At 34.3% G+C, this 112,903-nt stretch overlaps 8 protein-coding genes and 2 long non-coding RNA genes across 15 annotated transcripts; 6 read left to right on the top strand and 4 right to left on the bottom strand.

Annotated features, from left to right (window-relative positions):
• Positions 1–2,486: 2,486 nt before the first annotated feature.
• Positions 2,487–10,669, top strand: LOC122515618 (zinc finger MYND domain-containing protein 11). 4 transcript variants are annotated; one of them, XM_043633024.1, is made up of 10 exons: positions 2,487–2,996; positions 3,667–3,731; positions 5,795–6,209; positions 6,297–6,627; positions 6,709–7,022; positions 7,231–7,263; positions 7,384–7,561; positions 7,634–7,884; positions 7,975–8,157; positions 8,253–8,524. In XM_043633024.1, exons 3-10 carry the CDS (start codon positions 5,814–5,816, stop codon positions 8,373–8,375), a joined length of 1,809 nt encoding a protein of 602 aa, XP_043488959.1. In that variant the 5' UTR covers positions 2,487–2,996; positions 3,667–3,731; positions 5,795–5,813; the 3' UTR covers positions 8,376–8,524. The 4 variants fall into 4 exon arrangements, with proteins under 4 accessions (XP_043488959.1, XP_043488957.1, XP_043488956.1 ...); XM_043633022.1 differs by adding an exon at positions 10,498–10,669 and having other exon boundaries at positions 2,488–2,996; positions 7,384–7,884; positions 8,253–8,386; XM_043633021.1 differs by having other exon boundaries at positions 2,488–2,996; positions 7,384–7,884.
• On the bottom strand, positions 9,428–10,297 carry LOC122515623 (protein LZIC-like). Its single transcript, XM_043633028.1, has 3 exons — positions 10,125–10,297; positions 9,921–10,056; positions 9,428–9,844 (listed from the first exon to the last, which is right to left on the bottom strand). The coding sequence occupies exons 1-3, from the start codon at positions 10,223–10,225 to the stop codon at positions 9,500–9,502; spliced, it is 582 nt and encodes a 193-aa protein (XP_043488963.1). The 5' UTR covers positions 10,226–10,297; the 3' UTR covers positions 9,428–9,499.
• Positions 10,670–11,235: 566 nt separating the features above from the next.
• On the top strand, positions 11,236–12,452 carry LOC122515620 (pancreatic triacylglycerol lipase-like). Its single transcript, XM_043633025.1, has 3 exons — positions 11,236–11,649; positions 11,730–12,081; positions 12,163–12,452. Exons 1-3 carry the CDS (start codon positions 11,236–11,238, stop codon positions 12,384–12,386), a joined length of 990 nt encoding a protein of 329 aa, XP_043488960.1. The 3' UTR covers positions 12,387–12,452.
• Positions 12,399–14,351, bottom strand: LOC122515622 (transient-receptor-potential-like protein). The gene is made up of 5 exons (XM_043633027.1): positions 14,271–14,351; positions 13,278–13,405; positions 13,043–13,191; positions 12,817–12,970; positions 12,399–12,739 (listed from the first exon to the last, which is right to left on the bottom strand). The coding sequence occupies exons 1-5, from the start codon at positions 14,278–14,280 to the stop codon at positions 12,533–12,535; spliced, it is 648 nt and encodes a 215-aa protein (XP_043488962.1). The 5' UTR covers positions 14,281–14,351; the 3' UTR covers positions 12,399–12,532.
• Positions 14,352–14,487: 136 nt separating this feature from the next.
• On the bottom strand, positions 14,488–16,281 carry LOC122515621 (short transient receptor potential channel 1-like). Its single transcript, XM_043633026.1, has 3 exons — positions 16,130–16,281; positions 15,284–15,551; positions 14,488–14,978 (listed from the first exon to the last, which is right to left on the bottom strand). Exons 2-3 carry the CDS (start codon positions 15,544–15,546, stop codon positions 14,522–14,524), a joined length of 720 nt encoding a protein of 239 aa, XP_043488961.1. The 5' UTR covers positions 15,547–15,551; positions 16,130–16,281; the 3' UTR covers positions 14,488–14,521.
• On the bottom strand, positions 16,222–29,008 carry LOC122515624 (serine/threonine-protein phosphatase 6 regulatory ankyrin repeat subunit A). Of its 2 annotated transcripts, XM_043633029.1 has the most exons (14): positions 28,500–29,008; positions 28,325–28,426; positions 27,131–27,232; positions 26,913–27,029; positions 26,153–26,353; positions 25,305–25,688; positions 24,875–25,195; positions 23,375–24,602; positions 22,126–22,301; positions 21,595–22,023; positions 20,200–21,229; positions 19,282–19,401; positions 16,986–17,253; positions 16,222–16,766 (listed from the first exon to the last, which is right to left on the bottom strand). In XM_043633029.1, exons 1-14 carry the CDS (start codon positions 28,821–28,823, stop codon positions 16,298–16,300), a joined length of 5,271 nt encoding a protein of 1,756 aa, XP_043488964.1. In that variant the 5' UTR covers positions 28,824–29,008; the 3' UTR covers positions 16,222–16,297. The 2 variants fall into 2 exon arrangements, with proteins under 2 accessions (XP_043488964.1, XP_043488965.1); XM_043633030.1 differs by lacking the exon at positions 19,282–19,401.
• Positions 17,544–26,566, top strand: LOC122515626. Of its 2 annotated transcripts, none has more exons than XR_006303319.1 (2): positions 17,544–17,860; positions 26,170–26,566. It is a non-coding gene; the product is annotated as an uncharacterized LOC122515626 (long non-coding RNA). The 2 variants fall into 2 exon arrangements; XR_006303320.1 differs by lacking the exon at positions 17,544–17,860 and adding an exon at positions 25,048–25,134.
• A 1,614-nt stretch (positions 29,009–30,622) lies between the features above and the next one.
• Positions 30,623–33,888, top strand: LOC122515603 (medium-chain acyl-CoA ligase ACSF2, mitochondrial). Its single transcript, XM_043633004.1, has 8 exons — positions 30,623–30,731; positions 30,808–31,345; positions 31,610–31,793; positions 31,880–32,089; positions 32,178–32,309; positions 32,889–33,002; positions 33,076–33,312; positions 33,491–33,888. The coding sequence occupies exons 1-8, from the start codon at positions 30,623–30,625 to the stop codon at positions 33,782–33,784; spliced, it is 1,818 nt and encodes a 605-aa protein (XP_043488939.1). The 3' UTR covers positions 33,785–33,888.
• Positions 33,889–34,025: 137 nt separating this feature from the next.
• Positions 34,026–35,696, top strand: LOC122515616 (splicing factor U2af 38 kDa subunit-like). Its single transcript, XM_043633020.1, has 5 exons — positions 34,026–34,175; positions 34,269–34,356; positions 34,433–34,499; positions 34,603–34,891; positions 34,983–35,696. The coding sequence occupies exons 1-5, from the start codon at positions 34,132–34,134 to the stop codon at positions 35,215–35,217; spliced, it is 723 nt and encodes a 240-aa protein (XP_043488955.1). The 5' UTR covers positions 34,026–34,131; the 3' UTR covers positions 35,218–35,696.
• An 11,280-nt stretch (positions 35,697–46,976) lies between these two features.
• LOC122515617 lies at positions 46,977–64,178 on the top strand. Its single transcript, XR_006303317.1, has 4 exons — positions 46,977–47,320; positions 48,811–48,888; positions 49,652–49,895; positions 64,128–64,178. It is a non-coding gene; the product is annotated as an uncharacterized LOC122515617 (long non-coding RNA).
• The last annotated feature ends 48,725 nt before the right edge of the window (positions 64,179–112,903 follow it).

Here is a 112,903-nt window from a genome sequence, read left to right as displayed (position 1 = left end):
GAAATTTTGAAAATAGCTCGTTGGTCATTTGATATTTTTATTGTTTTATTTTTTGTTTTGCTCGTCAATAATTTATAATGGTTATTAAGAATGGTAATAATTAAAATAGTTTGCTTTTTGTTACAGGTGACCATCGTTGGATTTGCCATGTCACCCACTAAAGACCAAACATAATTTTTCCTTAAAATAAATCGAGTATTAAGAAAATTTGATTTTGTAAATGATATTTCATTAAAAAGATAGAAAATACTTTAAAATCATGATAGAGTACAATACCATTCCCTAATTCCCGCTCCAATATCATATCATTTTTTAATTTCCTATTACACACAATTTCCCCACTTTTCATTCTTCATTTCATTCGTAGAAACTAATTATCTTATAATGTTGTTTAATGTATCTTTTATTATTTTAGGTATTAAGATTTATTCAATTATTATATTATATATTTAATTAATTTTCGTTTATAGTTTGTTTCAGGATGTGATTAATTCCAATGCATTTGTAAGTATTGGATTTTCATCTAGAAAAGGAATATGCTTTCGATGCATTCATTGGTTTTTCGCAAATCTAAACTAATCTTTCTGTTTTCTGTTTCAGGTTCGTTTCCAGTATTTTTTTTAATGGGTAGCGGGTAGATTCTTTCTTTCCAAAGAAAGGTCTACTTCAGGGATGCGACCCTGCCCACGCGAGCCTTGATTCTATCTTACTCCCAAAGATAGAATCATGTCCTTACCTAAAATTCCACCCACACCAAACGATCCTTTTCTTAATATTTTAATTGCAGGATGAATCATATGAAAGAGGGAACCAGAAGTCGACTGAATTATGGTAAACGGTAATATTTTAATATATTTATTACTTTAATATTGCATCGCACTCGTGAGAAAAATCATTGTTAATGCACTTTTATGTTTTTACAGATACCATGGATTAGTCCAAATTTTTATAGATACCATGGATCAATCCTGGAATCTTTGCAAATGTAAAATAATCTTTTCTTTTTCTTTTTTAGGTTCGTTCGCAGGCTCGTTCGCAGGCTCGTTTTTTTTCTTCTTCCATACGTCTTTGTTTTTTTTGTTGCAGGACATAGGAGGAGGATCAGCCAAAGGCCAAGCCGAGGACCAGCCGAGGACCACACAAGGATTTAGTTATAATAAAATATAGTTTAAAGTAATTATTTGTATAATTAAATGTAAAATTACTTGTGAAATTAAATGTATAATTTTAATCTATTTATTCTTTTCGTTTTAGCATCGCACGCGTGGGATATTTATTTGAAATGTGTTTCATTTGTGTTCACAGGTTCCATATTATTTCGATTTTATTCATGTTTCACTACTATTTTATCATTTTGTTCTTTGGTATTCCACTTTTCTTTTCATTTTCGATAATTATTGTAAGGATTATCCGAATATAACTCTTAGGATGGGGCCTCAGAGTGGGGCTCATTAAAAAACGTTCTCGGGGCTTTCATTTTCTATGATTTCGATTTAATTCGGATGGGGACATTTTCAGGATGCACATCCCGGGTCTTCAGAAGCGGTTACCTCCTCGTGGTTAGACCTGGGCAATGGTATTTTACTTTCAGTATAATGTTTAACATATTTTATATGTTAAATATTCCATTGCAAGTAAAATCTAGCCAAAGACCGCTTACCATAAACATTATAATAGTAATTAGTTTCTTTTAAATCCCTAATTAATATAATATTCCTTTACTCCCCTTTCCTTGGTTCCTTTTATCCATTTAATATACAGAAACTAATTACTTTATAATGTTTTTTAATAACTTTTATGTATTTACAGATACCAGAGAGTTGTCCCAAATTATTAAAATAAAAGTTGCGATGTATAAAAGAGATTGCATTCGATTTATTCATTGCATTTTTCAGTCCTAGAATAATATTTTTTGTACAGGTTTCTTTCTTAAATCATAGATGCAATGGATAGATAGTAGGCTTTTTCTTTCTAAAGATTCCTTAATAAGATATTACTTTATACATCATTTATAATGTTGCTTACGAATTCGTAATATATTTTTTAATTTGTTTGGTCAGATACTGTTAGCATTTCCGTGTTGGTGGGGGGGGTTTGGCAAGCTACTCGAGTGAGCCACTATAGTGGCGCATCGGCCTGGAAAAAATATTCGCAAAAGCCACTCTAGTGGCAGGCCAGCTAAGGCGATATCGGTAATAGTAGTGCTTTACCTTTATCTTTTCTACCGTCGGTAACAGTAATTTTCTACTTTGGAGAACATCGATAGTCGGTAATCGCAGTTTTCTTATTTCAGGACTCCTACTGTCGGTAATAGTAGATTTTTACTTTCACGACACCCACTGTCGGTAATAGTATTTTTCTGATTTATTTTACTCTGCGTCGGTAATACATTATATTAACATTACCGACGGTCAATATTATTATAGAAAAGAAAATTACCGACTCGTTTAGTTCGTATAATGTCCAGGTTGACGCTAAAATCGCGTTTCGGAAGAAAGGTAGTGAACAGCTTTAAATGTACGATTAAATAACAGTAACAAGATTCAGTTAAAAAAACATTACATTTATATTTTATATAAAATATATTTGTTTATAATAGACCTACAAACCTAAATGAAAAACTCTGAGTAGTTGAAAGTTTGTAATTTGTGTTAAAAACTGTTCTTTTTTGGTTAAAAAATTGTTAATGGCGAATGTAAAAAAAAATTTTATCGGCAGATTAATGTGAATGTTTCGATGCGTGCGCATCATTAAGGTTATGTCAGACTCGTGACGTCCGCACAGTATTCGTACGCGTCTTTTATCATTTAATTATCACTTTATTTCGTGTTGTTGGGCGTTATAATGAATTTTATTTTCTAATCTAACGATCCTTAAAAATTCGTGTAAATAATCGATTAGAAAATTGGCGGACTTAACGGAATTTCTATTTTTTTGTTGCCAATTCACGAAAAGAATATTAGCACGAGAGGATCATCCATTATCTCTAAACGAATGTAAGTTTGCGTGAACATAAAATTTTAGTTATCGATATTATAATAGTTCAATGTTATTTAAATAGAGTACTTTAAAAATCTATGATACCATGAGCTTAATCAATGATGTCGAATTTAATTATATCTTCATAATTAACATTTCTATTAATTCTGTATAGTTATTGAATTTTAGGAATTCATAAAATTATAATAACATAATACATCAATTAGGATAATTTGTATTTAACTTAAAACTAAGCGATATTATAGTAAATGATAAGTATCATATCATGTATCAGATGATTTATTTGCTGGGATGTACGGTGTTTTCTTTTTTACTAAAGACTTTTGGAATTCCTTCTATCGTAACTATATTTAGATTAAAAATACTTCTTACGATATCATTGAATATAGCGCATAAAAATGTGCAATCTGTTATCCACGTTGATACATTGATACATAAGAATACTTTAAATATTGTTTGCAAGAAAATAGGTGTCCATAATATTATGCCGATTATTAAGGATACTTTAATTGTTCTTATTAATTTATCAACTTGTAATGATTCTTTTAATATGCCATCATATATATTAACATGATTGCACGTGTGCTTGATTTCTTTATTATTGTACTCCGTATTTAAAAAAGAATCATGAGAAGTATTGTATCTAATTGTATTTTTTTCTTTTAGTTTGCTCAATACATTCTGACAAATAAATTGACTGCGTACTTGTAGAACGGATGACAAGATAATTGGTAAGAAATATATTATAAAAATAAGTGCAAAAAAATACAACCTTACAAATTTAGTTGGTATAATGCATTTATCCATGGTACACGTGGCAGTAATTTCAAATAATTTGTCAACATCTTCATAGTTTTCGTTAACAATTGTCGTCATTTCTGTTGTAGAAAAATTAGTTTCAATATTATAATACCGCAGTCCACTTCTTTTAGTTTTGATTCCTTTCTTTTTATGTACTATAGAGGTACTATTTTTTATTCGTGAAACAATATCCAAAAGAATTTGTTCCTTAGTTAGTAACAAAGTTTGTTCTGCCCTATTTCTATCATTTACTAACGAGTTGCTTTCATTTTTCTTATCGTTAAGATTATTATCTTGAGATAAGTTCTTATTCGTTTTATTTTTATCGAATAAATTGAAGGGAATCAAAGAAGCGTTTCGTGGTAGCAGCAATTTTTTAATCTGTTCTTCGAATCTCTCATCTTTTATTTGAAAATCATTTTTTTGTTCGACAAAGATATCAGACCAATTATAAGAAGTTAAATTGTTTACTGTTACCCATTCCTTAGAATTTGTCTCAAGATCAGTCTTATTAATGTCATTTATGGTATTATTTATATCTATGTTGTTTTCTATGGGTAATAGTTTTTTATTCTCCAAGTCATTTGTATTATTTAATGCTGAATTCATAATATCATATATTTTGGAGATTATTTCATTTTCTGTTACGTTAAGATCAAACAATTGTATTGAACTTAAATTACTGACATAATCATTGTAGACTGGTATTGAAATAGTTGAATATTCGTGAGAAACATTATGTTTTTTGTCTTCATTTGTTTCAAAGCAATTATGAAACGAGAAAGGAGATTCGTACATGCACTTAATATTTTCAGTTTGCAACATTATTCCAATGTTTTGATAATCTGCAAAATATAAAATTCCTGTAGTAACAATTGGTATCAACCATTGACCCAATACACTCATTCCAACAATGCTTTTATTTGTTGCTGAGATGTTTTTTAATTTTGTATCGTGAAAAAACTGTGGAATCATTTCTTTCATTTTCATAGTAGTTGTATTTTTGTACATATCTTTTGATTTTATTAATTCTTCATTTTTAGAACTCGTATCATTTATGTCTATAACTTCAATGTTATGATGTTCTGAATGATTAATATTATCAGACATTCTTATTGGATTTTCTTCCATTTTTACTTCTGATTGGAAATAATTATTGTATTTATCATTGATAAATGTAGCACTTAAATTACATTGTATAGAAAATATTATTAACGATATAAATGCATTTGTAAAAGGCATTAGGAACATAGCATTATGCATTAATAGATTTTTAATATTGCATATCGTTAAATCAGAATAATTTATGCCAGTTAAATTATATGTATCATAAAATTGCAAGAATGTGTCTGAATATTTATCTTTAATATTTATATTTAACATTCGCTTATTTTTATAAAAATAATTAGTACTGGCAGTCATATCTGCATGATTTATGAGTAGTACTATTGCTGTAACCACTGAATTTAATATATCAGATGTTGACAAGATATAAAATGAAGATACCTTTTGACACTTGAACTTCTTTTTAACAAGAATCACTAATATAATAAAATTGAAGAACAGTAGCACGTATCCTGCTATGCCAATTGTTATGATGTTCATTTTGTCACTCTATCAGAACTATATTTTTTATACAGTTAAATTGTTCTTGAAAAATAATTGTTTGTTGTATATAAAACTTTTGGTTGGTTGGTTACTGTCAAGAAAAGAATTTCTAGACTGTAACTAACTTGTTCAACTACTGTTAGAGCAATTGCATGTGGGTGACGAATATGAGGGTCTGATATTAGATAATACATTGAAGCAAAGATATGATGTTCGTAATAAATAGTATATTTTTACACCAACTAAAAATAATTTCTATAAATACTATTTTATGATGTAATACATAATATTTAAATTATATGCCTAATTGTACCATGGAAATGTAATACCATTAATAATTGTCTTATTAAGTATAATATTAATATATTATTTGACTTGTTTTTAGTACTTGATTCGTAGTAATCATGTCTATTCGTCGGAGAACTGATCCCTTTGCAATTCAACGCATATGGGATGCCATAAAAATAACAGTACATCAAAGAAGTTTACCTAGCAATGAACGCATGGTACGACACTTGGCACGCGTTTATGGAATTACCGAACAACAAGCTCAAGAAGAATTGAACAAAGCTGTCGAAGATAAACTTGTAATTTTAAAAAAAGTACCATCGAAGGCAGGAATAGAACAAGAAAGTTACAGATTACCAATAGAACCACCAGAAAAAACTGATCATGATTGGTATTGTTATAAATGTCAAAAAGCTGGTTTGGTAGAATCCTGCCAAAAATGTTATAGAGTATATCATCCCAATTGTCATGTGCCTACGAATACAAAAGTAAAAATGTGCGATTTTTGTGAGGTGAATATAACAAAATCTTAATAACATTTTTAGAGATACAACATTTTTAATATACAATTAATAACATAAATGTAAATATGTTTTCAGAAATTAGATACCGACACATACTCAGACAAATATGATCTCAATCATATACTTACTTTCACATGTGGTCATTTAAAAGCAAAGTTACCACTAGAAATAACAAATCGTACTATAGTCTTTAATAACGATCTCATCGTTGTACCAACAAGCAACTTTTCTGGACCTACTTGGATAAGTGAAGGTGAAGATGCATGGCGTCCTGGTTTTCTTATAAAAAATCATATGGATTTGGCTATTATGGATTCTAAAATAAACAAGAACGAGTACAACAATTTAACAGAGTTTCAAGCAGATGCACACAATATTCTTCATAACATTCTTTTATATCATGGAGGTAAAATATTACACTTTTAAAAGTTATACTTTATATATATATATATTATGTACTCTAATATATATTTTGTAAATGTTATAGCTCATAGTATAATTGGAGAAATGGGCAACACAATGTATCAAGATTGCTGTTACGATCTTCAAGAAATTCGTCGGTGTGCAGACTGTTACCGAATATCAAATGAGAAATCGGAGAAAATGTGGTTCTGTATACCATGCAACCCACCGCATCAACTTGTTTATGCTAAACAAAAAGGATATCCTTACTGGCCAGCTAAAGTTATGCAAATTAATGGCAATGTCTACGATGTTCGATTCTTTGGAGGGCATCACATGCGGGCTAACATAGAGAAAGTTTTTATTCGGCCAATTAGTGTCAGCTTACAATCTCTACAGGTAAATATATTCGTTGCGATATTCTGGGATTGTACACGCGAACCACTGTTACGCGACCACTTTGAAAATTCTCGGTTTAGGTTACATGCAGTTAACAGTCTATTATATCACTGACTTGATAGGAGAGAACAGTTGAGAGAAAACTAATTTAAAAAAATTGTTGTTGCACTTAGATATATAACTATCTTAACAACGAATTCTTGCATAGCCTTCGGAAAAGGGCAAGTGGAAAGAAATGAAGGTAATATGCCTATAAGAAAACGCAAATAGAAAATGCGAGTAATTCTCCTATCATTGCACTTCAATTTAAATTTTGCAATGATCTATTTCTTTCATATCATTTACTATTATTATTTCATAGATAAAGAGATCGACAGCATGGAACAGAGCTTTCGAAGAATTGAAACATCATCAACACTTACTACAAAAGTCCGGGAAGGCTGTAGAAGAAATAGATACTGGCAGTGACTATGAGGGACCCAAAGCTGCTAAAATTGGACGCACAGATACAGGAAGTTTAAAAGAAACTTCTCTCAAAAGTAATCCAACTAAACAGATTATAAAAGATTTAAGAGTTAAAGTTGAACGTCTAAGTACTGATGGTCATGCAGACTTAATGGCGTCACGAGAGACTGCAGGAAATAAATCTCCAAAAAGTAAAGCCGGAAGTGAAGAAAGAACGGTACCACATTTAGCAGTAGCGGAGGATGAACCTACAAGAGAAATATCCAGTACGTGTCCACAAGGTTTAAAAAAGGAAGGATCTCAAGAAGATATGGTAACATCTAGTTCTCAAGAACCAAGATCCAAATGTGTTCTCGTGCAAACGGAACAAATTCAAACAGAAGTGATACCTGCGAAGGTATATTATCATTTAATGCATTAAAATGTGCAATAATATAACGCATATTCGGGAAATATATTTTTCTTTGTTATATATAAAATATTACAGATTAAAAGGGAACGTAGGACATCCGAACAACCTATAACAACAGCATTAGAGAAACTACGAAGAGAATTGGAACTCGATAAATGCAGAGAAATGGAGAGACTTCAAGCAGAACATGCTAAAGAGTTGAGACAACTAACTGAGAGACATCAACAGATTATATCCGAAATTAAAAAGAAACAATGGGTATTTATTTTGCACATATATGAATAGTTGTTTATAATATTTACTTTAAATAGAAAAATAATAATATATTCTGCATGTATGTGTTTTCATTGCAGTGTTACAACTGTGAAGCAGAAGCAATATATCATTGCTGTTGGAACACAGCTTATTGCAGTACAGATTGCCAACAAGTTCATTGGCAACGCGAACACAAAAGAGTTTGTCGGCGTAAACGCTAATTAATTATAAGGTGCAATAAATCTTATAATAATATGATTTTATTATAGAATAAGAAACACAAGAAACTCTAAGTTTCTTCTTTTTTTTTTGTATTTTATTTTTGAATGGGGAAAAAAAAAGTAAAATACAGTAATGTATATATTCGTAATACTAATTCATCTCGTTTCTTTCTAGAGATTTCTTAGATGAAAGTATTTTTTAAGTATAAATTTATATTTTTCAATCGTGCTATATAATATTTAACAATTTAATTTATTCAATGTTTCTTTTAGTTATTAATAATCAATAATTTATATAATTGTTTTCTTTATATTACAAAACATATACGATTATTAATTTCAAATTAAAATCATATGATTTATGATCTTACAAAAATGTTGACTTATCAAAGAAAGTTTTTAATTATTAAATGAATAAATTATATTTATACTTTCATTTAAGTATTTAATCTAATGTTTAATCAATTATATAGATTTACGATTTTATTTGTTTTTGAATATATTTCTTATATTATTATCTTAACAATTTTAAAATCACACAATATTAAGTAATTAATAAGTATATTTAATAAGTCACAAGGTTTGTGAATAAAAAAAAATTAGTGATACTTTAATCAAGTGAAAAAATAGTATGTGCGCACAAAAGCAAGTTACAACATACTAGTCCAATATTTTTACTCATTCCACTGCTTCATACTTAATACTTTTGTTAGTAATTATAGATCATTCTTAGGGAGTCCTTTTATTTAATTTTATTTTATTATATAACTTCTCTATATTTGTATTAATATTCATTGAATTTATATATTAGAGTTTAGGTTGAATAAATAGATAAATTAAAAAGTTGTAGATTTTAATTATACAAGACGTATATATAATATAATTTGTATTTATATATATAATTTTTTTTCTTTCTTTTTTGAAATTACATCGCCATTTCAGAAATTATTAATAAATAATTTAAATATTAAGTATAATATTGAAAATAAGATATATTCTAATAAAAATGTAAATGAATATTATTTTAAAAAAATCACATTGAAAATATATATAATATATATAGACAGTAAATTTTTAATATATATAGACAGTAATATTGATATATAAGATAAATTAAAAAGAATCTAGGTACTTTGAGTAGCTTTAACTTCTTTACCAACTACTGCTAAAGCCATTTGACCTTTTTCTACGGTCTCCGTTACTTGCACATAACTTGTTGCATCTATGGTATTTAAGGAAAACTTTTCTAACAATTGTAATTCAGATGGATCCAATTTTTCTCCGAGTTGTCTCAAAGCGCTTAGTACTTCAGCACGTAACCGATCAGCAACATCCTTATTTAATTTTCCAAGTTTATTATCTCGTTCTATTTGAGCAAGACGTTCTCTAAGTTGATCCGGTTCACGTTTACCAAACATTCTAATTACTGCAGGAGTTTTAAAAGCTGCGCTGATTGCTGCTTGAGTTGCCTGCATCGTATAAATTATGTTAGATTTTATTTTACATATCGGATTATTATTTATTAGATTAAATATCTTTATATACCAATTGCATTGCTCCAAACTGATTGATTAAAGTCATGTTTCCGGAAATCATTCTTTGTAACGATTCATTTAATTCACGTAGTTGTTCCATGGTTTCTTCTTTCGTTTCTTCATATTCCTCATTAGTCATTTCATCTCTGAGAAAAATAATATTAATAATATAAATATTTTATTTATTTATAAATAATCATTTACATTCTCTTACTTGCATTCTTCAAGATCCTCTAATTGTTGAACTAATCTATCAAGTTGTTCTTCCAAATTTTGTTTCAATCTTTCAGTCTCCGCTTTACCGTGAGAGCTCATTATTTATATTATATATTAACTTTTTCACTGATATTAAATAATATAAAATCGTTGATTAAGTGGTGTATATTTATATTTATATATATTTATGTTACTGCACTTTTATTTAGAAATGAAGCAGTGTGTATTAGAGTAATTATTTTTGTCCATATTGTTTATTCATAAAAAATCTTATGCATGTTCAAACGAAGCATACATTATCTTAATATACTGCTGTTTTTTTTATGTACATCTCTTATGTAAATTAAATGTTATTATTTTATTTTTTACAGAAACGCATCAGTATGAGGTTATATTACATCGGATTTGTTTACATCACTCTGTAGATGTCACTGATGTTCTTTGGGTATTTAAATTAGAAACGCAAGAAAGCGGGAAAGACAGAAGACTCTCAAATGACAAAAGAATATTGTTAAAGAATCAATACGAATATAATTATAAAAATCAAGTAAGTAGAATTTTTTAAACAATCATTTCTTTGCACAGTTATAGCATTCATTTACACTACTTTTTTTCCTCTTCACACGAGCCTCTTTTGTCACCTTTTGTCAATTACTTGCATGTATGTTTTTTATTATATTCTTGTATTATGTTTATTTTATTAATGTTACAATATCCTCAGAGAACAATGATTTGTTTAGCTTCAAGGAAATTCATTATAGACATAAACAACTTAAATGACGTACTGCAACGGAACTGATAGATCAAAATCATTAGTAAAGGAACAATTTGATCTCATTACTTTACTTAATCAAACTTATAAGAATCAGAAATTGTAATATTACATAAGATTCAAATATATAAAACACAGTAGCTCGTATTTGCTCTAGCAAACGTAATCATGTTGTTCCTCGCTTCTTTTCTGTTCTTATTTCTTTTATTTCCAAGTAAATATTTGACACCAGCGTTGTCCAACTGGACAACGCTGTTTTACTTACTTGTTTTTGAAGTATTATCTAAAGTAAATAATTGTTATATTTACAGATTTATCAAAAAGTTCGAGCAATGATATGCAACGCCTCTTAATGCCGGATAAGTCTCAAGGATTTTTTTTAGCAGAAGTACTTTCAGATGTTCTCGTTAATCCAATGGGTACAATTCAAGATGATCGATCAATTATAAATAACATTTTTGATCCGAACTTAATATCCGAAGATGTTACATTTGAGCTCTATACGAAGAACAATCCTGAAAATGCATTTCTATTAAAAATAGATGATGTAACAGGGCTAAAGGAATCTTCGTTTGATTCTGCCAATCCTACAAAAATACTCATTCATGGGTGGACTGATAGTACTAATACTTATTGGTTGCAAGATTTTAGACAAAATTACTTAATAGTTGGTAATTATAATGTTATTAGTGTCAACTGGTTCCCAGCATCGTTGAAAGAGTACTGGATTGCTGCTAAATTAACACGCCAGGTTTGTATGAAATTTATGAATCTGTATGGAAAATAAATCGTTAGTTTCTACAATTCTGAATGGATGTGTTCTTGATACAGGTCGGAAAATACATAGCAGAAATGTTGGATTTTCTTGTCTCACAAGCTGGTCTCTCTTTGAACGATGTGCACATATTAGGACATAGTTTAGGAGCTCACGTTGCTGGATTTGCTGGGATGGAAGTATCTGGAACAATTGGAAGAATAACTGGCATGGATCCAGCCCGACCAGGTTTCGAATCTTCGAGTTTGAACGATTTAAGAATTCGTCTGGATTCTAGAGATGCTAAATTTGTGGATATCATACACACTTGCGCAGGAACGCTTGGTTTCATCAGATCAATTGGTCATGCTGATTTCTATCCGAATGGAGGAACATTTAGGCAGCCTGGATGTCCCATTTTCTCAGCTCGTAAGTGATCTTAAATTAAAATCTTTAATATTTGTTAATATTTTCTTTTTATAAATGTTAACTAATGGCTGTTGTTATCAGAATACTGCAGTCATGCTAGAGCTCACGAACTGATGGGCGAATCTATCATTAATCCGTTAGCTTTCGGTGCTTTTCAATGCAATAGTTGGATAGAATTCAAAGGAAAAAAATGCAAGAATAATTCGACCATGGTATTTATGGGAGAAAATGTTAGCTGGAATGCTCGTGGTTCATTTTTCTTGGAAACCAATGCACAACCACCGTTTGGTAAAGGTGTTATTTGAAAAGGTAGAACATCGAGAAAAGTGTTTATTTGTTAAGGTGGTACAAATATATGTATATTTAAGTAATATGTCTACAATTGTGGTACAGGGAACCACTGGTTGGAAAGTAATTCTCATTACGAGATAAATGAAATCATTTATATCGTTCAATTGACAATTTGATCCTCTTCCGAAGGTTTTTCTATTTCGTCTCCAAAACGCATCCTATATTTCCTACGAACGATGTCCCATTCAACGACGTTGTCAATTTTCGCCATTTGAATTAAAGATGATTGGCTTTGAAAAGGACTCAAATTTAGTAGACCGAAATCAATGTCGTTCTTGTTGCGATCCGATGAAAATATTTTATTATTCTGTAGAGAAAGAAATTTCATTAGATTCACAACACCTTCAAGTTTCTTATTTCTTCAATTTCATTATTAAAACGTACTCGAAAAAATGAATTTTTTGAGATTGTACGATTCCTCACTAATCCATGCATCACACTCATTTTCTTCCTTTTATCTGCCTTCTTTTTACACATCTTTACAAGATATATTATCCATGTGGAGAAAAGATTCAACGGCGAGGGTGCAGTTCGCGTTCTCGGATAAAGAAAAGAAAAAAAAATGATTAAAAGATGAAGCTTGTTATTATTCCTCATAGAGAATACTTACCTTTGCATTTTACGTATAAGTTTACTGAGTCCGTATTTCCATTCAATATCACTTTGCGATTGGATACTTTGATAAGTGTCACTCATCATAGCAATTAGAAGATTGATCAGGACAACAACGCTGACGAGCATGTATAGAGAGAATGATACCTGAATAGTATAAACGTTTATTAAATTAAATTATTCAATTAAAAGCAAACGATTTACGATAAATTTGTCTTAGAAAAATCATCAACCTTGAAAAGATATATCGTCCATTTTGGTTGCAAATGTTGCCTCCCTGTAATCGTGAAATCGTCGGTATCCTTTTGCCCAAAGATCGCGAAGAAAAGATTTTCCGTTATTTCGATGGGATTGACTTGGACTGAAAAAATAAATTTATGTTATAGAATTGTTCTCTCATTAACATGAACGTAAAGAAAAATATTTCTCGCAACGATCCTATGTCTACTGATGTATCCTACTTTCCTAATTTCTTAATGATCTAAGCGTTGATTTATCGCATAATGATTGATTGATTCGTATCGATCGTACTGATTGATTTTATTTTTTCTTTTTTTTTATCGAATATCATTCATTCGTAATCAATTGATTGATCGTTCTAATAAACCTAAATAACATGCGATGATATGAGTAAAAGACATAAGAGAATATTATGTTAAAAACATATTTATGGATCATCAAACTTTTAAATGCATGAAGTGACATTAAAAAATGTGAGCACAACGATCAATTAGCAGCTTTGAGAACAGTATAAACTACTTACATACATTCTATACAGTAATTAGATAAACGTAGACACATCGCATGTGCATGATGAAATGAAAATTCTTTTGAGTTTTTTGTGGGGGGGTTGTAGGAGAGGGGGCATGATTGAATACCAGCTGACAAGCTTCGAAATTCGCATGCCACATCGAGAATACATTACGCTACGTGAAAAAAGACTACAGGCAAGTTTATAACACTCATAATTGTTCAATGGCACGATTAGGATGCATTCTAATTACGTGACCAATTTAAACAACGAGAATTGTTTTTTAAAAATCACTTCTTGTGAGTAACGTCAGCACATTGCAGTGCATGCATTACTACTACACAATTACATTCTTATGCAGCCGTATAATTCTACCTTCAAATACAAATAGATCGATTATAAAATTCATAACAGATAGAGAGAGATAAAATACGTGTGAAATACGTAGATTACATATTACATTTGATTGACTAACCGTAACACATAACGTGAGGTGGTTCCCTAAGCAGACAGGTATTTCCATGGTAGCCTCTAAAATATGTTACACGTAATCGATTAGATCGTGGATCGACGTGGGATTAGGTCGAGCAACGCAAATACAAATCGAGATCTAATCGTTTATTTGGAAAATAAAATGATCTACGTCTTATAGTTCTTATAAACGATAAAAAGTACAAATAATTATCTAGTCGATCAGAGATTAATTAAAAGTTCCTCTTCACTTGATCAGGCATTTGGTAAGCCAGACGTTTCGTTTCTAGTTGGACCAGTGGACGATGGTTCCTCAAAGGCAGCTAAAAGATCCGTTTCTACAGCTTCTTTAGCCTCTTCGGCAACTTTCTCAACATTGTCACCATAGAGATCACGATATTTTCGTCTAACTACGTCCCAGTCGACAACATTGTCGATTCTAATCGCATTGTTGAAAGATAATTGACTTCCCAATGGACTCAAGTGTACCACAGACAAAGCAATGCTGTCCTTGTGCATTACTTGAGTCTTCTTCACCTTCGACAACCATTTTGCTCCCATTCTCGAACGTGGTGACATTCTAGTCCTTTGCAAGCTCATCATATGCATCAAGGATGGCCTTTGATTTTTCGCCGCACGTTTTTTACAGATTTTGAAGAAGTATGTTAGCCAAGTAGTTAAAAGGTTTAGGGGAGACGGCGCCGTAGTTGTCCTATTTTGTCAAGAAAGATAATCAATTTTGGTGTAATATTGGTTTGGCAACTAAGTGAGTGCGGATTTTTTGGTTGGCAACTAAGTGAGTAAGAAGAAATTATTCAAATAAATTTACAATGTACCGAAAGGTCTCCCCTCCCCTAATCTTTCTCACTTTCATCCCTATTTTTAAAGAGGAAGGATCACTTAGTTGCTAACCCAATAGCGTGTATCATACCATACGATTTAAGGAACGAATGATTGAATGAATGAATGATAGAGAAACTCAACTAACGAAGCTAAGTTTAAACTCGCTATCGTTACCTGTGCATATTTCTAACGAGTTTGCTCAATCCGTATTTCCACTCGATATCAGATTGAGCTTGTATCCGTTGATAAGTGTCGCTCATCATGGCGATCAGGAGGTTTATCAACACGACCACCGATACCAACATGTAAATTCCGAAGGCAAGCTTGAATAGGACCGTGGTCCATTCGGGTTGATAAGGTTCGACTTTGAACTGCTCGTGAGTTGTCTGTCCGAAGATGGCGAAGAACAATAATTCAACTGCTAGTATCGGGTTCATCCTGACTGGAAATACGTCCCAACAAAATATCTGATAAGACAAATCGACGCGAGAAATAAATAAGCTTGCATCATACAGATAATTAAAAAAACATTCTCTTGCATTGTTTACTCCCTGACATGTGTCATGCCAGTGCTGGCTAACAATTGTTTCAAATTATTTTAATGATGATTAGTTAGTTGTTCTAAAGACCTACGTTTCTTTTTTTCTTTGCGTCAGTGCATTCACACACTATAGGCTCCTTTCGTTCCTGCCGAATACATGAGACAAAATCAATCTGCACGTAACACACTTTTTTGGACATGCATTATATGTTAAACAGATGATAGATAAGACCTAAATTTCGCATATTTTTTTAAATTACTTCGCGGAAAAATCATTAAGGATGTTCATTTAAGGATATGTTCCTGTGCCACATACAATGAGATGTCGAGTTAGTGTAGATGATTCGATGCAAACGATCTCAAACGCACGTTTTTGGCCATGCTGACTGAGTAGGACGCAATCCCAAACCCGTAAAAATAAAAGTGACATTTATTTGGTATAAATACAGGCACATGTAGGCTACGTAACGTAGACTTACTTAGCTTCTAAAATCATATAGTCGATCATCCTTCGAAAAGCCTCTCCTTTTGTCTCTTTCTTTCTCTCTCTCTCTCTCTCTTCTTTCTTATATTTTTGTTTGTTTCTTAGTCAGCTACATAGACCTAAAATTATTATCTTAAATTTTCACGCTCGCGAGAAATCACATTTATATAGGTGAGGTGGTAGTCATCGTAGTTGGAATCATCGAAGGATTTGAAACAGTAGGTCCATAATCGTCGTCGTTATCATTCTCGTTGTCCTTGTCGTCCTTCTCTTTGTCTTCTTCCTTTTCAGGCTCGTTTCCGGTCAAAGCAAGATACTTTTTCCTTATCGAGTCCCAATCAACGACACTCTCGATTCTGGTAGCACTGTTAAATGACAATTGACTTCCTAACGGACTCAAATGAACTACCGAAAGTGCCACACTGTCTTTAGGTCGAACCTGTCCCTTCTTGACTTTGGCCAACCACTTTGCACCCATCTTGGATCTTGGGGACAATCGACCGGTACGTTGAAGACCCATCATGTGGACCAATGATGGTCGTTTACGTTTAGCTGCACGTTGTTTGCATACCTTGATGAAGTACACGATCCAGGTTGTTAACAAGTTTAACGGGGATGGAGCTGTGGTCGTTCTGCAACATGGAAAGGTGTTGTCAACGTGTTCCAACGTTACCAACCCTGACTCAATGGATTGTAATGAAAAAACAAAAGATCTATGTATATATATATCATCGTTCTAGGCTAGATTTGATCAGGTAAATGAAGTTAAAGATCTCAGTTCTCATTTCTGTTCTCGTTTCGATAAGATTAAAACCTTAATTTAAATAACAAATAGAAGATGTAAAGCTTACCTGTGCATATTACGGATCAATTTACTCAGACCGTATTTCCATTCAATATCTGACTGTGCCTGTATCCGTTGATAGGTGTCACTCATCATGGCGATAAGCAGATTAATTAACACCACTACCGAGACCAACATGTACACGCCGAAGGTCAGCTTAAAGAGGACCGAGGTCCAGTCCGGCTGATTGGCTTCGACTTTGAGCTCGCTGTGTGTTGTTTGGCCGAAGACAGCGAAGAATAGATACTCGAAGGCAAGTATAGGACTCATCTTTACTGGAATTCGAGGTACACAGAGGCATCTTTGATTTTCTTTATCTTTTCTTTTCGCAGTCTTTCATTTCGCTTGCTTTTTCGTGCCATGGCAGGCTGGTGGCTACTGAGGTGGTACTCACTACGAATTGACTCGCGTGTTTATTTTTTTTTGTTTAACCATAACGAATACATACACGAATGAACGAACGAACGAACAAACATGCTCATGCTTTTTGTTTATACGGACTGTGGTCATGCTCGGGCTGAATATAACACGTTGAGAGTGCATGCCAAATTTTATCGATTAAATTGTTTTATTTTACTATTTTTTTTTCCTGGATATACTTGTATATGCTTTCTTCTTCTCTACGCATAGCCATGCGTCCACGTGTATTGTTTTTTTTTTTTTTTTTTTTTTTTCGATAACTTTATATATTTTTGATAATATTTTATCTATCGATTCGTTCTAAATCGACGGAAAGATATTATTATTGCAAGCCCCGTGCAGAAGGAACTTCAGCTAAAATCGAAGATGCTTCAAGATGCAGAGATCCATTTTGGAAATGTCTTTTAAACGCAGAGCCAGGCCACACTTCGATCAAATCCCATCGATTCTTTCGATTTTAAGGTAAAAATCCCTTTCTCTAGATGATCCTCATACTTCCTGCGTTTTTGAATAATGAAAAACGCGTGCCGGAATACACCACGATATATAGACACGTGTTTGGTATTTGGCTTTGCTGTGAGTGAAAGTATGCAACATGCAAATTATTAGATCATTTTTTAGCATCCGCATCATCCAAGAAATCTCATTTGATATGACGTAGAGAGATGGATGCTTGGCTGATTCTTGGCTTTTCAAAATGATTCAAATTATGTTATGATGCGATGAAGAAATGCATGCAAATTTGTTTAATTGTTTTTTTTTTTTTCTTTTTTTTTTTCATGAAATTGCCTTTTATCAATAATGTTCAACGTACCCAGTTTTAGTCAAACAATTCGCCTTCGACAAAATCGAGGATAGTCGTAGTACAACACTTGGGAGAGAGGGTTTTTTTTATTTTCTTTTTTTTTTCCTCTCTAAAAGTAAGATCTAACGTGATCTAAGATAATGATAGTTTATATATATTTTTGAAAATATTCGTTCCCTTGTCATTTCTTTTCGTTCGTCATTATAATTATTATCCTTGCAATTAAGATAAATAGATAATCGTAAAACGCGAATTCGGTTCGACGAAAAAACACGTTGTATTATATTATATTATAAAAAACGTATGAACACAGACAATCGTGGGAAAGAAAAAAGGGGGAGAGAGAGGGGAGGGGGTTTGATTGGTTGCAAATAACACGGCACATAGAAAATTGGCGTTCCGACGACATGCCGACAGTGAATTAGCTCTGAATTGTTTATCGTGATTTACATATAAAACGTTACGCTGCGTTTCGGAAGTACTTTTTGCGTCTTTATGTTTTAATAAGTAATATATGCATTTATTTCAAACTTAAATCGTTTTTCTTTTTCTTACTCGTTAAAGTTACAGTTCAAATAATTTTCCTCGTTATTAAACGAGAATGTTTTAAACGTGAGTGTTGGGAATTAGCGATTAGAAAATAAAATAGAAGGATAATCTTGTCGTCCTGCGAAAGTACACGAAACTGAGCAAAAGAAGAAGAAGTAGAAGAAGTAGAAGAAAATAATAAATATTAAAAAAGTGTCCCTGTCCGAATCGCAGCGAAAATGCACGGATGGAAAACACAGTTCTCGTCGATTTTGCAGAATATTGCTGTTATCAGGCAACAGTCTTGGCAGGCAGCACACACACAGACATAATTGCGTACATCGGTCAAGATGCACAATGCAGAAACGGGACGACACTGACATCGAACGTGTCCTGCATTCCAAATTTTTTGCGCACGTGCCACTTTTTTGCAGTTTTTATATTGCTGTTTGCTTTTGCTTTTGCATTTTTTTTTTTTTTTTTTTTTTCTCATATATCATCGTTCTCAATTTGTTGCTTTTGTCATTCCTGTCGATCTGTCAAAACTTACTCTCTTTGGAGTTATCGTCACAACATTCATTCTTTTTCCTGAAGCGGCCGAAGTGACGAGGATTCGCAGCCGCTGATTGCGTCTCCGTTATCCATTCCGACGTTATATTCACCGACAAATCTATCATTGCAATTTTGTTCCAATTACGCCATTGTCTCGTCTCAAATGAACATTATTTCGACCATTCCTATTATTTTCATTCAAACGTATAATAATTTTATTTAAGAGTTATAATCGGTTATAGCCTCTGAAAAGTTTCATCCCTCCCCAGTTTAATTTTTTTCCCCCATTTCTAGTGTATATAAATATATATAAATATAAATATATACACGCGTAAAAAGTATAGATACATTTTTATATGTTTTGCATATCTCACGGATCAGAGAAAAATCATCGATTTGTAATAATCGAATGAAATTTCTAATTATAATAATTATCGATAAAAGAAAAAAAATTTGATAAGTGAACTACGATTACCAGGAAGCACGGATGATCTGCTACAGAAAAACAGTGTTTTTTGCTTCATTTCGTTATTCGTCGGACGCCAATCGACGTACCGATGATAATAAAAGCACTCGCTACGTCCTAGTAAAATAGTTCCGTGTTTTATGCTCTATTTTTCTTTTTTTTTTTTTCTTTTTTTTCTTTGCTTTTTGTTATTTCGATTAATCAATTAAATTGGCCTTTCAAGCAATTTTCATTTCTAAAATCTAAAACCTACGTTAACATCTACGCCGCTCTACCATCTATATATGCGATTCATATTAACGGATATAAGAAAAAGAATAATTATGATAAATAAATTAGTAACTTCGGCAAAAATCTGAATAGAGCGAATATAAGATAAATAAAACGCTCTAGGAGCTGGCTCGGATCAATCACGAAGCCAGTCATCGTATTAATTGCATTTTAACTTACCGTCGTGAAATGCATTCTTCTTTTCCCTGTCCTTTTGAGAAGCTTCCTGAAGATTAGCATGGTTCATGAACGCTTGATTGAGAGCTACGAAGTGCATGGAGAATCCAAAGACGAAGATAGCCAATACTGCGAGAAACCTGGCGAGATCCTTCATGAGATTGCCGATGATGATGGCCCATGGTCCAAAGAGATGATGGAAAGATAAGAAGTCCAGGATTTGAACGCAAGCTAACAGGAAACTCAATGCGAACAGTTGGTTTCTTAGATAGAGCAACGTAGGCCAATAGATACGTTTGATTATGACAAATCCCATAAGATGAAAAGCCACACCGAAGATACCGAATAGAAGGACTGCCAGTTTGATCCATCCAAGACCACTTTTATCACTAGGATTGGTCAGTTCGAATAATAAAAGACCCGATAGCATCACCAGAAGACACCACTCGTACCAATAAGGTATGAGATTTGATCTTACGACTGGATATATCGGGGTTATTCCAACCAGCATCAGAAAAAGCATCAAATAAATGTGAGACGTCAGATAGGACATGAATTTGATGATGGGTACGTTGTTGTACTTGTGACCAAGTGGCAAAGCAAAGACTACCCATACCGGTGGACAGATCAGGAAAGCTATGAAAAGGAGGATCGTTCTGAAAGCGTTCCAGTTTAGGCTACCTTGCCAAAGTTCTTGTAGATAACGTTGCACAACTGTATGAGCTATCACCTCCTTCTGTTCGTTTTCAATCAACACGTCCAAAAATTCAACGTTCCTTCGATCCATCGACGTTAAAATTCTACCAGCCGAGTCGGCACCCGCTGCGAGTGCCAGTAATTCCGTTGCCATAGCTTCGCATTGTTTCCCAGCTGCTATCAAATCTTTCGCTCGTTCCTTTTCCTTCTCGGATAATTTCATATAAATGTTAGAAAGTTTGGCAGCGGTGTCTACAGGTGCTGGAGATACCAGAACGAATTCCTCTATAGGCTTGTTGTTGTTACTTTTACTGCAAACCATCATGTTGTAGACGAACTAAAAAAAAGAAAGAAGAAAAAAAACATTTTGCAGATAAACGAAATAAAATGTAAGAAGAATTAATATTAATTGGATCGATGATAACTCGTTGATAACAATACGTAATTTGAATTTTATAGCATTTTGTATATAAGATTTCTTTTCGCGAGTTATAAGAAAGAATATTCGATAAAAGGTCATAAATGCAATTCCGTGTCGCGTGTACGAGTCGCGTTAAGTGCTAAGTTATTACTTTGAAATATCGATTTTTATACCCAATGAGAAAAGTTTTCCTAAAAAGATAAGCGTTAAGAGGGTATAATCAGGGTGTGGCTTTAACATCATTTTATCATTGGCCTTGTTAAAACGTAGAAAAACTTTACCCTTCTGTCTTCCATGAGAGCATAAGTGTCATGTTCCTTTTCCATTAGATACTTTAAAACGTCGTTATGGCCTTCGGAAGCAGCGAACCAAATAGGAGCACAGCCAAGGTTCGTTTCGCTTTTCGGCGAAGCTCCACTTTCGACGAGTAGTTTGACAACCTCGAGGTAACCAGCACGTGCAGCACAGTGCAATGGAGTCCAACCATTTTTATCCGTCGCATTTATTTCCGCTCCTTGACCCAACAACACTTCGACCATTTGATAATGCCCATGTGTGGCGGCTATGTGCAATCCAGTTTTCCCATAACGATCGGCACTGTGCAACAATTCGGCCGATCTGCTTAATAAAAGTCCAACCACTGTTATGTGTCCACCGAAACAAGCCAGATGCAAAGGGTTAAATCCATTCTCAGTTGTCGCTGCTTCTACCTACAAAATATCGATCATATTATCCGTACTATTTATTTCTATTCTATTTTTGACTTTATTTAGGGGTGTATTTTAATCAATTAGTATATAAATATCGATTACCTGTACTCCAGCAGAATTTAAAAGTAGTCGAACGACATTTTCATTTCCCGAATAAGCTGCCAGGTGAAGGGGCGTCATACCAGATTCGGTTCCTAATTCTCCTACCAAGGAACCACCCGTTGGTGGATCGGATTTCACAGTTCCAGGAACGTTTGTCAATAATTCTCTGACAGTGTCTAGGAAAAATAGGAAATGAGCTGGATCAATCATTCGTTCGTTTATATCTGGATTTTCTTAGTTCCTTTGTTCGTAGAATTTAGGTCGACAGATATTTGAGGTGACAAGATACAAACGATTAACGTGACTGGACTGAACAAAACGGTACGGCTGAACATTCTTGCACGAGCGAGTTATGCAGTTTCTAAGTTCGTGACCAGCAACATCTAAATCTTATACTTTGAGATCAGGAATTTACGATTAGGTAGAACAAATGGTCTTGAACTTTTGACCGTCGCATTAGTTTTAAAATAAAGCTCGAACAATTCGTCGATTTTTTCTTAGAAAGTCATGTAGTAGTTTTATAATAGTAATCCCGGGAAGGGGGGGAGGAGAGGGAAATTCCTATGAGCAAGGAAAATTTCGCTTAGTCGTTTTAATCGCTTGATCGTGTTTTACGAGCTCTCACGATAACTATTATTTTACTCGAGGAATGTTGCACGACCCTTTATTGCATTCTTTTTTCTTTCTTTTTTCCTTTAAAAAATAAAAGGATAGAAAAATTGGAGCTATTTGTTAACGAATTGACAATTATTTTCTATACCACGAAAGATCGTCCCAATAGATAATTCTAAAGAAAATCTAATGTTAACGCAACAAAATAGTTTTTCGCGTGATCGCATTCGTCCTAGTACCCGAGGAAAGTCTCACTTTCGGCGACATTACCGATCACTACTTTTGACTTTAGACCGGTACGAAATAGTCACGCGAAAATCCTATCTCTCAATGTACATATGTCAAAATAGGAGCAGTAAGAAGTAAGGTATGGTGGAAAACGATTTGCTGGAATCACGCATGGGTATGATGACCCTTTTCTAGCCGAAGCCGAACCCACAAATGTTTCGTACCAGTTACCGTTGATAGATGATAGTTAAATACGCGAATAATACTGCAGTTTTGCTATGATATCTTATGGATTACAGCATGTAAGCGAAACTTTAACTTGAAATAAACTCCCGACCGAGTTTTGCAATTGACTATCAATTGATTTAATATCGTTAGAAGATCAGAAAGTTATATAGAATAGGCTTACCAGCTTGGCCAAAGTAAGCAGCAACGTGTAACGCTGTAACACCCAATTTCTTGCTCGAAATTCTCAACGATTGAGATGATCTCATCACTTCGAGAACTTGTCCGTGTCCGTGTTGAGCCGCCAAGTGTACCGCAGTAAACCCAGCACGATTTTCATCGGCACAGGAAGCACCAGCTCTTACCAAAGCCTTCACTACTTCCGCGTGACCACCTTCGGCAGCTAGTTGAAGAGGCGTTGCCTCGGTTAACTTGTTTCTCGCTGAGATTACACCCTGACGATCGAATTTCATAAGTTCCTCGATCACTCTAACGCTTCCCTGCATGGCTGCTATATGAGCACACGTGTTTCCGTCTTTCGTGCATGCCATCACCAAACTTGGGTGTCTTTGTAGAAAGAGTTGGGCAACTTCGGCATAATTATTCATGGCAGCGGCATGAATCGGCTTTTGTCCTTGATCGTCGGTAGCGTCTATGCTAGCACCAAGTTCCAAAAGGAGCTTGCACACTTCCAATTGACCAGCACCTGCTGCCAGATGAAGGGGAGTCTGTTTTCTGAGCGTAAGCACGTCTATCGCGGCTCCGTGATCTTGAATAAGAAATCTGACCAAGTGGGAATAGCCGTTCATTGCTGCCAAATGCAATGCCGTTCTACCAACGCGAGATTTCGAATTGATAAAGGCTTTGTTCGCCAGTAAGGCATCGCAGACTTGAAGATAGCCATGTTCCGCGGCTAAATGTAACGCTGATCTACCCTCCAAGTCGAAAACGTCTACTCTGGCGTGATTGGCTAAAAGATTCGTCACCAAATCCATGTGACCACGATGAGCTGCTATCAAAAGAGGTGTCCACCCGACCGCACTTTGTCTGTTCAAAGCTTTCTGAACTTCTGTTGCTGACATATGGTTTATCATCTCGGAAAGTACTTCGTTGTTTCCGACTAAGGCACAATAATGAAACGCAGATTCTTGCGCTTGTCTTGTTTGCAACGAGACATCAGCACCGCCTTCTAAAAGTGCACGTACAACTGCACGATCGTCTCCCGGTATTACAACCTCCGATGGTTCGATTTGAGCGGCGTAATGCAAGGCACTGGCTCCTTCATTCGTAACGCTGTTCACGTAAGCTGTTGCTACTTCTGGCCCTTTGTTCTGCTTCACAAATTCGATCAGATGACGGACTACGTCTGCGCGGCATCCTCTGCAGGCCAAATGCAAAGGCGTTTCACCGTTCTAACAAGAAACAACAAAGAAAAACGCACGAGTAGAATCGAAGTATCAAAAAGGAAGAATTAATGGGGGTCCAGTCTTTTCAATACCACATCTGAACGTAACTATCTGCCTGTGAATTATAAAAATACGTACATCGGTGCTATTATCATCATCATCATCATCATCATTATCATCATCATCGAGTGTCATTAAGTATGTTTTTGTTGTGCAATAATCGTCGAAACATAAATAAGTAACTGAAATGTCGATAGCCAAACGTATTTGTCTCGTACTTTAGACTTGAACATAGGATCACCGCCGTCCTCGAGGAGAAGCAACAAAGTTGCCAAGTTCCCATGGCTGGCAGCTACGTGAACGGGAGTTTGTCCATCGTCAGTCGTCAAATTGGGCCCAGCTCCGGATTTTAATAACATCAGGGCACACCTATCGCCGTCTGGAACTCGTGCTGCTATATGAAGCGGAGTCTCTCGAAGTTTGCCACCCCTAACGTGCACCTCGGCTCCATAACCCAACAAAGTTTCAACCACTAACGGTTTGGCACTTTCCACGGCTATGTGCAATGCCGTGTAATTGTCGTTCGTTGTTGCATCCACCTGTTAAGGTTAACGTCATACCATACACACACACACGCACAATCATTTATTCTAATTCAATGAATTTGTCTCTATTTGACAAATCAAATTAATTAGAGAGATAATTGACCTTTTCTCCTCTTTGGAGGAGTGTACTGATGATTCCCACGTGACCATATTTAGCTGCAGTGTGAATAGATCTCGCTCCACGTTTGTTGGGCATGTGCAAGTACACGCCCTTTTTAAAGAGCATCATTGCACATTCCGAGTGACCGTTCAAAGACGCTATATGCATTAGGGTGGAGCCGTCTTTCGTTCTCTCGAAGATGCTGGCCTTGAATTTGTCGGCTAGCAGTTCAATTATCGTGGCGTGCCCATTTTCTGCAGCCAAGTGCATCGGTGTTCGGTCTTGGTGATCGGCGATCGATGCGGATGCTCTGACACCGTAAAAATACTTCACCAAAATCTCGTCACCCTCGGCACTTGCAATATGTAACGCCGTTTGACCTTCACCCTGTCGCAATTATTACATTTTTTAAACAATGTTTTTCAAATAATCTGTTTTTTAGAATCTACGATGTGTCCCCTGATAGATCTTATGAACAACTAAAGAACCAATCTCGCACTGGACTTGAACTCGTATACGCACTGCGACAATTAGGCTCATACATTACGCATGCATACCCTTCAACACCCCCCCACTATTAACGACAGTGATTAAATTAGACTGACGTAATTCGGTTCCATTAAACGGTACGTGTATGTGTATGTGTGTGGGCGAGTTATAAAAAAAAAATGTTAGCATTTCGTCCACTAATCTTATGTCAAAATGAATGATGACTTTTTTTTCTCATTGCGTTACTAGCATGCATTTGTTAGGGTAATATAAATGCATAGGGTAATGAAATTGATTGGGTCGAGCAAACAACTTGTTGCTCTATTAATTCCCATTAGTTTTTTCATTTTGGATTGACATACATTTTGCATGTCCACAGGAGCACCGTAATCAACCAGAATCCGAACCATATCGATGTCCCTTCGTCTAGCAGCCAAATGAAGGGCCGAATCTCCGGCCGGTGTTGTAGCACGAAGTTGATCTGGCGCTTGTTGAGCTAATAATTCACGACACATGGATTGATTGCCAGCCTCGACTGCTAAGAGAAGTGGTATCTTTCCTCTCTGTTTAACAATTGCATTTCGTTTATCAACTTTTTATATTTATTCTATGATTTTTTTTGTTTATTTTATTACGAAATAATACAATAAAACGACGAACGATACTCTCGTAAAAGTTTGCAACGTTGATCGATATTTATAGGTAATGTTTACGATAGTCGTGTCATCGATACGAAATTGTTATCGTTGAAAAGTAGGAAATAAAGAGACCACCAATAGAATAAAGAAAAAGTGAAGAAGAGAGAAGTATTATGAGGTAGGTCGGTGCCAGGCAGCGATGTTCACCGATTTGCAAGGCTCGTGTCACGCGAGTAACAAACATGGATCGTTGAGAAATGTTCTTTTTTCTTTTTCTTGTTTTTTAATCTTCTCCCAATTGGAACTTTAGTAGGAATTAAGTTGAGATCGTGCCTTCGGTGCAAGGAATTACACGAACGTCGTTCCACTTATTTTTTTAACTTCAAATACGTATCATTGATCTTTATTAGGAAAAAACAAAATCAACGGGTCGCGGTTCCATTCAACTTTCAATTTGGAAACATTCCTGATGCCATTTACTTACACCATCAACTTTCAATCTGATGTCTTTTCCTGCCGCAGCTAGCAATGCCCGTAAAATAGATGTCGCAGTTCCAGTTTGTCTGGATGCAACCAAATGAACTGCCGTTTGTTGTCTCGCCTAGGATCGATCAAATATTTCGTATAAATCGTATACAATTGGATTTTATAGTTCGAGTTTGTTCAACTTTGGGGATTATAGTTTTGTTTTGAAATTCTTACCCCTCCGGTAGCATAAGGATCGACACCTTTTTTCGAAAGAAGCAACTTGACCACGTCTTCCCTCGAGTACATAGCAGCGATGTGCAAAGCATTGTAATTGTCCTAAAACAAAAATCTTATCTTTTTATTCGACATATTGGCACAGTTTCTTTTTTTTTCTTTCTTTTTCAAACGAGACCATAATCTATGTAGTACAACCTTGTATTACATAGATTAATTCGTAAATAAGCATTTCCCAAAGTAATAAAGCAACACACGATCGTAAATTGCACTTGGCCGCGCCCAACATTAATCGGACGAACCACAACAATGGTTCCGCCGTTTCAATCACGGTTTATTAGCGTGCAATTTGAAAATTATATTGGGGATATAGGGAGGGCGGTGGCCGTGGTCGATACTCGACCCAACGAGGAGTTACTATACTTCTTGCGTTGCTATACTTCTATCTTTAACATAAATATGGTAATTCCATCGAATTCCTTATAACGATAAACGAAAAATCTTTCTAACTGTTTGCACGATATCATTAACCTCCCCCCGCCCCGGCCCCCGCCTTCCCCCTGTCGTATCAAAGAAATTCATTTTATTATAAGAACGTAAATGAAATTCTTAGGATCCTAATGTGTTCAGTTTATTATAACATACAATTAGAATTAAAAATGTTACTTTAATAAATCCTCGGGTCAAGAACTTCGATCAGCAGACTATACTTTTTATCTGTGTGCTTGATTATCGGATTTCCCTTTTTTTCTTTTCTTTTTTTTTCGTCCTACTAAACTGACCGGCCTACTTGCTTACTTACATACTCTTTGTCGGCTCGACAAGCTCCTTGGCCTTGGCCCTTCTTCACGCAATCCTACCACCCCCTCTCGACTTTCCTCGGATTCGAGGTAGATCATTAACTGTACACTTTCCGTGTCTAACTTTTACCCCTTGCCAACTCATGCTGGTCAAGCGATATTATTATATATAAGTATACCACGTAAAGCACGAACCGATTTTGTATGGCAATGTCACTCTGATCTAACTATTTTAATTTTGGGATAATTTTAAACTCGTCAAGAGAAAATTGCTGCTTCGATTTAACAATTCTTTCAACATTCTTATTATTTTTTTAAAAGAAAAGGACAAAATAAATGTTCATGGTCGACAAGGTGGGAGGGCAGGTGGGGGAAATTATTATTAGTTACTTGCATTGTTACGTGCACCAACGTCGGCACCCAATTCTATCATCCTGTCCAATAATCCTGTACGATTATCCTTAACTGCATGCATCAACGGTGTCATTCCAGTCGTCTGTTAATAAACGATACACATTTGTTATAATTAATCGATTAAAAAATGATATTGCAATAACGAATATACTAACCGGGTCCATAAGACCAGCCAGGGGTGCAACGAAACCTTCCTCGGCAGCATTTTGTACCGCCTTTTCCATAGATTTGAGCAATTGGTCCACGGGTGGCCATTCTCCCCGTGCAGCAAGTGCCAAAAGTCTTTGGGCACCTTCCCTAGCGGTAGCACCTGCCGAACCAGGTTTGCTACCAGGTTGAGATGGTTCTCCGCTTGCACCTCCATTGCTACCCGTTGATACCGATGCACCATCATCCTTCCCGCCAGCTGGACTGTCCTCTTTACTCGCTGTATTCTTCTTGTCGTCTTTGTTACCTTGCGATCTCTTGTTACTGCTCATCTTACGTCGTACTGTCTTTCCTCGTCGAACATGGTTCTCGGATCAAGTTTTTTTTTTAATCCACGCGATTGAACGTGAGTGATTTTATTTTAAATCTCTAATGAAAATTCTAATCTCGAATTGAATTTTGCAATGATAAGTCTCGTTTAACGATAAATAATGAATTGTGTATCATAAGGAATATCAATTGGCAGGATTCGTACCGTGTTCAACGGGGTTCGTCCTACCACCACGGCAATCCTGACGATTCTAAAGACGAACCGTTCAAGCCGAGGGAAAGTAGAAGGGTTGTTCTCCGACGTTTGTAGGAGAATCGACCAATCGTGGTTCGTTAAGGTAACGGTAACCAACACCAAGAACATTATACGCGATTCTATGCTTTTTCTCGGTGTGTTCTCACGTGACTGAATCGTTCTTACCTGTGCAGGTTTAGTGTTAAGGAAAACTGCTGAGATTGTGTTAAGGTAGTGTTGGTTCATAAGGAGGTTGCTTTTACACATACATACGTGTGTATGCATACATCGACACAGAAAGAGAGAGAGAGGGGTGGTTGGATTTAACGTCGGCACGCGACTTCCGGACCGAAATGTCGGCACGCCATCCGAGTCCGACCTCCCCTTTATTTATTTATTTATTTATTTATTATTTCTTTTTTTTTTCTTCGACGATAAGTCAGTTTCCATTATCCCCCTTTTTTTTTTCCTTTAATTGTGTCAATTACAATGCTATTTATTATCTATGCAGATAGCGTAATATACTTAATTATAATCATATTATTTTGTTTTATTATGTAACTTACTTAAAAATAATTTTTTTCTTTTTGTTTTTTCTTTCTTAATTTTTACATAATGTCTTATGATTATAGTTAATAATTGTATCGGTAATTACGTCATTGTTCATTTTATTTCTTTTTTTTTATTGCTTTTTTTATTGCTTTTGTTTCGATAAAGCGACCTTGCAACTAATAGAGGTAATCAATGATTATTTATATAAGAATTAAGTATGAATAAATGAATACCATAAGCCGAGCATTATATGAAATAGAATGATCAACAACTTAGCACAGATATATGTAGAATTAGATAATATACATATCTATACATATATATATATACATAGATAATGAGCTCTAGAAAAACGTATAAAGATATTTTCAAAGCGTTGATGTTCTCATTATCATTGCAATGCGTGTGCAATGACGCGTTTCAGTTTGCAATGAAAGGATTTAGAGTTAAGATCTTGTGAGAGAAAAGATTTTATGTTGAGAAGAAGAAACAGTTTTTAAATGAGGTGTGTGATGTTAAATGCAATATTTATTGATTATTTAAAAAATATCCTGTTAACTATAAACTATGACCTAGATTGAATTAATTTAAAAATTATGTAGATGTAAAATGTAAAAATTAACGAAAATAATACAATTATTTTTCATTATTTCAGGCCAATAATTAGTTGAACGACACTGATATCTAAACTGTAAATTGAAAATCTTTAATTATTGTCAAGTATAGATAACCTTAAAGAGAACGAAGTTCAATAATTTATAAATGATAATGAAAATAAGGCAATTATTCTGTTGCATAAGACACGATAAATAAGTGCTTTCATCAGATGTATTTCTCATTCAATTCGTGAACGGACTGTGTATAATACACGAGTGGTGATCTCTTCTCAGTTAGAGATAATTTCATTATCTATAAGATAAGCGTGTTTGAATTAAACAGAAATAAAAAATTGGATATACTTCAAATAATAATAGATTGCATTTCTTTTCTCTGGCAAGCATCATCGTTAATAAAATGTTTTCTCTTCCAATGAAATATTTAATATTTCACGATACTCCGCGAATAATTCCACGTGTAAAATATTTATCCAAGTATTCATATCATTCGAATTTAAAATTGAATGGTAAGTAAATCCAAATTTAAATTGTAAACGTATATTAACAAATAATACAAAGAATGTGTGTTTATAATAATTTTAGTTAAAAAATATCCAACGAAATTATTATACATCGTTCAAAGTAGACATCTGTGCAGTAATCCTGATTTTAACAAAAAATCTGCTTACATCTGTAATCCTGGAATACCATTGAGAGATCAAACGATCGGTAAATTGTTAGAAGAAGCTGCTGAAAAATGGCCGAACAACGAATGCATCGTTTCTGATCATCAAAATATTCGATTAACATATTCTGAAGTGCTCCTTCGTGCTGACAAATTAGCTGCCGGATTGAAGAAATTGGGATTGAATAAAGGCGACAGAATTGGGATATTTGGGCCGAACGATATCGAATGGTTTATTACGTTTCTCTCGGCTACTAGATTGGGACTTATCACTGTTGCTATTAATTCTGCTTATCAACAAGATGAATTAATTTATTGTTTGAACTTAGCTGGAGTTAAAGCTATCGCCTCGCCAGTAAAATACAAAAAGAATAATTATACGGAAATCATTTTGGGTGCCAAAAAATGTTGTCCAAGTTTAGAACATGTTATTATTTGGTCGGAGGATCATGTAACGTAAGAAACGTCAACGTTAACACTTATCAAATTCACTCTATTTTTTTTATTTTTATACTTCTTCTCGTGTTTGTTATAAACTTGTGTTTTTGTATAAATTGAAAAGTTATAATTAAAATCAATAATTTGAAGGATAAATTGTAACGGGAAATAGGATAGATATTTAATTAGGTTGATGAGATAGAGGAAAGAAAAGTTGATACTCGATCGATTAGGAAATGTAAAGGTGACATTAATTAATCGATTACCTTGTCGTTTTCTCAGTGGTACTCACCGTTTGCTAGATGTGGAATCCTCAGCAAGCAAAATCGAGGTTGAAGCTGTCTCTGCAGAACAAGGTAACGTCTCCTCTTACGACGCCTGTAACATACAGTTTACTTCCGGAACAACTGGAAAACCGAAAGCCGCTTTACTGTCTCATAGATCCTTGGTGAATAATATTGAACGGGTAAGGATTAATTGTTCTACGTGTACTAGATTATCTGAATATGTGTCGAATAAATCGTTTATTCTATTCATTGTTTTTGTTTAAAGGGAATAATTAGAGCTGAAATAAAAGCTGGTTACAAAAGTTGTTTAAACGTTCCATTATTCCACGCATTTGGATTACTTTATGGACAATTAAATACCCTATTATCAGGTTGTACGTTAATTTTAGAATCACGTTCGTTCAATCCTTTAAAATCTTTACAAGTTATGGCCAAAGAAAAATGTGACATTACTTATGGAACTCCAACGATGTGGGTAAGACAATTTTTCTATTTAATCTTATTTCATAAAAATCAATGCACACATTTTTTATCATTAATTATTGTGTTTGTTTTTTCTTTAGATAAACATGATAGACGTTCAACAACAATTACATTTGCCTATAAGACCACATTTGGGTGTAATCGGTGGTTCACCAATATCCTCTGAAGTTTTTCGACGTATTAAAGATGTTCTTGGTATTAGTAATATGAAGGTATTAATAATATTAACGATTCATGATAACAAAAAACTTGCATTATCATATCAGCATATTATACTATATGCTGATATGATATTATGTATTCGTATTAGTTAAAGATAGCTTTTTATAATTAAGCACTGAACAAAATATGGTAAAATTTGTACGATTTTGTTAATCGTAATATGAAAAGATACAAAATTATGCCAATACGTAGATAAATTTTAAAAGAGAGAAAGAGAATAAGAGAAGTCGACGACCCGAGTGGCTCGTTGCTATCTATGCACATATCTTTGCAGCAAGCGAGCCCTAGGTTCGTATGCATAAAAGCTACTCTAAGGAGGAATATTGCCTCGCCTTTTGCTACGATCGATATGTACGAGCTTTCTTTGTAAAATGTATTTTTGGATTGGGCCGATTTGAAAAGTGGATTAACCCATTATCGTTATTACTTTCTTAGAATTTCAAGTGATTCATTGCAATGATTTTAACTTTTATTTTTCTTCGTAATATTTCTAATCATTTCTAATCATTTCCAATCATTTCCAATCATAATTAAAATGAATAATAATCTATTTTTCTTTTTTTGTTCAGACTATTTACGGACTCACCGAATTCTCGGGTATTTCTTTTCAAAGTTTACCCGGAGAAGATAGACAATTGACTGAGAATACAGTTGGACATGTATCAGACAATATAGAAGCTATGGTAAATCTATCTTCTATCATAGTTAATTTTACTTTTCAAATATTTTTTATATTGATTTTTATTACGTGAATAGGTCGTTGATAATAATGGGAAGCCATTACCATTTGGATCAACTGGTGAACTTTGGACTCGAGGTTATAGTTGCATGATTTGTTATTATAATGATCCAGAAAATACCAAGAAGACTTTGACCGAGGATGGTTGGCTTAAGACTGGGGATCAATTTATTTTACACTCTAACGGATATGGTCAGGTTGTTGGAAGATTGAAAGAAATGATTATTCGCGGTGGAGAAAATATTTTTCCTAAGGTAATCTTATTTTTATTTATATAATAATATTTATTATATTTATGTGCTAATTTTTCAAAAAAGAAATTACTATAATTCGTTCGTACGATCTCGATATAAGTCACTGGTATTAATAATATAATTTTATTTTTATTTTTTATCTATGATTTTAATGACAAATTTAACAAAAATCATTTAGGAGATTGAAGACTTTTTACTTAGTCATCCAAGTATAGCAGAAGTTCACTGCATAGGAGCTTACGATGCAATATTTGGAGAAGAAATTTGCGCGTGTATTCGTTTATTCGAAGGCAAGAGTTTGAGTAAAGAAGAACTACAAACATACTGCAGAGGAAAAATAGCACATTTTAAAATACCAAAGTACGTTGTTTTCTTAGATAAATATCCTAAAACAATGAGTGGAAAAATTCAAAAGGGTAAGCTTAAAGAGGAATTGGAAAGTAAAGGAATTATTCCTTCTATGCCGAAATGAAAATAATAAAAAAGGAAAAGAAAATAAAAAGAAAGCGTGTATGAATTCGTAAAATTTGGAAGTATTTATTTTAATTATAAATGACGATATTAATTTTATTAGAATAAGGTTTATTTTTTTTCTTATTTGACTCCTTTTTTCCTTTTTCCTTTCTAATTTTTAATATTAAACGCGGAGAAATTTAAAAATATCGATACGAAAATTTAAACGATAATCGATTCTATCGATAGGTACGTAGTGTTGCGAGATGTCGCCAGGTGACAGATGTATCGTGTGTTTGGCGTCCCTCGTGAAATTTTTAATGGAGTAAACTGTGCTTTTTCGGATTAATTTAAAAAATAATTACAATGGCTGAATATTTGGCATCAATTTTTGGGACGGAGAAGGACAAGTAAGTGTATGACATTTATTCAATTAAATATAAATTACGTATAAACAAATGTCGTGTGCGACTTAACCTCAATCGGTTAATTTTTGTATGCAGGGTAAATTGTTCGTTTTACTTCAAGATCGGTGCTTGCCGACACGGGGATAGATGTTCACGTATTCATAACAAGCCAACGTTTAGTCAGGTAAAAAATAATAATTATTTTTACAAAACAATATCATTATTCGAAATTAAAATTTACCAATGTGTTTTTTTATCAGACGTGTCTACTACAAAATCTTTACGTCAACCCACAAAATTCTGCTAAAAGTGCAGATGGCTCTCATTGTAAGTATATAAATTTGCTTATTTTATTATTACAATTATTATTTATGCACTCTTAATATTAGTTATCACAAATGATTAATCGAATGATTAAATTTATTTTCAGTGGTGGCAAATGTGTCGGATGAAGAGATGCAAGAACATTACGACAACTTTTTTGAAGACGTCTTTGTAGAGTGCGAAGATAAATATGGAGAAATCGAAGAGATGAATGTTTGCGACAACTTGGGAGATCACTTGGTAGGAAATGTTTACATTAAGTTTCGCAGAGAGGAAGACGCCGAAAGAGCAGTCAACGATTTAAATAATCGTTGGTTTGGTGGCAGACCAGTTTACGCTGAATTATCTCCAGTCACCGATTTTCGAGAAGCCTGCTGTCGTCAATACGAAATGGGGTAACTAATTAATATTAAAGAACACTAATCTCATCGGTAGCAAATCTATTTATCGTAAGGTATGTATTCTAAACGATTATTCAATTTTCAGCGAATGTACTCGCTCTGGGTTTTGTAATTTCATGCATTTGAAACCTATTTCAAGGGAACTTCGTCGATACCTGTATAGTCGTAAAAGAGGAGGAAAAATTCGATCCAGATCACGTTCTCGTTCTCGAGGACGCGATCGTAAACGTAGATCTCGGTCTCGCGAAAGAAGATCTAGATCTAAGGATCGTAAAAGACGAGACGATAAAGGCAGGGATGGACGATCTGGACGTTACTGATTATTATTCTTTGATTGTCATTTTTACATAAATAAGTTTATGCATTCAATTTGAATACTTGATTATTATAATCAAGTATCTTTGTTACATAATATGCAAGTTTTTGATCGATCCTTGCTATTATGTAATTTTGACCAAATGAAAAAAAGATAAACATTTATTGATTTACCTATTATATATATATATATATTGTATAGAGAAACAAAAAACAAACAACGCGATAATGCAGATTATTGCTTCTATATTTTTTATCGTAAAACAGTTATCTTGTAGGTAAAGAAAGTAACAGATAAAAAGGGTTTTATGTTAATATACTGAATAACAATTAAGTAATGAAATGTGTAATATAATTTTGCGATTATAAATATGAATTATAAGCTTTTTACGTGGGTTGTATAATATTAACTGTGCAACATGTTGACGAAGCTACGCACAATTTTGTCTATAGTTTTGTAAAAAAAGATAAATTATGAAACACACGATGTATAATTCTTCTAGCAGACTGTTGCTCTTATATTTCTCGAATTATCGTTAATTTGTTTGTAAAAAAAAAAAAGTCATTTGTTATCGACGATTATCATTAATGATAAAAATGGGTAGGGAAAGTATTTGTAATTTCGTTCGAAGAAGATTCCTAGATATTTTTTAAAGGGTTATCATTTTTTGTTCTATCTTACCGACTGAAATTTATCGACACTCATTGACATTACCGACTGTGCATGGTGTCATTTGGTAGGTGCTGCCACTCGATGTCAACTACACGAACTAAAAGTTTCTCTAAAAATATTCATTGATTCGCGATACGGAAGATGCATGTATCTACGATAACATCAATCATAGTCAATTCTTAAAAGCAACATAGAAATATTATTATTGAAAAAACACGAGATGATAGAATTAATTGTAATTCTTTTTAAATTGTTTCTTTCTTTCTTTTTTATTTTCTATAATAATAACAATTAAATATAGATATCGATCGGTTGGATCATTCGAGGTTTTATAAAAAAGATTGAAAAAGGAGGATCGAAATCGATATATCCGGGCACGTGTTTTCAGGTAGATCTAATTGGCCCGAAGGGTTTTGGGAGCAACGTGGACCATTTCAGTGTCGGGTTGTGCATCGAACAGCCGTGCATTACCGCGGCAGATGGTGCTCGTCGTGATTGCAGCTGCTCTCAGAAGAACACCTGCCGTGGCCGTTCTCTTTGCCAACTATCGAGATGCACACCGTATCACTGTCAGTACTTCTCTTCCCTCTCTCTCTCCTCTCCCTTTCTCTTACATTTACTCTATCTTCTTACGTTCACCGTCTGTTGGTTCAACATCGTTATAAGTTAATACGTTCATTTAGCGATTTATTTAACGATTTATCTCGGATACCATTAAACTCTCTCTCGGGATGAAATTATTCCAATAAATTGGTTCTACTCGCAAATTTATCGGAGCTAACAATTTTATTTCTTTTTTTTTTCGAAGGATAAGAGAATGGAAATTATTTTGGGATGTCTGGTAAATTCGCGTAACTTTTATTCTCATCAAATGAATGTTATTTCAGTAACACCGTGATATTCGTATCGGTTAATAAAATGATTGTTCTCTCTTGTCAATTTAAAGAAAAATGTATTGCAAATGAAAAATATTAATAATCAGGTAGTTTACGAGAGTAAATCGAAATATAGTTTGAATTCTAACTCAGACGTATAGATCATCGTTAGGTTGGGAAACATGGTTTATACTACAAATGGATGTCCGGTGGATTTTTACACGCAGCTAATATCGATTCATAAAACTTCGTAGCTCCGGTAATCTCCACGTTGATATCTGTTTTACGATCCCGTCTGCTATATAACCACCAACCATGGTCATAAAGCATCGACAACACCGATCGATCCCAATGATTGGGAGTCATAAGCGAACGAATTTCATTTCGTTCGATTACGATAGGTGCAATTAAACTTCTAACTGCAAATAATCTCTTATATTTATGTTTTAATATTAATATTATTTCGTCTAGTCACATTACATTATAACAAAATGATAATAAATATGCAATCTTATTGAATAGAATTTTCGTCTAAACAAAAACAAAACAAAAAAAATATGACGAAAGAATTAAAGTGAACCGGAGTGGAGCGAAATGAAAAAAAAAAAAAAAAAAAAGAAAGGGGGATGAAAATGAAGGAAGAAGTTGGAAGGGGTTGGAATTGTTGGATAACCGGGCCCACCCAAAAGACCATAATTAATCCTGGCAATCTGCCAGGGAATCGAGTACGTGGTAAGGGTTTACTTGTACCAGTTGGAAAAAGTATATTCTGGGTGAAAATAGATGAAGGAAAAATTGCATGAGTTAATATGGACACTCTTGATCATGATTTCCCTTGTCGAGAAACGACGGGTTAACGAGCTGTCAAACGTCAAACATCATACGTCAAACGTATCGAACTTTTCGCTTTATTATTGACTTCTTCCTTATTTTCTCTCCTTCCTACCATTTCGCATCATTAACTTTGTATCGGTTTGGACGATGACGTCATTAGATTGAATTATTAATGTCAGGAAATGAAGCTGCTATTTATTCGATCAGTATTTTTGTATCCCCTCTTTTTTTTCTATTTTTTTTTTTTTTTTTTGGGAGGGTGGGGGGTCAGTATATATTTAAAAAATAATATTCATTTCCCCGAATAAATTCAACATATATTTAAATTTTGTTTGTTCGATATTATAATAGAGTTTCGTTAGGATTATACAGGATGCATATTCTAATATTTTATCATTTTATTTTCGACGAACAATACACGATATTTTACAAAATATTGATCAAAAAGATAAATAATTTAATATAATAAGAGATAAAATATTAGAATGATCTGTTTTGTAGTTAAAAAGATAGAGGAAATATGTTTCAAAGCAGACCGTATAAGAGAAGTTATGTTCATATGAAAACAAAGAGGGGGAAAAGGAAGAAAAATATGCTCCACAGCAGCCATTTAATCGCGAAACATGAATGCTAGTGCATTGCAAAAAGAGAGAGAGAGAGAGAGAAAGTAAGATAGAAAAGGTGAAAAGCCTGATTGAATCCTGAATATGCATGGGTAAAGCAGCTATGTGTTTGGTTTGTTTTCTCGAATTTGGCGGAGTATCCTTTTGATCGGTTACTTTTGCTTATCATAGATCGATCAAAGAGTATCCATTAAAAAAATGAAAGTCCAATACTTTTCCCTACATTTTCCATTATGTTCAGTTTTTCCGTAATACTTTTGTGCGCGTGCATCATACTTCATCTCTTAGAAATAGTTTAGAAAAAGATGTTTGAGAGATATTTCAAGATGTTCCAAGTATAATTCGCGAAAATATTTTCTCCCCTTTCAAAATGAAAATATAAAAGTAAACAAAAAAAAATATATGAAACGTTATAGAAAAATCTAACTTTTGCGTTTACTTCGTAAAGAGAAGAATCGATAATTATTTATATTAAAAATAATTCGTAATTCGTGGTAATAGATAAATTTCTATAATTTGATATAATCGTTTTATTTCGAGGATAAGAATGATACGTATAAAGTATTTATAATTCGTAATATCTAGGTTATTTCTATTGAGAAGAATATTATAAATCGGTGGCTATCAGATTTCACGCATCCCCGGCTTTAATTTTCACACGAGAGTGATCCTTTCGCAGGCGTACATATCTTTTATCTCGAATACCAGAATATCGATTCTTTTCATCGATTCTATACCGATTATATCGTTTCATTTCAAGCTACGACGTGTACGAATCGAGAGAGAGAGAGAGAGTATGTATTATGCTTACGATGCACCGAACTCAACTGCATCCCGTACCGTAGAGTACTGCACCTATATCGTATCGTATCGTATCGTAACGTACCGTACTGTGTCCGTCCGAGCGATGCATTTTAATGAAATATTTCCAGCTGCCGTTTGAAATGTTTGTAAATTATTTACAAAAGGGAATTTAATTCTCTTTTTATGTATTAACGTATTCCCATATGATATCTATTGTTCGCTTCTTTAATAATTTACATTCTATCTGCACAGTAGTATATATTTACTTCATTTTATTCTAATGGAGGAGAGAACAACAAAAAAAAAGAAACAAAAAATTTTCACAGCGAAGAGATAAATACGTATTATAAAATACATGGTATAATATATTTCATAATTATAATTTTAATATACATATATATATAAAATATCATATTCAATAGAGAAAATAATAAACGAGGGATTTAAAAAATAAACCAAAAAGAAAAAAAATATAAAACGGTCGATTGATTCATAAACGTTCCCATCGATTAAAATCACGATACGAGAATAAAATACTCGCAATAGTATTCGATATAAATTAACATTAATTAAAGAAACATACGTAAGATTGTTCGTATAATATAAAGCAAATAATTTAAATACGATATACCAAGAATAATAATAATAATAATAATAATAATAATAATAATAATAGAGTAAAAAGATGAAAAGTAGGAAGAGGAGAGTCAAATAAAAGCCTACTTGTTAACCGTAATTGTTGTTAGAGAGTTGAAATGAATAAAAGAGAAAGAAGATAAGTTACGTTACTTTAAACGTGAATTGCAAAAGAGAAAGAAGAAGAATAAAAATAAGAAGAAGAAGAAGAAGCAGAAGAAGAAGAAGAAGAAGCTGTGGCACGCAACGTCGTAGTTAAAGAAGAGGAAAAAGATGGGGTGGTGGATGAGTAGGAAGGGGTAGGAGAGGGTGAAGTAGCAAGAGGGCATCGTAGACACTCGCATTTTTTATGGACGAGCAGACCGTCCTCGAGGCTTGGTTGAGGCTCATTTAGTAGAACGTTCTGAATAGAAGAGCCGCACTTCGCGGAGGCTTTTGCTTTATATCTTTCTCTCTTTTTTTTTTTTTCCTTTTACTCTCTCTCTCTCTCTCTCTCTCTCTCTTTCTCTCATCTGCTCTCTTGGAGTACTCTCTCGAGTTTACTCGGACTGAATGCGTCGCTCGTTAGTCCGTTCCTTCTAAGAACGTCCGGCTTCCGTTCGTAATACTTTTTGCGATTTTTCCATAGCATATCGGTAAGATGATTTTTCTATCTCCTCCTCCTCCTCCTCTTTTTCTTCTTTTTTATTTTTATTTTTTTTTTTACTTTAGAACATTTTCAAGTATTATCGATAACCGTCATAATGAAAAACTTTGTTATACTTACCTAGAGTTTCGTTCGTTTTCGAATAATCCAAACGATTCGATTATTTGACGACAAAAAGAAAATATTCTTCTTTTTTTTTTCTTTTTTTTCACTTTGTCGAGTTGTTATCGAGATTTTTTATTGTTCGATTGATCGACGTAATTTATTAATACGATTTAGATGTTAATAGATATTGTTATTTCTTTTTTTCAAATTGTACAGCATTTTTGTTTCAACGTATCGAATGTTCGTGGATCTTTTTTATTTTTTTTTCTTTTTTTTTTGAATTTATTTAGGAAAATTGTTAAGGGAAATTTCCGTGCAACCAAACGTCATTGTTACGTTTAATTAGAATGAATTAGAATTTTGGAATAGTTTAGGTCGGAAGTTGAAATATATATCTCTTGGGTTTTTGGAAAGAGGAGAAACTAAGGAAATGGTATATGGGGTTTGTTTTAGGTATTTGCCGAGGGTTAGAAAAGGACTCGTAGGAAGCGAGAAACCGGAAACGAAGGGGGGTATCTTTTAGCGAGTTGGGGGTTGTTTAAATCAAACATTCCAACCTCTCCTATACAATAGTTACTACAATAATTATATAATAATAATAATGATATAATGATAGTAATGCAAAATAATGGATACAACAATTTAATAAATAATATTTATATTTATTATTACATATAAATTATTAATTAATTATAATATTTATATTATAATAATTTTATATTATTTCATTTAATTATTTAATTATTTAATTATTTAATATTTATATTTATTATTACATATAAATATTATTTAATAAATAAATTCAGACAAATTTAAGAATTATTATTAATCAAATATAAGAAGTGTCAAAATATAAATTGAATAAATTCAAATCAAGGAATGATATAACAATTAAATGCTACCCTTGTTTTAAATAGGATTAATAAAGATTTTATGAAAAGCAAGTTAATAATGATAATAATAATGATAATAATAGTAATAATAATAATAATGAGCTAAGAGATACAGAAGAAGCAATTATATGGGCTTCGTCTGTCGGAAAAGCTGTAGACTGTGGCATGCCGACAAATGAAGGGACAAAGGGCCGCTTTATTTCGGTCTTGCGGCCTCGACATTAACGAGAAGACGACTTGGAACGTTTGAGATAGGGCTAAGGTAACAATAAATGGGAGGACTCAATTTTTTTAAACGAGAGAAGAATCCTTTTACTTTGTCGCATTATTTGGGCAATTTTTTTATTTACTTTTGCCTACGAATTCGGATTTCTTTTAGTTCGGGATTCAGTTGGAATAAGCTCATCCAACTGTTCTTCTTTTCATAAGGGAAAAGAAAGAAAATAAAGTAGAAGAAGAAAGAAGAAGAGGAAGATGATGATCGAGTAAAAAAAGTAATATGGAAGAAGAAAGAATTAGAACACCAATCCATTTGGGAAATCGAAAGGGAACGGTTTGAATGTGTTTTGCGATATTTTTGTACAATCAAATTTCTGAGAATAATATCTTCGAGGAGTATAGCAATTTTTATTCAAACGTGGATTATTATGTGAGAATAAATACAAGTTTGTAGTTATAGTTAGTCTGAAATATTTTGATTTCACATTAGATTTCAATATAATTATATAAATTATATTAAATAATTTATTATACATTTATAATATTCCAGGTCTTAATTAGAGTGTTAAATAATTATTAAATTGTTAATTAATCGAAATAGATGTATAAAATTGTTTAAAAATAGAAAGAATAAAAAATCGACGTACCGTTTTCTTCGAAATGAACTGTTAATTGTTCTCGGTGAAAGTTTTTTCGATCGAATGTTGTTTAATAGGAATTTCCTTTTACGGAAAGTCGTTTAAATAAAAACAATATTTATAATTTATATTATCGAATTTCCGAGGTCGCATTACGTCAGTCGAACGGCAGATTTCGAAGGGAAAGGTACTCGGCATACATAATCGGTGTTTTTAGATTACAGTAAACATTTTTTTCGACTAATTAACATTCATTTCAGTTATTTTCAATACTATACAAGACTCTAATAATATACTTACGATTTTTATAATAATTTTTCACATACACCCACATCTTGCATGAATTTTTTAATAACCAACCAATCATATTCTTCCATTCTTTCCATTGTTTTATCTTTTAATTGTAATTAATCTTTGATAATACACTCGTTTTATTTTTTAGTGAACTTATTATACTTTTTTATTATACTTTATTATTTATATTGTACATTATTTAGTTGTGATATTAGGGAGTAGTTCAAAATTATTGAAATTTTATTAATATATTTAAATATTACTTTTTAAATACTTCCAATAATTGTAATTATATTTTTAATTGCGTATTATTAATTTATATTCAAAAACAAACGACACACACACACACCTTAGAGTACGAAAGAAGTTTGAAAGAAATCTTGTAATTCGTTAGAGACAGAAAAACATAGATTCGTCATCCAACGGAAGTTCGGTTGGTTGGTTGTCCTAAGGGAGGAGAAGAAGAAGAAGAAGGAGGAGGAGGGGGAGGGGGAGGAGGAGGGACACTTCTTAGACTTAGCAACGATTTTGATGGAACGTTTTTCGCGAGAAGTAAAAGAAACGAAGGGTGGGAGATGAGAATGGGGGTGGAGGGAGGGTGGGGGTTGCAACAACCATTCGTGATAGCTTTTTGACCGGTCCTTTCGTCGTACTTGGATTCCCTTTCCGGTCGTCAGAGTAAGAAAAAAGGTAGGAGAGAAAGTAGAACAGAGATAATAAGGCAGGAAGTATAAAGGAAAAGAGCTTTTGCTAGGAGAAAAAGAGAAAGAGAAAAGATTAAGAGTGGAAGAATGAGAAGAGATAGGGAATGGGGGGATGGGGGAGGTGGGGTGAGTAGGGTGAGTGGGGTTGGGGGAAAGAAAAAGAACATCCGTTGTAACGTTCATCGTCATAGTCGTCGTCGTTGTCGTCGTCGTCGTATCTTTTACGAGGCAGTCTTTTCTGATATCGTTCGTTGGAAGACGATCGTGTTTGCGACACGTCTACACGACTCATTGAAAACCTATTATACTACTATTTTTCTATTTTTCTATTTTTCTTTTTATCTTTATATATATATATATGTAGTTTGCTGTTTATTTTATAAGAATTTATATTATATTTTTTTTTTGTTCATTTAATTATTTTTAATATGCATTTTTATGCATTAGTATAATGTAATATGTTACATATTAATTAATAGAATAATCGTTGATATTTGAAATGATCATTATTCGTGCGATAATAAAATATTATTATGGAATAATCTGAAATTAAGTAGGTTTCTTTATTTTTTTTGTATAATATATTATCTTTATATATATATATATAGTTTGCTGTTTATTTTATAAGAATTTATATTATATTTCTTTTTTGTTCATGTAATTATTTTTAATATGCAATATTTTGTGCATTAGTATAATGTAATATGTTACATATTAATTAATAGAATAATCTGAAATTAAGTATGTTTTATTTCTTATTTTTTTGTATAATATAATATATATCAGAATAAAATATTTTATACTTTGATAATAGTATTTTATTATATTAATAATAATTCTTTATTTCTCTTTAGTATTCTCTTTAATAATCGAGTTGGAATATTTAAATATTCATTAATTTTGTAAATATATTTATATAGTTCTTTTATTTATTGTTAATTTCTATGTATGTATTATCTATTTATTTAAAATTATTTGTATGTATTCTTTTTTCTCTTTTTTATATATTAATTAATTTATTTATTTATATTTGTATTATCTTTATTTTTCAATATTTATTCTGTTTACGTAACAATAGGTAATTCCAGTCGATGTTTGAATAAAAAAAATAAACAAATAATCGTTGTTAATATTTTAAGATACATGATAGGTTATTAATAATAAATTATTAACGTTTGATCTTAATGAAAACTTTGAATGAAATATATATCGTAAATGAGTTCTCTCTTTTTCTCAAATATTGACGACATAAATCGGTAGTTGTATCTTCGATCGTTTATAAGAGGTAACTCACAACGTGTGCACGTGTTAGAAAGGAGAACACACGTGTGTTGAATCTTTTGGATCCTTGTAGAAGTAGCCCCAAAGCGGTCACGTTTCAAGCGTTATTAAACGTTTCTTATCAAACACGACCTTGATATCGATTCCTCTTACCTTCCACTCTTCTTCAGTCCGTCGCGAATCGAATCGAATCGAATCGAATCGCGAAAGTGTAAGACGTGCATAGAATTTCTTACAAACGTTTAATCCATCCAATCGCATCGATTTATGCAACTTCGTACAAAAATAAAAATATAATATATTAATTTCTCGTGTTATTTTTCTTTAAATAAAAATAAATAAATAGGTCAGAGTAGATAACGAGAGGGTGGTGGTGGTGGTGGTTATTGTTTTAACGTCATTAATAAAATGATAGTTAATTAAATTTGATGTATATTATTCGTTGCAATAAATGCAACATTTAACACCACGGCAATACGTTTTCACGAATAAAATGTTTAATTATTGAAAATCCAGGTTTTCGTACGTTTTGATTAATAAAATGTTGAATTATTGAAAATTCATGTTTTACTTGGACGAGCTCAATTATGGCACGAATTTATCTCGGCTCTTTGATTTTTATATTAATAATATCCAGTCGAATTGGATATCGGTGTAGTTTGCGTTAAATACTAATAATATTTTTGCTTTTATATTTACAAAGAAAGGAAAAATTGTGATCTTTTTGTTTCGACTTGATCGAGTAGTATAATTTAACGAATGTTCATTAACAAACGATTCATTTATTACCAACAGATCTTCAGATGCGTTTACCTCAACGTTCCGAAAAATCTGCTTCGACGTTACTCGCGATTTATCGATAAAATTTATTATATTGTTAATCGTGTAAAATGCAAGTATTGCCTGGTAGTAAATGGTTGCATAATTCAACACGTTTACGAAACATTTCTTATCTTATCTTAATTTCATAATTTCTTGAAGAAAAAAAATAAAAAGTACCTATTTAATATTCGATTGAAAAATCACAAAAATTATTTTTTAATTTAATTAATTATTTATTAATCCTATCGTATTTCAAATCAAAATTTATTCTCGCGCGATTTGACGTAACAGGATAATCCGATCTTAAAGAAAGAAAAAAAGGAAAAATCTCGTTGTTTATCGTCGATCATTTTTAATATTGTAAAACTTGAAAGTTAAACATTTGTATCGGTCAGAAATACACGAGAAACTTTTCTTCGATAGTTTTCAATCTCTTGGATAGAATAGGAAAACGATTTTCTTGTGCAGTTGCCTACTATGGAAAAATGTAGTCACTTCGAGTTAACTCTATTCTCTCTTTCTCTTTTTATTTTCAAAGAAAAAGAAAAAGAAAAAGAAAAAGAAAAAAAAGAATACGTTAAAAGTGGGTGGTGGAAAGGGGGGAAGGAGGGGGATGGAAAAAAAGGGCTGGTCGAGTCTCTCGCGAATAAAATCTCTCGCAGGGTTGTTCCCCGCTCGATTTATTTTCTTTCTTTCTTTTACCAAACGAAGGGTGGAAGGGGGTGGGGGGTGGGGGTGTTCTAAAGAGGTCGTAATAACTCTCTTAAATTCATAGCTGGGGCCTCTTAAAATTCCATCGTCTCTCAGTGGCGCGTTCGTAGTTCGCCGGCATTGTCGTAGCAATTTATTGCGAATCCCCAAAGTGTCGTGAGCCCTTCGTTCGTTCCTTGGTTCGTCCCTTAGTTCCTCGGTTCATTTGATACGTCGACGTTCTCGACGTTGATGAAAAAAAAAAAAAAAAGAACGAAAGGTAGGAGAGGAGGTTTAAAAAAAGGGAATGGAGAAAGATGACGAGGATTAACAATAATTTAACGACAAATCGAATAAAAAAAAGGACAAATATATGAGATAAAGGGAATCAATGTGAGCTATGAAGAAGAATAAGAAAGAAGAAGAAGAAGAAAAGAAGAAGAAGAAAGAAGAAGACAGGTTGAGTTTGAGAGCTTTGTCCGGAAGCCGAAACCTGTGTTTTATCTCCCAGTTGCCGAACTTTTAGTCCTTCCTCATCCTTCCTTCTCGACGTGGTCCTTGACAGGAAAGAAAAGAGGCCAAGAAGAAAGAAAAGAACCTTTTCTATATCTATATCTTTACGTTTCCATGTGTTTGTTCTTGTTCCACGTGTCTGTGAGAGAAAGAGAGAGAGATGTGATATAAGTTGCGAGATAAAAAGGAGGAAACGAAGGTAGAAAATGAATGAAAGAATAAAAAAGAAAAAAAAAAGAAAAGAAATGTCGAGTTAGAATCGCTGGCGTGGTAGGGTAAAAATAGTTTTTTTTAAAAAAAAAAAAGAAGAAATGAGGGAAAGTGGGCCACGAGTTTCGTGGTTTATTGAAAAGCTGCCGCTTAAGTGCTTCCACCTTTCGACTCTTCCTGTCCAACGGGCTTTAGACAGGTGCTGGCCTGATTCTTGCACGCCTCTCCTTTCTTTTTTTTTTTTTTTCTTTTTTCTTCTTCTTCTACTACTACAACTATTTTCTCTATCTTTCTTTCTCTTACTTAGTCTGTTGGTTTCTTTCTTTCTGTTTTCCTTTAAACCATCTTCTTAGTTTCTTTTCGCAAGGGAGTCTCTATTGGCTTACCAACAACGAGAGAGAGAGAGAGTGAGAGAGAGAGAGAGAGAGGTACCGAAGACATAAATATTTAGTCGATTATTTTAACGGGTTAGCAGTAGTAATGGCCCGCCAAGTACTTTCATCTCCGTTTGCCCTTATTTTCCTAGAGGAAGAAGAGCTTTAGTAGAGGGGATAAAGGTACGAGACGAAGAGAGAGAGAATCGTCCTAGAGACCGAGGACTTTTCAAATTGGATCGAGCACCTGCGTCGGGCACGGGAATCCAAGGAGGTAAATTAGATGAAGTGATGGGGAAAAGTAGAAAGAGAAAGAAAGAGAGAGAGAGAGAGACTTCGAATTCTCCGTAATAAAAAAAAAAAATAATTTCTTAGACTTACCGATTTATTTAACAAAATTTTTTTATCAATGTCAAAAGAAAGAACGAAGAATTTGTTGAATTATTTTGAAAGAACAATTTGCAAAGTTTTGATTAGTGTAATAAAGGGATACACCTATAGGGAACACGATACGATGGTGTTTCACTGATAGAAAATAAATTCTCATGGTATCTTTGAAGTATCCCTTTTATCGAATCTTCGATTAAATCCCCATACCACCCCCCTTCCGTTCCTATTCCATTCTCTCCAAATATTTCTTTCCCCCTCGTTGGAGTCAGCCGTAAAGAGTATATATAGAAGAGATAGTATTATAGTAGTCAGTGATTCAGAAACCCTAATCCCTTTTGTGTATATCATTCATGGTAACGAAACAAAGCAGTGTACGCACATCGGAAGTCGAAACGTCGTAGGTGTTTCCTTCTTCGTTTCTCCCTTCCTTTGCTCTTTCAATATATATAACGGTATGGGAGGAGGGTTGAAATTGAAGGGTGTGCATACGCGTGCGTTCCTACGAATAATACAATCAAGAGAAGAAAGATAACAAGAATAAAAATTCCAAGGGATTGTTAAGTTTTCTTTTCGAGTACACTCGCTCGAATTCCGCTCGTTAAAACGACATCAAACTTTTGTCTACTACGCTTTTATCGAGCCAATAAAAAATAATCTCCACCCTTATAATTGTTTCTTACTCGAGAATCTTTTTATAAAGGAGAGAGAGAGAGAGAGAGAAGAAGATAATTTGGAGGGGAGAGGGGGATTATATTTATTTATATTATTTTATTATTATATTTATTTATATTATTATATTTATTTATATTATTTTATATATATTATATTTATTTATATTATTTATTTATATTATTATATTTTAATATTAAAATGCTAAGATTACTTTTTATTTCGATGATTATCTTTTTCATTTTTCTTTATTTTACAAACATTTGTAAGTTAAATACGAGTTGATGTTACACGTGTGTGTGTGCGTGTGTATTTTAAAATAGAAAGAATTATTGGTCAAAATGTTGAATCGAAGAATAAAGAAAAAAAAAAAAGAAAGGGTTTGGATGGATTAGAAGTTAGGGTGTAATTAAGTTTATTTAATAAAAGTTAGAATAGTGTTTAGGGGATGAAAATCAAATCAGTAATTACAAAGTCCTATCTCGTGAGTATAATATAATATATCGCACGATATTCAACGGAATAAATCACGAAATTAGTTTACTCGGATGGTAAGAATGAATTTTGCATTGCTTTCTCCTCCCCCCTTCCTCCCTGTTCTTCATCTTCTTCTTCTTCTTCTTCTTTATCCCTCTCATTTCTCTCTGCTTGCATGAACTTATCTTTGGTCGGGGTAAGTTTTGAATGCAACCGTGCTACTTGCAGTTGCCGCTTCGCGTGAGAAGAATGCGAATAGAAAAAGACTTTGGAAAAGTGAAGAAGATGCACTTTTTAGTTTTTACGGTAAGATATGCCAGTAGCTGTTATTATTGCGACTAACTTAAAACTTTACTTATTAACTTGCAAATTAGTATTCTTTCTTAAGAGAATTATTATCCATACGATTATATATATATATATATATTATTTTGTTTTTTTTCGTTGAAATCTCGTGTAAAAATCTTTCTTTATTATTTTAAATATAAAATAAAAATTAAAATATTATAATAATAATAAGGATGATAAAATAAAAAATAAGCGAATTAAATTGAAATATTTCTTCAGATACAAATACCAACGAGCAGTAAAACGGATTAACGCATCTCGTACGAATTACGAATGTATTTTCATTTTTTTCTTTCTTTTTCTTTTTTTTTTTTTGTCGAAAAACCTGGATAACAGAGCAAAGCCCTCTGGTGTTTCCTGGATATATATTCCCTCTTTTGATTTTAATTCTATTATAATAAAAGGAGGGGAGGAGGGGGGGTAGTGCGGGAGAAACAAAAAAGAATACAAAAAATGATTTATCCTTTTTCGATATTATGAAAATATAACGTAGGTAGAATTTTAAAAAAATCGTAACTCGCGAGCTAATTTTTATTTAATGCAACGTGAATTTGTTTAATCTCTTTTGTTTTATATTCTCTCTCTCTCTCGTGTGTGTGCATGCGTGTATATGTAAAAATAATTTGTTTAAAAGAAAGAAGATTAATTCTCGATTAAAGTTAATTTTAGTAAGATAACGTTAAAGGACAAAGATATGGAAGTGTTCATCTATTTTCCCTAGACAATCTTAAGGGTTCGTCGTAGGTCTCTGGGTACGACGACGACGACGACGACTACGACGACAAGAAGGTTCTTCCAACCAACCCTAAAGCTGATAAATAGAACGAGTTTCAGCGTTGCAACGTGTTGCTTCGGCTTACTCCGTCTCGTTACAGCGAGGAGGAGGAGGAGGAGGAGGTGGAGGTGGAGGAAGCCTAAGTGCACGAAACTTCGGCCTCGATCCGCCACCACGGGAATGCGAATAGGTAATGGCGTGCGAGTTGCTCTATGGGAATAACTTAACTCGCAAACTTAACTTAACCCTACGAGAGAAAACGAGAGAGAGTGAGAGAGACAGAGATGGAGAATATGCGATCAACGAAACTACCATTATTTACTTATTTAATACAATTTTTATTTATTATTTTATATTCGATTAATATAAATAATTATAATTAGATCATAATTTAGAAATTTACGATTAAGAATTGAAAAGTTTTCGTACTTTAATTTAATGCGAATGAATAGAAAATTCATTATTTCTATGTTAAATTCAATATTTTTCATATCACCAACGTAGTAGTAGTATTTTTAATATAATTAATATAAATTTTTGCGTATGCATTTGTTTAATAATTTCTTATTAAATAAATTACTTTTCGGTGTTTTCTATATATACAGTTAATAGAGTCTAGTCGCTATCATCATTTTTATCTGATTTTAATTTCTCGTATCTCATCAATCTTTTCGTGTTCTTCTGAAAATGGGAATGTAACGTCATAATATTAGATGTTGACAAAGTGGATGAAGATTGAACGTACTTTTTTCTTTCTTTCTTTCTCCCTTTATCTATCTATCTATCTATCTATCTATCTATCTATCTATCTATCTAGGCTCTTTACTCTCGAGCACGTGAAATGTGGCTTAATATCGTCGCACAACCCAGAACGCGTTTCTCGACGATCCTGGAATCCGCTATGGGAATATATCGCATTTAACCTTTCCACTCACGATGCAATTCGTTGATAACGTTGTGAAACACCTTTTAAAATTACTATTTAACATTACTCTACACACACATACATACATACAATCCCAATTTAATATTTAAATATTTATTCATAAATGAGAATGAGATAAAAAAAAAAGGTATAATTCAATTACTTTTCGTAAAAGCAATCTAATCAAAATTTGATCGATGCAATTCGTTCAATTTCATTCAATATAATCGCATCATTGAAAAGTTTTGTTAAATATTCCGACAATAAAATATTTCAATCCCTTGAAATACCGTCTAATTAGATTTTGTTTTATCTATAATATTCGCAAGTTATAGATAGATACGATATCAAACTTTGATTCTCTCTCTCTCTTATTGAACATAGAATATCAGTCAACTATCAATAAATTAAATTCCCAGAGTTCTGTTCGTAACGAAAGCTCGGTAGCAAGCTGGCAAGCATTTGGCTTCGTAATCGATACCTAATCGAATAATATCACGCATTTCTACAAATTCGTGTATTAGTGTATACGTTTTACCTGGTTAGAAAATGTTACAAAGCGTTTGAAAAGATTGAGATATTTATTAACGAAATTTCGTTTGAGATAATCCCGAAGATTGATGAATAAGAAAAATGTTCTTAAAATAAACAATTAGATTTACGATAATTTTCCACCCACACACCCCCCACCACCTCCCTCACCCAAATCTTTTCTATCATTTCTTCGAACCTTTCTAAATTGATTCTAACGATTATTATTTTATTTGTCAATGATGAATTTCGTTATTAACTCGCGTCCGACTTTGCATTAGTATCGTATCATAGAATACTCCTTTTATCGAAATTAACAGTAATTGCAAATGCCAAATGTGAAAACGAGAGAAATGAGCCGTGGTATTATCCGTTATCTTCAATTAATGAAATTGCTTTGGAAAAGTGGCCAACTCTTGCACCCCGAGCCCTCTGAAACCAACCCCGCGATCTATCCCTGCTACTAAATGATAGTATTTCGGTGGAGTATATAATTTATGAATGTTCTATACGCGTGTTTAACCAATCATCGATTAGATAATTACAAAAAGGAAGCTATAATTATTATTATCATCATCATTATTTATTTCGTAGTTTGATTTCCGATATTACATTTTACAAAGTAATGAAGGGGAGGTGGGTGGTGGGGGGTGGGAGAGATTCCATTTAAAACTTGGAAAATCGAATTTAATCAAGATCAATAATTCAATTAGCATCGGCGCGAATCTTTATCTGACGGATAAACATGAAATTATAATAAAAACGTTTGAGAAAAATATCCGTAATATTTTTGCCTCATTCCTTTTTTCTTTCTTTCTTTCTTTCTTTCTTTTTTTCCCTTTTTTTTACGTTGCTAAGCAAAAAATTTATTAATTATTCGTCTCGTTGGTAGAGTGGCCCTCGAGCTCGCGGTCAACGAGCTGGGGAGGACTTGTAAACTCTCAGTTAATTAGAATCGATTAAGTCGAGTAGAGGTCCCTGGCTCGTCTTCTTTAACTCTTATACTTTTAGTCTACTAACTACCGACACTTTGTCATCCTCTTACATATTTTTTCCCTCTCTCATAAACCCCCTATCTTTCTCTTTATACGATTTAATAAATATTTCGATATTTTAGTCTCTCACACACACATACACACAGATACACATATCTGAGATTTGAAACAAAGCAATTGATCTTTGTGAACAATTGGATGAAATTATCGAAGTGTGGGTTGTTTGGTATCTCTAATAGAATTCATTATGATGATTATGATTATGATGATCATGATCATGATGATCGTTGTTAACATAGATTCTCTCCCTTTAAATCCTCCTATATTCCGATTATTTGACGAAACACTCGGAGTACCTTCGTCCTCCACCACCACTATCTCCTCCACCACCTAGAAATTTCGAATTCCTGTGACCATTTTCGCACGACGGGTAGACGAGCACGAACTACCGACACTCTATCTATCGTCTATACGCCGGATTAGGCATTCGATTCGAACAGGCACGAGTTCGATCGCAAGATCCGCGATTATTCAAATTACGGACATAAATCTGTGGTTCTCTACGAACGAGAATGGGCTGGTTGAGAAAGGGCTGGTATAGCTAGTATCTTCCACGAACGACGATTTCAAACCCTCTAATTCTCGTCACGTGTCTTCTACAATTTCCTATCCGTTTTATTTCTTTTTTCTATAGTACGATGATCTCAATGAAAAATTTATCATCGAAAAATCAATGACTTATTGGTGCTGGTTAAATGATAGAAGAATTCAAATTATTCAATTGTAAATTGAAGAAAACGATTGGGTGGGGGTGAGGGGGTAAGAAATAGTTTATTGAAAATTTCTCATCGAAAAATCAATGACTTATTGATAGTTAAATGATAGAAGAATTGAAATTATTCAATTGTAAATTGAAGAAAACGATTGGGTGGGGGTGAGGGGGTAAGAAATAGTTTATTGAAAATTTCTCATCGAAAAATCAATGACTTATTAGTGATAGTTAAATGATAGAAAAATGAAAATTATTCAATTGTAAATTGAAGAAAACGATTGGGTGGGGATGAGGGGGTAAGAAATAGATTATTGAAAATGTCCTAGTTATTCGCGAGTGGTGGTGGTGCATCGTAGGAAGAAATATTATTTATAAGCAAGAGTTTCCATGGGTTCATCGTCGGAGTTATTGTTTTTATGGTTCACCCAGATGTTACACATGCGAAAAGAAACGTACGTGGAACAGCATGTCGTCGAAAACTATACTCTGGAGTAGTAGACACGTTATATAGGGTCTGGGTTACGTATGTGTGTGCGTTATTCATAGTTCGAAAAGCCCCTATGGATCATCCCTGGGTTCCTAGCCTGTGGCAGCAATTTCTTGTAGATATACAAGCTAACGACTACGTTAGCTTTCTACTTCCCATACGTATAAGGTAATTATAAGCGTACCCTATGGAATGTCAACGGTGATATCATATAACTTTCATACCTTTTAAACCCAACTTCTTTGACGTATCATCGAATATTTAAACGTTTCAACGTATTCAAACATATTTGTCTTGGCTGGAAATTTCATCCTCGTTGAATATTTTTCTTAATCATTTTTTGTTATATAGCGTGAAATATAATTTTTCTTATAAAATTTCATTTATATTATAATTTTATTAATAATCGTAGTAATAGTCAACTTTTCGTATTACACGTGTTCGATGTTTCGGACACGTATTTTGTATTATTAAAAAATCTATTAACAAAGTTGTATATATTTCATATACGTACACCGTACGCGTACTATAAAAAGAAAAAGTAGATAAGTATCTATAAAGAAGAAACGATAAAAATGAAATGTCGAAGGAATTGAAAATGGTCCGAATAAATATAAGTCCGTTTGATATTTTCTCAAATACGTTAGAGATGGAAACAATAAATAAAATATATTCGAGATCTTTGAGATATAATTTTGGTTAGAGACGATGTCCAACCCCTTTCTTTTTTTTCTTTTTTTTTAATCCAACCCCCCTCTTTCCGCGTCGTCTAAAAACGCCATCGAACCGTGTTCGTATCGCGAACTTTGAAAACTTGACTTGAAACGATCCAGGCCGTCGTTTTAGTCTGCTCGTAACGCTTCGATACATCGGGGGCTTTTAACATGGGGGTGATGGGGGTGGCAGTGGGGGTGGGGGTGATATAGAACTTTCTACGTAGTATTTACTTATCTAACGGCCTAGACGACGATGAGAATAACGAGGATGACGAGGAAAATGATGATAACGAAGAGAAGGAAAAAGAAAACCAGCAGCAGCATGAGAAAGAAGAGGATCGAGAGGGTGACGAAAAAAAAAAAAAGCGAATGGAAGGAAGTAGAAAATTCAAAAGAGAGGGAGAAAGAGAGAGAGGGGGGTGGGTGGGGGGAGGGGGAGAGACCGCAATGGCCGAACAACACGAAGCTTTCTTGAGATATTGCATTGAGGTATACGTGACTCGGAGGATCTTTGCGACATAGTTCGCGTTCACATAAGATTCTTCTTCTACTTCTTCTTCTATTTCTTCTTTTAACTCTTTTGCTTCATCTTTCTTTTATTCTTATTTTTTTTTTTTTATTCTTTCTCGTAGCTTTTTACTCTGTCGGAGAGCAAACGTAATCAGGATGCCGACTAGATAGAAAGTCCGAAACGTATGTGCAGACATATACAAGAAGTGGAAAGAGGAGGTAAGGTAAAGGTAAGAGAAGTGTGAGAGAGAAACGTGTTATATATATATGTAGAAAGAGAGAGAAAGAAAATACGGAAAAGAGAGAAGACATAATTTGAGTCGAAAGAAAGTAGAAGCTCAGGGCTATTGCCCGGAGGAGGTGGAGGAGGAGGAGGAGGAGGGTACGCCGATTGTTGCACGAAATATAGATCGCGAATGTTGAGAATTTTCTCTCTTTTCCTAGCTCCCCATGAAAATGGTGTCCACGTGGATCGATGCCACCCCTCTATCCAAAATTCTTTTCCATGGGTATTTATTTTTTCTCTTTCAATTATTATCATTATTCAATTTTGTAATAAAATTAAAATCCCAATGGAGAGGAATGTAACCATTAATATATTTTTTAATTCGATTCGCACGATCGATCTGTCAGTTTGTAAAAAAATACTTCGTACAATTATCGAGAATATTTGTTTTATTCCTTCACTTTCTTTCCTTTCAAGGAAACAACGGGCCATAAAAAAAAGAACCCGGCGCGATAACTCCCATTTTATTATTATTATTATTATTATTAATATCATCATCGTGGTTTTTTTCTCTTCTTTTTTTTCTCTTTTTTTTTAATCTTTCGGGTAATAATTTCATAATTCGTAATAAGAATCGAAATAAATTGATAAAACACGGCTGTCCCGTTTAACGACGGTATTCGTGGCGAGAACAAATTATGTAAGACGTTTACGAGCAAGTAATACACCTAGCTAGGTATCTTTCTATCTACCTGCTTGCATACCTACCTACCTACCTACCTACGTAACCATCTACACCCACCACCGTGCGCGCGAAACGCATATTCTCTAATTATTTCCAACGTCGACCGCGCTCACCTCGATTAATAGATTATCCGATGGGATGTACAGGTATAACGTTTCAAATTACGTGCCAGGAGCAACCGCATCCCTCTCCCTCTCCTCCCTCCTCCTCTCTCTACCACCTCTTCTCTGTGCATCTACCCATCGTCTCTCTCAAATTTGTTTCGAGGAAAGATTAACTTTGTTAAAACATCATCGATGTCGTTCGATAATCTTTCGATAAATTAACCGATCAATTAGTTCTCCTAGTTTCTTCCTTACTCGACATTTTTCTCTCTTTCGAATCGTACGTTCAATCCGCGTTCAAAAAAAAGAAAGAAAGAAAGAAATAAAGAAAAACGCGTAAAGTTAGGGGTAGGTTTTTTTCGTTTGAAGGAATACAGGTTTAACTTCGCCAACTGTGGGAAGGGCTTGGGAAGGGCTTGGGAACGGGGTGTAAAAAAAACAAAAAAGTTAATCTCGGTAAAAACGACTAGAGTTTGTTAAGTAGTACATACGGGGGTGGTAGGAGAGGAGGAGGAGGAGGAGGAGGGGGAGGAGTAGTAGTAGATATCGTTTCTCTAGGATAAAAGTTGTTGCGAAAATGATTACACACTCGAAAACGCGTTTGGGGAGGTATCGGAAAGGGTGGAAAAGTGCGGAAGGGTTGTAACAACCGGGGGGGGGAGGGGGAGGACCTTCGTGTTTCGTACTGGCTGCTGTTGCTGTTGCTGCTACCTGCTAGCTAGAGGAAAACCTTCATCTCTCTATCCCTATCTCTATCTCTCTCTTACTCTTTTTCTCTTTTACGGGCTGATGTTGGGAGTCTCGAACTCGTATGCAACGTTGGATATTCCAAGAGGAAAAGCTGCAAGAGAGAGAAAGAGAGAGAGAGAGAGAGAGGAAGTCAACGGTTATGAGTTCGCGTTATAGCAAGCTTTACCTTCTCTCTCTCTCTCTCTCTCTTTTTCACTCTCTTTTTTCTTTTTTTTTTCTTTTTCCTATGACCTTTAACCCTTCCTCCCTTTCTACTATATTTTTTTTCCTCTCTCTCTCTCTCTAGCTCTCTTTTTCTTGTTCTTTTTTTATTTTTTATTTTTGCGTGTGTGTGTTTGTGTTTGTGTATACGCGAACGAACGAACGAACGAACGAACGAAGCAACGAAGAGCAAAGAACTCGAGCGTTTATTGCTCGGACGAAGTCTCGACCATGACTACGAAATCTTTCGTGTGATAACGTTGCCATCCTGGATGATCGGATGAAAGCATTTCGCGTGTGTGATATAATACTACCTCCGAGGGATCAGTTTTCTTTTAACGTTTATCCGACAAAAATTTCCTTCTTCTTTTTATTTTTTACCCCCTTACCCCCCCTCTCGTCTTCCCTTCCTCTCTCTCTCTATCTCTCGTCCCATTGAAATTCCATTGAAGAGAATATCTTTTTTCAAATTCAAATCTTCTTTCACGTTAAAGTGACTGCAGCACGAGGGATTCATTCTCTCCTTCTTCTTCTTTTTCCTTTTTTTTTTTTTTTTCGTTAAAGATAATCCAGATAATACTAATTACTTTGTATTTTTTATAAAAAAAGAAAAAAAACTGGCATTACTTTTTTTTGTTTGAAGAATATTCTTCTTCTTCTTCTTCTTGTTTTGAGAAAAATTAGATGATATATTATTTTTTTGTATAATTATTATTATTATTATTATCTAGCTTTGAACAAAACGTACGTCCACCCCCTTCTCCTCTTTCTCCTCCTTTCCTCTACTTTTCTTTCTTTTCTTTGTGTCTGGTGCTGGTGGCTTCCGTTGTTTCCCCGATCAGAAGAACGAAGAATCGTGTTGGATAAAATTTTGATTCGTTGTTTAAATTTAATCAAAATCCCACGGCTAGTAGTCTCTTTTATCGGTCTATCTTTTTTCATTCCTCTCTCGTCATTTTACCTTTTTCTTCCTCTCTCTCTCTCTCTCTTTTTATCTTTTTATACTTTTATCTTTTTCTCTCTTGTACGCACAGTCAAATAGAATGAGAAAAACGAGAGCTTCGGACTAAAGCCCTGTCAGTGCTCTATCTACGTGAAAAATATAATTGAAAAAAATATGGAACACGATGGTGGTGGTGGTGGTGGTGATGGTGGGTACATTTCGGTAAACCAGAAAACCCTGTGAACGTTTCTGCGACACGAGCAAAGCCTCTCTCACAATTTTCTAAACTTCATCTCTCTATTCTGTGTATATATATATATATATATGTGTGTGTGTGTGTGTGTGTACTTGCGTGGGCGAGTATAAGTGTGGATGTTTAAATGTAGGAAGATGAGTAAAACGATGCTACGTTATAATTCATTATGCTCGACGTAACGAGGGATGGTAATAGGACACTACTGACGATAAAAGTAAAAAAAAATAAAAAAAAGAAAGGAGAAACAATAGAAAAAAATCTAGTTATAAAAAAAAGACACGTTCGCACCTAGTACACAAGCATCGTTCTTTGCGAATCTTTTTTCTTCCTCCTCGTATTTCTCTCGTATCCTCGAAAAATGAAAAATTTTTGTTCATCTAGAAGAGGGTGTCACACGATTTGCGAGAGGAAAAGAAAAAAGTACGGTCATTCGATGATATAATATTTTTTATTCGATCAAAAATGTTTACAATTGATACTCGGGAAGAAATGAATTCCGCGTGTTTCGAACGTTGAAAGAATTACTGAATATTAATGAAGGAAGTACTCACTCGTTGACCCTTTTTAACGGCACAGCTGGAGTTAAAAAAAAAGGGAACTCGAAAGAAAAGGGTGCGAATTAAAACGTACGTTAAAGTAATTGGTATTATTTATAGCAGCTCGTTATTATTACATTTGTATTTTGCTTCAAAAATATCATAAGAAAGATTCGTCTTAATTTGTTTTTTTTTGTCCAAATGGTCGTCGGGTCGGGGTATCTCGTTTGAACGTTTTTAATTTCCTTTCTGCCAGTTAAGAATATCAACCCATAGAAATCGTGACCATTAACTCTCCAACTAATGGCAGACACTCAAAAGTGTGTGTCTCTATTAAATGGCTCATAAATCCGTGACTCCTTCTAATTGGCCAACTAACGAAACGTTGAACACCCACCCTGGACGATAATAAAACCCTAATGTTTCTCGGTTTACAACTATCGTCCGGTTTTACCCCCGTGTATGTTTTTCTGCCCTTTCACAAAATGAAATTATTTTTACGATAACTTACGATGAATGGTAACGAAGTTTTATGAATGCTATCATCCCTTCTTTCTTTCTTTTTTTATGCTTTTTAACCAACCGATCGATATTACGCGTTCATTTTTTTTCTTTTTTCAACCCTTTCGTTACGAGTATACTTCACACACGTGATAAGATTCTCATGTATGTGTGTGTGTGTCAGTCATGCGAGAGAGACTTTGATATGAAAGATCTCTGGTATATGGGTCGGCAGTAATGAAATTTAAATAAGTGAAAGCAAACACCGGTTAATTATATTCAAAAATGGACGTTTAACGCGTAAGATAATTTATAAAACATATGGAAGATTATTTTCGATTAAATCATTGAATATTTTCAATTGGATAGATTTGAAATGAGCCGAGGTGTTATGAATCGAAACACGATACGCGTATTATCGATATGTTTTTGGTTTCGTTATATTTCAGATCCTATTTTAAGATAGAACCACGGGTGTTTCCGTTGGAACCAAAGTGCATTAACGAATAGGAAATATTTTTACACCGTGTTTCTTAAACTTCCTCGAGTTTATGCAACGTCCCGCACGTGTCTTTGATACGCCTGACGGTTTACAAACACTGCCCTCTCTTTCGGTTTCTTTTTTGTTTCAAGCAAAACTGCACCTGAGTCAACTTATCCTTGGTTATATTCTACTTCGTCCCGTACGATGAAAATAATATTGCATATTCCGCGTTTGCGTTATTTCATTTACGATCTCCCTAAACTTTCTTTCATTTTTCTAATTTCTTTTTTTCTTTTTTCGTTTTTCGTTCAACCTGATTTTTGTCGGATCTCGCGTGAGTGTATATGCATGTGTGTGTGTGTGCGTGTGTGTGTGTATGTACTTGCTGTAAATTCGTCGACGATGTATTCGTTTCCACACCGACACGTGAATTAACAACGAGAACTCTCCCAGCGAGACTTCAATTTTTGTGTTACTCTTCCCTTTTTTCTTTTTTTCTTTTTCTTTCAAACGTGGAACTCGCTATGTACAAGTTTAACGATGAAGGTAGGCTATTTCAAAATTCATTCTTCTCCAAGGGAAATCGAATTTTACGTCTTTCGAATAAGTCAGTTTAAAACCCTTCCCTCCCCCGCCCTCTTCCCACTCACCCTTATCACATTTTTCTTCTTTTTCTTTTTCACTGAAAATTTCTAGTCGATAAAAAATCATGCGAATTGAAACGAATTATCGAACGAATAATTTTGCATCGAATTGTCAATGATCTCAATTCTCCCAATGATTTATATAAAGTTTTTTTAAACGAATAAAAAAAGAAAAAAAACATCTAACGAGAGAAATCGTTTAGAACATTGCAGTGCCGTATATAGGAAGAGAAGAGAGCTTTTTGAGTTTTCCTTCTTTCTTTTTTAGTTCTTTGTAGGGCCAGCCTAACTGTTTTTCCAGGGTACCCAGCACCACCACCATCACCGAGGTACTCCAAACTCTTTCTCTCTTTCTCTCTTTCTTTTTTTTTATTCGTAGAAGGAGAGAGAGAGAGAGAGATTTTATCCAGTTTTGTACGTGCGGCTGAATTCGACCAGTCTTTTGGCAGGAATCCAAAACTTGTGGCATACGTGCTTACCTGCCGCGTCATTCGAAGCAAACCGAAGGAGAAACACGCATCGGTGGAGAGAAAAACAGTGGAAGAAAAGGGGAAAGGGAGAGGAGGGAGGGAGGGTTTGCGGTTTCGAGAAAAACCGAATGAAAAAAAGCGGCCTCTTCTTTCTTGGGGAAAAATCAAAGGAGAGGGAAAATATGCGTTCGGGAATCCGCACGTACGCAGGCCCAGGTACAGGACAACCTTTTGTTGACTTTGCCGAAAGGGATACGAAGAACCCCCATGGTTTGTGACCGTGAAAGGAAAGGTAGAATTGTGTGTTAGGGGTAGACAAAATAAAAGAAAAGAAAAAGAAAGAAAGAAAGGGAGAATAATTCCATGCACGCACGGAGGAACAGAAATTAGCTGCAATCTTTGCACCGCTTACGGACAATTACCACTGAGATTGCTTTCTCGAGCATGTGTGTGTGTGCGTGTGTTTTTTTTTTCTCTCCTCTCCATCCTCTTCTTTCTCCTTTTTTTTTCTCTCCCCTTCAACGCATCCAATCGTCGACGACGATTTAGAAAATACAAAATACAAAATACAAGAAAGAAAAAAATAGAAATAAGATCACACGAGTTTAACTCGACGTGTTTCAAGGCGTGTTGTTTCCACGTTTTATCGAGTCGGGGGCGGGATCTTAAACGATTTCTCGAGATGAAGCCATTGCAGAGCTCGTGAAATAAATCTGTAGCGAAGCTCTTACAACGTAAGTCGGGAAGATACCAGGGACAAAAAGTCATCCCACGCTGTAATACGAAATGACGCTGAGAAATTCTTAAGAGACCTTTCTTGTTTGCTTTTGTTACTGTATAGCGATATGATTAATTCGATCACGAAAGATAATTATAATCGTGTTAATTGTACGAACTAGACAACGACGACGACGAGAGAAAATTTACTTTTCCTTATTATTTTTGGATAGAATTCACGACGAATATTATTTATCACACGCGTGTAATTTTTCATCTGATTTTTATTTCGATCGATTTAATTCTCTCCGTTCGTTCGAATAAACCAACACAAAAAAATAGAGAAAATCAAAAGAAGAAAAAGATTTCTTCGTAATATAATAATAGTAAATGTGAGATTTCTTTAAAAGATAAGATAAAAAGAAGAAGAAGAAGAAGAAGAAAGAAAAGTATCGTATCTCACAAAGGGACACACAAACGATCCACTTCCAGAGTAGGAAGATGCAGGAAAAGCATTAAAGGAATGAATCGGGAAAAGAATCGACGAGACACGAATAGGACGCGAGTCGAATCCTGGAGTCTAAAACGAGGGATGGGGCGTGAGGGGCGCGAGGGGCGTGAGGGGGGAAGGTATTTTCAAGCGAGAGAAGATAGAAAGGTAGAAAGTTAGAAAAAGGTTGGAAAGGGAAGAAGGCACCGAACGATTCGTAGAAAAATCGTTGACCACGTTGGAAAGGTAATTGCGCGGAAGCAACGAGGAGGAGGAGGAGGAGGAAAAGGAAGAAGAAGAAGAAGACTCCGACCGTGCTCTTCTCGCCCTTCCTCACCCCTTCCTCACCCCTTTCTCAACCTTCATCGAAACTTTTCTACCCGACGATTCCGCATTGTCTCCTGCCCTTTCCCGCATTTCCCTTTTATCCGAGGAATTGTTTAAAGTGCTTTTTTAGCGTTGGTTATGGCGTATGTATGATCGTAGCGGTGCTCGCGATTATGGTGTTGGTGGTGGTGGTGGTGGTGGTTGTTGGTCGCATGTTGGTTCGAGGTATCCTGCCATCGAAAAAGCTCCTCCTTTGCATATGCTATTCCGAGTTTAAGCGTTGCTCGGATAAAACAAACATCCCTTTATCTCTGTCTTTCTCTTTCTGTTCTTTCGTTCGTCTGTCCGTCCGTCTGTCGTCTGCTTTTCGTTTTCTCTCTCTCTCTCTCTTTAATAATCGTCGCAAATCCCGCATTGTTTCCGACGATTTTGCAACGAGTTGCCGACACTGCCGTATTCGTTCCTATGGGGAAGTTCTTTTCCTCTCTCTCTCTCTCTCACTTTTTAACCTCATCCCTTTTCTATTTTTTTTTTGTATTCTTCTTCTTCGTCGTCTTCTTGCTTCTCCTCCTCTTCCTCCTTTCATTTTGCCATCTCATTTCTTCCTTCCTTCCTCCCTCTTCCTCTTCCTCTTCCTCTCCCTCTCTCTTTCTTTCTCTCTATCTACTTTCAGTGCATTCGCCGTTGAAATTGAAACGGAACTGGAGCATCACGTCGTATCGACCAGCTTTCTCTACACGGAAAGAAAGATTTTAATAGAAACACTGACGAATAAGGTGAAACCCTTTCGAATATTCTCTATCTCTCTCTCTCTCTCTCTCTTACTTCGAGAGTATCAGAACTGTTATTTGAACGCAACAGCGGAAATAATACTTTTGCGTTCCCTTATAAGTTCATTGCTCGTTGACTATTTTTTCTTCTTTTTATTTTCTTTTTTTTTGCAGAGAGTAGAGTCCCCGCTGCAACAATACAGGTGTTCAGGAAAATAGACTTAATTGTCGTTCCAATAGATTCTTTCTTTCTCTTTTTTTTTTTACTGAGTAAGGGTTTTGTTTCCCTTTTGTTTTTTTTTTTAATCACATTTCTAATTGAATTTATTTCTTCCATATCAAGAGTTAAAGTTGGGCCAAACGTTTACTGCCCTCTTCTGACCGTGCGTATTCTCCGTACACGCGAAACGCGCGTTGTTTAATTTGTTCCTTTTTTCGTTAAAAATAATTCAACATCGCATATATCGGAGATGGAAAAAGCATTCTAATTTCAACTCTCGTTTTAGTACCGGCTACATTCATTTTGCACGGAACCCCTTTTTAAAAAGTACCATGTTTTTTTTCCACTCTCACCCCCTCCACCCTCCCCTCTCCACCCGGAGCCCCCTCGGTTGCTCTACGCTGTTGCTTTTCGACCGAACGAATTTTTTCTTTTCCTACAATTTTCGAGAGAGGATAGTTGGCATAAGAGAATATAAAATAAAAAAAAGGAGAAGTAGGGGGAGTGGGGGCGGGAGAGGGGAGCAAGCAATAGCATCAAGTTTTTAAAATCTTCCCTCTACTTTTCTTCTTTTCTTTTTCGTTTTTGTTTTGTTTTGTTTCATTTTTTGAAAAGTAAACGCGACGATCATTTTTTCCCCCCATAGTTTTCTTAGATAATTATTTTCGTAAGCGCATTTTAAATTTGCCTCTCGCGAATCATGATTCATGAGATTCATATGCGCCCACGACTTATAAACGTGGGGGGAGGGAGGGAGGGGAGGGAGAAAATAACAACACACGGAGTTATAAAATGCGTTTCCTGCTACGGTGCACCGCGTTTTTTCAGGTTATTAATATTTCGTTGAAAATTTTCCTCTACCATTCGCTATTATGATGCATTTTGATGGTGGTTGGTGGTGGTGTTGTTGCGGTGGTAGGGTATCGCCCCTCGACGTGCCTACTTGTTTTCGACCACCCCCCCCCCGTCCATAAGCTTAATAAATTTATTAATATTTTATTAATATTTTTCTTTTTCCTAAATGAAGTTTTCTTTTCTTTATCTCTCTTTGTAGCATTTATTTCTTCTCGTTTGCTAATCTTTCTATATTTTTGTCTCTTAGGTAAAAAGCTAATAAAACTGACAAAGATTATTCCTGGCATAAGAAGAAGAAGACAACTGAGAATAAGAAGACAAGGAAACACAGAGAAATTTAGTTTCGTAATATGGGACCCATTTCTATCTTCCTTCTAAGGTTTCCTGATACTAGAAGGATAATCGTAAGACATTCAATGGATCAACAACATCAGTTTAAGAACAACGTACAACGTTTTTTTAATGAATTATTATAAATTATATGTTATTTATCTTAAAAATCAGATCTACATTAAAAAAATGTAAAAGAAAACTCTGTACAAGATTGAAATTTATAAAATATACTTGAATTAAATCAAATAATTTGTTGAATTATTTATATTACGAAAAAACAATTCCTAAAAAAAAAATCCAAACAGGTGAACAGAAAAAGAAGATATAGAATAATGCAACGTTAAGGTAAGTTATTTTTTAGTTACTAAACTTTAAACATAAATACGAGTTCCAAAACTATTCGGACTTTACTAATATTCGTTCCAAAATTTCGAAATATTCCAAGAAATGACGTCATCTGAAATTCTTGGAAATGACGTCATTTCTTGGAAAAATCCGAAATTCTTGGAAATGACGTCATTTCTTGGAAGTCCGAAATTCTTGGAAATGACGTCATTTCTTGGAAAAGTCCGAAATCGAGATACCTCCTCGCACATCATGTGATCCTGTTACAAAATAAAATTTTCGACAAAATTTCAGAGTTTCCTCGACAAAATTCCAAAATTTTCTCGAAAATTGAGATTGTTAACAGGATCACATGATGTGCGAGGAGGTATTCTTGATGACGTCATTTCTTGGAATTTCGGAAATTCTTGGAAATGACGTCATTTCTCGGAAAGTCCGAAATTCTTGGAAATGACGTCATTTCTTGGAAAAGTCCGAAATTCTTGGAAATGACGTCATTTCTTGGAATTTCAGATGACGTCATTTCTTGGAAAAGTCCGAAATCGAGATACCTCCTCGCACATCATGTGATCCTGTTACAAAATTAAATTTTCGACAAAATTTCAAAGTTTCCTCGACAAAATTTCAAAGTTTTCTCGAAAATTGAGATTGTTAACAGGATCACATGATGTGCGAGGAGGTATTCTTGATGACGTCATTTCTTGGAATTTCGGAAATTCTTGGAAATGACGTCATTTCTCGGAAAGTCCGAAATTCTTGGAAATGACGTCATTTCTTGGAAAAGTCCGAAATTCTTGGAAATGACGTCATTTCTTGGAATTTCAGATGACGTCATTTCTTGGAAAAGTCCGAAATCGAGATACCTCCTCGCACATCATGTGATCCTGTTACAAAATTAAATTTTCGACAAAATTTCAAAGTTTCCTCGACAAAATTTCAAAGTTTTCTCGAAAATTGAGATTGTTAACAGGATCACATGATGTGCGAGGAGGTATTCTTGATGACGTCATTTCTTGGAATTTCGGAAATTCTTGGAAATGACGTCATTTCTCGGAAAGTCCGAAATTCTTGGAAATGACGTCATTTCTTGGAAAAGTCCGAAATTCTTGGAAATGACGTCATTTCTTGGAATTTCAGATGACGTCATTTCTTGGAAAAGTCCGAAATCGAGATACCTCCTCGCACATCATGTGATCCTGTTACAAAATTAAATTTTCGACAAAATTTCAGAGTTTCCTCGACAAAATTCCAAAATTTTCTCGAAAATTGAGATTGTTAACAGGATCACATGATGTGCGAGGAGGTATTCTTGATGACGTCATTTCTTGGAATTTCGGAAATTCTTGGAAATGACGTCATTTCTCGGAAAGTCCGAAATTCTTGGAAATGACGTCATTTCTTGGAAAAGTCCGAAATTCTTGGAAGTGACGTCATTTCTTGGAATTTCAGATGACGTCATTTCTTGGAAAAGTCCGAAATCGAGATACCTCCTCGCACATCATGTGATCCTGTTAACAATCTCAATTTTCTAGAAAACTTTGAAATTTTGTCGAAAATTTAATTTTGTAACAGGATCACATGATGTGCGAGGAGGTATTCTTGATGACGTCATTTCTTGGAATTTCTGAAATTCTTGGAAATGACGTCATTTCTCGGAAAGTCCGAAATTCTTGGAAATGACGTCATTTCTTGGAAAAGTCCGAAATTCTTGGAATTTCAGATGACGTCATTTCTTGGAAAAGTCCGAAATCGAGATACCTCCTCGCACATCATGTGATCCTGTTAACAATCTCAATTTTCGAGAAAACTTTGGAATTTTGTCGAAAATTTAATTTTGTAACAGGATCACATGATGTGCGAGGAGGTATTCTTGATGACGTCATTTCTTGGAATTTCGGAAATTCTTGGAAATGACGTCATTTCTTGGAAAAGTCCGAAATTCTTGGAAATGACGTCATTTCTTGGAATTACAGATGACGTCATTTCTTGGAAAAGACCGAAATCGAGATACCTCCTCGCACATCATGTGATCCTGTTAACAATCTCAATTTTCGAGAAAACTTTAAAATTTTGTCGAAAATTTAATTTTGTAACAGGATCACATGATGTGCGAGGAGGTATTCTTGATGACGTCATTTCTTGGAAAAATCCGAAATTCTTGGAAATGACGTCATTTCTTGGAAAATCCGAATTCTTGGAAAAGTCCGAAATTCTTTGAAATGACGTCATTTCTTGGAATTTCAGATGACGTCATTTCTTGGAAAAGACCGAATCGAGATACCTCCTCGCACATCATGTTATCCTGTTAACAATCTCAATTTTCGAGAAAACTTTGAAATTTTGTCGGGAAAACTTTGAAATTTTGTCGAAAAATAAATTTTGTAACAGGATCACATGATGTGCGAGGAGGTATTCTCGATGACGTCATTTCTTGGAATTTCGGAAATTCTTGGAAATGACGTCATTTCTTGGAAAAGTCCGAAATTTTGGAACGAATAGTAGTAAAGTCCGAATAGTTTTGGAACTCGTATTTATGTTTAAAGTTTAGTAACTAAAAAATAACTTACCCTAACGTTGCATTATTCTATATCTTTTTTTTCGTTCACCTGTTTGGATTTTTTCTTTAGGAATTGTTTTTTCGTGATATAAATAATTCAACAAATTATTTGATTTAATTTAAGTATATTTTATAAATGTCAATCTTGTACAGAAAGTTTCTTTTACATTTCTTTAATGTACATCTGATTTTTAAGATATATAACATATAATTTATAATAATTAATGAATTATTTAGGATGTCTGGCCCTATTTTAGTAGACTATTCAGGAATGAAAGGATTGAAAATGTAATTATCCTAATTAAACCAAGCACGATTTATTAGCGAGAATAGATAAAGGATGAACGAATTTGGAAGACAAATGGAACGAATCGGATCTGATTTAGGAATGGTTGTTAGCACGTGATAAGAACGAATAGAGGTAAAGTCCCAAGGGAATGTTGTCCGGAATCAACGTTGAACCTTGAAAAAGAAAAAGAGAGAGAGAGTTTGGCGAACACTTTGGAATGTCTTTGCTACTTTGCCGAGTGGCGATGGGGGTGAATGGTGACTGGGGGGGGGATGGTGATGACGATGATGATGGTGAAAGGTCAGTGAGTAGAGTTTGCTCGTATTTCTATCCATCTTGAGTGTGGTGCTGGGACAGTGGGAGGAGGTGGTGGGGGGTGGGAGGTAAGGCACGTAAAGTATCTCACGGTAAAGTTTCGTCAGCCCTTACCCGAGCCCTTTACTGCAGTGTGTGTGCGAGAAGGTAGGTTGGTTGTCCCCGGACGGAAGTCAATATTGTCGAGGTATATCGTCCCATCTTTCTCACACTTTTCTATCCATCTTACTTTATCTTAGGCAAGTTATTCGCTCGGTGCAAAGACGACGATCCAAAAGGAGTTGGGTATAGGAAGAAGAAACGATGAAGGAAAGAGAGAGAGAGAGAGGAAAGATAGGAGGGAAGGGTCAGAGATTGCTTGGACGGTCGGGACGGTGAGGTGGCAATGCTGAAAATTGGATTTTCTAAAATATTCATAACGCGGCACTCTCTATCTCTTTCCTTCGGAGAGAACCTGCCGGATCCTGACTTGCGTTTTTCCATGAGGAAGGAAGAAAGGGGGAGGGGTAAGGGGAGGAGGGTAGAAGGGTTGCAGTACGACGACGAAATATGTGGGGTATATTAAGAAGACGTCGAAGAAGCTCTTCGGGTATAGTAGATAAGAAGATAAAGATAGAGATATAGAGAGTTCTAGTCTAGTGATAAATAATATTACCAGATAGAAAGAGAGAGAGAGAGAGAGAGAGAAGAAAAAGGTATTATGTTCATTTCGAAATGTTCGCCGATAAAGAATTCGTCTAAATCGAGTTCCAAGAATATTTCAAATGTTAATGGTTCAGGCCCTTTTGGAAAATGGGCGAGGCTTTTAAGGTAGAAGTGAAAAGGGTTCTTGTCTCAGGAAAGCAACGATCTCACTCTCTCTTTCTCTCTCATACAACTGTAGGCGTCTCTTTACCAATGCACTTTCTCCTTTTAAACAGACGACACCACGTTGCGTTGTTGCACGTTAGTAGTCGTGCAAGGAACCCTTCTAGCACGGTGATGGTGGTGGTGGTGGTGGTGGTGGTTGGTGCACCGACCCTTTTGCATTAAGATTAGCGAGCTAATGGTACCGCGGAGAAGGACTAGCACTGTCTCACTCTAACGTCTCACGTTTCCCTCCTTATTCCACAATTTTCGCCTTCCTGGTTGCAATCTCGACTGCGTTCCACGTCGACTACGTGAAAGTGCTATTCGCTGAGGAACACATACGCGGGGAACAAGCACGTATTTCGCCCGAGGAACCTGAAAGTACTACTCTCCCTTTACTACCTTCCCGAGTACTTTCCAACGATACCGAACAAATCCACCCTTTCGATTTGGAACCCCTTTTTTTTAAAACTTATTTTAACTAACAATGAGAACAATCGCGGATTGATTTTTAATCAACGTTTTCTTTTTTCGGGTATTATTTTTTTGGGCTACATTTCAATTGGATTAAAATTTGTCGTTTAAAAAAGGATGAAGAAAAAGAAGAAGAAAAAGAAACAAATAAAATAAACGCGCGTTTGGGATTTCGTAGATATTATGGGTCTTGGAAAATATTATTAGGTAGAGGTATCTTTTTATGGTAACTGAAATGTGTAAATGGAGAATAAGAAAGCCCTAGGTAAAGTCAATTAGTATACATTTGGAAAGTTCGTCTGGAGATCCCTCGTGGTCCTTTCCCATAGTTCTATCTCTTTCCTTCTCTCTCTCTCTCTCTTTCTCTCTGTTTCACTCAACAGCAGCACCAGCAGCAGTAACAGCAGACACACACGCATACATAGATACAGAGTCCCTTTGCTAAATGGACCGTTGCGTATAATCTAAAGTCCATATGGCCCTTTACTATGCCGGCTACTACTTATGCCATTACGTTGCATTAGATTAGTATCGGTTGTCTCCATTGTCGAGTACTTTACAATGGACACGGGATCCTTATTAACAAAAACCATCAAATGTTCTTGCAAAATTCAACCGTGTATCCTATTCCATCGAGATCTACACATCCATTTCTTCAACGACCAACTTGAAATTAGGTCACGCGTGTTCGTTTCCTTCCCACACACACACACACATACGCTCACACATTTCCTCGTGAATAACTTTTAAACTAAATCTTTTTAAATGTTTTACATACCAGACGTGTTGTGTCTACTCGAAGTTTCAAATTTTATTTTTACGTTTCGAATACTTTTTCCCCTCTCCTCTCCTCTCCCCGCTTCTTTTTTTCACCTTGTCACACACGTTGACAGTATTATTGTATTATTGCGAATGATCCTTTTCGTTTTGTTTTTTTTTCCTTTTATTTTTATTTTTATTTGGACAAATATCGATTGAAATTTTTAACAGACAATCGCCCGACTCGGAAAGCTATTTTATATTCTGACAGAAAGGTGCTTGATGGACCTGTGGATTTTCATGGTTCATCTCGAAATCGATCGATTGTCCTCCTCTCTTTCCTCCCCCCCCCAGCTCCCTTTCCACCCTTCCCACTTTTTCCTCGCCACTTTTGATAGGACCAGTCGCGTGTTTGACCTTTGCGCTTTCGAGAAGGTTTGGTTGGTGGTGGTGGTGGACGTGCATATGCCTGTCCTCCTGTCCGTCCTTCTGTCCGTCCGTCCGTCTGGTTGGTTTTTTTTTTTTTTACAAAATTTATCGATACGTCGGTGACAGTAAAGTCTGTTTGACGTGTACCCGTTAATCCACTCTTCGTGTTGTGAATAATTTTCTACGCGAGAAAGCTTTTATTAATAACACACCTGGCTATAATTACTAATTACAAAAAAAAATAGAGAGAGAAAGAACGTCTGCTTGTTTTTTCTTTTCTTTCCTTTCACTAAAGTTTACGAGAAAGAGAGAGGGAAGAACGAAACACACATTAATTAGTATTCATTAATATTAACTTTTTAAACTCCGAGACCTCTTTTTCGTATATTTGCTGAATTTCTTATAACTGTCTTTAAATAAATTCACAGAGAGGTAATTTTGATACTTTAACATTTGATATATCTTCATACGTTTGTTAAACAGAAATAACAGGCCATTCTATTACAGTCCTTTAAATGCTGAACTCGGAACTTTTGCAGCTCTTCAAATACGTAGAAAAAAAACTGTTTCATCTTTAATATATTTATTAATTTCACGTGTGTTAATGCTGCACATGCACACACATAGATATAATTCTAATTTCGTAGGAGAGAAAAACAAAAAGAGGAAAAATAAAATGAACGTAAAACGAGTAGGAATGTTAAACAATGGGGAATAGAAAATAACGAGTATATTTCATGTATGTAAATACACACACATATATATATATACACACAGATAATAATTTTAATTTCGTAGAAGAAAGAAAAAATAAAAAATAAAAAATAAAATGAATGTGTAAAACGAGTTGGAAGGAAGTAGATGATATTGTTAAACAATGGGGGGAATAGAAACTAACGAGTGTTCGAAAGGTTTTTGTAAGGGATATATTGGTTTGGCAGGGCACGTGCAGTCCCGTGTCATTATAGTGATGTCCCGGCAGCCGGTGCACGTACCTATACGTTAGGCCAGTGTTGTATATCAGTACGGATTATGGTGTGCATGGTATGGGGAACCCTCGAGCAATATGTATGAATCAAGAGGGTGGTGTGGTCGAGAGTGCACGTTGTCAGGGATTACGAACGCGTAGGTAGCAACCATTCAACCCACCTTCTACCTACGTACCTGTCTACCTACCTACCTACCTACCTACCTAACTGATTCGATTGCATTCGTTCACGTGCAAGGGAAGAGCCTGTTCCAACCTACTCGTCCTTGCTTACTTCCTCCTCGGATAGGAATTATGCCAGGGCGACATACTGGAAAATTTAAGGGTGAATTTTCACCCTAACTTAAAGTACCTACACGTACACATACACACACACACATATGTAGATGAGCGTAGTAGATTATTTTTACCTGGAGCAATTTTTTTTAAGAATCAACCCTAAATGTTCTTTGATTTTAATTTCATTTCGGATCAGCTGATTTTGACAGTTCTATTATTAAAGGTGCTATAACAGAAATATTATATCGGGAAACTTATCGATTAGAATAAAATATGAATAACTTGTGGAAATGTAAAAGTAACCCATAACGATACCAATACGGAAAACGTTGTTGAAAGAAAATTGCCGAGAGTTTTTGAACATTCAAATATTACGATCTATTTTAGATAAGCAAAATAGAAAACCTGTTAACCGCGGTGTTCCTTGTCAAGCTGCATTTGATTAAGTGTCATTACCACGTCATGTGTGTACTGAAAACGTTACACGTGGCAAGAAACGTGTTCGACTATTAGTGTGTATGTGTATGTGTGTGTGCGTGTGCGATGACTGAATTAACCGACGAAATGAATTTTCTTCATATACATATATATATATTTTTTATCCATGTAGTAGAATATATTCGATCGAATGAGAATGAAGATCAAACTCAAACGGTTTGCTTTAAACGAAAGGAAACAAAAAATCGTGAATTGTCGTTACTAGTAAATGTTAAAAAAAAAAAAAATAGATAAAAGCAAATTGCGAAATGTAGAACGTTACGTACACGTATTCTCTCTCTCTCTCTCTCTTTCTCTCTCTCTTTCTCTACCTTTCGCTAATTAATTCGATAATGGGCAAGGATAATGAAAATATTATCCGTGGCCGTATTTAAGCAATCCCCACGGTGGTGGTCTCGCTGCCATTATTGGCGGCGAACGTAGTTCACTGGTACCGGTGCTGGTTCTGGTTCTGGTTCTGGTACTGGTGCCGGTGCAATTACGAACTCGCGAAGCCGCCGGCGCCGTTGTATGAAAGCGTTACAACGCATTGACGTACCCGATCGCTAATTATTAAATGGGAATTATCGTTCCAACGGATACTAATGCCACTGCGGAATATTATCTGACCGAACAGATTTCTCGTACATTCATCAATTTGCTTTTATGTTTTACCTCCCTCCCTCCTCTCCCCTCCCCACCCTCCTCCTCCTCCTTTTTTTCTCTTTTTTGTTCTTCTTCTTCAATCCAACTCTACTCTCCAGTTCTATCATCTCTCCTTTTCGTCTATTATTTTTCATCGTTCATTTTTATAACAAAAAAAAAAAGAAAGAAAAAAACTCATAAAATGTTTTTATGAGTATCAGATAGCAAATGGAGATAGAGGTTTGCTGCGTATTAACAAAAAGAAACCACAACCCTCCCCCCTTTTTTTCTCTTTTCAGATAGAAGTAGAAAATAACAAAGAGAGAATGGAAAATCGTATCTTCGAACACGATTCCTATCGAAACACGTCACATCTTTTCCCTAGTGGCACGAAATTAATTAACGATAAGATTAATCAACTTTCAAGAGTATATTCCACACCTGTTCATTTTCTCTTGTATTTTCTGGTTTTTTTTTCTTTCTTTTTTTTTCATCTATGATTCTCTCATTCTCTTTTCATTTGTTTCTTTCTGTTCTTTTTCTCTCTCTCTCTCTCCATTTCTATCTGTCTTTCTCTCATTCTCTATTTCTCGTATATACGTTTATCTATTTGCATTACTAATCAGCATAGACCACACGCTTTCATATCTAACTAAATTTCAGTATACACCTATTGGTCAGTATTATACGAGCTACTAGATTACATCTCTATGCTGATTGGCTAGCGTTTTGGTTGAACGACTATCTTCCCTTTCCCATCATCCAACCTCTTTGTCAGCCATTGTCCATTACTGTCACGCGTAATTAGAAGATTGTTGGATCGATTTACTCATCAATTGCATCATCGACATATTTTTTAACTCATTCTACGAAATATCTATAACATTAATCATCTTTTATTATTAATCATCTTCTCAGAGGTAGAGCCAATCGTTCGATTAAATCATTCGACTGATTCGAAAGATTCATTTTTTATTTTCTATGTTCGTATAGACTGGTATTAGAAATTTCTTGATATCAATTTCATTAGGAATGAACACAAATTACTAAATATCTACGTACTACATCTATATTTTCTATTAGCTTAATTAAATTAATATTATAACTTATCGTAATCTATCTTCCTTGTGCGTGACGGATTATTATAAATTATTATTATTATTATTATATAGAATTATATTATGTTGTTCTTTCAAATTCAAATTTATCTAATATATTATTTTCGTAAATGTCAAATCATTTTGTTCTCGTTTCAATAATATTTTTTAACAAGTGTCTCCACGCGCAACAAATTCCTCTGAGATCCGAGCAATTAATATTGCCTGTTTCTACGTTCTTTTTTTTTATAATTTAATATCTTTTTCAAAATTATTTCAATTAATATTCTTCGTGAAATTATAAATTTAATTCGGGATTTTCAATTCATTCGGATTTAACATAATTTCGAGATAGATTTCGTTCCTACGAAATTATCTTTACGTTTCACAATGTTTAAAACGAATTAGATTTGCCGAAATATTTTTTTCAAATAGTATTATAATATTAATACAATAATTAATAAAATATTCTCGATCGTTGAGTTTTGACAAAAGAATGAAAATACTTTCCAACAATTTTAGAAAATAATATAATCCGAAGAAAATATTAATAAAATATTATTATCAATTATCGTGGATAATCTTAAACGAAAGAATTTTCAAATTTTAATAGCAAACACGTTTATCTCGTTCTTTAATCATTCCCATCTATCATTTATTATTCACAATTCAAATGACAATTCATTGATTTAATCAAATTACATTTTCATTCGATTAAATTCATTTAAAGTGTCGCTTGTAAGCGTTTATAGAGAAAAAAAATAGAAGAAAAAAGGTATAAAAAAATCATACGTGGAAAAAGAAAAAAGTAGAATAGTTAGATAGATAGATAGATATATAATGACTAAGAAAATAAAACTAGAGGAAATATAAAAAGGAATGAGTCAGCAAATCGCAATCAGAGAAGATCTAAGGGTTCCTTTTATCGAAGTTCAATGACCGAGGATAACTCTCGTTATCGGTTCGTCTACCAACCAACCAACCAACCAACCAACCCAATATCGAAGGTAACTTTGTCTTTATCTCTCTTTAGGGGGGTCTTTACATCTCGATGCACGTTTGTCGCGGACACCAAGCAGTCGGGGTAGCCGTTGGGTAGCCCTTGGGGTGGTGTTTGTCAGGGGGGTGAACGCATAGTTGCACCAAGGCCAAGAACGAAGTACTCTGGTAGTAAACTAAACCGCTTATCGGACGAATACCTTGACGTTATCAAATGCCAAGGAGAAATTCCCCTGCTACTTTTCAACAAAAAACTCTCTTGCAATACCCCCACCCTCCCTCCTCCTTATTTTTGACGGGAAGAGGACTTTCGTTTATGTTACGGAAAGTAATTCTCCTTTTTTTATTTTTTCTTTACCTCTTTAACTTGGATCGTTTTATTCGTGATCTATTGAAAATGTAATACTTTATAAAAAGTTTCTTTCTTGTTAATTATAATCGTAGGATGAGAGGATTACTCGAAGCTTTATTTTATTGAATTACAATATCTGACAAAATTGTTAACCCAAATCTTATCCTCTCTCCCGTGTTAATATTATATTTTATTATTAGATACATTAGGATGAAAATACAAAGTCATTTAAAATTGCACTATCCGAAACAACATCACAATTTTGGATTCAGCCAAATAATATTGCATCGTAAAAGTTTTAGTTGATTCAACGTAGAAGGTCGAATTGATAGAACCAATTGGAGAGATTCGTTTTAATTAAGGAAAAATTAGTAATAATTAGAGCCCCTTTCCCTTCCCAGCTGAGGTATAAAGGGGTGCGTTGTATAAAGTTGGCGAATTGAAAGGAGTTGTTGGAAAAAGGAAAAGTTGTTGAGAGTAAAATCGTAGAATAGGTGGCCTCGGTTCGTTTAGCAGTTAGGGCGCGTTGAACCAAGATACTGGATAGTAACGAAACATTGCACGAGTGTACAGACTATTCCTAGTACGTTGGAGAAACGAGCCAAGCCGATGGAACAATCTACTTGGTGCTTTAACGACCCCTCAACCCCTCAACCTCTCAACTCCCACACCCCTAGCCTCGATTCCAAACCCTCCTTCCTTCCTTCCTTCCATCTCTTACACCTTACCTCTCACCATCTACACGACTCTTGTAAACATAAACCGGTAGTGAGTCTCGATGGAAATTAGATTGTTGTTACGCCGTCGATGTCTAGGGAATTTCTCGTCAACGACGTTACTCGTTAGACACGACACATCGAACTTTACTTTTCCTTTTATTATATACTTAGATTCCGAAACGAATCGTCGTATTTTCTTAAATGATACATTTCTTCTTTTTCTTTTCAAATTATTTTACATTTTCTTCTCGTTTCGCATCGTTTCCTTTAACGAATTTTTATTTCTTATCGTATTATTTTTGTAACAATTTATAAACATTGTTAGAATTAAGGGTTAAGTGTTCTTTTTGTTTTTCCAAATTCACGTAAATGATATTTTTATTAAATCGAGAAAAAGCAACGTTTCGGATATTTCGATTAGATCGAATTGTGACGTTTCAGATATTCGGATTATTATTTTTAACACTTTATCGACAGCCATTTGATTTAATCAACTTTTCAGTAGTTTTATTTTCAACGATCATCAATATTTTTTTACTAATTACATATTTATTTTAGAATTTATAAATGCGAATACGTTTGATTTTTGAAAACGTATTTATACCTGAGAGAATACATATGTTAAGACAAAAATTATGAAAATAGAAGAAAAAAAAATCATTTTGAGCAAACATATGATATTTGTATTAATATTGATGCGTATCTATATTTACACACCAGGTATATATATATATCGATAATTAGGAAGAACAAATTAGTCCAAGTTATTAGGGAATTATTACACATAAGCCGTATTTGAAGCATCCATCTATGTTGGTGGTGTGTGTGTGGCTAGTCGTTGGCCAACCTTCATTCACCGTTTGCCTGAATTTTGGTTTTAGGCCGATGTGTCTGTAATAATTTATCTATCCCTCGTAAAATATAGCAGTTCACGGTATGTACACGATGTTAGTAGGGAAGCTGGAAAAGCTCCCGAATGTTAAATCGTGCTTTGAAGCAGGATCGTATAGCAAACCACCGAGTAGGGTTCTTTTACATCCTACACACACACACACACATACACACACCATACACATATTATTACGTGTGTACTTAATAGTTAGTTACGCGAACATTGATATTTCTACTATGGTTACACATTTCACGTTTTAATGATCGTCTCTTCTCAAAACTCGAATGTGTTTTTCTTCGTTAAATCGATGAATTTAAATTTTAGTTTGAAAATTGCATATATGGACACGAATTTTCAAATCATTTTCATTTACATTTTTATATATATATATATATATATATACAATATAATGTTTTAATTTATTTAGATATATATTTGAATTCTAATAAGATTAGAGTAAGAGAGTTTGAAACACTTAACGATTTCCTGCACGTCTGGTGAGAAATAGGATTCCCCATTGTATGTGTTTGTTTCATAGAGTCATCGATATGTGAATGCATACAATGGAAGTTACATCGATATCTGTAAGTTAGAGTAGGAATAATGGATTTCATAGTGAAGTTAGCTAGCATAAAGATGATCCGTATAGCCAATGCTGTCATTGAAAATAAATTGACTTTGTTCTTCGATATCCGTTCGTTTCTTCCTTCCTCTTTAGGCGACACTAAACTTGGCATAATTTAATAACTCGGTTAATCGAATCTATTACAAGAGTTTCAAATATATATATATCGGATTGTATTTTTATTTGATTTTCCATTATTCAAATAATACAAATAAAATATTACGACCTGGATGTGATTAATTCAATCAATTTTATTCTACTCGATATCTCGATACCGATCTTCTGATCTTATTTTGAAAGAAGTAGAAGAAGAAAAATGAAAATCAGGTGAATAAGATGTTCTTTGATGTAGTAGTAACTGCCAGACATCCGATTATCGTATTTGATTATTCGCTAAATCCGTCAAAGGAATCTTTTTTTTCACTCCCTCTCTCTTTTTCGAAAACGAATCGCGATTATCAACGTAGAGGGAGAGAGAGAGAGAGGAGGATGCTTTGCTTTCGCATAGTTGCTCGTAGTAATCATCGCAAGTAAAAAGCGTACGAAGTCTTTTGGGATTTTCTTCGTATTACTCATCCTAGTACACTACAACTATTGTATCTATCTTCGTTCGAGAAAATATTCAAGCTCGTAAAAGGTAGGAAGATAAAATCATAGGGAATATTCCTTCCTACTATATTTTATTCTACTATAATATACCGAAAGCTTTTTTACGATAGATATTTTTCTTTTCTTTAAAAATTCTTCAAAATATCATTCTACAAAAATGATATTCATTTTGTGATTTTTCGTTCGTTGATTTATAATATGATTTCTATATATATATATTGGACAAATCTTTTCAATTGTTATATTTTATTCGTTGATTAATAATTAATATACTTCAGGATATAGATGATTTATAACATAATTTTTATTTATATTATATATACTTGATAAAATTTTAATTGAAAAATATATAAGTACCATAAGAGTAAAGAAAGTGAAAAAAAAAAAAAAACTACACGCGTACACGCAGACAGATACACACACACGAGAGGAGAGTAAATAAAATGAAAGAGAGGATTAGTAGTTTTGGTATTAGATAGTAGACGGGGTATTCCTGCGGTGCACGAACATATTTGGTTCGGTCCGATATCCACGCTTGCTAACGAGCCTAATTGCCATGATCGAATTGCTTTATTAATTGAGTCTGAGCGACACACGAACGGGCTTTTAGGTCGCTCGTTGGATATCCGATATCCGTTAAGCCCTCGAGTAAAGGGTAGAGATCGAGAAGGGTGCTTTCTACGAACGAAAAGGGCTTGTTCGATGGAGCTTCGAATTCCCTTTCGAATGAAGAAGTAAAACTATCTTCGGAAGAAAGCGAAACGATGTTTCTACTTGCCACCTTTCTTTTTTTTTTTTATTTTTTTTTTATATCCTCGGCTGGTATTTTTTTCTTTTTTTTTGTCAAACCACATACAACTTTTTTCTTCCTTCCACCTACCCAACCCTCCACCCCACCCCACCCCACTCCACCGAAACTCTTCACTTTGTTTCCTTCGAGTATCGAGACTTTAAAGAAGAAAACGGTAACGCGTCCGTCCGTCCGTCCGTCCGTTCCTATCTTTTCTTAAACTCGATGAAACTTACTTCAAAGTGGAATTCCGTTGAATTAGTAAAGAACTTTTCTTTCAATGGGTTTGACCCCACACCCCCTCCCCCTTCCCCTCCGCCACTTCGAGTTACTTTAAGTAGCTAAGAAAAACGGGTCAACATCTTTTTCCGATAGCTAAAAGAATGAATGTTTCAAATTTAAAAATGGTGTGTAAGAACGAGTTTCTTAACGTCTTTTACTTTTTCATTATGATTTTTCGTCAATAATTTAACTAACGACAGGACGGTGTTCGATTTTACTTGAAAAAAGCAAGAATTATCCGATCGACAATTAATTTGATTTATTAATTGACCAATGTGTGTGTGTTTGATTTTTCGAAATGATTATATCTCTATTTCATACTGATTTAATTTCTAAATAAATATATATTTCAACGATCTCTCGTCTCTGGATCAATATTAATAAACCTAATGGACATTGTTAATTACTTAAAGAAGACAAATCGGAAATAAAGAAATAGTATCTTTTCCCCCTATTTAGTGTAACACAGAAAAAACTAAATAAAGAGAGAAGGGAAAGATGAAAGTCAGTAGGAAGAGGTGGTTGTTGGTTGTGTTTTATATAGATATGTGCCGAGAGAAAACAAGAAAATATATCACGTTTATCCAGAAATTATCACTTCCTATTACCGTGGAACGTTAACGCGTACCGCACCAGTTCCACGCTTCGTTTCACATAATTATGGGGTTGGTTCGATAGTATAACATAGAAACGACGACACCCCCTAACTCACTCTTATGTACTTTCCAACGACAGGGATGGTATTATTACGTTCCGTCTGTAGGGCGAGAGAGCCCTTTATCTTCTTCTTTCCTACTACTACTTTTATATTTTTTTGTTGTTGTCCTTATTAACAACCATACACATACTTTATCATTCTTTTTTTGACTCGTACATGTTTGTTCAGCAAATTATTTCTATTATATTTCTCATTTATTTCTTTTCTTTTCTTCTCACTTTTTATCATAATCATAATCATCATCATTATAGTAATCTTATTTTCTTGACTCGTCGTAGAAAAATGATTTTCTGTTTCTTTTCAACGCGTGTCACCTTGTTGTTTTAGTTTTAGTTTTAGTCGGACTTTTTAGTTTTTTTTTCTTTTTTGTTTTGTTTTACGTGTTAGAGAAAAACGTCAACTACGTGCACGTGGCATTGCAACAGCAACACCAGATGCAGAAGCAGAAGCAGCAGCATCTTTACGTTACACGCATTATTCGCATACGCGAAGCGGACCGCGAAACGAGATTTCACGCGGGACGGAAGGATGGGTTCTTCTTGCTCTTTGTTTCTACCACCATGCTCGTTTCTCTTCAGATGACGCATATTCCCTTCTTCTGTTCCATCTCGGATATCCTCTCCGTAATGACTTTTCTCCGTTCCACCTGTGTCTACGTTACGAATCCTACGCTACGAACACCCATTCGTAACACGTTACTCACTTTTACCTGAGATTCGACTTATAAACCATGAAACATTTTCTTTTCTCTTACCTTCGTGTAATATATTACTTCTTTATTTTTCTATTCTTTCTCTGTTTTACTTTTTTTTTTTTCCAAGATTATTACACGACTTTCTTATTATTATTTTCAACACATTTTACATTCGTTGCACATTATTATTTTCGTTATTATATACATGTAGGATTCGTGAAAAAATTGGGCCGTTGGATTGACTGACCGGGACTCGAACCCGGATCATTCGTTTTCGCTTTCCGGGCGACTGCTCTTTAACCAATTGAGCTATCCAGAGCCCACCGTCCAATCTCCTCACGAATGCCTATTTAAGTGTTTGGCTTGGAGGTGCTCGCATCCCACATACATTAATGTTCGTTTATTTATATTTTTATGAATATTTTCAACAAATTAATTACGATTTATCGAGCTGGTTATTTACAAAAATAATCGTGTAATATGAATCATTGAAATTTCGATAGAATAAGTTTAACGTGGTCTAATCATAATGCATATCTTATCTTTTATTTTATTTTTTTTGTTTTATTATATCTCGTAGGTATTACGAATGATACAAAAATTACGTGAAATATTAAAAAGCGAATATTTTCGTAGTTAATCGAAGCGTTGAGAAATTATTTCAAGCAAACCACGTTATCGTAATCGTTGTCGTCGTGTGTGTCTGTGTGTGTGTTTCGTGGATGAATTTATCGGCCATAGCGAAACTGTGAGTACAAAGCGATGCGAGTCTAACGATAAGGGTGGTATAAGGGTGGTTAAAGGGTGGGAAGAAGTACGGGAGACGAAACGCATATGTGTACTTACTTATATATACATACACACATTTATATATATATATATACACACAGGTTCAACGGTGAAATATTCAGACTCGCATTAACGCGTGAAATATTAACTACCCTCCACCCCTATTTCCACTTCGGTCGCAGCATCGTCGAATGCGAAATCTCCCGGTGAGTCAGAACGAATTTGAATAGAAGAATGTATTCAAATATGAGAAAGGAAAAGACAAAAAAAAAATATATATATATATGTATATGTGTGTGTAATGTACGTGTATTGTGCAGTATCATTTCGTATAAATTTTTCTCGATTTTTGTAATGGGTGGTTGTAGCCAGTAACGATTATATTTAATACAAAAATAAATAATGTGACAAATGTTTGTTCGAGATAATATATAAAATAGTTAAAGTTGCGTTAATACGAGGTTAATTAAGAATATATAGGATTTGTAATAGGAAATCATGAAAAATTTCATTCGCGTATAACACAATTTGATATTACTTTTCGATAAGTATCAATAAACGTTGTTTGCTCGTAAATAAAATATTGAAAAATTGCCGATTTATTGGTCAAAAGTTTATTACATAATATTGGAAGAGAGGAGATTTGATTTGGCTACTAAATAATGGTCATGTAAATTCGTATTTTATTTCGATTGAAAGAGGAGTCGGGGGGGGGGGGCGGGGAGGGAGGGGATGTATTTAAAATCGTTTGGTATTATTTCCTCTCGTTTTTTTTTCTTTTTTTTTTTTTTAAAATCGTTTATTATTTTATCTCGTAAATAGAGAGAAAGGGTGGAGAGAAAAAACAATAAAAAAAAAGAAAGAAAGAAAGGAAGGAAGGAAGAAGAGAATAGAAAAGATCGTTGAAAGCTTTCGTTTAACAGCGAATAAAATTGCTGCTGACGATAATAACAATAGGGAATTGCATTTCTGGTAGAAAAGTTAAATGGTCTAAAAGAAGACGTTCGCGGATATTCGATAATTAATATCAGGTCAACCGTGACGATGTAAATGTAACGAAACTCCGGCACCCAACGTAGTTGTTTGGATATTACCTTTCGATCGAACGTTTTACTACCAAGCCTCTTCTGACGTTTTCAAACCTAGAATGAAAGAAAGAAAGAAAGAAAGAGAGAGAGAGAGAGAGAGATCCCGAAGGTTTTTAAAGCTGAACTGACGATATTTCACAAACAAATCTACCCCTTTTTTCTTTTTAATCTTTTTGTTCTCTTCTTTAATCTTATAAATTCTCGTTAGGAGTATTAAAATTAATAGTTGGATACAAGGGAATAACGCGTTTAATGCATAAACGTAAATTAGGTAGATAATAAAAAAGAAAAGTTTCCTTGTATTATTAATATTAATAATAATAATAATAATAATGATTGTTAATTCATCGAATTAAAAGAGGAATTATCAAAAGAGGATTATATTCGCGCATTTGTCGTGATTACTTATTCCCTCTTCCCCTCCCCAATTTCTAAGTAATAACAGTAGATAATAGTTAGATAAAAGGGAATAGGGAAAACGAGTAATACGAGTCTTCGTACACATTCGAATTCGAGAATAATCGACCCTAACGGAAGATATCTCTGGTTGATCTGTGCAAAGGAAAATCTGGAAGGATCGAAGGATCCAGGAACCCTTCCTTCTAGTTGCTATTGAAGGGGTGGGGTTGGTTTCCGTCTTTCTCGACTGGCTTTAGAGAAAAAAAAAAATTGCGAGGGTGAGAGGAGCAGGAAGAGGAAGAGAATAAAAAATAAAATAAAATAAAAAAAAAGGCAGATAGTAAAGTTTATTTGAAGGCAAGCTCGATCTCGCGTTAAATAACAATAGAAAGGGACACCCCCACCCTTTGGAAAAAGGGAGAAAACTTAACGTGGCCATCGATCAAGCGGGATCAACGAGAAAATAGGGGATGATTTCTCTTTCTTTCTTTCTTTTTTTTCTCTCTCTGCGAAAGTAGGGATGCTGGGGTCAAGCGTAACGGAAAAGGATAATGCAGTAGCAGCAGCAGCAGCAGCAGCAGCAACCTTGCTGTTTCACTTCTCTCTCTCTCTTTCCCTTTCCTTTCTTCTTCCCTTTTGCCCTGTCCCTCCTCGTCCTACCATTCGACTCCCAAAGGAGAAATACACCGGAAAGTCGAGAATGGCATACTTACTTAATTGCGCGCGGCCACGCTCTCTAATGCGTTATGCTAATGAGTTGAGATTTATGGCAGGGACGTTTAAGAGTTTACCTCGATTAAAGGTGAGCAACGACTACTTCTTTATTTTTTTTTTCTCTCTCTCTCTCTTTTTTTATTTTTATTTTTTTTCATATTTTTCTATATGCACTCTATCCTTTAATATAAAATATTATAATTATTATGATAATATATATACTTTATACACTTAATACGTAAGAATGAATTTGGTTTATTTATATAATTTCTTTATTTTTACTTATTAAATACGTTTTACGTTGCGTGTTTATCATATCTTTTAATATTTGAACTAAAAAATACACGGAGGTAAATTATTTGTTGTTGGTTTTTTGTGTTTTTTTGTTTTCTTTCTTTCTTCTTCCCTTTTCCGAATTAATTTTAAATAAATTGCTAATCTTTCTTTCCTCATTCTCTCTCTTTCTCTCTCTCTCTCTCTCTATTATTCTCTGGACGATTTAACAAGAAATCTAGTTAAACAGGATATTTCATTACTACGTAAAATTTCTCGACAAAAAGCAAAATACGTTTCGCTCTTTACGCGATAATAACGACGCTAATCTCAACTATGACGACGACGACGACGACGAGAGGACGAGAACTACGAAAAGGAGGACTAAGAAAAGCTCTAAGTTGCCCTTTTCAACTTTCAACCCTTACTTCCTACCACCCCCACTCCTCCTCCTCCTCCTCCTACTTTTCCTCTTTTAAGATAATCTTTAACGAGCATGCTTTCTACTCGATTACGATCGCCAACACGATGCAAAGTATAAAGAAAGGGTCAAGGAATGAGAAGGGAAGGTAAGGGAAGGGAAGGGATATGGCGAAAGGTTTGAAGGAAGAAGGGAGGAAAAGGCGGGGAAGAAAATTGAAAAAAGAAAAGAGAAAATAATACGAAATGTACGAAAGCAAAAGCGTTGTCGTCGCGTTTTTGGAATCGCCATAATAGGGGGGGAGGGGAGGAGGGTGGATTGGGGTGGACATTAAACGGTCCTGCGTGTCAGGGATTTCGTGACGTTTTCTCTTGGTAATAATAACACCATGTCGTTCCTTTCCACGCGAACCTTCTCGAGAGGCATTGAAAAGTATTGGGGTAGGTCTATATATGTGTATGTATGTATGTGTATGTGGAAAAAGGAATGGAAGGGTAGTAGAGGGGGAAAGGGGTGGCACTTAAACTAGCGTCGCTACTCACGCACGTTAATTGACGTTGATTAATATCCACCTCTCTTCGCCAATCTTTTTCATTTAATTCAATTTCTTTGGTGCTTATCTCAACGCGTTCTATAAAAACAAACTAGAAAGAAAGAGAGAGAGAGAGAGAAAGAGAGAGAGAGAGGAAACGTTAGCAAGCCATCGAGAAAAGCGTTTGTTTTCTCGAGTAGCTTTAGCTTTTCGTTAAATCCATTCAGATGGCTAAAAGTTTGTTTAGCTTTCGAGCATTTCATTCTTCTTTCTTGTATAACTATACTACTTGCACGTGCAATATTCGTTTTTCTTTTTTTTTTTTTTCAAAAGTTTGAACTCCTTGTGTCCCGGTTAAATTTTCTCGTGGGTTTGTTTTTTTATTTTTATTTTTATTTTTATTTTTATTTTCGTGGTTTATTATCGTACTCTTTTGCGCGTACTCCACCCCGACTTATTTCTTTTTTTTTTTAATTCTACAAAAACAGGTGCACAGTAAGAAGAAATGATTTAAAATGTTAAACATTCGCGAGCCAATTTTTTCTGTTCATTCGCGTTTGTTTTATATCTTTTTCCCCTCTCCTTCTTCCTTTTTTTATTTTCTCTTTCTTTCTAATCGTTAACGGTTCGGTTTTTTTATGCGCAAAGTTGCACGAAATGCATTCGGATTGATAATAATAGATAATCAAGCGTGTACTTGATCGATAAGAATAATAAATTTGCGTTTAATCAAATAATTCGATTAGATTTTCGTAGACTAATGATAATCAAAATAATATTTGTGTCCGTTTAATTTGATTATAATATATACATTTCGATACGATCAAATATTAGGATTAATAGGTTAATAGTAAATAAGACAAAAATTACCTCTCCTATAAAATTGGAATCATCACATTTGTTTCAATACGAGAAAGATCGATATGGGTTTCGATAGAGGAACAAAAAAAAAGAGTAAAAAAAGGGTTGGAAAGTCAGAAGAAGCTTTAGCGACGTTCTACAAGATCGGAGCTCGGAATTATCGGCGTTTCTCACTGAAAAATACGTTCCTTTCGTTCGTTTCGATAGACGTGCAGAAGAATAGGCGAATCGGAGTGAAGAGAATTTCGTTGTTTTCTCTCTCTCTCTCTCTCTCTCTTTTCTCTCTCTCTTTTTCTCTTACGAGTATTCGCAAATCTCTCCTAATCCGACGTACATACGAAGAGAGTGGCGTACGGAACTCGAGCCAAGGATTCTATGCGGATTGCTACTGTACTTTATTACTGGCTAGCCATCGTAAAGAGGAAGATAGCCCAAGAGGATCACCAAAGTGAAAGAGAAAGAAATAGAGGGAAGAGGGAGAGAGAGAGGAAGATAAATATCTCTCGATGCGAACAACTATTCAAAACTTTGTAGGAAAAATTTCAATTACTTCGAATAGCTTTAACTCCTCTTTCCAAACTGATTTCTTTGTTTGTTTGTTTTTGTTTGTTTGATTTTTTTGTTTTTTTATTACTTCTCTACTATTTATCTTCGTATAAACTTTTGTCATACTTATGATACGTATGAATGAAATATGATTGATAATCATCCGAATAGAAAATGACTTTTTATTTTGATTTTTCTTCAAAATGTGTCGAGACGTTGCGAAATGACGTTCGTTCCGAATTGCAATATTTAAGTTACTTTTCAAAAGTATGCACACACACACACACACACACATATATACACACTCGCTCTCTTTCTCTCTCTCTCTCTCTCTATCTATCTATCTATCTCTTTTTATTTTCCTTTTTCCGTTCTTTCTTTTTCATTTTTCTTCAACGAAAAGCCGACACATTGCAGAACGTTGAAACATGACGTGTTATATGCAGATGCACGAGATACCCCCACCACTCGTCTGTGCATGTGTTTTTGAATCTCTGGCGGGAACGCATTCGCGAAGTAGTAGTTGCCCGCAAAATGTCCGTTATGTACACACACACACACACACATGTATATACAAAAAACGAAAGAAATAAAGAAAGATAGAATGGAAGAAAAGAGATGGACATAAATATTTAGATTCTTTACGATTTCCATAGCGCCCAGTTGAGTTCTTCCATCCACCTGGCCCAACTATGATTTTCCTCTTTTTTTTTTCTTTTTTTTTTTCACTTTACTTTTCTTTTCTTTTCTTTTCTTTTCTTCCTTCCTTCCTTCCTTTTTATTCCATCGTTTCTTCTTTCCAACGAGAAATGAAACGCGTTCCTGTAAGATATAGGAAGACATCTTCGAGATAACGTTCTTTAAAGTGCTATCGTCCAAACCAAACTACTCACCGGATGGTTTTTGGTCTTTAAAGGGCCAACTCGAAAAGAAAGAAATGGTTAAACGACCCATCCGCTTCCCCCTCCCCTCCCCTCCCTCCCCATTAAAGAACATAGAACGGAGCAAAGTAATCGATGGAAAAACTTAATCCTCGATCTTGCATTCGATTCTTAACTCATAAAATAATCTTTTCATTCTCCTATCCAATTTTTATTTTGTTTAAAAATCATTTATTTTTATTACAACCGAGAAAATCTTTCGATCTTGTTTTTCCCAGTTTTCTCTCTCTCTCTCTCTTTTACCAACACGATTTATTTAATCATCCAACGTTGGCAACTTTTAGTTTCTTTGGTTTGAAGTTTCGAGTTGTTCTTGTTTTTTTTTTTATTTTTTTTTCCCTTTTTGATTTACCAGTTAAAACGACGAACTTTTCTGGCACCGTGATTATTAGGATAATATATATCTTTCTTTCTTTTACTTCTTCTTCTTCTTCTTCTTCTACTACTTAGGATAGATTTGCAATAGGAAATAAAGAAAGTAAAGAGAACGTTAAGAGTTGGTAAACATTTTCAGAAGCTTTCAGGTTATCGATAACATTCGGTAGTGGTGGGGCATGGGGTTTAGTTCAGGTTTCTAGCCACGCGTTTTGCATGCTATTCGCATACTCATCGTTCCATCATCTACCTATCCCCATAAGCGCATCATCGTTTAACGAGGGTGGGTGGCTCGTTTCGAAACGATCGGTCTCCTAAACTTTTCCAAATATCAGCGCGAAATTCCTATAGAATTTTATCAACTAATTTTTGGCTGGTTCTTCTCGTCGTTGTTGTTGTTCTTGTTCGGTTCAAAGCTTCAAAGAATTCGCTCGTGCACTTGGGCAAAGTGAACGATTATTAGCACAGGTAAAACTACAAGAGAGCTTTAGAAATTAGGATAGGAGTTGGTAGAGTACTCGTTGGTGGCCTTCCCATGTGTTAGTTTAACGTATATGCTATTACGTAAAATGACCAACTAATATAAGCGTAATCTACGTGGACTAATACTCGCGCACAATTTCGATGAAACTAAACACGCATGTTGCGATTACTCGATTAATTCTATACGCATAACCCGTGGGTCTACGATGAATTACTATTGTTCCAATATAAATGAGACCCCCGATATTGTACCAATGTATTTACATATTTAACTATACATCTATCTATGCGAGATTATTTACAAAAGGGTAATATGATTTATAGAACCAATCGTATTAGGGAATCAAAAACAATTTGTCTTTGACGATCGACCGATTTTGTTCAATTTTCTGATAAATATTTTTAATGGATTAATAGAAAATCAGAGAATTTTTATAGAAAACGATTTATTCTACGTTAAAGAGAAAAATCATTTGACTCGTTTCCTTTTTTTCTTGATCCCAGACGTAAAATCATTCGCAATAAACCATCTGTCTGTCGAGGATGACAATCCTATTTTCTTCTCAAATAGACAGGGGCAACTTGTTTCTCATCAAGGTAAAAGTCAAAGTTCACTGTTACTACTAGTCTTTGTAAGATCGTCGATACTTTAATTAACGAGTTTCTGCCTGAACGAAGGACAAACTTATAATTGAGAGAACAGAAAAATGTCTGTCTCTCTCTCTCACTGATTTCAACTTCGAAAACTTTTATCTTCGATGTTTCGTAATTAAAAGGAAAAAAAAGAAAGAAAAAAAAGGAAAGAATCAAATTAGACGAAAGGAAGATGGTAGCATATCAGCCGATAAATCAACGTGTCATACGAAATTTGTTCTAATATCAAAGAAAAAAAAAAAAAAATAAAAGAAAATGAAGAGAGCGAAGAGTGTAATCAAGCTAATCAAAAGGTAGACTAAAGTTAAGTCAGTCTGATCATAGGAGTCTCTAGGTGGAAAAAAGCTCGGAAGGATAGGAAAAAAGAGCGACGAGTTGAAGAAGAAGAAAAAAAAAGAAAAAAAGAGGCCTTTGTTCCCTTTTTAGTAGTAGTAAGGGTTATGCCAGTGATGGCAGTGATGGCAGCGGTGCCAGTGATGGTGTTGGTGGTGGTGGTGTTGATGGTGGTGAGTGATAGCGATGACGATGGTGTCGGTGGGCCTGCTGGTGTATCTTGTCTTACTTAGACTCTTGTTTGCGGTTCTAGCGGTGGCGTGTTGTACTCGACTAATTCGAAACTACATATTTAAAGCTGGGCAAACTCCGAGGGGTTGCCCGGGCAACCGACGAACGCGTACAAAGAAGCAAGCAAGCTACTAGCCGCGAGGGACTTGAAAACTCCACGTTTCCTAGCTGCTACGAGGAATCGTGAAGGTTCCAAAAGAGGAGGACTTGTAGAAGAGGAGTGTCGAGTTGTCGACTCGAGAGAAAAGGGCTAAAAAGAGGATGCTGCTTGGGCTTGGGGGAAAGGAAAGGGTTGTAGCTACGAGAGAAGGAAACTCCGATGACTACTATGACGAGACTACACTTAATATTCATTCTTTTTCTTTTTTTCTTTTCTCTATCTCACTTAGGATATACTCACTTGTCGTGGTATTCATCTTTGGATAAGATAGATGAACAAGCTTAGTATTTGTTTTTTTTTTTTTAATTAATCACTTCTTTTAATATCCAATCAAAATTATTTGCTTCAACGCGTTCCTTGCCAGCTTTTGCATTTCTATTTTGTTCTTCTTCTCATATTAAGTTTCATTAAGCGTTAAATAATAATTCGTAATAAATAATAAGATTTAAAAATCTCGAATAATGTAGCAGTAGCAGCAGTAGCAGCAGGGACTTTTGATAAGTGTATATATATATATATAAAAGGGTTATGATAGATCGTAATCGTTTGAACACAGGTAAGAACAAAAATGAGGAGTAGGTTGGGTTATAATGGTTAACTCTGATTATCGGTGCAGGGTTCTCGTTCCTCGAACGCATTAAAATCACTTTTCCTCGTATTAAGAACACGATCATAATAGGATGAAGCTTGAAATATCGTTGCGGTCACGAATCTCGTCTACGGGGGCTTTACGGGTGTTATACTTGGTTCGCGCCATGCGAAGCGTTACCTGTCCGTGTATGTGTGTGCGTGCGTGTATGATGATGTATTCACGAGTGTTGAATTACGAGCGTACGCGCTAGCGATAAGTTGAATCGTCCTACCTAAATTGCTACGCTTTGAGGGATAATTATTATAGTCATACATACGTAAAGAAATATAGAGATACCAGGTAGACGTTTGTTAATTAAATTGAAGATAAAATCGTGACCATATTTTTTCTTTCTTTCTTTTCTTTTTTTTCACGAATAAAAGACGACGATATTAGTCCAGATTATGATTATAACGATCGCTCGATAATAATCGGACGAATTATACGATAAAATTCTAAACAAACTAACACGATTATTGGCACAATTAATTAAACTAACGAATTAACTATGGTGAATGCACACACCCCCCCTTCACCCTTCCGACACACGCGTGTTGCCAACGATTAATAAACGAGGATGGAAAGAAAAATAGGATCGAACGTTGACGCGCGTTTAGCTAACTGTTTTCATTGGAATTATTTAGTAGTTGTTACGAAGAGAAGTATGAAAATACGGAAGGATGATCACGTAGCTTGCAATTAATTGTCCGAAATAGTAGCCCTTACATCTAGCCTGTTAATTAGAACGGAAGCCACGTTCTAACGATGGATGCAAGCTGTAAGTTGAGGTGCCGAGATGCCATGACGCGTTCCTACTCCTAGGTTATATACTACTACTACTACTATTACTACTACTACTATTATTATTACTCTCTCTAGCTCATTTATGTTGAACGTTTAAGAGGTTGCGTACATTCTAGCAACATAGACAGGAACCTTACCACCTAGAGGATAGAACGTGGTTTAATCTTGAGCCGATATGGTTCAGTAATCTTCCGGCTATTTCTCTCTCTATCTTCTTCTATTTCTACTATGTTAGCTTTAGCTATCCTATGTTCCGGTCAAGGAAAATTATGTTCGTGTCGAAGAACCACGCCTCGAAACCCGATGAATTTCTAAGGCTAACGATCGAGAGTTTGGTTATCGATGAGCTACCATGTTCTTTACAAATGGCCCATTTCATCCCCCCCAGTCCCCTAACTCCCCATGACTAAATCCTAATGGAAAGACACAATCACTTTGTTTGTTTAATATCACTTCTAGATGTACTAACTGCATTCGATTTTTTTCTCATCATCATCATCATCATCTTCTTCTTCTTCTACTTATTCTTCTTTTTTCTTTTTCTTTTCTTCTTTTTTTTTAGGGAGGAAGGGAATAATGCGATAAAACAGATATCTGTTAATTACATCACGTAGAGAGTCATCCCATCTTCTTTTCATTTTATCCTATCCAATCTCGGGGAAAAAGGTTCTTTCATCTAATAATAATCATAATCATAATAATGATATCTTTATTCTTTAACCGAGATAGACGATCGAGTTAATTGAGAAATGAACGATTATTACGTCTGACGATTTAATATTTATTCGGATAAAAAATATGTTTTTTCTTCTTCTTCTTTTGGTTATACGATCGATCAGATTCTTATTACTATTATTATCGTATAAACAAATTGTAACAAATTGAATTTGAAATGCATATGAGCACGCATGAGAGAGAGAGAGAGATAGAAGGAAAGGTGTGGGTGGGGGTAGATCTAATCCCACGTATTTTGGGTGAGAACATACAGTCTGTTCGTGTAACGCGATTCTCATTGGTGAGAAACCTGCTAGGGGCAAGTGAGTGAGCGAAAGGGAGAGGAAGGGAGAGGCAAAGGGATGAGGGAAAGGGAGATGGATCCTCATCCATCAAGGCAAACGGTACACGGACGACATTAGCAGCACTTAGTGCTCACGAAGTGCTGATTCGGTGCGACACCGATGCTCGAACGGTCGAATAACGAGAACTCGCTGCTCGTTCTGTCAGCTTACGAGCTTTGTCGGGGATGGGGGTGGGGGGAGGGGTGGGTAGGATTGGAATCCGTCAGATGAAAGAGGGATGGTTTATATTCACTTGCCGTTTCAACGTTTCCTTTTTTTCCCTTTTTTTGTCGGTGATTTTGTTCAAAGCCGGGATCGGTTAATAACCTTTAACGAGTCGTTCAGTAGATTTTCACGGTCATTTCTCGCGATTAGGATACTTTTTTCTTAATACTTTGGATATATTATTCAAAAATATATACATAGATTTTCGGAAAATGAATAATATTTAGAGGGTTAAGCCCAAAACTTGTATCCCAAGAATGTTAATGACATTTGGAAAATTTTCGATGAAAAGAAAATGAAAGCAATGTGGCACGTTTCCTCCAGCGTCAGCAAACCTTGAATGGAGGGTAGGGTCGATTGGTCATGGGACTAACGATTAGTAGGCATTAGAAATAGATGGCTGGTTTGTGGGGATCTCGAAGGCTTTCCCATGGGATTAGAAAGGATTACGCTTAGGATTAGGCCTACGATTCCGGTTCTAACTCTCGATCGAGATTCTCTACAACTTAAGGACACCCCTCCTGAGACAAGGATACTATTACTACTGCTGCTACTACTACTACTACTACTACTATACGTTTATATTTATATGAACGTATCAAATTTACAGGGTGTTTGAGATGTTTTTTCCTAAACTTATAAACCCTCATCAATTTACTTTAATGTCACTAAAATCAGAAAAGAAAAGAACGATCCTACATTTTACGTAATTAAATAAATCTTATCAAATTCCCGTCATATCTTGAATACTTTCCAAAGTTTCCTGACACTTCATTTAATTATTATAAATTATATCTTATTTTATCTTCTCAAAATCAGATCTACATTAAAGAAATGTCAAAAGAAATCTTCTGTACGAGATTGAAATTAATAGAATGTATAATTAAATGAAATCAAATCACTCGTCGGAATTATTTCTATTATGAAATAACAATTCTTAAAGAAAAATTCATACAGGTGAACAGAATAATGCTGCAATTTCATATTTTTCCGATCTATTCCCATAACATGGAGGTGGAGTTGTAACAGCAATGTAAAATATATACGAAAAATAAATAAAAAAAATAAAATATATTATATAATTATTTGTTCTTTTCTTTTGTTATACCCGCCCTAAGAAAAATATAAATTCTTACGTGTTGTACATTGTAGTAAGTACACACATCCGTGTTTTTTTCTTTTTTTTCTTCTTTCAAGTTGAAGAAAATCTCGAGCAATTTTAAAACGTCGATAAAATATCCATTCGATATCAAACGAGAGGTGGGAAAGGTTATCGCGTTACAGATTTTTCGCTTAGAGTCGTCGATTCCGATACTTTAACTTGTCGTAAAAGTCCTTTGCACGAACGTTAGAACGATATCATGGTAATAGGAAGGACCTTGGAGAACAATTTTTATGATGGATCGTAAGATCCAGATAGAAGTAGCTCGATTAAACTCAACGAACACGCGCATCTGTTTTTTTTAGACAATTCTCTACCTGTTAGAATCTACCTTTTTTCCTCCACCTTCTGCATTATTTCTGTTTTTTCTTTTGTTATTCATCAATGAAAATATTTATCGATAATTATCATTAATCTTTTAATTATCATTATCGAATAAAAACGTGCTTGAGCATATAATTGGTACGTCCAATAAAAATGCACACGAAAAAAGAAAAAAAAAGAAAGAAAAGAAGAGAAGAATATAACAACAACAACAAAAAGTTAACAATTTTAAGGAATAAATGGCTTATGAAAGGTACAATATCTCGTTGTTAAAAGTAACCCTTAAAAAATATTTCATCGGGTTAATCCCTCTCTCTCTCCTCCCTTTTTTGGCTAACGCTCGTTAACAGTTGATACGTTAACTTCAGTGTTAGTATGTGTCTGTGCATGAATACGTGTTTGTATATGTGTGTGTGCACCTCGCGATATCATAAATAAATTGTACGCTGTAATTGTTGGTCTTTAGATAGCCCCCCCACCCTTTTCATCGTAAGTCACTTCCCATATATATATATAGGGGGTGATTCTAGGGGATGAGAAGGGAAAGAGGGTCGAGAAAGAGGTCTGCTGGCCGATACCACAGCTAGCTAGCGTTGGGAAGTGCTTTAAAATGATTTATTCGATACGTTCGTTCCCTGTTAGGGTGAACAAGAGAGATAGCGAGATACAGAGAGGGGCCCTGGAGGGGCTGGGAGGGAGGGAGGGACAAAATGAAGGCGTTTAATATGATAAAACGTTAAAGCGTAACTTTAATCGTTTTCCATGGGAAGAGGAAGAGCACAACTTTTTCTTTTTTTTTTACCAAAAGTTAGTCGAATCCAAAGGGAAAGTTAGAACAAAAATTTACACTCTCGTCCGGGGGGGAGGGCGTTGAAAGAGTTTTGTAAGGGTTTCGGTTGACAGACAAATTCAAGTTTGCCGAGTAAAAGAAGAAAATAGAAATAGAGAAATAAAAAGTATACTCGAAACTAAGCGGAGGAAAAGAACTTTGATTCTCTCGAATAAATGGGGGCCAGACGGAGTGGGAGGGGGTAGGGTTAAATTATAAAAGGATTATTTTGAAACGTTGTATATATCAAATTTAAAAATAACTAGTCCTAAAATTTGGAAATAGGTTTAATCGAACAAAAAAAACAAGATATTTATTTTGCTGGTGTAGAAAAGGTGAGAAAAGCAAAGCTAGAGGAGGCCAATTTCGGCATTTAATAACGATGCCAAAGCCAACGCACACAGAAAGGGAGACTAAGGATAGACTACGATACAGGTCGCATTTATTTCGACGATCGGTGGACGACGGACCCTTCGTATAAGGGCAATCATCGAGAGAGAGAGAGAGAAAGCAACTCGCGTAGGGTGATCATCAGCAGTCCTCTCAGTGTTCCCTATAAGCTCGTGTGCCACTAATCCGAAAGCCATATAGACCGACGTGGATGAAAGCCAATGGGGGTTGGTTGAAGGAGAACGAGGAAGAGAAGTATGGGGGTGGTGATGGTGTTGGTGGAGAGAAACGAACGAACGAATGAACGGGGCCGAAGAATTTGGCTCCTGGACTCGCGCAAACGATTTCCGACTTCGGACTCACACATACGTGTGTTTCTTTCACGTATGTGTGTGCGTGTGTATCTTTGTAACTGCAAGTGTAGACGTATACGCGCGTCTGTAGTTATATTATACTCTACTCAAATTAGGGTCCTCGGGAAAATCCGCCTATAAACACTCGGCTCTGGGAACGCTTTCGAATTTGAATATCTCTGAAACGAGCCACATTGAGTTGATACTAGCTAAACTACGAATGCAATAACGAGACGATGACGACTTTAGAGGAGTAAGAATATCTCCGATATTCGATAGGTGGTGTTTCGTAAAAACGACATTTTCCGGGATAACATTGGAACCATTGGCACGTGTTCCCTGCGTTCATTATCGAGTTACTCTCTCTTTTTCTTTCTTTCTATTGGGATTCGTACTTTAAAATATATTTGTGTGTGTATGTGTGTGTGTAGAGAGAAGGGTGGATTCAGTAAAAATCTCTACTCTCATTCTACTATAGTCTGGTGTAGTCTACTGTACACTCTCTCTCTAGCTTGGCTATCGGTCTAGTCGGTTCCGTGTACACTTGGCTTACCAAGCCGTCTGCCAAGTTTTATGAAACTTCAACGAGCCAACGTTCACGATGAAGCTCCAACTTTTTCCCCTCTGTTCGCTTGATTAACTGACTTGTCGTTACGTCACTTTCCTCCTCCTCCTCCTCCTCCTCCTATTAATCCTCGAGTTTCTTTTCCATTTGTTAATCATCATAATAAATCGATATTGTCTTTCGATTGTTGTTTTAAATTTTGGAGATTTTTTTGCCGAACGAATAAAAGTGTGAATGAGTTTTCTAATTCTTATTTTTTCCACCCATTCTCCACCCTCCCCCACCCAAATAGAAATTGGTTGTTAACGTGGGGTATATCAAACGATAAGGTTATTAGGCGTAACGGAATAAAGAAAACAAAAAAGCTTTGCTGGGCTTGTTTTTCTACTTTACGTTTTAACCAGCTTAACTACGACGACTTGGATACGCTTCTCATGCGTTACCGTTAACGTTAGCAGAGTGCTACTACGTTGCTCGGCCCACTTTAGTTGCAAATTATGAGCTTCGCGGTGTTAGGTAGATAGGTTGGTTGGTTGCTAGCTTTTTAGTTCGCGTTAATCCACCCTATCTCAACATCTATTTTAACACCGAACACTTTTTCATTTATACTCTCTCTCTTTCTTTCTTTCTCTCTGTGCTACCGAAAACAAAAACTTCTTTTTTTATTATTATTATTATTAATTAGATACGTAAATTATTTCTTAATCTTACCGTTCGTTTTTTGTTTGATTATATTTTCAGACTAGAATATTATCTAACGAGTAGTAATACTTTTTCGATAGCAGTTAAACGCAAATTCTAATTAAAATAATGTTTTTAGGATAAACAAATGATTCTACAACAACTCTATACTTGTACAGCATTGTATAACATGATTTCGAAACAAAATTATCTTCAAATAATGAACTCTGAATCTTACACAACAGATAACATTTTCTAGGAAACAGAAGGGTGGTTGTTACCTGTATACGCGAAACATTAAAATTGTCATCGAATCATAGGTAAACGAAATATATTGATACGTAAATAATTAAAAAACAAAAGAAAACTTATGATAGTTCGAGTAACAAGGGGGAAAAAAAGTATAAAATAACGAGCCACTCTCTTTCTCTCTTTCTTCATTTATTTATTTCTTTTCTTTCTTTTTTTCTTTATTCTTCAGTCGTAACACTTGAAGGGAAGATAGTAGTAGAGTCGTTCGAAGGCTTTGTCTCTTTAGGAAGACGTACGGCCATTGTCTTTCGGGAAGGCGCAACGTTTCACTGGGATCAAGGGTAAGAACGACTGTGGTCTGGGCAAACGGAGAAGGAGAAGGGGGTGGTTTCCTGATGCCGATATAATGGTCGATGATAAAACACCCCGAGGCGCTACGGGACCCCAGACACAATAGCGTGTTCCATATAGATTCCCCATGGCCTGTGGGAATCGTAGAAGAGAGGCGCCGTAGGCGTCACCCAAGGCCATTCATTCCACGATCTTTCTAACGTTTATAGTATTCTTTTTCTCATTTTTTAAGAACCCCCTCATCACCCCCCTTCCTCTTTTATTTTTGTTTTTTAAACTTCTTTCACAAACGTATTTATTTTTCCCTTCCCCCTCCCCCAACCCCCCATGAGTTTATGATTAATATTTAATTTATTATCTAACGATTATATAATTCATATTATTATTATTATTTATTAATACTGGGACAATGGACTTTTTGTATTTTACTTTTTCGGTATTAAAAAAAATGTATCATGCATTTATAATGTATGCATTTGCTAATCGCGAAAGGTTAGATCTCGTTAGTCTTAAAATATGGAGAGCTGCTCCAGAGAAAAAAGCACAGCTTTTAACCCTAAACTATATGAAAGGTCAGTTTAGTTCGTTGTTAAACAAAAAGAGTATTAAAGAGAGACTGAAAAGAATTTTAATATATTCTATACAAAGTTACGATAGAGATAATATTTTTTTTAATAAAATTTTTCTAGAAAAGAACAAACAGGAAAAAAAGAGAGAGAAACAGCGCATAATTAATATATTAAAAAATAAAAGTAAAATTGTATATGCGAGCAATCCAGTCGACATATTTGCTTCGTTTTATTCGGGATGTTTCGTGACGTTTTCGTGACGTGATATGTTTGGACAAGAATGGGAAGAACAAAAGAGAGACAGGAGAGAGAGAGAGAGAGACACACGCATACACAAATACATGCACGTACACTGAATAATATGAACGGATGGTTAATGAAATGGTCCACGTTGCGGAATTGCACCAATTCGGGGCCACGTTTGCGTTTTCCTTCGGTCTCAAGCAACAACGTGCTCTTTGCCAGAGATGCAAGAGATCCAACCGGATTATCAAGCATATTAATTAGTCATACTTGTGTCTCTCTTGTCTCTATTTCATTCTCTCTCTCTCTGTTTCTCTTTCTACGAGTTCCCAAGGACTTGCATCCTGACACGAGAATGCTACGAAGGAAGTTATTATTAATGACCTCGGACTATTCAACTTCTAATAAATGCATCCTTATTTTCTTTTTCTTCTTCTTACTCGTTCTTCTTTTTTTTTTTTATAATTTCAATTAATTATTATTTTATTTGATTTTATTTTACACGCAATATATTTTGTCTCGTAACACAATTTTAATTAATTTATTTTATTTAATCTCGTATTGGTATATTGGTATATAATTTTGAATATATTTCAAAGTTGAGTTTGAATTACAGGATGCATTGTAACATAATGATTTTTAATTCCTCGTGACTTTTTTAAAATAATAATTTGAACGATTAGAATTTATTAGAAAAATAATCGACAGAAGGATGGGGAGAGGAAGTGGGGGGTGGGTGGGTCCTTTAAAATAGAACTTTCTCCTTTCATCGATCGATTCTTTAACAACGTTAAAACATCGTCGTCGTTTTCTTCCCTCTCGAGTTTTCTAAAATAAAATCATTTTACTAAACGTTTCGTCCTGACTCATAAACGCCAGCCAACCATCCGCGTGCTTTGGAGAAAGATCGGTGATGTCTTTACTTAAAAAATTGTCACACCTATAACGACACCTCGTCTTCTTCCACTTCTTCTTCTTCTTTTTCTTCTCCTATTTTTATTTTCCTTTATTCAGGAACGAGGCGACGTTCTTCTCCATTAATTCATTACGTTCGAAATATTCCTTTTAAGAGAATTTTTCGATCGTCACTTTTCCACGACGTTCTCCCTTTCGTTTATTCCTTTTTACAAAAATTCTACGCGAGGAAAAAAATCAAACACCCTAACGTTCTGATCAAAAATGAAAAGTCAATATATTATTCAGTTCAAATATTATTTAACAATTTATTAATTCGGAAGAGAGAAAAATATAAGAAACGAATGAATACATTTTTCAAAATGATTCTGATGCATTATTAAATGTTTTATTTATGTACGCGTAATTTTTTCTTTTGTTTCCTCGTAGAATTAAATGACACGGGTAAATCGTAAAATATCGATGACAATCATCGACAAATTGTTATTCCTTTTATTCGGCAATCTAACAAAAGATATTTTCTCGGAGAAGTGAACACGAACGAGAAGAACCACTCTTCCTATTCGAAATACCCATAAGTATGACGGATTTTAAGGGATATCCGAAGGGATACGATTAGGGGAAGGGAAAAAAAAAGGGGGAAAGGAATGTGTTCGCTCTTCATCCGTGAAAAGGCGACGACGACAAAGTGAATATTCGTGAAAAACACTTATCCCCTCCCTCCTCCCTTTCTTTTTTTATATTTTATTCCCATTTTATATTTTATATTTTACTCTACCATCTGAAATATTCGTCTCTTGTGCGGTTTACCAGTGGCAGGAAAAACATGCATCGCCGTTTATGGGGGATCTTTTAATAATAATTTCGTTGCGCGATATGTTTTAAAAGCGAACATATTTCCCGCACAACAGAGAATACTTCGTGAATTTTAATAATAATCATTTTTTCTTTAATGGAATGCGATTATAATATATATATATATAGAATGCCATAGTGATTTTTTTTAAAAGCAATATTTCATGGGACGTAAAATTATGCATTCGAATTTATATCAAATTCTTTTAGAATATTTTAACATATATTTTGTTCTCTTGAAATATTTTAATGGCTCTTTTTTTTTTTCTTCTTTTTTTTATTTATTTATAGACATAAAGAGAGGATCCATTATATTGATTAATTTTTTTTTGATCCACCAACATGTATACGCGGCGAGCATTGTACAATCCGATAAATATTGTTTGGAATTTATTTGAAATAATAGAATTAGAAAAAGAATATAACTACCACACTTTCCCGCCCCCCCTCTTCTATGTCCATTTTCTTTTCTACCATAGGAATACATAAATATTACAAAACTATTGGGCGGAAAGAGAAGTCCGAACAATTTTTCCGATTTTTCTTTACCAGTGTTGTGCTGCTGCTGCTTGATATTTCTTTCTTTCTTTTATTTTCCTTTTTTTTTTTATTTTATCGGCTTAACGCCGGTCACTATCGAACGTTTCCACTCTCTTCTTTATCCAGTTCCTACCCCTCAACCCTTAACCCCCTCCCCCACAGTTCCTACGAATCCCTTTTCCACGGCTTATTTAGCTGGATTTGTTATTTCCTTTCTTTTCCTTTAGTTTTGTTCTCGTCCTTCGGTAACGACGATGCTAAAGATCCTTCAATTTTTTTTTCCCTCCCATTCTTCTCGGTGCATCCAAGAAGAAGAAGAAGAAGAAGAAGAAGAGGATGAATGAATGAATGAAAGAAAGAAAGAAAGAATGAATAAGGGCGTTCACCGGTCGAATACATTATCGATCCCTTTGGCCAGTTTAGTGGTGGAAGGTTTTTCCCATGGCAAAACGGATGTGAATTTCTATCGGAAGTTTTCTCGGTAGAGGACAATTTTTACCCTGCCTACTATTACTACTACTATTACTACTACTACTACTACTACTACTACTACTACTACCGGAAATCTATACGGTTATTGCTCGCGAATAATCGTATGGAAGGGATCAAGTGAGATAGAGATAGGAGAGAAGGACTTATTTTCCTCGTTTGCAATCATCCCTTTTTAAAGTACGATCATTCGGAATCGTCTAAACGAACCCTACGAACTTTTATAAATTTCTTCTTTCTTCTTTTATTTTATTTGATTTATTTCCTTCGAAATGATCGTTAACACCATAGACAAATCGTGATCGAAGTTTACTAAATGTCTATTTACTAGTCCTATAAAATTAGAAAATAATATTCCATAAGAATGTTTACGTGTCATATTATTATTATATAGGAATATAAATTATTGATTAAAATTATTCGATAATATAAAGTATCCAGTGATAAAGATGGTAACCATTTTCAAATTGGATCTCATTTAATTTGAATATTTTTGATCTTGCGTTAACGTTTATCAATAATGTAGATATTCCAAATGATATTTTAATAAAAGGAAGCTATTATTATTATTATTATTATTTTCTATAATATTAAAATATAAATGTTACATAAAATATCTATATATATATATCATTTGTCAGCTTTAAATACGGGTATTATTGAATAAATCTAGAATTTCGATTTGGGAATAACTTGTTGTCGATTGTTGCCCGAAGCTACTCGTCGTAACATTTACCAACGTATTCCATTACAAATTCTTTATCCGTTACACAGTATATAGATTAATAATATCGACATACAACCCTGTTTTTATCCTCCTCCTTCTCCTCCTCCTCCTCTTCGTCTAGTAAAACACTCCCCCAGTCAGGTTTGCTTTGTTTTGCCTTCGATTTATATTTCGTTTTCGACAACCCTCTAAAAAAAGCAAAAGGGAGACAAGGGTTCATTACTTTCGCGATCCTTGACAATAGTTGGCACACGTTTACAACGCGTTCACGAATCTCACACAACGTTTGTATAAATGGTTATATTATTTGTGCATCATTTCCGAATAATTTATCGAACACTCGCATTATTTGTCAATTGTTTTATAATAATAATAAATGAATACTTCGTTCTCTAATGAAAATCAGTGCGATCGGTGATCGTTAATTAATGAAAACAAAAAAGAAAGAGGATCGATTAGGATAATCTCGTCTGAATTTAGGTAATTAATTGAAATCTTTGAAGAGAATAAGGACTAATGAGTATACACTTACGGTTAGGATCTCTTTGGAAGGACGTGGAAGAGATTGAAAGGGTGGAGAAGGTAGTGGAGAGGGTGGATTACGATGGCACCCTGTACATACTACATACCCCCTCTCTGTATATATGTAAACCGAACGAAGTTTACTCGAGGTACCCTATTTAAAGCAGCTTTGCGTACAATCGGCAAATGTTTGCGCCGTTAGGAGTAGCGAAGGGACGAAGGGTAGGTAAAATCCTTCTCTCTCTTCCCTTGCACTAACCCTCCATTCCATCCCACCCCCTTTACCCTATTCCTATTTCTTCATCCCTGACGGGAAACCCTTATCGTTGTCTTTCAAGAGCTTTTTCCATAAATACAAACTCTCCCTCTTCCTTACATTTTCCTTCTTTCTACTTTTTATTTTTTTCCTTCAACTTCGCTAGAAGAAAATCGGCATAAGTGGGGGAGGGGTAGTTTTATTATAAACTTCTGCGATTATTATGTTTGTTCTATGTGTGTTTGTGTGTGTGTATAACTCACGTATTATACGCGTATTATATATAAATCGTATTTTATCGTTGCCAATCTCGTTTCTTATTCTTTCTAATAAAAGTAAGAGAAATAGGGGTTTGAAATTTGAGTTGTTTTCTTTCGTGATACTCTAGAGACTGCGGGAGAAAGAGAGAGAAAGAGAGAATTCTAGCAATTCGATTATTATGACACACGTGACGAGCTTTCTAAAGTGGGTAATAATGTTATGTAGAAATTGTGTGACAATCGTTCGAAATTTTGTTATACCTATTTTTTTCTCTCAACAGATTTTATACGTAACTTTTACAAATTTTTATTCGATGCACACTTATTTCAATTAATGATTTAATTATTTAATTTTATTTCTTTTCTTATACTCGAGACAAATAAAATTAAATATAAATATAGAGGTCTTTTCTGTGCGAATAGTCAAACGATAAAACTTTGGTAGAAACGTTTATAATAATAATAATAATAATTAATTCGTTTAAAGTCGGCCAAGTTCACTCGATGACATTCCCAGCTATTTCACCGGAGAGTAAATGGTACTTTCAACGTAAACTCGCGGAAATTTTGGACAGTTGGCACGAATGGTACTCGAAAGGCTACTACTCCGAAGTTAATTAACGTACACAAACCAACCCCCTTCAACCCCCTTCGTAAAATCCGGTCCCCAAAGGTTTGAAAATCTTCGAACTTTAGTTAACTTTCGATAAACTTTAAAAATACTGTTCTAATTTATCTACACCCCCTACCCTCTCTCTTTCACATATCAATCGATAGAAATAATTTACAATAAATTATTTAATATGCACAAATGCATGATGTTCGTATGCACCTTAGGATGAAAGGGACAGGTGGTTAGGCGAGTATTTTCTTTAGCTTTATTCGAAACTCCGGAGGTGGTTCATAAAATTAGCCATTGTTAGCCAAGTTTTAACGCGAAGCTTTCATCTAGAACAGCAATTTTAATGAGCAACCTTAGAGTAACGCGGCCGGGGCTCTTTTTCTCTCATTCTACTTAATCATGACTTAAATAACAAATGTTTTACCGCGAAAAGTATAAGTAAGCGATTTTAAAGTGAAAAGTAAGTTAACCCATCCAATCGGGAATAATATATGTAAAAATGTAAGTTCAAAGTTCTTATTTCACATGTTTTACAACACGTTGCGCGTTGTTAATTAAGTTTATTAAAAGTAATTCACATTTGTTGTTATTATAAAAGTAATATAATAAAAAAGTTTCAATCGTAAAACGTATAACAATAAACTCAAGTAAATCTCGTATTTGGTAAACTTCAAAAATAACGGACAGTCACGTTGTTAATAAATCTTTCACGCGGGTGTTAAAAATATCTTTCGAATGAGACGACGGTAGTACAAAGAAACGTTTCCAAAGATTCAAGAGAGTGTAAATAAATGAAATAAGAAACTTTTCGTCTTTTGTCTCGCGTCTTATTAAAAAAGAAACTAAGAACGGAGAAAATCGATCCGCGTAATTTCATTTAATCGACCCCATTGATAAAAATAATTGGAACAAAAATCAACATTTCATTGATAGTACTGTAGATTTGTATAAAACGAGACGAAAGTACAATAAGAAAGACAAAAAGTCAATTGGTTGTAAACGGTAAGCTGAAATAAAAGAAAAAAAGAAAAGGATAGAAAACACAATCGAATTCGGCCAATGTCCTTTGCACTTATTATGCACGGCACATAAAATCCAAGATACAGTGTTGTTGGTGTTGTGCGATTACATAAAGTGAGAGAGAGAAATAGAGAGAGAGAGTGAGATTAGGGGAAAGGGGGTGAGGGCGGAAGGGACTGGAAGGGGCTGATGCAAGGCAGCTTTGGAATTCCAATCCCCAAGGGAATCAAGGGATTCACCAAAGCGTAGTTACCTACGTAAATTCGCGCTCGGTTTCTCGTGAAACGCTGACGAACTGCATCTTCCTTCATGATCGAAAGTCAGAGAAATAGGGGAATAAGAGACAGGACTTAGGGATTTCTTTTCCGTTGTCTGTCCTATTTTTCCAACTACTTCATGTCTCTCTTCTCGCGCAATCTTTTCAATTTATATATATGTACATATATACATACGTGTGTTGTACACATAAATCTCAAGAATTTCATTATTCTTCGATCGTCGAAGCTGGATTTTCTTTTAGTCCTGTTACCTTATTTTCTTTTCTTTTTCTTATTCTTTAACGTCAAATCAAATACGTCGACTGGAAGACAATTTTTTAATCGATTCCTATATATATATGCATATATGGGGTGTATCGTTAACAACGAAAGGTTCAGGTTTAATATATAATATTTAAATATTACTTATTCGTGTTATCGTTTTGTAAAATAATAAATTAAAAACCTTGCCTGGATTCATTTTAAAATCTTGTAAACTCTTCTTTTATGTATGTACTTGATACACAAAACAATAAGAAAGCTTTATAGATGCCTGTGCTTTTCCAAATCTTCAAATACTTGCAAATCTGAAAATCATAAGATTGTATTAGTAAAGTATCAAGCAAACTGAACGAGTCTATATATGTATATGTATGATATTTGTATAAGATGTCACTCTCCATCTCTCTTTTCCCTTCTTATACTTTTTATATTACTCTTCTTTATGTTATAAAAGAAAAGAGATATACTTACCACAACTGATATCAATATAAAAAAGTAAACACAATTATTATTTAGATAGAAAAGTAAACACAATTAGACTGACAAAGAGTATGTGTATTCATGCTGTATTCTACCAATGTTTGGATACCAAAAAAAAAGTATAAAATAACATAGCATTGGTAGAATATAAAGAAAATTAAATATATAAGTGTTTATTATACGTGTAACACGTTCCTTGTTAATATTTAAAAAATAATGTACAAAATAAAGACAATATACACTAAAAACTTTGTCACATTGCACAGAAAAACACAATCGTATAGATAAGAAACCACGTTATAGAAATCTTTAAAACAAATGATATAAAGCACTATAGCCATCCTTAAAGAATTAAAATAAATTGAAACAAAACAATTGAAATCTCTCATGCCAACCATGAAAGTATAAATTCCCATACTCTGTATTGATATGGAAAAACTCTTGTTATTTTAATTCTTGAAGGATGGCTATAATGCTGTATGTCAATTGTTTTTAAAATATCTGCAACGAGGTTTCTTTTCTATACGATTTTGTTTTTCTGTGCGGTTTGTAGTGTATAACCTCTTTATTTTATTCCTTATTTTTTAAATATTATAAAAGAACGTTTACACCTAATAGGAAAATAAAATTATTTTTGATTTATTAAATAAATGAATTTGGTGTGTTTTTCTGTTCAGTGTGATAAAGTTTTTAGTGTATATTGTCTTTATTCTACACATTATTTTTTAAATATTAACAAGGATACTTTCATACTTTACTAAAACAAACTTATGATTTTCAGATTTGCAAGTATTTGAAGATTTGGAAAAGAACAGCATCTATTAGGCTTTCTTATTGTTTTGTGTATCAAGTACATACATAAAGAAGAGTTTACAAGATTTTAAAATGAATCCAGGCAATTTTTTATGGTACTTAAATGAGCAAACACCTCAGCTTTCTTCTATCATAATGGTAAACTTTAATAATTCACATTTTCCATTAGTATATTGTTTATTAATTGTTTGAATATATTGGTTGTATAAGTGTGTAAAGAAATATACTTTCTTTTTTCATTTACATATACGTTATTAATTGTGAGAAAAAGGAATTCAATTCTTACATGTTACTTTATTAGTTAGTATTCATTCAATATTTACTATTATATAACTCTGTAATTAATGTATTGTAATAATTACATTTTTATAGAGTAGTTTTATTTAGGAAATTGCATAAAAATTGCATAGATACTAGCATCGATTAATTAATAATTATTATAATGCACTAATGCACTTTTCTTATGTTGCAGCTAAATTTTACCCTCGAAGCAATCACTGCGCAGGAGCAATAAAAAAAATACATAAAATGATAAAAATACGAAAATCATAACGTTATAATCTTAAATTTATCGATTAGATGGATTATTCACTTTATACACATGCGCAACGTTAGGAAAGTCATAGAAACAACTTTCAATAAAAGTACTTTCATAGAGGACAACGTCTCATTTCAACGGTGGATTTGGAAGGGCATGGTACATACGTCATATATTCCTAGCTTTTAGACAACAGTAGACATTTTTATCGATTAATTAACATTATTTTAATATTTTAATACACTCTACTTACATTTTAGATTGTTTAAACACATATGTACTGGTTTAAACATTACATACTTATTAACATACTTTGAATATAAAATAATTTTAATGTAATATTTTTCTAGATAAAAATGTTACTTTATCCAAAGTCATCATTGCACAGGGACGTTAAAATAAATGTATATTAGTTTAAACAATTACATAAAAATGGAAGGAATGTTTAAATCAGAACGTTGCAATGTGATTAAGTTTTTAGTCTATATTGTCTTTATATTACTCGTTTTTTTTTAAATATTAACAAGGAACGTATACACCTAATAGAAAAATAAATTAGATAACAATAATTATTAATTGGATTAATAATTAGATAATTATAATAATTAATAAAATTGATATTTAATTTATGTAATAAATAAATTATGTATATTTTTTTGTGCGGGTGTGATAAGGTTTCTAGTGCATATTGTCTTTATTCTTTTCGTTATTTTTTAAATATTAACAAGATACGTGTACATTAAATAATAAAATAGAATAAATTCTTTATTTATTTAATAAATAAATTATCATATCTAGCTTGACTAGCGTGGTCATGAAGAAAGCCGAGTTACGTACGTGACGGGGCAAGCTTGTGTGCGTGAAATTTCTATATGGTAATTGGGAATTTTTGATTGGTCACTTATCTTTGCAATAATTATCAGCCAATCAGGGCTCTTTGCTGATCATTCTTCTTCCTTTTCGCGGCGTCGGTGCTGGAGATCGGACGGATGCTACGTCGTCCCGTTAATCTCAGGTAATTAAAAAATATTTTCTAACGTAAATAATCTTCCTATATACTAATAGATTCTTCTAGCAAATGACTTCCAAATGATATAATCGAAAGATTACGATAATGTCGAGGATAAAGAATATTTGCGTAGAAAAAAATTCCATGTACATTGGTATGCATTTTTCTACGCAATTATATATATATATTTTTCTTGTTTAACGGCATAATTTCTATAGATATCGACTTATAATGATCAATTTTGATTGTTAGGATTAATAAAGTATATATTTCGACAATTTTTATGTTTCTATATCCTATTTTTAACTATTCGATATTTTTCTATAATAGATGGAAAAAATGCAAATCATCAAGCAGCCGTGACGTCATCAGATGACGCTGTCTTTTTGCGGGTGACTACCCCGTATACAACTACGTGCATGGACTGTACGTCACAGCGGCGATCACTGTGACGTAGGCACCGCCATATTAAGAACCTGTCAGCTGTGTATGTTCCAGCGTACTGCGTTATCTCGTTTAATTCAGGTGATTGAAAATTATTTTTCACCTATCTATTATGTATCAAACGATAGCTACATACAAGATTTTCATACGTGAGTGTTTTTAAAACGAAATATTAAAAAATTCGGAAGGTATCTGTGAGAATATAATCATCGATGTATCTCGGCTTCGCGCCAAATCTCATCAATGTTACTTAAGAATATTATTTTTTAATTTCCAACTTATTTTCACGGTATCGATACTTATTACCATCTATAATGATGCTCTAATTAATTATTTTTCATAATTATGTCTTCGAAGGTAATATTTCGTATTAAGTTAATACACACACACATACAGGCATATATACATAAGTTAGGTTAACCACTCGTACACATACACTCATGTATTTGATTTTCTTTATATTGTACTAATGTAATTTTATTTTTTATTCCACTTAGATTTCCGAGCATTGAAGAGTCCAGAATGAATTCATACACCCGTTCTAATAATTGTGTTTACTCTTTTTTATCTTCATATTCATCGAGGTAAGCGTTATTCTTTTTTTAAGCTATATAGAAATGTATAGAAAGAGTGAGAAAGAGAGGGAGAGAGAGAAGGAATAAGAAAACAAAACATTCGACCTACAGGCTATTATGAATGTGTGTGTATATTTCTAGGAGTTTCTCGAGCTGAAGACAGAAGAATAACCGTCGAAACGAAACGTAAACAATCGAGCACCGAGCAGTCGACACCTCTACGAGATATACACAGAGAGATCTCATTCCCCTTCCGTCCTTCAACGAGTAATGATCTAACGAACGTGACGTATTAAACTATTTATTGATTTTATTTCTAACGTTGTCTAACGTTTAATACTTCTACATTCTAACATAAAATACTTTAATAAGTTTTTGATTAGACAGAATAGTATAAAAAAGTTTTATTTTTTAGTTTACTCTTTATTGAATTATATATTATAACTTAAAAAATTTACAATTAATATTTTAAATAACATTACATACTTTATATGTAATATTATACGAGTAGTGAGATTAAGGCAATTAATATTGCTTGAATTTATATTGATTCTTTATGATAACATATCTTTGATAGTGTGCAATGCCTTCAGGAATGATTTCAGGAAATATTGTAATATTTAATTGTATGTAATATAATTTTTAGTATGTTTCAGCTTTTCAGAGTTTTTCTTTTATTTTATTTTTTTCATCGTCATCCTAAGGGTAGGATACCCATCCTGCAGTCATCAATGAAGACTAAAAGTAAGTATATTTTTTTATCAAACACTTCTATGATAACTTTAATGGATTTTTATTATAACGATGATATTAATTGTTCTTTTTCTTTTTCTGTTTCAGAACATCATTGCAATCGTGCGTGTAGGCAATGAAGTACTCGTGTGTTGCATCGATAAAATAAAATAAAAAAGAATCGGAAAGTAAAGTCAGTGTTGATCGTCGCATGTAAAAGTTTCGTTTGCTCGGTTAAGAAACTCGCAAGTTTCTTGTTTTCTGTTTAAAAAGTGTTATTCACATCGTCATCTTAAGGGTAGGATACCCATCGTGCATTCATCACTGAAGAATAAATGTAAGTCAATTTTTATATAAAACATTTTCTCAATAATTATAATAATGTTTTTATATCAATGGTCTATATAATCTTGTTTTTATTTTTGTTTCAGATCATCGTTGGAATAGTGTTACAATTTATTAATTAAATTCATTTGGAAATTCGTTTAACACTAGATTTTTTCATTATTGTTTCATTTACTATTTTTTAAAAACTTACAAAAATTGTTTGCATGAAGAAATGGGTAGAGGGGAGGAATTAATATTTACATATATTTTATTATGGTATTAAAAATCAATATATATTTTAAAAAAATAATATTTAAATTTTATATATATGTAGCATATGTAGCAAAGAAATTTGAAATGGAAAAATTGGTTTATTGTTAGTCCATTAATCTAGTGTTAATTGAATTAACTGCATGTAATGCAGTTGTAGAATCAGTGTTAGTGCATTGTCATCGTCATCCTAAGGGTAGGAGACCCATCGTGCATTCATCGATGGAGATACAAAGTGAGTATATTTTTGTATTTAATAATTCAACAAACATTTTAATTGTTTTCAGTAATAGTAATGATATTAATAGTATTTTTTTTAATTTCTATTTCAGATTGCAATCGTGCGCGAAGCAATATTCGGGAGTGTTTTATCGTTTAAATAGATAATTAAAATCACGGATTAGAAGCACGTTCGTTCGCTCATTTCAATTCGTTCGTGTTACGCGATTGTATTAGAAATTTTTCATATTAAATTAACTGCGACCAAAGCAGTAGTTGCATTAGATTTTGTTCGAGAAAAGTTGTATTTTTATTTTAAAACAGTCGCACAGACTGTTCGCGTATTAAAGTCAGTGCATCAATGAAGATTTTTTTACTTGCATTGACTGTGTGCAAAGCAGTCTTTGGAAGCAGTTGTAGATTCAGTGATCGGGCGTAAAACAAATTAAAATCAAACGCGAATTAGAAGCAGTGTTGTTCGTCGTATAATAAAATTTCGGTTTCGCGATAAGAAACTCATCTATAGTTTCTTATTTTCGTTATTAACGTGTTATTAGATTCACGCGAGGTGCATCGCCATGGTGCAATTGAACTTCATCCCATTGGAATGCATTGTAAGTATTCATTTTTATTAACATTTTATTCGTTTTTGTTTGATACGATTTTGGATCATATTACATATAACTTATCATTTTGTTCTATTTTATTTTACAGATATAACGACGGACTTTCTACCTTATCAAAGATGTTGGATGAATTCTTCGATGGATCTTCGATGGATCTTCGATGGATCTTCGATGGACCTTCGATGGATCTTCGATGGATCTTCGATGGATCTTCGGTGGATCTTCGATGGATCTTCGATGGATTTTTGGTGGATCTTTGATACTTGCATTCTACAATACTTGCTGCGAAGTAGGAGTGTTTTGGAGCCATCGTAGAACTTCTTATGCCGTGAGTTAAAATTTAAAGTCCCTCCGGTGCTCAATCATGTCGAGGATGAAAGGTCCTAATCGGCACGAGTTACTGGTTGTAATTATTTAAATAAATTAGTGACGAGCACATGAGTAATTCCTTTCTAGGAGTTACTCATGAAAATTGTATATTATATTGTATATTGTATTGTATATTTTATATTAGTTCAGGATAGGTTTTCTTGTCTCACCGGTTAAATTCATTTAATTAATAATGCAATTAATTAATGCACTTTCTTTTTAATTACGTGTTTTGTTCGTGGTTAGTAGTGGTGAAATCGAGCATTTATTTACTCGTTTTCGTCCAGAAAATCATGTAATAAATGTCTTACATGCATTGCTTCGTATTTAGTTTATCTAATCGCGATTAATTTTGATATATCGATACTTCGATATTATAAATAAATGAGCAAGAAGACAAACTCATTCGCGACGGATAGATTCTAGCAATTAAGTGGTGGCTCAAAGCCCAGTTCTTTTATCAGAACAGCCAACTTAATGAAAGGAGTCGTCCGAGGTTTTGAAATATATTAAAAGATATTAAAAAATATTAAAAGATATTTAAAGTCATTATTTATTAAATAAATTGTAGAGTCCTTAGCCGCTTAGATAAATTTTTATAAAAATGTATATTTATGTGTTATGTATTTATGTGTATTTAATCATATTTTTTAGATCAGGATTTTCAGCTTCTAATATACTAATCTCCCGTTTCTCCCCCCTATACTTTCTGCGTTCTCATCTATGCGTGTGCCCAGGTGCTACTCGTATGGGTGAGAAACGGTTAGTATAGGTTTAGTTTTAAGTTTTTCCCCTATTGGCGGCTGTCATTGTGCTAGTGATTGCACGATGTACTTTACACCAGTGTGTGCGTATTAGGTAGTGTGTACTGTACATCGTTTCGTGAATGTTTTTTATTAATGCATTATTCAATATTTAAATAAATACTTGTACAGTCACGTGTGATATGTACTTGTATTTTTTTTACTTACATTAAATTTTTCTCATTTTTTTTTCCGAATCGTTTTGTATAGTAGATTTTTCACATTTATTTGTGGAAATTTGACAATACTTGTATTATATTAGTATGGTAATATATACTAGTATGTACCAGTATTTTTGCTTTAGTCATTATTGCAATAATCACTAGCCTTGGCAGACGATTACAGCATTGGTACGTACTCCCATAAGTTTAGAAAACACGTGGTTGAACTAGGGTGTCGGAGGTGCCCCGGGGCATGCTCTCTAGTTTAGGCTTTTGCACCCTGGTGGTATGTGAGAGAATCGTGGAGTGAGTGGGTGGGTACGTATGTGTATTTGCTCTTTTTAAATATGGGTAATTGGCAGGCAGGTAGAATACTTCTTTGAGCGAATGTGAAAACTTTAATTTTAAGTAGGTAGGATCCAGGAAAGGCACGAGGTTTGCTTCCACTCCGGAGTGGAAATTTCGCCTCCTGGTTAAAACAGAACTGTTACAAAATTTTTTTTTTTTATTCATTCTATTATGCTTCCTTTGTAAATTTATTTTGTAACTCTTCTGTAATTTTTATTATGTATCATGAGATTCAAAGGAATTTGCAACGATTTGAAAGATTTATTTCTATTTCGATTTTATCTCGAACGAGATAGAGTCGAACAAATTCGCAAATACTTTGATCTATTTGATACTTAGTTTTAAGTATTATAATATTAGCACTTCGCACAATCGCGATTTTCTCAATTAGAAATATTTGATATAATTCAAAAAACGAATGAATGAAATGAATATATTGCAAGAAAATGCATAACATTTGTTGCATTATTTATTTCAATTCTATTTTATTTTTTGATATAAAAAGTGCGATGTGTTATTAGGTCATCGATTATTGACTGCTTGGACATTCGTTTAATTGTGCTCGTGTATATATCAATGAATTCTAAGTTCATTGATGGTTCACGAGCTTTAATAATGAATAGAGAATGCAAATTAATTGTTTAATAATTAAGAATTAAAATCTTAAAAGAATACGAGCTAATTTGCAAAAGTAGTATGAAATATTTAATCTTGCTTGCACTTAGAAAATGTCCAATGCAGTTTTCAGGAAATGAAGAAAGAAGAGGCTAAATGCCGAAGAGGCTAATGCCGAAGAGGCCCCCACTTAATT

Source organism: Polistes fuscatus, unplaced genomic scaffold (genome assembly GCF_010416935.1).
Source record: "Polistes fuscatus isolate 324 unplaced genomic scaffold, CU_Pfus_HIC Scaffold18, whole genome shotgun sequence".
Lineage (NCBI taxonomy): Eukaryota > Metazoa > Arthropoda > Insecta > Hymenoptera > Vespidae > Polistes > Polistes fuscatus.
The sequence above is the reverse complement of the archived record's forward strand: the minus strand, read 5'-3'. Positions and strand labels throughout refer to the sequence as shown.

Coding starts and splice junctions, on each gene's coding strand:
- LOC122515623 (XM_043633028.1), bottom strand. CDS start 10,225: ATGAGCTCTCACGGTAAAGCGGAGACTGAAAGATTGAAACAAAATTTG. Junction 10,057..10,124: donor GAGGATCTTGAAGAATGCAA/GTAAGAGAATGT, acceptor TATTTTTCTCAG/AGATGAAATGACTAATGAGG. Junction 9,845..9,920: donor AGTTTGGAGCAATGCAATTG/GTATATAAAGAT, acceptor TATACGATGCAG/GCAACTCAAGCAGCAATCAG.
- LOC122515603 (XM_043633004.1), top strand. CDS start 30,623: ATGTTTTCTCTTCCAATGAAATATTTAATATTTCACGATACTCCGCGA. Junction 31,346..31,609: donor TGGTCGGAGGATCATGTAAC/GTAAGAAACGTC, acceptor TCGTTTTCTCAG/TGGTACTCACCGTTTGCTAG. Junction 31,794..31,879: donor TGGTGAATAATATTGAACGG/GTAAGGATTAAT, acceptor TTTTGTTTAAAG/GGAATAATTAGAGCTGAAAT.
- LOC122515621 (XM_043633026.1), bottom strand. CDS start 15,546: ATGAACCCGATACTAGCAGTTGAATTATTGTTCTTCGCCATCTTCGGA. Junction 14,979..15,283: donor CTCGTTAGAAATATGCACAG/GTAACGATAGCG, acceptor TTGACAAAATAG/GACAACTACGGCGCCGTCTC.
- LOC122515618 (XM_043633022.1), top strand. CDS start 5,814: ATGTCTATTCGTCGGAGAACTGATCCCTTTGCAATTCAACGCATATGG. Junction 7,023..7,230: donor TCAGCTTACAATCTCTACAG/GTAAATATATTC, acceptor ATTCTTGCATAG/CCTTCGGAAAAGGGCAAGTG. Junction 8,158..8,252: donor AAATTAAAAAGAAACAATGG/GTATTTATTTTG, acceptor TTTTCATTGCAG/TGTTACAACTGTGAAGCAGA.
- LOC122515622 (XM_043633027.1), bottom strand. Junction 13,192..13,277: donor GGACGATATATCTTTTCAAG/GTTGATGATTTT, acceptor TATACTATTCAG/GTATCATTCTCTCTATACAT. Junction 12,740..12,816: donor CAAAAAATTCATTTTTTCGA/GTACGTTTTAAT, acceptor CTTTCTCTACAG/AATAATAAAATATTTTCATC.
- LOC122515624 (XM_043633029.1), bottom strand. CDS start 28,823: ATGAGCAGTAACAAGAGATCGCAAGGTAACAAAGACGACAAGAAGAAT. Junction 28,427..28,499: donor TGGCTGGTCTTATGGACCCG/GTTAGTATATTC, acceptor GTTTATTAACAG/ACGACTGGAATGACACCGTT. Junction 24,603..24,874: donor ATCCTATGTTCAAGTCTAAA/GTACGAGACAAA, acceptor GTTTCTTGTTAG/AACGGTGAAACGCCTTTGCA.
- LOC122515616 (XM_043633020.1), top strand. CDS start 34,132: ATGGCTGAATATTTGGCATCAATTTTTGGGACGGAGAAGGACAA. Junction 34,500..34,602: donor AAGTGCAGATGGCTCTCATT/GTAAGTATATAA, acceptor ATTTATTTTCAG/TGGTGGCAAATGTGTCGGAT. Junction 34,892..34,982: donor TGTCGTCAATACGAAATGGG/GTAACTAATTAA, acceptor TTCAATTTTCAG/CGAATGTACTCGCTCTGGGT.
- LOC122515620 (XM_043633025.1), top strand. CDS start 11,236: ATGCAACGCCTCTTAATGCCGGATAAGTCTCAAGGATTTTTTTTAGCA. Junction 11,650..11,729: donor CTGCTAAATTAACACGCCAG/GTTTGTATGAAA, acceptor TTCTTGATACAG/GTCGGAAAATACATAGCAGA. Junction 12,082..12,162: donor ATGTCCCATTTTCTCAGCTC/GTAAGTGATCTT, acceptor TGTTGTTATCAG/AATACTGCAGTCATGCTAGA.